Here is a 121,896-nt window from a genome sequence, read left to right as displayed (position 1 = left end):
AAACTTCTTCTCTACCGTAGAACTTTACACTTTATGATCTCTACTCTCTGTATTTAAAGATTGCCCCCTCTTTTTTTGAACAGCCTTATAGTACAAAACGGAAGAAGGACTGTTGAGATTTCTGTGCTTGCACTGCCAGTATCCCATTATTCTTAAGATAAAGTCATCAATAAGCTTGAGTTGCAAGTTCTGGTTTTACGGGTTCTTCACATAATTAGTGTTAGAGGGGAAAAGAAGAGCACAGCTCTAAATAAAGGGAAGATGAGTACTCAAGAAATGAGGGTCTTACTAGTCATTGTTTTGGACCATATGGAAACTCTTCCTCTACCTTCTTCAAAGAGACTCTTCGGAAGCCAGACCAGGTAGAGTATTGATTTGCAACTGTGCGTCCTCCAATTTTTCCAGCCCTTTCTCCACTGAGGAGGAGTCCAAATTCTACCATCCGTTCCTCAGCAGGCAGTGCTGAACCACCGCAAAGGGAACAGGCTGAAATTGTTCATTGTCAATTAGATGCTTGACTGAGTCCTTTGCCCTTTGAACAGAAAGCCAGACCTTAATGCAATTTTAGTGAGTTGAGAAGAAGGAAAGAATGGAGGTGAAAAATGAGACAGAAGCAGACTATAGAGCCAACAGTTTAAAATATCCATTAAAGCTTGATTGTATATAATAGGAACAGCAAGCTAATGCTGTTACTACATTCAGTGACTGCTTCTTAACTGAATATAAGTGTGTTTATCTAGTAAATATTCAACTCAGGCCAGTAGGTTTGCTAGTATATGAAAAAAATGTTCAGTTTCATGCAACTAGAAGTGCAAAGCACCAGTACTTTCCTCAAAACAAGTGCAGAGTGGGAAGATGTAGGGAAAATGATGATCACTTACTAAATTTCACCTGCATACCATCACCTACTGACAAAATTTTGGAGTTCCAAACCTAAGAACATTCTCACAGATCAATGAGAGTTTTGTCTGCAATTTTAATAGTTGGGCTTTCATTAATTTATTAATGGATTTCAATCAAAAGGCATGAAGGCAAAGCAGAAAAAAACCAGAAAATCTTGCTGTATTGCTGGAGTTCTAACAACTCTGTCATGCAGACACCCAGTTTTGATTTGTGGCTCCATAAACTGAACACAGTTGCTGCTAGCAGGTGAACGAAAGCACTAATGAGTTCAACAAAAGGAACCTGATAGAGCATAAAGCTGTCTTTCTCCAAGTGCTGCAAGGATCAGAGCCTAAGAGATCAGAGAAATGATTAGAACAAAACCATAAGACCATAAGAAAAAAAGATGCCACTCTACTGAGTCACAAAATATTTTATTAATTCTAACATCAGTTTCATCAATCCAGCCCCCAGAGACAGAACTTTGAAGGTGCTTACAAAAACATTTGACCTACATGTTTTTATAAAGAACTTGGAAGAACCTTATATATGCATCCCCTACAGGAAGAATCCCTCCCCCCAGCTGTAATTATATAAATAGACATACCAAAGTGATATTAGGTTATGAGGATTCAAATAAAGGACTGTACATTTTATATAGAAAACAAGAACAAAGACAAATAATGAAAGAAATCCAAAATTAACCCAAACAGATGCCAAGACTTCTGGGGAAAAAAAAGGTTTAAATTTTCACGCTTTAAACTCATAAGCATACTTCCAGCTGATACAGAAAGAAACTTTCCTTATGAGTTGAAACTCTTTAATCAACATTATAATTATGATGATCAGAGACATTGCTCTACACACTACTTGTCTGATTGGGTAAGGCAGATCCCATGCACCTCAGCAGACAACTTTTGTACTGGTACAGATTATACCCTATGTTTTCAGCAGGAATATATATATGCTGACATGAAGAATTTATTCAGGAGTTCCCAGACAAAGTGCAAGTTATAATCTTGAAGACAATTTTTGTATTAATATCAGCTGCAAAATATGTCAATTAGTTGCAAATCTATTTTTCTTTATATATTCATTTTTGCACACAAGCCATTTAAGCATTTACAGTTTAAATGAAATATAATGATATGTTTAGATTCATTTTCTCTAACTGTAATTTTGAAACAAACTCCCCATGTCAGAAGAAATTATTGCCAGGTTTGATCTTGCAAGTTTTATGCATGTTGAAAATCCACTTAATGTTAAAATGAACTGTGCAGTCTGGGATGCAATTGCAGCGCTAGATCCATGTGAATCTAATTAGCTCTTCGCAGAGTATCACCATTAAATATTGTTGTCTTATTTAAGAGAGATGAGAAAAATCCCCATTTTACTCCAAGAACAGCCTTAAGCACTATTGGGAACTCGTCGAGTGCCACGAACATCTGAAGACGTCACAACATTTAAGGTACAGTACTGCCAAGCATGTGCAATTTGTATACATCTAGATTGTTATTTGTGCAAAGATATGAGGACCTACTCTGCCTTCTTGTGCAAATCCACACTGTCTTCAGTGAGGGTTCTGGGTAGTCGTGTAGGGCAGAATCTGGCCTACATTTACCTTCTTGGTATTTAAAAGATAAAAAAATTAATAAGTAGTATCTGTTAAAAAGCACAACTGTAAAATGTTTTAGTAGAAAAATAAACATTTTAAGTTATTGGCAGGTAACATTAGTGCAATTATTTTGACTGCCTTACTTTGACTGCCACACAGTAGATTGCAAAAATACACTGTCACTAGTGAAAAGAACCTAAGACACTTTAGAAACAGTTATGTAGCTGCCAGATAAAGGGAACAGAAAAGGAACAGATTCTGTGGCATGACATAACCACAGTACTTCTTTTATGTAGCTCTTAATGCTTAGTGCCTTTTAATGCTCCAGAAAACAAAGTTCAATGCTTGTAAACTAATTACAGTTCTTTTCCATACAAAAATATATCAATTATCTAATTTTCAAAAGGTTGACTAGCTGCTGACTAGAAAGATAACATTCTCATATTCAGCTATATGCTAGATGACATCTGGATCAACTTCTGTCTTTGAAGAACCATTTTTGGTATTCTGAATTGGTACATGGTCGTAATAGTGGTGCTGGATTACCATTGTAAGAGTTCGACTCTGCTTGTAAGCACTTCTGGGTTTGTACATGAAGCAAAGTGCCATCCTACAAAAGATAAAAATAATTTTTGTCTATCAGGCCCTAAAATTACAAATACATTCCTGTATTTTAAAAGTAACAGAAAACATTCATAACAAACATGTATCTTCCATATCCTTCTCTTGGGGCTATGCAGTGAATCCAAACGCCTAAGTTTAGCCTCTTTGAGACTTTATCAAAGACCCTGCTTTTAAACTTGCACTTACTTCACTTTAGAGTAATACATGTCTTGACATCTAAGTTTATAAAGGATTTGCTAAACTTATTTACTTTCATTGCTTTTGTTACTGCATCACAATATGGACAGAGAAAACTAAAGCTGAATACAAGCATTAGTTAAATTCATCAACTTATTGCCTATCTTGTAAGCAGAATTTAAATGTGGTTAGATAACTGTAGATGTTGCATATACTTTTAGCGAAAATGTGCCTTGTCTTTAAAGGGTATATTTCTAGTGGAAATGGCAAAAAATCTAAGTGTCCCTGCCGCCTGCGAATCTCTGTGAAGTTAACTTGCTTTGCCTGAGGGTAGCACAGCTGTCTAATAGGTGTAAGGTCTGACAGGCCACCACCATCGGATTCACCAAAGAACATTATTTGAGGCCTCCGGCCCTCCTATTACAGGAGTCTCCAAGAACATTTCATCTCCAGTTCATGTAGCTTGCGCAAATCTGGTAGTGCTGTCAACTAAGATAACGAACGGCAAAAAACCAACATCTTCAACTGTGGGGAACCACAGTGCTCTGAGACCCTTCCTTTTGTTCAGGTGACATTCCAGCACAGAACGATTCCCAAAACCTCTGATGGCTTCCACACAAAAATGCCAACGCCCTGGTTCTGGGTATAAACCTGACTCCTTTAAAAGTCTGCTCTTCTGTCATCAGGAATGTTGTACTAACTGTATCTTAAACCATAGCCTCTGGCAGCCAATGGTGTATACTTGTTCAATTCTTTGATTATGCTACTTCTCTGGTACATCTATAATGACAGCTTTTCTAGTGTCTGACACTTCTCCACACAAAACAAGAGAAATGCAGTACTGATACCTGGTCAATGATTTGCTTTGAAATTTGGAGACTCGTGATTTTAATTTAATGCAATAGAAGAAGAGGTATCAGTGCAGAACAGTATGTTCAAATCATACACAGGAACAAAGTGATCACAAGAAGAAAAAAGGATTTAGCATCTGAAAGTACTTTAAAAGTTAATGCTTAAGAATGTAGTAGAAACAGGTTTATTTCAAAATTGTGGTGCCTCAGTTCTTTCTTTCCTGAAATGACAGAGGTTCACTCAATATATATCATCTTAGGGATTAACGAGTATGACCTTGAAAAATTGTATTAAAAAATAGCATTAAAAATGAAACATGTCATTTAAAAAGTCAGTATTTTAAATATTTCTTTTTATTCTGTAATATCACTGTGGGCTTCAGTCTGGATTAGATTCAGTGAATAGAGAGTAGTTCTCTTATTTTTCTTTGAATTTATTCTTCCACCAATCTCCCAAGTAAATTCTTTAGAATTTACTAGCACTGGTGGCAATATCTAAGCATAAATTTGTCAGTGGTGGAGCATGCGGAATTTAGATATATTATGTAGATACACTGTGTAGATAGAACATTATGTGACCTTTTCCCTTAGTCAAATAATGACACCCAAGAATTTGACCATGGCCGTCATTTTTCAGGCAATTTGTTTTCTCTCATGCATTCAGGAACTGCTTCTGAGATTAAAACCTACGAAACACAAGGTTTTCTAGGGTCACATATTATGTTTATTGGTATACTCCATACTTCTCAGTATTTCTCCTCTTTGGCGATAGGCACCGAAGAAGAAGAGAGGTAGAGATTTGTTGACTCCCCACAGCCAGTAAGATGTATCCTGTCTAGGGTTAGGAGTGAAAAGCAGAACATAAGGTATTTTTTGATAGGACATCAAGTTACACAAATTAATTGCGCTGCAGAAAAGACAGCACTTCTGGTGCTCATAGCGGAGTCAACAGAAATTACTTGCAGAGGACAAGAAGCTTCAGGGAAACAGAGAACAGTGAAGTGTATATAGTGAAGTGTAAAGGGTAAGATACCAGGGACATTTAGAGGTATAAATACTGGGGCAGTAACAGAAGTCACAGCATGGAAAGCAAAAGAAGGCCAGCTATGAGATGGGGCTGGGGAAGGGGAACGGAAGCCCCAAGGTCCTTAGGAGAGGACACAGGGGTGGGGTGTGGGAAACAACAAAGCAGGTCACAGTCAGCACCAGATGAGAAGAGGGTGAAGACAAATATATCTACAAACTTGCTCAGTTCCTCAAAAGTTAAGAAAGGATGTTTTCCTCCCTCTCATCTTTCTACTCTTTGTATGTCTGGGACTTTACCTGTGCGCTGCTGTCACCCTGCTGTTCTGTGGGAACTGGTCAAATATTAAAATTCATGAGAGTAAATTTCTCCCAGAGACTTAGGCCTTGGGAAATAAAATCCTATTCCAAATACAAAAGTATTTGTGACTTGCATAATGTGTAGGCAATAAAGTTTTATATATATATATATATATATATATATATATATATATATATATTTATATATTTATATATTTATATATTTATATATTTATATATTTATATATTTATATATTTATATATATATATCTCCCTTCCGCCTTTTCCCAAAACCAACCAACGAATCAACCAAAAGCAAATAGGCACACTTACCTCTCTGAAAATAAATTTCTGATTTTCAGGAACATTGTGAATATTTTCTTCACACAAATACATTGTCAAATAGTCAGTTCCTGAATCAACTGCTGCACAGACTTCTGGCTGCCGGGTGTTGTAACGTATTTCATTATGGGATGTGTACTCAAAAAACTACAAATCCAAGAGAAGAAACAGAAGACAAAAACAATTTCATATGTACACAAGAACGCGTTTATAAGAAAGAGGGACATACTAAGCTACTATAATTAAGTTCACATATTGAAGTTGCTACTTTGGAGAGAAGTCCTGCTAAAAATATTCAAGGAGGCTTAACTGCTGCTATTTGCTTACTATTTTACAGAAAATCAATCTTACCACAGCATTGCTTGGCTTTGATTCGTAAATACGAAACGCTGAATGTATGAAATGCTGAAAAAATGCACTAGAAAGCAGATGTCCCAACATTAAAGGACCTACAAAACTGTAATATACTACTTTTACATTCTAGATCACCCTTAAAAATAGGATAGAAACCAGTTTATAGACTGACATTATGCATTCTTAATTCAGTTGTCACAAAGCAGTGTCACTTTCAATTAAGGAGCTCCTCACTGAACAATTCAAACGTAGTTTGGTCAAGGTTCATTTTCAACTACAAAGTACTCAGGATGCATGGTGATGAGTATTTCATTATATGAAATTTTAAGATACTGTTTGAAGCAAAGCAGTTACAGCTGCTTTGAAACCTGAGCAGAACTTTAGTGAAGACAATTTACTGGCTTTGCTTGTTGTACAATATTCTACAGAGATGTTCTGAACATGCTCTAAAGCATCTTGGCTCCTGTAGCAATTATGGTTGAAGACTTCCTTGACATTTTTATATTTATCATGGACATTTGCCAAATTTTGGACTTCATTAAAGAGAACGGTAGAGTTGGAAAGCTGTTTGTATTTAGCACCCTTGTAAATAATTTAATGACTATAGTGCACGGATGTGTGTTTAGAACTGATTTAGATTACGCTCAGTAGGGTAAACAAGAGTTTTATACACATCAGAAAATTGCTCGTTAGCAATAGTATAGCTGCATTAATGGAAAGCAATAAAGGGACAGTCTTGAGGGACAAAAGGAATCCTTCTCTTTTGTTTTGTTCCTCCCTTGGAGACAGAGAAAGAAAGGGGTGAAGGGGGCTGTACTGATCTGAAACATTGCATATACTGGAATATAACACAGGACCATCCTCAACAATCACCAGCTAACCAGAGAGCCTAGAAATTGAGTTATAAGATATAACAGGATGGTAAGATTTTAAAGTCCGTGGTCATCGAGTTCCAGGTGTAAGAGCTCTCATCTTGATTAAATTGATACTAGTGCCTATTATGTCACCTTATAGAGTTTCATGATGTTTTTCTTTTTTTGCTAGCAGTGTAAGCGATCCCCCAGAACTAACCTCTTCATCAGAGGTTCATCATTCATTCAGGCACCCCAGTGAGCTATCTGGACACTGATTTTAAACCTATGATTTGTGAATAAAGAAAAAGCTTCACTTCCGTTTGTTTGTCTGGGGAGACACTGCATCTCAGCATACTTTCTGCCGCCACTTTTACTAGGTGACAGCTAGGGCCTTGTTCATTACTGGATTTATAAGATATAATAATTCTTTGTAGCAATTTGTATTTGATATCACTGAAAGCCTGTAAGTTGCTGATTATACCAGATGTATCAAGAGTAGATGGAGCAGCAGCTAGGACAGAGCGCTTGTTACTGCTGATATCTTTCTTCAACTGCCTCTTAAAGATGTTGCATCAGATTTGGGAGGAGAAGAGCTAACAAAATGGTTAACTTCTGGATAACATTACGGATTGGGGTTACATTATTAACAATCATTAACAATTCATGTCTCCTTGCTTAATGAGCGTTATACAGTTCTTTATCCTATATTGCTTCAAATGGAATAAACACTTCAGGCTTCAGTCATTTTCAAGCTTCAGTAATATACGAGATAAATCCCTTCCTCCTCAGAAGAAAGAATTTGTTAGCGGTATTCCCTTGCCCAAAGACAAAGGTCCTATGGAAAGGAAGCATTTACAAATTGATTTGTGGCCCAATATTTAGTGGCCTTACTGCATTTTTTTCTTTCAGAGAGCAGGTAGATTCCCTTAAGTGTCACCGGGAAACCTGATGAGGCCGTTTACTAAGCTGCCTACCATTTCTGGGAAACCTGTGGGATATGCCCCAGCTGCATCAGTGCTCTGTGGTACAAGAGGTGGAGGAGGATTTCTGCCACCCCACCAGGCCCTGAAATACACTCTCCTTATGTCTGGATACGGCTCTCTGCAGACAGGAAGGAGTTTGTACTTTACAGGCACATTCTGGGCGAAATCAGCAGCAGCGAGGTTACTAGGTCTGCCATAGAGAATGTGAGGACAAAACCCTCCATTTGCCTCTCCTTACTTGTCTCAAACTTATCAGTCACAGATGGGAAAAGTGGTGGCATGGTGTCAGACCGTGCAGGCTGCTCAGTTGTTACAGATCCTCTTATCACGTCAGGGGGGGAGGCCACCACGAACCAGTCCCCCCTGTCCTGGTTCCCAGCCGCGCCAAGGACGAAGCCTTTAATAGCCGAAATTGCAAAGCCTTTCCTTCCCGCTTACCTGGGTCAGGTGCTTCCACAAAATATCATCAGCCTGAGGTGCAAGCAATGTTTTGCTCGTTTTCTACCTCTCTTCCACATGTACTCAGCTCCTTTCACTGCAAATCGTATCCTCACCTTCTTGCTGTAATGAACATGCTAATTTTAAACACCCCACAGCTAGTTTTCTTACTGCTTACGCAAGAGCAACTCAGGGCCTAAACAGAAACCTCTCACTGAGGCCATAGCATTAAGCACTGGATTCAGGCAGACATAGCGACTATTTTCTGTGGACCTCAGATAGTTCTCTGAGAGTGGTTTTACTTACTAAGGCATAAAATGGGAGCAGGTGCCGGACTTCATAAATAATCAAGAGCACAGAGCTCTCTCCTCTCGGCACAGTGCACAGCTATTCAGAGGTCACTTTAAGTGGAGAATTGCTTCCAGTGAAAACAGCTTTTGCAGTTGTCCCCTGCATAAACAGCCACCCGCCTCTAGCACATCATGCCAGAGGATGGGTGTACTGGAGTGCAAGACACTTACCGCTGACTAAGTTAACATTCATTAGTGTTGAATTCTACCAAGATGTTTTGGAGAATAACTTTAGTGAGCTGTGCTCTGGAGAATAAACTTCATTCCCTTATCCTATGAGACAGTGTGAATGTACAGCAGTGAGAGCTATTTGAGGAAGAAAGTGATGAACGGTGGAACAAATAGCACAATGGGAGGGAGAGATGAGGAAAAGAGGAGAAAAAACGGGAGCTAGCCAGGAAAGAGGCACATTTGACAAGGAGCAAGATGTGACAGACCAGGCATGGGGAAAAACTGCTGAGATTAATAACTGGAAGGAGAGACTGAGCAAGGCAGTTGGAGAAACAGACTGAGAGCTGGCTGGCAGAGCAGAGTGTACTCACTGCACAGAGAGGAGAAAGTGAGGCTGAGACACGCGGCACGGAGGAGCTGACTGCAGTGAAACTCTATAACGAGGCAATATGGGGTAAAGAGCAGAGCGACAAGAGCAGATACCACGAGAACAGGCAGGAAAGTCTGGGATCAGGATGGCTGATTCCCTTCCAACAATGACAAGGAAGTTAACAGCTGCCTGTTGTCAGTGAGAATCTTCAGAACTCTCTAGTAAAGTGACCTGTTCTCCTGTAGCACTGATGTAACTAGAGGCTGACAAACCTATTGCTGCCATCAGTTCCATTAGCTCACCGTGGTGGACATGCACGTGGGAGATTTGACTGTTTCAGGCCTGCTGTCATCACCTGTACATGGAGCTAAGCAATTCACAACGTCGAGTATGAGCTGTTATCTTTTAAAAGCAGCTATCCAAAGAGCATGGGGAAGGGAAAGAAATGGAGACATGTTCTGCTAGTAGGTTTTGTAGCTATTTGTGAGCCGGAAAAAGGAGATGCAAACTCAGGAATCCTGACTTCCATTTCACTTCACATCACACGTGTGCTTCTACATCTGTCCTCCTTCAGCCTCCCTTTTCCCACACCCACAGCTCTTGCTGATGCCCACTTTTACTCTTGCAACTACTACCTGACACCCCTGCTCATCCTTCCCTTTGCCAACTCTTGTCTCTGCTCCCAAATAGCTCCCCTTCTTCCTGTTCACTAGGTGCCAGCGGAGACACCATTAATTGCACAAGTCGGAGATCATCACTGCTCGCAGTCTGGTGCCTCCTCCTCTCACAGGCACTTGGATGCCTCTCACCAGCAGAGATGTAAGAGAATTAATATCCAGTGGTATGATAACTTTGTAATAGGCTAGCAGTTAATGTTTTAGTGCCAGCTGAACAAAGGACAACCGAGAACGTCATAAGAACCTTTTCAAATAGCAATGGTACTTCTCTTTTGCTTTCACCTTTTACCTCAAGTCGTATTTTTTGGGAGGTGGGTGGAAAGGATAAAGTTTAAATTTACTATTCTTGTTCAAACAAATGCAAAAATATTTTACCCCTCTCCTCTCTGAAATCCTTAATATAAGAACAAATATCTAAAAAAGCATGTGTTTGTGAGCAGGTAATCCTACAGGTAAGAGTGTTCTCAATCTAAGAAAGCAATCCAGATAAAAAAGTGGCTAACTAACTAATCCGATTATTTATCTTCTATACAGGTATATAGAAGTACACTGAACCTGGGAAGGGAGCTGGACTGAGGGAGAAAAATGGGTTGGTATGGTGTGGATTAGTGTGCTTAACATACACCTGGCGTTATTGAGATCCTTTGGCTTTTATGATGCATGATTCTCCTCCTCCTCTCTCCTTCTATCTCTACTGCCAGGACAGAAATTTTAAGAAAATTATTTAATAGCCTTACTAAGGTTATTTCATAATTCAATAAATAATACTAAATAATATTACCACTACTTATGGCAATAAACTTGCTGCTAGAAACAAATCTACTCCCTGTTAGATCGGAAACAAAGCACTTAGATTGCTGTTTGTTTTCAATTTTTAAGTAAAATGAAATTCATACTAGATGTTTCCTCTTCAATACCGACTTGTTTTTCACTCCTCTAGCTTTTATATTTTTTTAAAAGCAGAGACAAGTTTGGGAAGGCAGCTGATAAACTGCATGGCTGACACATATGTTGTGCTTTTCTAAAGCTATTTTTCCTTTCCTAAAGGAAAGTTTGGATTAATTTCCTAAAAAGCAGTCAAGCCACCCAAACTATACACAGTTACGTACTTAATCTCAACAAGACCTTATTTCTCCACCTCTCCCTACTATGAGGCATGCCAGATAGTCTAATCTAAGTTAGAAACCAAAAAAAGATGCTAGCTAAACAAATATATGTCATGTGCCACATGTCAAACACCATACCCCAATCTGAGAAGATGGCTATTCAAAACCATGCAAAACATATAGTGACTACTGTACATTGACGTCTGGTGCCCTCCAGCACTTTTACCATGGCAGTACGTAGACAGCTTTATCGGCATCATAACCTGTTGCACACAGTTTCAATCAGCATAGAGAAAGCTGCCAGCAAACATTTTTAGCTTCACTACTTAAGAACAAGAAAGCCAAAACTAAAGCTTTAGATCCTTATCCATGCTCTCAAGGATTCTAAAATCTTGGCCTAGGAGAACATTTATGGAGGATACACTACAGGGGAAGATGCCATTTTGAATCTCTTACACAGTCAGAAAAACATCAAGAAAAAAAGGCATAATGACAGGCACAGGCAGGCCCAGGTGAGGTTTGCAACGTTACTAGGGATCTGGAGACATGGACAAAAGCGGACAGGAAGAGTGTTCTGTCTAGCGCCAGCCGGAAATGAGCAAACACTGGTCCATTAACCATATAATTGCACTGCCATGCTATTAACCCCTGCTAGCAAGCTCTGTGGAAAGGCATGACTAAGGTATTCACGGCTTCCTTGGCCACGAGATAGCTTTAGAACTAAGAAAATCTGACCTCGGAATACACAGAAATTAAAAACATCCAGTGGAAGAATCAAAAATAGAGCTCTAGCTCTAAGAACATCTTACTGTGGCAACACAGTCCCTCAGTGCTGGAATGCTTTTTACTATACTTTTTACATTGCAACCATAGTGTTAGTCAAAATGAAAATAAAAGACAAATCTTACCTGATTTTGTCCCATGCCATGACATGGGTACAGTATGACCCTGTGTCCGGTTACTTCATGCTCATTTGGAGGGTTATAATCAAAACAGAAGTTTGCCATTCCTCTGTTCTTCAGCTAAGCAAAACAAAAGAATGTTTTAAAGAATTTAAAGTGCTTTAGTGTTAAAGTAAGGAGGATACAGTGCAATCACTTTATGCCTGTCCTGCTGGACTGTGAGGTTTACATCCTAGAGCTAGCAGAAGTCGTTTGAATAAATTGGAGTGGACCAAATGCATCCAGCAGCACTAGCTCTTTCAGACTAATGTGAAATAAAACTGTTGAGATCATTCTGACTCAGGGCAGTGAACCAGCCAGATATGATGGGTTCCCCTAGGAATGACACCATGCCAGCATATTTGCAAGTGAAGCAGGCAGAAAGTATGAAAAGCTATGTGGAAACTCAATAAGCCAGGAACTTAGCAAAATGAGAGAGTCTGCCATGTCTTTTATGTCCCCATCTCCAATTTACTTGTTTAATTTTCTTATGAAAAAAAAATGTCCTTTTCTCATTTTTTTTTCAAATGAGAGCTATACAAAGGATTTCTTCTCTAAAGGACTCCAGTACCCTCTGGAGGTTTACAAGCAGTTAGATTTGAAGACTAGATTTGAAGACTAGAAATCTTGAAAGTAGACGAGATTTCTCTTCCAAGAGACATTATAGATCATATTAAAATGATCTATAGTCATTTTAATGATTATACCTGTTACTGACCTCTGACACAATAGGTGCATAACTTGTAGATTAAATTTTAAGATAGGAAGTTACATGATTTCAACAAATCAGGCTAATTAATAAGGATTTGCATTTTCTAAGCATTCAGGAGTTAAAAGTAACTAAAAATAAGTTGGACAATGTGGTAACAATTACAGAAGTCTAGTATTAACCACTTAACCAAATTTAAAATTACATGGAGCAAAACAGGTTCTGTAAACACACATTGAATCTGAATGCCCCCATTACTGAACAGAATTGTAGCAGACACTAAAAGAAGAAGCAGAGTAAATCTCAGTAGAGTTACTTAAGCAAAGTGTAATTTCCCCTCTCCTCACTAGTATTGAGAATTGTATCCTCAGTTCTTAACGTAGAGAATAAATGGGCATGAAGGAATTGCAAAAAGGTAAAAACAAACAAATTCTGGCAAATCCATTCACTCTGAAGTTCTCTCCTTAGCAAGCTTTGCCATTTAATTCCTTCTGACCGTGTTTCCACTACGTGTTTGGTGGAACTTTTCAGTAAAGGATTAAGTAAAATCAAAATCTGGGGGAATTATAAAATTATAATTGACTATTTTTAGTGTCCAAGTTTACCAGAAATAAAAGAAATCCTCTGAATACTCTTTACTATACACTCACTGTAATAACATACTCTTCTTCTGAACCATCCAAAGAAGGCATTTTGTTTACCTTCATAATGTCAGTGAAGACTTACAATACAAAAATAGGAAGAAAGCATCTTCTATAGATGATTTTTAACATACACCATGGGATTACGTAAACAAAACAAAAAACTTCTCATGTTTCCACATTCTACATAAAGAAATGTCAACCCGAAGTCTTACCAATTTAAAAATGATTAACTGTGTCTCTAAAACCGTAAGTCGGTTTCTGTTGCCATCAGTCACTGTCCTCCGGATCAGAGGTTCTCCCGTTAGTATTTTTAATGACTTTGTCTGACGGTCTACTGATTCCAACAGGAAGACAAACATAGCAAAGTACTTATCCTTACTGCCATCCCAGCCAACCTCAAGTCTTCACTGTCATTCCAAGCACGTGCTCTTCACTGGCATCCCCTGGCATGCGCTATGGAATGTGGTCCCTTTTGTAGCTTTTGTAATTTTAAATAACCTATATTAAAACACTAGGTGCCACCAGAACTACAACTCAGGCATAAGAATGCTTTTCTATGCATGTGGCATAATGCCTAAATGCAGAAAGCAAAACAAACACTATATAAAAGATTAGTAACTTAAGCTTCATTTCAGATGGTTTAAAACTGCGTCTGTGCACACATGATGTTATCACAAATAACCTCTCATTTTTTATTTCCTGCATAAATATTTGCAGTACGTGCAGACTTATTCCTAAACATACATGGTCTTATTTCAGTATGGATCTCCTAGTTTGTCGTATCAGACATTTGTAGATGCTCTTTTATATCCACAGTTGACTAGTAAGCCTAATAGATGCTGAAGACCTGATTTGTGGAGATAGTCAAGTACTAATCAGATAAATGACCTAATTTGAGACGACGACAAAGATTTGAAAATCATTAGATTTGAAAATCTGATCTCAACACCACTTTGGCATTAAACCATCAGTCATCTGTTCCAAGGCAGAAAAAAGTATGAGAGAATTTGTGAAAGCAGTATTTTTTCTTGTTAAATGAGAATATACAGTTTACTTTAAGTTTCTTTTACTTACAAAATACTACCAAAATAATAATAGCCCATTCATGTCTGAAGCTATCTTTTTTCCAATATCCGCCATAAACAACTCATGCAATAAGAACAAATTTTCTCTATGACTTACCTTAATTTTTTTGCTGAATGCTGCATTGGAGAAACAGAAACAAGAAAAAATTTTGATCACCTTGCCATTAAAATATACAGTTCTTAAAAGTTCTGCCCATGCAACCAGTAGGCTATTTCTTTAACTTCTGTCGCCTCTTGAAATATCGCAGGTGCCATTTAATTACTGCTCTGTTTGGAGGCTGGGATAGGTAGTAAACACCAACTATTGAGACACTCACCACTATGGAAGATCTGGAACTGCAGACCTTTACCCCACCTACTGGTTGGAGAAATTTAAATCTGTCATTTCCTAACATCTGGACACTTGCATATAATGATGCAATACAGCTAGCATTCTGTAAATTATTCTTTGCATTTTTTAAAGATAAAATTCATTTCATACAACTGTAAGCCAGCCCTGCTCCAGAAACAGGCTTTTAACATTAAAACTTCTTTACATTAGTGGACAAATACTGCCAGTGGAACACAGCCAACCTTCCTCTTCATCCACAAAATAGAAAAGAATCCTCCTTATTCCTCCACAATGACATTGGTATTGATGGATTAGTGGTATGGGCCAATGATATCATGGGATATATAATAAGATATGAATTTGTAGCAAGCCAACAGCTTCATGCTACTGGCCAGGCATATGTTTTTACCTCATATAATCTCAGCAGTCCTAGGAAACAATCTTACTGAGGGTACACTACTTTCATACCAGCATTTTTGGAAAAAAAAAAAAGTGAGTAACATCCTCAGATTTCTGTTAACTTCTTAACTGCAGCATTGAAATGAGTGTATAACATTGATGGCTGAGATTCTTGAAAGGAATCAATGATAAGACATGTTTGTCAGAATTTGTCTGCTCATCCTAACAAGTCCAGAACACTCTAGAAGGCTCAAGAACATATAAGCATCCATCTTAAGCTATGGTATGTTCATTTGAGATTAGTATCAGACACTTGACTTTCTTCCACTTCTTTTAAAAAGTCTGTCTCAGGCTTGGAGAGGCAGTACAGCCAGGAAAAAGTGATGGAAGAGCCCCTGAATTGCATTTGTTGAGGCATATCTTCCTGTGATGGGCACCAGATCTCAAGGTCTAGTTAGCAATAATCTTAGGTACCAATCTAACCCCTCAAGTGGCAGCTCTACAAATTCTGTTATAATGAAGTTCTAGATTGGAGGAACCTCTAGAGGAGGGTGTTTTGGAGTCTGATACCTCTGAGAACTTGTAATACTTAACGTGTAATAGCCTTTTTGACGACACATCTTTATCCACATAGCTAAGCTCTCTTCTCCTGTAAGCCTGTCCATAACACCACATTATCTAGATAATTTTAAAAAATGATCCCTTTCATGTCTTAGCAGAACAAAAGTCTTCATATTTTTTAAAGGCAGGCACTGTCTTTTTTTTTTTGGAAGGTTATATCTGAACTGAATTAAAAGCAACAGATGACTGAGCATTTTGAAATTCATTTAGGATGAGACGGTCTTGGGGAAAAATGTTGAAGGAACTGCTATTTGAAAAATTCAAGTATTTGATCTCCCAACTGATTCAGTCAATCACAGAAGCCTTTAAGGATAGGTGGTGAAATAGCTAATGGTTAGATAGTCACAACAGACATCTATCAGCTTGATTTTTCACATTAATCTTGTAGATCGGCTAGAAATTGCCTGAGAAGTAAGAAAAACCTCTCATATCAGAACATAATAGGGTCTTGCTCTCAAGTGATCAAACTCACAGAAAAGTCCTCGTTTTTGTGTCTACATTGCCCTTTAAAAGCCATTTTGATGCCAAGTCAAGGCCAAATTTACTGACTGACCATAATCGTTATCCTCAGACATGTACCCTGAAGGCCAGATATACTTAGTACACCTTAGAGGGGAGAGGAACCCTGAATATTCCCTTGCTTTACAACTATTCATCTCCACACGCACCAACAACATGAAAAGATCACAGCACTGTGCGATTCCCCTGTCTTCATGTAGTTTCACAACACAACAATGTCACGGTATTAATATTAAGCACACAAGATGGCTTCAAGTCCTTCCTAGAGGTGCCCACATCATCCATTCCCACGGCAGCTGAGACCTCATTGGGGCTATCTAGACGGACAATTTGCAAGAGCACAACTGGGATTCAGGTCTGTTTTAGATTTCACATCAACTGAAGCATAAGTGGAGTATAGTCTTTGCTGCTAAGTGCATACTGAAAGATGACCAAAATAGATGTTATGCCAGAAGTAACTCACTTTGCTAAGATTTTCTCAGTGAAAGGTTTTAGACTTTCCAACACAATTTCTGATTGCCTCATTAGACAGATGGGCATTCAGACACAGTGCGAATATGGCTGAAGTTGTTACATGTAGAAACACAGAACGTATCCCTCTGACCGTGGTATTGTAACTGAAGCTGTAGAATTGAAGACGCTCACCAAATGCATAAACACAAAACAAAGACGCTAGAGCCAACTCGGGGTTAATTAACAGAATTTGAAATCAGTCCCTCTTGATGTTCCTGATGACTTTTGGAACTAGGAGAATCTGAGTAATGACCACCATGCCACTGGCAAGGTGCTCAGTGTTATGCTAATCTTTTTTGGTTTGTTTTCACTGTTCTTAAAATAGCAAAGTATAATTCTGTGAATCTGTCTGTTGAAATTTAACAAGGGAAACTGCTATTTTCCTTTGCCGTTCTTCGTATTATCATCTGATAGCGTCAGTTCTCCAACCACTTCTAAGGTAGCTGCCTCCTCCTCTCTGTTTGGTTCCATTTTATCCTTATGAGATAGTGCCACACCAATAGCATCACAATCATTTTTATTTTAGACCTTCTACATCTCTTCATTCCTGGCATACCTGCCACTTTGAAGGGCTGAATAATACTTCTTCTCACTTCTTTATAGACATTATGACACTGAAGATATTTAGCGGTTCAGGTTTATCACATTATGCAAAAGAATAAAAGGGGTTCATGTCTTTTTTTCTGTCAGATTTCTGGTATCTCCTGTTGAGGATTTTCTACTTCCTCTTTCTTTTGGAAGCTTTTTCCGATACTCAAATTGCTGACACTTGCTTGCATTTTTCCCAGAGAAGTGTGTTTAACGGTTTCTCCTTGACCTCATACTCATTCTTTGGAACTACAATTAATCCCAACCTCACCACGGTTTTCTTTAGTAAACAGCTCTGATGCAACACAAAATATGTTTTAAAACAGTGTTTATCAGTTTTCACCATTATGATTCATCAGCAAAGATGTTTATTGGATAGGCTAAAGGATATACAAGTTTTATTTGCCTTAAAATATAACCGCTGTTCCCTTTTACCAAGAAAAGAAGAAAAAATACAAATCAAAGTCAAAAGGTTTCGTTTATGTCTCACACAAACTACCGAAGCTACATAAGCATTCAACAGCCTAGGGACCAGATAGACACTGCTTGCACAGCTGTCCAAGGCACTGTATGGCTTAAAAAAGGCATGCACTTGAGCCAAGCAAGGGGATAGAGCATGCCTGTACATCTGTGCAGTCGGCTGAGGTGCCCTGAGAAGAAATTCAATGCACGCCCATTCAGAGTGCAACCTGCTCTGCCTGATGCTGCCCTAGTGAATACTGAGCACAGATGTATTTCCAAACAGACATCTGATTCACAAGCCGCTCATTAGAGCCTTTCAAACACAGGGAGACACTTAACATAGAATGAGATGGACATCTTCTGTACAACAGACTACTAAACAGAGCACTTGCTGAGGGGAGACAACCGGGATTTGCTTCCCTCTTCCGACTGAGCAGCACAGGATAGAGCAGCCCAGGACAGGGGCATTACCTCACCTGCTGAAGCTTAGGTGTTATGTGGAACACAATGAAAGACTCAGAGAGTTTTGATTATCTAATAGTTCTGCATATCTAATTTAATGTTAGGACATTTCTGGAAGGGCATACTGTGGTCTCCCCTCTAGCAGCTTCTAGTGCACATTGCCGTAATACAGTGCTGAACAAAACAATACTGGGAGCTCAGATGGGGACCTGGATTCACCTCTCAAAATTTTCTTTCCCTTTAGATAAAATAGTGACTAGGGACTTACCATGTGCTCCTATAAAGACACTATGCATGCAACATTAAAACACACCCTAAGACTCCTTTCTTTTTTTGGAACTGAAATACAATTTTGCTAAGTTTCACCAGAATTTTGATCAAATGAACTCAGATACTGGCAATGTAAGTTGCTATCTAATGTTATTTGGCCTCCACTGTCTGTAAGCGAGAAAAAAGGGTGAATTTTCTATCTCTTAGGTGAATTTAAATATGTCTCAAAATTTCATCTCATAATGATGACATTAGCCTTAATATTTGATCTAGAAGAAAAAATGAAATTTTCTGTTTTGAACTTTGCTCTGCTAGAACTTTTATGCAAAAATGTGACTTAAGTTAAAAAAAAGCTTTTTATGAAAGAGAACACTTGATAGTACCATAGGAATATTGATATTGATAATACCATTTCTCAAAGTATGGTTCCGTTCAGACCACAGACTAAAGTCAGCATTGAGAAATTCCATGTTTATGGTTGCTAAATGATTTTGGTATAAAGTATACTGATTTTACTAGTGAAAAGATGCATCTCCCTCATTTCTAGGCCTCTATCAGTTTATAAAAACGCAGCCATAGCTCAGGCAAAAATATTCAAACCTCTACGTCTTTAATAAATTTTTAGGCTGCTAATATTTTTAGGCAATCAAGCTTAGTATATATATTAAAATTTATCAATATATGAAGAAAAAAGTGTTACCATAAGAGTTTAATTGTCAGTGCACGGCGCTGAATTCTACTCAATAATTCTTGCATTTATTTCAATAACTTATGGTTTACCTATGGGTAAATTTTAGACAGATTTTCAATTTCAGTGTAAAGATTTTCAAGGGAGGGAGAAATCCCTTAGCAATCTCTTTCAACAATTAAATAGCCTCACATTAAGCACAGCTTTTAACAAAGCCAACACTTCGGAACACAGTATATTTGTGAATCAAAAAAGCACTACGCTGCTAATGCAGAAATAAAGAGCATGATCAGTGATTCATTGAAGTTAGCAGATGGGACTCAATATCCACAAATCATTTGAATCAATAGGTGTCATTTTTGCACTGTCACTTTCTTAGAGTATAACAGTACTTCAATCACATTTAAATGTGATTTAATCACATTTTAAATTCTTCCTGCCAAAAAATGGTGTATTCTCATTATGCTCACAACTAGATGACAGCATCTAAGAATTGTTTTTAGAGAAATATATAGAACTCACCTAAATTACACTGTAGATACCTCAAGCAGCTCTGAACAAAAATTATTATTTCTAGGTATTGTCAACACCTTTCTTGAGGATGACACATGCTGCTAATCTTGAAAGAAACTACACAAATCTTTTCCCCTCCCCAAAATGTTGAAACATTATTACCACCACAGTCTAGGCTTTCCTCTGGAGGATGAAGGACAGAGGTAGGGAGGAGGATAAGGTTACTGAAATGCTTATCAGAGTCCTATTGCTTCAATTCTCTCTGATCTTGTCAGTTAGCGAGCCAGCACAGAACAACAAAAACTGAACCAATGCTGTACTGTGGTCTATTCTAGATACTGGATAATGGTGCATATTTACCTCTCATGCCTGCAATCACATAGAGATACCCATTTAAATGCCAGCTCAAAAAAAGGAGTATGGTGGCTGCTTTCTTAGAGGTTCCTAAGGGCTTTGCTGCGCCACTGCTAACTGATGCACCTGCCTGTGGGAAATACAACTTAGATATACTGCAGAATTTCCATATTAGGAGTTTTTGTTGCTGTTCAATAGGTAATGAAGCTACTAGGGAAGGCTGTGGGGAGACTTAGGTTACCGTATGCTCTGTTCGCCCACAATGCTCAGGGTTTTTCTTCTTCTCCAGAAAAGATCTAGTAGAATGATTGTGCAACTGAAGTGCAGATGACAGCCAGAACAGACTGTTGTGATACCAGTTGGACGAGATGAACTAGCAATGTTGGAACTGAGTAACCAACAAAAGCATTTAAAAGTCAATGTGGCATTTGTAGGAAGGTATCTCATACATCTTTGCCTGGCAAGAAGGTGCAGTCTTATCTTTCTAACAGGACAGATATAGCGGACAGCTGCTGATCTTTCAGAAGCAGCAGGTATTTACTGCAGCTTCCCTGTCTTCATCCCTCCCAAATGAGATTATAGTAATGTGATGTACATGGGGCTACAGTTTATATTTATTTGTAAGCTGCAAACAGCATAGAAAGTTGTCCTCTCTTAAAAAAGGAGAAGAGGATTCTCATATTGAATCCATGAAAATTGCTTATGAACCTGTGCAGGTCAAAAGTGACTTTCAGGATAAAAATTAAGGTGCTGGTTTTGACATACATGTCAAAAACCTGCATGATCTGAGGGTGTGTAGGTGCAGCTCTCTTTCCTGCATCATAGTTTTCACCAGAGAAAATGTGCAAATACTTGTTACAAAGTACATTTCCTATTTTCAAGTCGATAACTAAAAATGAAAACTCTTAAGCGCTCTTTTTTGTTATTATGTAATGTTTTAAGCAATTAAAAAAAAAAAGCCATCCCTTGTTCCCTTTAGTACTCGCAAAACGTTACTTGGAAAGTGCAATTCCTGGCAACCTGTTCTTGTACTCTTTCACAGAACTGCTTTATAAATAATATCCATTAATACAAAGATTCTAATAGCAACCATATTTGAAAGTCTACCAATTCTAATTGAATTCTACCAAATTATGAAACTGCTTTCAGCATAAAAATACCAAGTGTGTGTTGATCACCCTTCATACTGAATTAGCAAAGGGGTTCAGAGAGCTGCGAGGAGGTGCCTTGCTCCCAGAGATGCAGCAAGCCACATACCATTCCAAAGAAACCAGGTCTGTCCTCGGGTACGTGAAGCTCTGGGTAAATGTTCTCTAAGAACCATTTGAAGTCCTTACATTTGAGCTTCTCTCGAAGGAGTCTCCTTTCTGTCACGTCTCCATATGGTTCCTGAAAGAAAAAAACATCAAAAAACAAAACAGAACAGATGCTCCCTTCTAAATTATGTATATACATTATTAGGAACCTTATGCTAAAGTGGAAAGTAGGACTTTTAACCAGGAAATATCCCCACTTTCGGGCACTGGATTTGATTTCATTAGCCTTACATTTGCTAAATGTTGACAAAAAAATTAGAACAGGTCACATAAAATTTTAAATATACTGTAAGACTTTCAGTCTGAGAAAACTCCAGAAACTCTGCAAGTAAGGATGTCCTTGAACACGGATTGCTGGAAACTGAGAAAGCATATTGGCAATATACTTGTTTCAGCTGGATAACTGAATGTCTCAGAAGTAGTGAGTGAATCTTAAGAATTTTAAATGATTCCATCAACAACTTGCAAATTACCTATAAAGACATTTTTACATTTAACTGATGAAAGCTGTAAAATCTGTCTTACAGTTTCCTTTAGCTTTACAGTTTTGGGGGAGGGGTTAGAGTAAAGCCAAATCTTAGTATGAAAACTGAAATCTCCAGAGAGAAGCTTTCAATGAAGACTCTCTTCCCTGTGTACAGATTGGAGTAGAGCTTATGTTTCTTCAAGTCCATCTTCAAAATCTATTTCTTTTTATTCGCTAGGGACTTCAGTCAGGCATGATCTGCTCTTTGCAATCCCTAAGTTCTTACAGGTCATGTGGCACACTATTTTTCATCAAGACGAAAATATATTTGTGTTTCTCAAAACTGAAAACGCAAAGCAGATGCAAAACAGAGGCAGCAATGCCTGCTTCAATAAACAAACAGCAGGACATATTAGTTTTGAGGTCGGGATGTTCATTTGAAAGCAAAACCTTATGGAATCAAATTCTGCAGCCATAGCATCAGTCATTTTTCCATTATGCTATGGAATTGAGTATCTGAGTTAGATGAAGTAAAAGGTTTAAATTCAGCCTTTGAAACAAGCAGTGCATAGAATAAAATATTATGGAAACCAGAATGCATTGGTGGTAGCTTTGACACTTGCAAAAATGCAGTTTTCTCAACTTAAATCCACTGTGTTACAAGCAAGCCAAGATACAAAAGTCAGGATATTAACATACATATATCCTTTAAAGACAGGTAAAGTCATCCAGACATCAGCTGCCCCGAACTTTACAAGAAAAACTATCAGCATTTATTGCTGCTTTCTCTTTGCACGTGACACTGCCAGAATCAGTCCAGCACTGCCTGTAGACTTCCATCTTCACATACACCAAATACATCCTTCTCTCAAAGTCGAGCTCTAATAATAAAGCCTAAATGGCTTTTGAGATGTTAAAGTAGAACAATTATCACAAATACATGGACTAGAATAATCCAATTGCCCAGCTTAATCCAACAGAATGCATGGTGGAAGCTAACCAAACTCAGCTCCCAAGTCTCCTCTAGCACTTCTTTTCAAAGCATAATGGTTTCAAGAGCGTTCTGTCCATAGGCATGTCTATTGGGGTAGGCCACTCAAACATATTAGGAAGTCCCTATCTGCTCTCTAAATTCCGACCAGACACAGTCAGAGGTGGATGTCCGGTAGCCCAGGGGAAAGCACTTCCTGCCTTGCACAAAACCAGAAAGCAGGAACTTAGAAAATGTTCAGGTCAAAGAGAGAAGGGTCTAGGGAGATTAAGTGCTTTCAGAAGCAAGTAACAACACAGAACAATTTTTTTAGGCCTGAATTTTGGACTTTGTGCCACAAGTTCACAAAAGTAATTTCTACTTGACTATGACATTATGAGAATATTTCAAAGTTATTGTCTTCCAGGATTCTGGAAGGGCCCCTCCCTAAAAATATATTTGAGCTATAAATTTGCACACTGCTTTACTGTACTGACCTATTCAAATATCACAGTATTTATTTTCTGCAAATTTCTGCAAACAAAGATCTTGTATTTTCTTCCTCTTTGCATTTAAAAATGTTAACTTTTTTAAAGAACAGAACTGATACTTCAAATGTTCCATTAGGAACATTTTCGTCCTAGTTCCCAAGATTAATTTTTAATTCCTTTAATCTTTAGAATCTTGAATTTTCTATAATTTTTTTAAATCAAACATTCTGCAGCAGTAAATCAAACTTCGAAAAATCCATTTATCTTACATTAATACAACATTTTACCGTTATCACAAGACTGGCAGTCTTGCTGAAGATCATTACAAGCCAGTTAGATAAAAGTGTACTGTCCACTGAACCTTATTGATTAGCATTAACCATCTTTCTGTTCTGCAATTCTTTATTGAGAAAGTCCTGCATCAGCTGTTTCGTTCTTCTGCCAGGCATACATTTCAGGTTATGCAGCTCCTCACTCCTTGGGCCACCTTGCTTTCTTTTTTTTTTTTTTTAATATTGGCACAAATTTGGCCTTCTCCTAGGCTTACAGAAATTCCAATTTTACCAAAAAGTTAAAAATTAACTATATAGGAATTTGTTTTATGCTTGGGAAAAATTTTAGAAGAAGTAAGAAATAAACACAAAACTTCATTCATGTTAAACCGAATTCCAATTCTAAGCATGATGGGCTTCAAACTCACCAGGCGAGCATGTGGGTTTCGATGGTAATAAAGTTCTTTATATTCATCCATCCACACTTCAGCTGCACGTACACTGTTTGCCAAAGCCTTGGAGCGTGAGTATGGAGCTTGTTTAGGGAAAACATGACCTACATGAGAACAAGGGTGGATCTCAAGACTTCCTCCGCACTGCCATATCTGAACAAGGAAGGCACATTTCGCATAGTTACTTTCAGTCTTTGCAAGCAGGATACAATCAGACTTTGCCTCCTCAAGAATATCACAATATATTATAAGCAACACAGAATAATATTGTGAGGAAGGCAAATAATTGTCTCATTCCATGAATAAACTGGATTAAATGACCTCCTCATGACCTCAGAGCAAATCACCGGGAGCAACAAGAAGATATCCTTGTCTCTCTTTTTATCAGGTGTGCAATTATCCCCCTCTCAGCTTTACTTTCTCTGAAGACATGATGAGAAACGTTCCACAATATTTCTGCACGCTGAACAGTAGTCTACAATTCAAGATATATAGGCGTGGTTCACAAAAGAGCCATGCTTCTAGTCCAATAACAACCATACCAATAGCCTCCTTAGAAAGACAGCGATGACTGATTTCTTACCAGAAATTTACTCTTTCTTTGCTTTCTTTGCCTATGCTCTACTAGAAAGCTGACTTGGCAAAACTTGCAGTCTTGTCATATTATTGGAAAACCATTACTTGCGTTTACATTTCTATATGCATCATTTCAGAAGAGAGGTATAGGTGCCTGGCCTGGTCATAAAATATTACCATCACTAACCTTTTTAATTGGGAAGCTGGAAAAGGAGCCCAAGACCAAATGTATGGGGGGGAAAAAAAAGCACACAAAATAATTATTTGACTGACTCTTGGTGGTCTGATCAATATTAGTGAAAAAAACTCTCCTATCCAAACTATGGCTAACACAGACTTTCTGTAGAAGTTTTTGCAAACTAGCATTCCTGGGTGTTAATTCTCTTGGATCCAGCTGTGCACAGCTGGCAACTAATCCTGTCTCTGTAAATGGAGGACCAGGGAAATTGCCTAAGATATGCTTAAAGGTGTGAGAGGTTTGCTCTTTAATGACCCTCTTGTATAACACATACATTTTTAATTACGTGTTACATGTTATTTCGCAGAAGCGAAAGCTGTGAAGCAGCAAATAAAATTTCTGTCCTTACCAGTGATAATGGAACAGTTTTCTCTCCTTGGGACTTCCCGGGATTCATAGAGTCAATAGAGATGAAAGCTTTCAGCATGCACAAGATGAACGCTGCCTTCAGCCTGACTTTTTAAAAAATTATTTATATATTTCTGTCAAATTTCTTTACTTCAGTATCATTGAATGTTGTCTAAGTTCCATTGATTTGGTTTTAGATAATGATGTCATACTGATGAATACATTTATGAGTGGCAAAATACTATGCTTTATGACAAAATTCTAGGGACTGTAATACATATGTTTACTTTTAAAATAACTGGTTTTCTTAAAGGTATAGGCTATTCATCACTCAACTATAGGGAACACTAGATAATCTTTGTTTCTCAGATTTAAAATTTTAATTTCTTGGTTTTCACTGTAGGTTTCTCTCTTCTGGGGAAGCAGAACATTTTTTCTTTTGAATAGAACAACGAGTAAAGGAATAATTACTAATTTTTTCCCTAAATTCAGAGTTCTATACTGTTGTTTTAAATGACTTGCCATGTTTTCTAATTACACTACTGCCATATTGAAAGTCGTTATGAAGCCACTTATCCAATTTCATTTTAAGATCTCCCCCATGGAGATTTCTGTTTCAAAACAATAGCTTTCTCATGTCATTATTTCTATATACAAGATTATATTTTTTAAAATTGAAAGTTATTAGGCAAGATTTCTTTGTCAGTAAATATTGAGCTCTATTAAAATATATTGAAGTCTATCAATTTTTGTGTTTCTTCCATCACATATAAGCATTTTTTTAATGATCATTACTGCTTTAATCAGTCTGTTTTTAACAAGACGATATGAGGACCAGACCATAAAGACCACTGAGGTGCAAATGTAATTAAGAAAGAGGCACATTCTTCCATTCTTCTGTGAGGAAGTCCCAGTTAACTGGAGTAAAATGGACTGATCAAAATCTCTGTTAAACTGCTGTGTTAAATTCCACAACTGCTGAACTTTCAGTAGTTAAAATTCTGAATAGCTCTAAAAAATAACTGAAAGCTGCTAACCAGCACTCATTACATTCTCCTTCATTAAAACAGTTTAAAGTTCTCTTCTCTTACTATTACAAAAAATAATAATTTTCAGCTAAGCAATTCCTCAATCGATTTAATTTATTTAACATGGAAAACATATTTTGACTTCTATATAAAATCACATGCAAATGAATAACTGTAAAATAAAGCAAAAAGTGCAACACAGAAACCCAAACTCATTACAAAATGCTAAATAAGCAACTCAGGGGAAGGTTCTCCCCTCAAACTAATTCCAGTTCCTGTAACAGGAAATTAGATTTCATTTAGATTTTGCACGCTCACATGCAGGCAAGTATGTTTTTTTTTACTAGGTCTGGCTAGCTCACAGCTTGTCATTATAAAAGTGTACTTTTTTTCTTGAGCACAAAAAAACTAAAGTCTCATTACTTTTACTTTCACTTTCATCTTGAATAATGGGATGCACGTAGATTGTGAATAGTTTTCATTTTTTCCAGAGACAGATGCTTGCATTACGAAAAGCTGTAATAAAAGTACAGTGCTCCACTTTCAAACCATGTACCTGCAGGAATCTTTAGACAATCAACCTAATCGGTCAGTGACAGGTAAATAAGAAAAGCAAGTCTATTGTCAGGAAACTACATTTCCTATATAAGCTCTACTGCCTCCATTCTAATATTTTAGGAAACTCCAAAAGGAAAAAGGCTGCTAACTCCTAAACTCCCGCAAACAAAGACAGGCTGAGGAAAACACTGTTTTTTTTTTTTTTTTTTTTTTTGCAATTCCTTCTACTGTAATCTCATTTTCCCCATTTTGCACCTGTGCACTAAGGAGATAGTGTTTGAGCACCATCTGCTGGGAAGCGGAGAGGAAAGGTGCTCAAAAAATCTCTCTTTTGTTACATAAATCCCATCCAGAGTATTCTGGCTGTAAGAGAAACTTCCAGACCCAGATAGGAAGAAACAATAAAAAAGTAAAAAATGAAAACCCGCAAGCAGTTAGAGGTCCAGGAGTGTGGACAAGGAAATTTCAAATAGAAGAAAGGAAGTGTCAGTGAGTAATCCTGTCTTTTTGAATATGGGTATTTTCTCTCCTGGTGCGATGCTGAGGTTAAAGGACAGATAGCAGGGTATCAAGCAGCCATCCCCAGGAACAAACTTATGTTACAGTGCCACTAGCAGGTCCCATAGGAGAGAGGGGGAAAAAAGCTGCAGCTAGGTTACCCTCCCTTGATGGAGAGCAGATAGAAGATGAAAGGACATTATCGTTTTGCAACCCTTAAAAAGAGGCGTTTCAATGCTCCTTATTCATGAAGTGAAATTTTTTCTAGCCAAATCCCAAATCAAGGCACACTGATCTGATGCTTCATTCAGAAGAACAGTAAAACATCCTTGCCTTCTGCTCCCTTCCATGAAAAAACCTTGCCACAGGAGGTATAAATAGAGGGGGTCGAAAGTGTGCCATGTACTGTTTGGCTCCAAATGCCCAGACCCTGCTGGCTATGTCTGCACGACTAAAATTACTGTGCCCTGTCATATTTGCCTGCCCTTGGATCAGATGCCATTGCACAGGCCACCATGCAAAATTTTCTCTCCCCTAAAAGCTCATTCCTGCTGCTGTCTGCCGGGAGCTGGCCCTGAACGCATCGCACAGGCCCATGCACTTCTCATTTAAGTGCTCTCCCCGCAAGCCACGTTCCCCTGTCCTCAGTCCAGGCGCAACCGACAGCACATCTGCAGCTGCTGAGGACCTGCCCTGTGCTGTCAGGCTGGTGCACCCATGTGCCTCACCCTGCTGGGTACCCAGTACGGCAGTGTGCTCTGCATGTACCCCAGGCTATCTGGCTTCTGGGAACTCTGCTGCTGCCCCTTTGTGCTTCTCTTTGTGCTCAGGTAGCCTTTGATGCTTTCTCAAGCCCCTGGAAAGACTACTTTCTTTCTCGGGGTTGAAGTGGCAAAGCCACAGCTCGTTCACGGTTCTGCAACATCAGGGGTCAAAGACCTGGTTCTGTGAACCAGTAACATCAAAAAGACGACTGCTGCCAGGGCCTGACAGAGGTCAACAGCAACGATGGCTCAGGTCTAAAGCAATGACAGACAGAGCAGGGGCACTCCCTGTCATACAGCAGGGGCTTGGGCTTGTCCTACCAGCAAGCCTTGGCCTCCCCACAAAGTGCGACGTGAGGAGTGAAGAACCAGATGGAGAGAGGGCCACCTCTGAGGCCTTCCAGCAGGAGCTGCTGCTGGCCTCGCAGCACCAGAGCATCACCTCTAATCTCAGAGGAGAAAAAGACTGCCATCTGGAGCCTTACTGCCCCTGGCTCTATACTGGTTAGTGGGCAAGCATTTGGGTGTTATCAAATCTATGGCAGCCAGATCACAGACTGCAGACGTTTCACCAAGCCAAAGTAAATCCTCTACTGTCCAGTTCTGCCAGCTGTGGTTGTTGCTTCCAAGTTTCTTGCTTTGGGAGAGGTGAAAATCTTTGCTGTGAGGCAGAGAATATGGTGACAGTTTCAAAAGCAGTGTCATGTCCACCTTGCAAACACCTGGTCTGTCTATGTGTACAACAGCAGCCACAAACAAGTGCCTGCCAGAGCCTGTCTTGTTCAGGGGAGGCCCACATCCAACATGCTTGCTACTGTTACACCACATGTACAGGGGAGGAGGTGTCTTGCTCTCTGGTGGAGCTTGCTGCTCACCGTCTCCAGCCTCTGCCTAGTTGTCTGCTGCAACAGTGTCACAGCTGAGGAAATTACGGACGCAGAGCTCAGGGCATGGACATTGCCCACGGTCCACAAAAACACATCACTACCCTTCCAATTCCCTTAGTAAATGCAAAAAACAATTTTCACTTGCTAGAGGTAAGCTGGGGCTGGATTCTGTCCCTGGGCTGCTTGGTGTAAGCAACAACAGCAGAAGCAGAGGAAAAGGGCTTTCCTCTCTGCTGACATATGGGATCCAGGTCTTCCTCTCAGGTCTCAAGGAGAACTCTAGGAGTGAGCTGAAACTACGGACCAGGCCCTCCCTCTCCTGAGACACATGCTGCGAAGGACGGAGCAGAGACGCCCTCCCTCAGACCCAGCACATCTTGGTGTTCCCCAGCCAGCTGTACCAGCACTGCGGTTCGTGCTGTGCTGCACAACCTCATACACAGAGCTCTCAACTTCTCCAGGTTAACCTTCACTTGGATTGTGACTGCTGGAGTGCCCCGCCCCTACATCCCTGATGAGGACAGACAGCCTCTTCACAAGCAGTGACAAGCGCAACCACCTAATTGGGGCCTCAAGTACAAATTCTCCATCACTGACTGTGGCTCCATGAGAAGCCTCGCAAAAGGAGGTTAAAAAAAATCATTTCCATTGAGAACTACTTCGTAGCTCCTCACATTGTGATTGATCAATCCCAAAGAACCAGCAGAAGGAAACAAAATCCTGACCGTGGGAAGGAGCAGACCATGGGAACATGAGTATGAAAGCACGTTACACCAGAACTGGAGCCAGCTGGCAGACTTCTGCCTCAGGCTCGCAGACCTGGCGAAGGTGGGCGAGCTGCTTGGGAGCTGTGGCTGAGGCCAGCCGGATTCACTGGTCACAATAAGTGGGCGCTTGGACTTACAGCACCAGAGGAATTTTCTACTATATGAGAAAGGAGTCATGACACCAGACCAAAGAGCTGTCACAGCTCAGAATTGTCCCTCCAGTAAGAAACAACATCACTTTTTCGTCTGTGGTGATTATCCTCCCTGCTCCTTTTCCTTCCTTATCCTTGCGCCCTCCTTGCGAGCATTTCTGTATCACGGAGAGCAGGAGGCAGGAAGAGAAGCGATGGGGACTCTGTGCTTCCCTGGTTCACCGCCACACATCTGAAGGGAGGCGGTCTGCTCAGGCTTCCTTTCTCAAGAGACTGGTTTTGTAATAGCAAAATACCATTTATCCTTGAATTCTGCTGTCATCTGGTAAAAACAAAACAAAACAAAACCACCAGCTCTCCCTTCCCACAACCTAGTGACAAACAAAAATGCAAATACGACCATAAAACATATCTGATGATGTGCAGAAAAAGGGAAATTCAGGACACTAAGCTATGAGCTCCCTGCAAGCCAAAAATACCTTCAGCATACCTTTTGAACCACCACCAGATTCCTTCAGCAAGCTAAGGGTGATATGGGGCAGACCATAAGCAGACAGTGCTCAGTGGGGATAAGCAGCAGCATGGGTGACAGCAGAGTTGAGGATGAGACCTTTTTGCTTATCGGTCTGGGTTGTCTCATATCTTCTCTTTCCTCCTCTACCACAAATCCTTTTAATTCCAGCACATCTATCTACCTGCTTCACATCCGAGCCTAGGCTCACCTTGCAGAACTTTCCAGTTCCTGCAGGTTTTTCCACCACCTTTTTTAATCTTTATAAAATTTTCCTGAAGTGGATCAGAATAAAACCTTAAAGCAGTACAGGCTGGCTTGTTCCACCCCACTGACAACTTCTGTCACCTTCTTCCTTTTCACTCAACTGCTGTAAGAGTTCCAGAGTTATATTAGCAGAATTAGAAACGTTTCTTTCCAACTACCCCCTCCAAGCCACAAAATGCAAACTTCAAACACAAACATCACACCACTGTTCTACATTTTATACTGGCATTCAAAACAAAGATATATTCAAAAAAATGTTTTAAAAGGGCTATTTTGAAGTTAAACACAGCCATACTGAAGCATAAAAAAACAATTAGGAGATTCATATACACATCTCCTTTATACTTGCTTATAGTAAAGCTATTTCATTAGTTAAAAGGAGATGAAGGAACAAATAAGAAAATTCTTTTTATTCTCAGGAAAAAACAAAATTTCAACAGAGCCACTTACCCTAAATGAGAATTCCAGGTTTTCTCCCCCCCAGACTTCCATTCCTGTATCATATGAACCAAGATAATCAAAATAGTTCTTGCTGACAGCAAACAATCCACCTGCCATGGTTGGAGACCTATAAAAGAGAAAAGTAATTCTGAATTGAATGAAAAGCCAAAAACATACACACGAATTACAGAAACAATGCAACAGATCAAAAGCATGACCTATTTTCTTTACCATTTTCTCAGTCCTTTTCTGTATATAAAATAACAGTTAGGCATTGATCAGTTAAGTATTATATTTTTTGGCCATTTAATTTAATTTTGTAGTAAAAAAAAATTGTATCAGAAAAGAGCTCCACAACGTATTAAAATAACAGTGAAATCAGAGAGAATAAGCACTGTGTTAAGATAAATTCTCACTATTACAGTGTCTTTGTGACTGGCAATAAAAGAAGACACTAGCCCCTTACCTTTAAATACAGAACATAAGCTTTTTTGTGGCAGAATTATTTTAGTCAGCTCTGAAATTGTATTTGCAGTTTCCTTATAGATTTAAGTAGTAAGTATACATGTTTGTGCTTTAGTGACTAATAACAACATTCCTGATCCCACTAATACCAATTGGAAAAACTCTCGGACATCAATTGAGCTGAATTCAGTAAATATAGCCCCTAAAGAGAGTTTTTCTTTTTAAGATCTGCCCATCTGTATTTTTGTTTTAAATGTTGACCAGGTTGAAGAAAATCAGAGGCCAAAATTTGAACCACATCAAACAGGCATTTCGAAAGATCACAAACATAGTTAAGGGATATACTTTCAGCAGGGTAGTGCGTGCATGGATATATAAAACAGATTTTGTTCAATTTTGTTCCTAATTGTTTGCAGGCTTGGAAAATGACGCTCTTTAAAGTGCAAAGCATACAGTGCTGGATGGAACTAAATTCAGCTGACATCTTATGAATTTTGCTAATGAAAATTAGCAAGCATTAAGCGCTGTGACCAGTTATTCTCAATCTATCCAACCTAATTTTTACAGTGATCTTTTTGAAGCAACTCCATCTTACACTGTCGCATGTTGTTTCAAAGTATGGGAAGAGATGAGGTGAGACAAAAAAAAAAAAAACACCAAACTTCATAAACAGTCAAGCTCTTCTATCTCACTCCAGATCGAGCCTTCCCAAGCACAGCTTGGGAAGCTGTATCATTCTCTCTGCTGGGCACTGCTGCTTTCCCCAGATAACCATAACACCTGCCAAGCTCACGGTCCTCAGTCCACCTTGCAGCCTTATCCCTCAGCATTTTCTCCCTGGCAGTCCAAAGTCAATTCCTTCTTAATGAGGACAAAAAAAGCTCTATGTTTAAGCTGGAGGCTTCTAAAAAAATTGTAATCTATTTAAAAAAATTTTGAGGATGAGGACTAATATATGCTGAGAAGCACTAAATTAACTGCCTCACTTTTCCCATTAGAAAACATGTTATCTTCCCTCAGTTGAGGATAAATTCATTAATATTTGTGAAGTCCTGGGTATTACCACACTAAGTGACCTAGAAAAGACTGAGGAAAATGAATCATTCTCTATTTGTTGTAGGCTTTAAGATGATGGATTATAAATAAAGGCAAGGACTAATAAAATGGTGACGTTAAAAGTAGCAAACAGCTGCTTCATTTCATACAATGGCCCGCTGAACTACAGCAGCTTCCAAGCTAAGTAAGCAGCTTCCTGGGAGCAAAGTAGACCTTCACTTCCCAGGATCTTGTCTATAGCGTCCCTTTTCCAAATACATTGCTTGTAGACTCACTTTACCTCTCCTAGAAATACATTATAAGCTGACAAATAATACCTGCTGATTGCATCTTGTCTTAGAATAAAAGAAAAATTAAAACCCGTTATGAAGACATCTGCATGAGCTCCCAAGAGAGACTGGGGAGGGCAGACCTATACCCCTTCATCCCAAATGAAAAACTGGCCAACCTGGTTTACTTCTGAAAATAAAGCAAGGAACCACCACAACGGCTACAGCATAGATAAAGCCTTCAAAATTACTTCTGCCATCTTAGTGGTTTAAGATTTTTTCTCTTTTTCATTGTTGATCATGACACTTTTTATAAAATGTGGGCCCATTGCTTTGTACAAAGAACATCCTTCAATGTTAGTTGGTTAGACACAATTTTCCTCATGCTAATAAGTATTCATAGGAATTTGTGCTGTAGAAGTCAAGTGGTTACTTAAGGAACAAGGATTTCACAGTAAAGACCACAGAGGAATTTCAGCTTTTAGAGCAAATTTTCTTCCAGTAACGTGGTGACCAGGAGCTACTCTGAAAAAGGAGAACTAAACAAAATATATAATTTCAATGGAAGTTGTAAGCACTCATTTATTATATATATATTTACTTATTATTATTTATTGTTACATATTTTTCAGCACCTGCCATTTCCAATCAAGGTTAAAAGCACCTACAGTATGCACAGTTTAAAAACAAGATTCATAAAAATTCACCTGATCACATCAGTCTTAGACTTCCTTCGTTTTTGCTCTCTTTCAGGGGTTACGTGCCAAGTGAAGACAAGTCTCCAGTCAAATCCGCCGATCTGTGGCTCCCCAGCATTTCCCAGGTACTCAAATGTATTCCAGTCAATAACATCGATAACAGGGCAGACGACAGCTGTCTCCTCCTCCCCAATTCTAATCGGTTTGTAAAAAGAAAGAGGTGACTTCTGTTAGAACTGTCTCTCAAAAACAGGAAGCGACAAGAACAGAGAATCCTTACAAACACAAACATAAACTTTTGCTCCTTTTCAACACCTGCTGCAACACAAGGTAAAAAATGGCTACAAGAACAGCCAGCAAATTTTGGTGGAGAGTGCATCAGGAGGATGCATCAGGATGGACCCAGATGCAGGCATCTGGCCAGCAGCATTCTTCTGGGACAGTGCAGGGGAGGTACACCAGATGTCTTCAGACAACATGCTCCCTCCTTCAGCATCTTGCTTGCTGTTTATCAAGCACAACACTGTTGAGTAGAAAGTTCTGTTTTGCTTTGTACAGGCGGCTGCCTTACAGATATTAAGAGAGAAGTGATGTGGACACTGAATTAAGTGGAATTCCAGGATCTCCTCAGAGGTGGAACTGTGGCATGTTTCAGCACAGCTGCCAGGATGAAGGCGGCAGCTAGACTCTATGGGCCTTAAGGTCATGGTTATTCTTACAAATGCAATCATCTCCAAAAAGTTACAGTGAATGCTAACTACAACAGTAATTCAGAAAGATGCCATGAACTTAAACCAAAACATCATATGAAGTTCCCACATGGGAATTAAATCTCCAATAGTCAAATACACACAAAGAAAACCTTAAGAAACTCTGATACCACAAAAAGGATAAACAAGATAGTGCTGAGGAAGTACATGTATATAGCAGAAAGGCTGTTCTAAAGGTAATTATCAGTACTAAGATCTGTATCAATACTAAGAATACATCATGGCTGATGTCAACTTCTGCAAGGAGATAAACTCCTTTTTCCCACTTCCACCATGCAGGGTTTTCTGGATTCCTTTCCAAGAGCATTTCTGCATTTCCTCTTACAAAAGATTGTAGAATCCTTCACCTTTGCCCCAGCTTCTGGAAAGTCTCTCGATACCAGAAGAGATCAACCTCAAGGCACACAAACTCAACATCAGACTTCTCTCCTAAATCGTTCCTTAGTAATGTTCTCTACGCTACTCTTAGGTCTTTCATGCTAGTTCAGTGACAAAGTGGCTCGTCTGACTTGAAGATGCTGGAACTTGTTTTAGCCGTGCATCTTCTGATTTGCATATTCCAGACAAGCAGAAAAATATGTGTGTTACATTGCCAAACAAGGAAGAGATCTGATGCATCTGTCACTCAAGGGGGATTAGTCACTCGTGGGATTATTAGGCTTAAAACCCACAGGCTGAATAAGGGGCTCTGACTCAGTTAAGCTCAACTCACAGAAATTACAGCAGGCTATGGTGTTTAAACGCAGCAGAGAACAGCAGAGGTCCCAAAGAAGCATCATTTGAGCTGAGAATGACTGCCTCGGGTACAAAATGGCTCCCTTTTTTGACATAGGGGACACAGGACAGAGCAAAAAAGAACTATCAGAGGGACACAGCTGTTTTCCCCTTTACGATCTCCTACTGAAATCTTGTCTGGCAACATGCACAGGAGGGCTTATACAAATATTGCGATCTGCAGTCTCACCTGCACAGAGCGTACGTACAAAGCAATGGTAACGATACACACAAAGGAAAAAAATTCTCAGTCAAACATAAAAATACTTTGCTGCTTCTATAAGGAAAAGGAGTAAAAAGGAAGCATCCCACACACGATTTAGTTTATAAAAGAAATCAGGTAAGTGAAAAGTCATCCCTTTTTCTGTAAGCTAAGATTTAGCTAGACAGCACAAAGCATAGGCAGTTTATGAACACAACTATGTCTGCATTACAGACATTACATTCTATTGCTTCCATGCATCTGAGCTAACCTTCGCCATGCAAACATGCCCTTAGAGATGTACATCTGCATCAACAAGAAAAAGGACACAAATTCCAAGAGATGTCCTGGATAATTCATCACAGAAGGCAATTCACTAGGCTTACAAATTAGCCAAACTCTTGGTTAAGACTGCCATCTAGTGATTTATCAAAACTGAAGCAATTATAGAACTGTCTCCACAGTTGTTTGTTGTTTCTTCAGAAGACAAGCATTAAAAACATGTTCATTGTTTGATTTTTACTCCTTTTGCTTTCTTTGCATTAGCTATTGTGTTTACAGTTAATCCACAATTACCTGAAATACTCCTGATGTGAAATGTTGGGAAAAAATTAAATATGACAAGCATAAGAAGAAAATAATTACTCCAGATAAATTTTCAAATGCACATTAGGAATTTGAGAGCATATGTTCCATTAAGAATCAGGAAGATTCACATGCCTTGTTACAGCATGTGCTCTTGGCAATATCTCTCACAGTTTATACACATCTTTTTTTTTCTAGCCTTTCTCTGAAGTCCACAAGACTTGGTAGGAAACTTTACAGGATATAAATCAAACCATTAATCCTGAGGAATTTTGTATTATGTTTTAAAGAGCGCTGGTTTTCTATATACAATGGTTCTGTGGTCTGACTCAGTACCTGCACATGGCCTCAGATAGGGTCTAGGCGCTAGGTGCCAGCGCGGGTAGCAAAAGCCAATACAGCTTTGTGTACACAACGCGGCAGTAGGAGGATGCTGCACCTGTGGCTCAGTCTGCAGCAGGGAAAGTACATGTATGATCGAGGACTGCACAGGGGTGAGGCTGCAAAAAGATCATAAATATCTGGAGCTTTAACGGAGATCTAGTATCCTGTACTTTTTCATTAACGGAAGTTTTTAACCTGCCCAACAGTTCTATGGTATAGATGAAAAACTACATAGTTGTAAATTACAGTATCCCAGGACAGATGGTGTGCAAGCAACAGACAGAACGTTAATTCCTCCCTGTCCTACCCCATGACGCTTTGTCATGAGTGCTTTGGGAAAGACAGATTAGTTGAAGCCTCGCAAGACAGAGTTTATTGACTTCACTTCCCATCTGTTTCTGTATATGTTGCCCTGCAGTAGTGGATTTTTCAGGACCCTCATCTTTCCAGACCTTTGTCTCATCCACTTCCCAGACTGACAAAGCAGCCACCTTTCCCAAGGTAGTTTCATAGCTGGGGGATGATTCCCCTTCCTGAAAACAATTTTTCACTTCTCTGAAGAGTAGCCTGGTCCTCAGACTCTTGTGCTATGGGAGAAAACAGAAATCCACCTCCTGCTTTTCCACGCTTCCATTCACTATTCCACTGCCAGGGGAAAACACTCACACTGCCTCAGAGACCACACTGTGGTGACCTTTGGTAAATGAAGAGCGATTTTTCCACTGCAGAACACAGAAGCGTGCCAGTCTTTTTTCCTTCTGCTACAGCACAGAAAAACAGCACAGAGTAACTTTACCTCTCCAGAAGTGGTTCGAGCCAGCCTTCGTGGCATTCACAGTGGCAATCAAGGAAAGTCAGGATGTCCCCTTTTGCTACTGAAGCCCCCAGCAGCCGTGCTCGAACTAGTCCTTCTCTCTTATTCGCACGGATAAGGCGCACCTTGCGCAAGCCAGCCACGTAGTTCTCCAAAGTCTCCTTTAAATGTTCTGTAACAAAAAAATGAAGACAGTTCTGTAACGATTGGTTTATGTCATGCTACAAAACGCTCTTTGTTCATTAGCGTATTGGAGCAGCGCCTTAGAGATACTGGTATTCTGAACACTGATCCTGCTATATTGTCTACAGAAAAGGACAAGGAAATAGCATAGAAACATGGATGGACAAAATGCTTATTTACTTTTACGAAATCAAATGTTTCTCATATTTCTATAATCCATTTCCAATTTGTTAAAAGTGTTTCAAATGTTACATAAAAGTTTAATTCTGAACACAATTCATATGTGGTGGAATACAATTAGTATTGCCTTGTGCCTCATAATTCAAATGATAATAGATAACTAGGTAGCTCCTTATTATATTTGACACCAGTGCAACCTTAGGACAGTCAGAACTTGCTCAAATTAGGAAAGCTGAAATGCTTTGACTCATGTTGTAAGCATTCATGCCACAACACAGCCAGCGTGCTTACCCGTTTTAAACTAAATTTGGCCCAAAACTTGAAATTTTCACTGGCATGCTACAGAAAGCCTATTTCCAACTACGTGCCTATGTTGTATGTAGCATTCTAGGGTGCGTTACCATAACAGTGTATCTTTTCCTCCTGTGACTGACAAAACCCCTCCGCTATTTAGAATTATTCTTCCTACCTTTGTCACTGTAATCATCCACAAGGATAACTTCTTCCAAAAGTATATCTGGAGATGTCTCAAGAACACTATGAACAGTTCGTAGCAGTGTTGACCAAGCCTCATTATAAAAAGCTATCACAACCGAGGTTTTTGGCAAGCTGTAATAATCATACTTCTTCTCTCTGCATCTGTAAGTTAAGGGACCACATTTAGTACAAGTGCAAAAGCATCTGTAAATTTTCAGAAAATTACTCCAAGTAGAGGAACAAGCAACGGCCAAAATATGCCTCACAGACCAGAGAAAGGCAAAAAACTGAGAAATAACAAATCTAAACGAGGTAGAAACAGTAGTAGAAATTACAGCTAACTTGTGTTTTGGAAAATAAGATAGAAGTGCTAGACATTAAAAATGTAACTGTGAAGAAATAGCAACACATAAAGATTAAAAAAGAGTAACAGAACTAAGGAGTATGTACAACAAAGCATAATTCAGGAAAGACCACAGAAACGCCAAGATAGAATAGTGAAATCCATAAAAACACAGACAGTCATAAAAACACATGGTTCTGGCTCTGAGAAGAGCCAGCAGGTTTGTAAACCTTTGGATTAAACTCCAGAATGTATTTCCTAAAAAACCAGATATATGCAGTTCCCTAAACGAACATAAGGAAGACGAGAAACTTCCAGACGAGCCAAAAGTGTACACTGTGAATTAAAGACTCTCCTATCTAAAACAGTTTACAAATAATGATAGTATTTATTACCTTGCCCTCTCCTTTTCTTAAAGCAGTCTGTATTAGCAGTTTTTTTATGTACCCACAGAAATGGTTTAGAGATTTCTGACTGCCTAGCTTACTGCTTGGGAGATCCAGGGCTTAAGGGGCAGAGGGATATACATTAGTTTCTGTATAATGCTGGATAACAGCAGGTACCAAAGCAGGTAAGACATCCCTCCTATGAAAAGAGGATATCAACAAGTCCTCTCCAGCTATCGGGAGCTGAAGAGGGAAACCACAAGTTGACCAGAAGAGCGTACGTGATGGCAAATTCCGTTAGTTCAGTCTAGGAGCAAAGAAATTCTTCAAAACACCCAGCAAATGACTTTAAAAGAAAATGTTTTGGTTACCTGTTGCATACTGAGTATGTATTTACTGACCATTTAATGCTGCTGTATTAGTAACAAAAAAGACTTCTCATAGTTTTCTTCAGCAATTAGGCAATATTTCTTAAGATACAGGATATAGCTAGAAAAATGAAGTGTGACTCTGAATAAAGAATATTCCTAAAATAAGAATTCATATGAGGGAAAAAAAAGAATTTGGAGTACTTTTGTAATAAATATTTTAAAATGAGGAATCAATGAGGAAAAATGACATTTGGGCAAAGGGGGGAACATGCAATCGCCAAAATATGCCTCACAGATCAGAGAGTTCCTCTCAAACCTTAAATGAATGTTACACAAATACATTGTTACACAATGTATGCATGTATATATATTTATATGTATGTATGTACACACACACACACACACACACACACACACAGATATAGACACACACTAATACCATGAAGTACAAAAATGTCCATCCCTCTAGGCTTTGACACATCCTGAGGTAAATCATGGCATTCATGCAAGGAACTGCCTCAGACCAATGGAGAATGACAGAAGTGATTTATTTTGCCAAATGTTCATGCATTAACACATGAAAAAGCAGTGACATTTTAATTAGCATTTTTAAACAGAGTAACACAGTACGAATTCAGCTGTTTGGAATATGTATTTATTTTAGTCTATTGAAAAAAATTATGCTCAATATTGCCAAGATAACACTATTCTTATGTATCGCTGTCACTTGTACAGGTATTTTCAGTTCGTTTCTTGAGGGAAGCATTTCTTGATGGAATTTTAGGAAAACAAAGCGAAGAAGAAATAATTTAATAGGAGAAAACCTCCAGGACAGCTTTCTCTGGAAAATATATCAAAAAGATTCACGGAATGATAATGTCGTAGGCCATTATTTAAAAAGGGAAAGGAAATCCAAAAGGTCTAAAGAGGCTTATAAACCTAATTATAGATGAAAGACTTTCGTGGATTTGCCAGAAATTTACATGCTGGAGATAGGAAACATAATCTGGCACAGAATGAGGCAATCCCTGCACTGTTTCTGATTCACTGCACATTACTGCCTCCTTCACTGAGCATTACTCACATTGCAGAGAATTGTCAGCCTCTTCTGGAACATACTAGAGTACATATTTCCTCAGTTTCTTAAGAAAGAGGCCAAAACTAAAAAAAGGCACTTTATCGAGTGCAGCTATGTTTCAGTTCAATTGTGGAACGCAGCGCAGCATGTAAATGAAGAGAATTGACTCGCCACGGCCAAGCCTGTCTCACTATCTGCTGCAGCAAGAAAATACCTCCCACTCTACATATAAAAAACAGAGCACAAATATAAACTTATAGAATACATTATGCTCACCTTTTGGAAAAACTAATTGTCATGTGTGCACCAACTAAAATTTTGAAACCTTTATAAAGAAAAAAAGAAAAAAAAAGAAGTTATTCTGATAATACAAAGATGTGCATGTTCACCTTGGAAATTATTTCCAAGACACATATTCTTTACTAGATTACGGCAAAATCACAACTGTCAGCAGGTCTCAAATACTGTTGCTAAAACTAAGACATATTTTTCCTCATCTTTTTGTATTGAAAGAAATTTCAAAGAGCTTTACTCAATCTTAAAAAAAATAATCCCCGCTTACAAACCTAAAGCATTTAAACCTTGGGAAAGTAATAGCCTTAGAAAATTATAAAAGGGAATAAATCTTTAAAATGGAAATGTGTAGAAGCGCTGAATTTTAATAATAAAAGCCAAATATATGAACACTAAGCATTAACATTTAGTAAGAAATATAAGCTTAAAAAAACCCACTACAAATATGAAACCTAATTCAAAGTGTAGCGGTCATAACTCAGCTTTTTCATTTCCCACCTTCCAGGTACAATAGCAGTATCTTAGCAAAACATGTATTCTGTATTCACCTTTGCAAACTTCCAGATGTATTTATTTTCGTTCTCCCTGTGTCACCCAAATACCCAAGCTCCTACCGAGTGAATCTTTTCACTTCTACTTTGGGTTATTCAGAAAAAACAAAGGCATATCAGTTACAACATGTCATTAAAATGACAGGGAGGATATAAACTGGTGATAGTAATCTAAAAATATGTTTTTGCCGATATTCAGAATGTATATGTATATTGCCTACATTGTAAGCTACTTTAAACTTCTAACTAAGGTGGTCTTTAATGCTACCTTCAAGATGCCTAACATAGCCCTCTCCCAGGATAGGGGATCAGCTTAGGGTAGGACAAGACTAATTGCATCCCACGTTAGCCGTATAAAAGCTAGGTATCTACTTTCAGATAATCATCTACACTCTGTATGTTCATAAAGGCAAATTCAGATGGAGGTCCACTTCACCCTCCTCAAGACATTTATGTAGGATAGGCAAATAGACCGTGGTAGGCTCACATCTCCCTTGTCTATAGGAAACCAGATGCTTCACTTCCTCATGGCTAACGTTAAGTGAGAGGAACCTACCTACTCTTGGTTCCTAGTCTTGGTCCTCTGACACACCATCTTGAACCTAGTTATCGTAACTATCAAATGGTTCACAAAAACATAACGTAGACATAAGGACATGACAGCCGGTTTTGAGGGGTTGCCAATCACTGTGACATGTCCAAGCATGCAAAATAAGTGAGAAAGCACTGGTATTCCAAGTTCGATACATTCCTTCATTGCTATAATTTTCTTCTTTAACTACAGCAACTTGACTTCACTTGCTTATATTTATAAATCGTAGTTTACATATATATACACATATATATGTATGTATATATATGTAAAATAAAAGTTATGCATAAGTTTTAAGAAGGACTTGGATTCCGATGCAAAGCACTGAAGTGGGTAATGCTAAGCAATGGGGCAATACCTTCTCAGCCACTGCTCTCCCATGGCTCCTGGTCTTGTAGCCCCAGTACAAAACGCACAGGCAGAGTCCTTGCACATGGCAGAGCTGCAGCCAGAGAAAAGGCAGCTGGGACTGACCCCAAAACTTCCCAGGGAGTGGCTGGATCCACGGTCCTGGCCTAGCAGCAGCCTACTTCTGCATCTTCCTTGCTTCCCTTCAAACCCTCTTGTTCACAGCAGATGGATGTCCCAGGAATTCTCCTGCTGAACCACAGAGAGCCCAAAGGCATTGTTCGTGGCTTAAAAAACGGATACAATAGCAAGTAAATATCAAAACACAATGGTTTTATCAATTTATAATAAAGCAAACATCTAAGTTTTTAAAATTCTACTTGAATTCAGCCATGACTCTTTAAATCCCTAGACAGGGAGAGAGAGGTAAGAACACTAACGTATGCCTTCTTGTCAGTGAACACAAATTTAAAGATGTGTTCACCGTGTACTGTCTTTCCCAGATCTTTTTGTTACAGCATCTACTCCCACATTTGACTTCATAAAACGAAAAACCAAAATGATACATGCAAAGGTATATCACCATACTCATCAAAATTCTTGAGGGGTTTTGGCTTTATGTTTTTCCACTGCATTTGTAAATTACAGTCTAACTGAGATTAGAAGGCTGACAAGTTTAATAATTTAACCTTGGAATTTACTACACTAAAATTTTGTGTTAGCAACTTTTACAGTAGGTTATCCACTAGAAACTAGAGATATCAATCAAGAAATGCCTAAACAAAATTATAAGCACTATTTTGAAGAATATTTGTGTCAATGAAATCACTCGGTTTATTTCATTGTAAGAAGCTGTTTTTCTCTTAGAGAGGTGTATCTGTACACAGGGGGAGAGAGAGCATGAATGTGCATACACCAGTTAAAGCACACTGCAGTTAATTAAGAATGGTTGCTGACATACTTTTATGCAAGACTTTCATCACAACTGCAAAAATGATATGGCAAGAGAAAATAGCTTTGTAATCTCTAAATATTATGTTCTATACGCCCACTTCTTCGCATTTTAAGAAAAATTATGAAATATTCTGTGAGTTTTCAAAAGAATTGTTAAGAATACATCTGTTCATAAACTCTTTAATATCTTGTAGAGGCACGTTTCACTTTTAAAAATTATGTTTTTTAACATTTTTAATGAAAAAAGGGTGCGTTGTGAAAATCAAGATGCTACACTTATTCTCAGCATTCCATAAAAACACAACTATTCTAGACTGCTGAATTTTTTTTCAATTACTATTTTGAATGCCCCAAACACAGGCAGGTTCAAGATTCTGTAGCTATTCTCAAGAAGTTCAAAACAGGACGCGTTATTGCTATATGTGCATGAGTGTGATTTATGTGATTGCTATACGTGCTGTTGTTATATGTACATCACCATAGCATCACCTACAAACAGTATGAGAAGAGTGCTTTAGGCTGTATTTCAAGCAGCCTGTTGGGAATCAGGCTTTCTGCTTTTGCTCGCAGTGAGCAAAATTGACTCAAAAAACCAATTTTTCCCCCTAATTTGAATAGTTAAGACACTGAATTAAACATTGGATGCTACTTTAGCAAAAGGTGCATTCAAGTGTGGCATTTTGTGGGCAATAAGTAAATAGGGCTGATTCGGACCAGTTGCAACAGCCACAGGTGTTTGAACCTCATTTTACGTTCTTCATTCCCCACCCCGCAAACTGCAGAGGTGGTGATGTGAACTTGAGGGTCTGCCAGGCCTCTTTATCCAAGAGAAAATAGCTCCTTGTCCTCCATGAAAAGCCACGGCAGAGGACAAAGCTGGGCTAGCATATTCTTTCCCCCTTGTACCTTTCCCTCCCACTCTCAGCAGCAGCTTAGGGTTCAGGAGGCTCATCCACAAGCATCCCAATCTCAGCAACGTGACACGGGTCACATCACTGGTTCCTGAGCCAAAACGCAGTTATCGAGGCTGCACTGGCTACCCTGGGCTGAATTTGCTAGCTGAACAGCTCTTCTTCGCTTCTACCTGGGAAAGAGCAACCTAAGGATAAAATCCAGTTGAGAGCCAAAAGCTACACAGCCCTATTACATCAAAAACCAGGATATATAAATCAGACATTTTCAATGAAATTAAAGAACATGATAAAGCAGATCGTTCCTAACTCTTCCAAACATCACCCAACTTTTCATGCTAACCATTTATATTTTCGCATATAAAAGTAACTTGAAATAACTGTCAGTACATCCTGTATAGAAAAAGACTTATCTGACCTCGGAATGCAATGACTATGCCAGCTTTTGCACACCTACTTATCCCACATGTATTCATACACTACAGAAACCAGTGCTGATGTTTATGCAAGGCGGGTCCTCATCTGATTAGCACAGCGGAGAACAGCAAGGCGCTGTAATTGCCCAATAGCCAAATTACTTGCAGTAAGGCTGAACGTTGTGAGCAGTATTTTTGCTAGTTAGAGACACACTGGCCCACAGCTTCTCACCAGCCGTTGCCCTCTACCCTAGCAGGAAGCTACTGCTAGCCCCGATTCTGGACATGCAGGTGAGAAGGCACATCTGCATGTGTCCATGGGAAATAAAATAAGTTGCTTTTTTATTTTATTTTACTAAATTTGAAAAAGAGGCATCATTTGCTCAATGTGTGTCTTCTATAGAACCTTATGATTTCATATACCTACATACTATTTTTTTTTTTTGAAGGGAGTAGTTTGAGCCAGGACAAGAAAAATATTTTGCAAAGTAATACAATAACTGAAGGAAATTATTGTAACCATCGCCAGTAATAGGGTGTGGACGCATAGGGTCCTTAGAGACAATCATGTACAGTAAAAGCACTGTTTAAAAAAAGGAAATGAAAATAAATCAGAATTTGTGTTTTATTAGCAGGGATTTGGGAATCATGTCAGGTTAAAAACGAAACCAACCAAAACCAAACATTCATCTTTAAAGGCCAGAGGAAGCTGAAGCGCTCTACAAGGCCTTAAAGAAAAACCGTCCAAAATAGCTTCTTTCAATGATATAAGCTCTTCCAAAGAATGTTTGAGGGTTAAACAATGTGTAATGACAAAGAATGACATTTTCACAGGGGACAGGAAACAACGTATCAAAAATGGTAAAATATCCTCAAAGCATCAAAGCAATTGTGGAAGGACTGCTAAATTCTGTCCTGCCAACAAACCCAAGCCTGCTTATAAAAATAATAATGCTGCAAAGGTATTAATCCTCCACTTAACTATATGAGGAAGGAACAAGACACAGACTGTTTTGCAGGTCCAAAGCCTGTTTATAACAGCAGAGCGATCTAGCACTAACAATAAAGTAATGAATAGAAGGTACTATTCATGATTGATGCCGTTACTACTAATCAATGTCCCTCAAAAATCCAGAAAACAAGCAAAAAAAAAAAAAAGGCAGCCACAGCATTATGAAGACATGAAAAGCATACAGCAGTGTTTTATACAAAATATTTGCTCATAAAGAGAAAAGAAAAAGGATATATCTTTTGCACTCCAAACAAATGCAAGAAGTGGGAATACCTACATCAGGCTATGCTGTGGGAATAGATAATCAGTTTTGCATTTACAGAGGAAGAACACACTGACAAGTTTTTACAAACTTCTGCAGACAAGCACTTCAGAGAGTTTGCATTTACTATACAGATGGTTAAAAAGTCACTTCAGGTAATTCAGATAAAAAAGGAGCTTATCAGTGCAGTCAGCCTCATAGTCCTGGAGAGGAAACACAAGGCTGCCATGCCATTTCTGGTAACATTACATCAGGTTACAACTTTACACTGCTTACCAGGGCGTTTTGCACACCAAAATGGGATGCTGTGATTTTTGGAGCACAAAACGGAGCAGAATCTTGTTGGGAGAATTATTCCGGGAATTTCCTAACAAAATACAACCAGATGAGCATATTGTACTCTTTTATGTTTGCCATGTGGAAAAAACAAAACAAAACAAAATATGGCATCAAGGAAGGCTACAAGGGAATCCCACTCAAACCCGCGAACAGATGGAAAAACATTCTCGCAAGTTGAAAAGATCTTAGTACAAGATTATCGCTCTAACCTCAAAGACAACATCTCAAAATAGAATCTGATACTACAGGCATAAGTGACAATCGTGACAGAGGAATAGAATATATATTTATATATATATATAAAATTAAACAAGATCTCTCTCTAAAATATAGAAAATTATATAGAATTAAATAAGCTCTAAAACTTCTTCTCCAGCTACTAATTACTATGCAGAGTATGCATAATTTTTTCAGGTTTTTTGTGGCTATTCAAAACAATTTGATAGATAAGGAAAGACAGAAAAGACTAACCGATCCGTTCACTTAGGAGCAGTGAAATGAGATCCAAGGCCTGATTCAGGCTTCTACTATGAAAGACAGCATAAAATGATGAGTACATTGAAAATACTGAGTTGGTATAAAGGTGCCTGTTCCTGCCTTGTACTTTTTCTAACAAGAGACGGCCAAAAGGTTGGTGTGATTTTATAGAAATCATCCCTGAAATAAATGCACAATGCACTCCTCTTGTGAGAAGTACAGCCCCCCAAAATGGTAGAAAGTCTAAAAGCAGGTACAATGCTTGGGAGCAGGATTTTTCTTCCAGTTTGGTAATGGAGATATACAAATCTGTCCATGATTGACACTAAGTTTCTGTTTGTGATGAAATACAGCATCATCAGTTGTTGACTTGAAGTCGTGACAGTTACAAAAAAGAGTAGCTGTTTGAAGAAAATCATAAAAGTCATCATATTCTCCAACTCTCTTTTTCAACAGAACAGGATCAGGAATAACATGGTTGCATGTTTAAAAAAGGACTAAAGGATTTCTGAACATTTATATCTCTAGGAATATATTACTAGGAGAAACATCTGAAATTGAAGAAGCCTTATAATAAAGTAAATGACATCCATATAGGCTTCACAGTCAAATGTAGTGAACACATTATTAATGACACATTATTTTGGGAATTAGGTTCTGTTAGACTATTATTCTCTTCTCCCGCATTATTACCAGTAGACAACAGTAGACACTCCCATATCCTTCTTCTAGTTGTATTAGTGAAAAACTATTGCCACCTTCCTGGTTTGATGAGCAGATCAAGGTTTTAAAATATGTAGCAGTGGGAAAAATTTTGTCATCAGTTCTGATAAAGCAATATCTTATATCCATAAGCAGGTCACTGATGAATGTGCGAGAACACTGAGGTCAAGAGGAGCAGTGGGGCAGCAGGGTGTTTGGGTGTTGGCTATCTTTCTCTCTTTTTCCTTTCCTCCTCCTATTTTCCTGCGATCTAAAATTGCAAGCCTCAGCTCCACACACACACAGAATAACATGCTGAATCAGACCAAAATCCCATAGTCCAGTATGCTGTCGCCAAGCACAGTATCTGTTATTATCTGATGAATCCTTGATGTGAATTTTATAGTAGATGCACTTCCTTATACTTTACAGTAAGTGGATTTTTGGAAGAAGGAAGGGAAGGAATTTGTTCCATCTGCTTCAGGCATCAAATAGGTATTGCAGTGCCTCAGCAAGAGCGAATTAAAAGACTCCCAGTGGTTACTAGTGGTTGCCTGGGAAGGGATATCAAAATAGGGAAAGATGTACATATAGTCCCCCCCAGCAGTCAACCCTCTTCTCCAGCAATATTTAGTTCAAGAACTCCCCGAGCCCGAGGTGGTTCCCCACCCTGTGTTTTGCCCCTGTCAAAGGATTCATCTGCCATTAACCCATTCAGTTTCCCTGAAGCCTACACAAACTTTGAATCCTTAGAAAGTCCTGCCTCAAATACTTCTACAACTTAACCACACTTTATAAGAAGAACCTATCCTGATGTTGGTTTTGAACGTGCAAAGCAATAGTTTCATTTGATTCCCCAGAACTTCTCTCTTAGGCGAGAGGAAAACAGTTGAGCCCTCTTCAACATTTCCATGCTTCTCATGATTTTACAGGGTTTGACCACATACGCCCTTGGTGGCCTGTGTGTCCTTCAGGCAGAAGAGCAGTAACTTACAGTCCTTTCTTTATGGAAGTCATACCATAAGCTGAACAGCACTAGGTCAACACAAATTTCTGTGGAACTTCACAAGTGACCCTTCTCCACTGTAAAATAACAACTGCTTCCTGGCTTTTAACCAGTTATTTAAAAACGCAAGGAATTTCCACCTTATTTCACAGCTGCTTCATCAAAAGCCTTTGGAAATCCTAACAGACTACATCTTCCTTATCCATATATCTGTTATCGCCTTCAAAGAACTCCAACAGGTTTGTGACACATGACATCCTTGACAAAAGCCAGGTTGACTCTTTCTCAGTAGATTACACCTATCTACATGTTCACTGCCTTACTACCACTTCTAAACAGCTTGCCTGGAACAGACCTGAAGCTTAGTTCTCTGGTTCTCCATTTAAAGCTGATACACTTGTCATCTTCTCGTCTTCAGGTGCCGAAGTGGTTTCATGGCTCACATCTAAAAATTTAACCTTTGCATCCCATTACTGTTTGCTTCCTACCGTCGTAGTCTCTCCTTTCTCCCTAATGTGTGTGAGGGACCATGAACGCTCAGGTGCTACCAACCTTAGAATAAAGATTCTAAATCATGTTTTCCTAGACTTGACATACAGCCTCTCATCTTAAACTGAAGTCCGAAATAACATATTTTCTATCGGTACAGGCTTGTTGACACCTTTTCCAGTAGTTTTTTGACTTATGTATCTCACATGATCTTCCTTTGTCAGAGAGGCAGTAATAATGTTATTGCAAAACTGTCTCTGGGGAGCTTTCTTACACTTCCTCTGTGAGCTGGACAGATGCTGTATATTTCTGCCACAATTGAGATTTAACTGGGTGGAAAGGCACAAAGCACTTCAGTGTATCAGCAGATACTAGAGCAGCACAATGCAATCCTATCTTTAGAAAGCAATTAGCTCCGAGATTATACTTACTCTTTCACTGATGCTTTGCAATCCTTCTGGTTTGGATAGATTTTGTCATTTCAACATTTGCTGAAGCATCCAAATATTCAAATCAGAAAAGGATGTGTCATTGTAAGAAGATCCATCTGCCCACTTACATTAATTTATTCTCAAGAATCTCTCTTCCCCCCCCCCCCCATGACATCCCCTGCTCCACAAACCATGATCTTCCTTTTCCTCCAGCATCCTGTCTGAGAGAAATGGCAGGAGTCCAAAGAATTCATTCAAATAATTTAAAATCTTCCTACAGAAATGCAACAAGAATAGTCCTTTCAGCCTATGGTGCACGGACTGCTTCTAAGGAGAGAGTAAAAACTAACTGAGAAAAACAAGCCTATTGTCAGGTTTAAATTTACTATAAAAAGACCCTGCACTTACACTGCAAATTTTTAAGAGTTCTCATAGGATTCATGTTTTAGATTCAGCACCTATACACAGAATTGGGTGAACTACTGGACAAGTCAAACTGGAGTGAAGTGAACATATGGCAGAGATAGAGCCTTGCTTTTTCCACAGTTCTCTGCTACCATACAAACCTGTTGCAGTAAAATGAACAACTAGCTGAAGCTAAGCCCAAGTGAAACAGAGGGAAGGACTTTGAGGAGTTCATAGTAGCCATGGCACTCTCCCGTTTGGCTGGAGACACATACCCATAATTGGTCAACTCTATTAGTTTAGACTTTTCTTCTCACCAGCTGGCTGTTCAGTCCACTCTGAGAGGAGTGACTGAACAAAGCAGAGTACTTCTTGCATTAGGCCAGAACTGGTCGTAGAGTCAGACCTGCTGCACAGCACAGCCTCCAGGACTCCTGTGACCGCTGCCTGCCTGTACTAGAACCATCTCATCCACTAGCATTTAATCCTTATTTAAAAATTGCTGATGCCAGCATTCTTGGTCAATTGTCCCAGCAGCGGATTATCCAGAAACAGGTGAAGCCCCAATTTAGAAGAAGGCTATGCACCTCTGGGGGCATTATGTGAAAGCAGTACACTCTTGGTAAATATGTATCTGAATACTCTTGCTGTCAAAACAAGCTGCTCTATACAGTGTAGCAGAAGATGTTTTACTCCAAGTACGTTACTCCAAGTACGTTTACTCCAAGTACTCCAAAGCTGACGTTTAGGAGGCCAAAAAAAAAAAGCTGGAGGTGATTTGAAAAGTATACTGCCTAAATCGCCCTAAACAGCGATCAGTGCAGGGGACAGCAGCAGGAGAAGCACGGCAGGATGCCACGACTCATACAGGCCGAAACGCTGGTGGTGCTAGCGGAGGCAACCAGCCTCTCACGGCTACACCCCCCCCCCCCCACCATCCGCGTATTTACTCGTCTGCCCTTTAGAGGGGCAGAAGCCAGATGAAATGACGCAGGTCTGACTCCGTGAGCAAATACTGGGATCGTAAAGGTGGCGGGCGGGAGGGCGCCGCTGCCGTGGGGCCGGGCCGGGCCAGGCCGGCCGCGCTGCAGCGCGCAGCAGCGAGCGCGGGGCGCGGCGCCGCCCCAGGCGGCGGCACTTGCCGCGGCAGGTGGGAGCGGCCTCGGCGGGCGCGGGCGCGGGCGCGGGCGGGCTCGGCGCGGTACTCACAGCGGGTGCCAGCGCTCGGGCAGGCGGCGGTGCAGCGAGATGCGGTCGCTCAGGTAGATGTTGATCTGGTGGCGGCGGATGCTCTCCTCCTGGCGGCGCAGCTCGGCCGGGCTCAGCTCCAGGCGCACGGCGCGGCCCAGCTCGCCCAGCGCCCCCGGCTCCGCGGCGGGCTTCTCGTACACGGGCCTCCGCAGCTGCGCCGCGTCGGCGGGCGGCGGCGCGGCGGCGCGGGCGGCGGCGCGGGGTGGGGGGCCGTGCCGCCACGCCAGGAAGCCCACAGCCGCCAGCAGCCCCAGGGCCATCAGCGCGCCCCCGCCGCGGGGGCCGCGGCTCCGCTTGCCCCAGCACACGCCGCGCCCCACGCGGCCGCCCATCCCCGCAGACCCGCACCCGGAGAGGCGCGCCCCGGGCCAACTTCGCAAAGTTTTCCCGGACCTGCACAAGGCGCTCAACTGAGCCGGCGCCACCCCCCTCCAGGAAGCGCGCCCGGCTCTGCCGCCGGCTCCTCCCTCGCTCCCTCCGGCCCGGCCCGGGCCACCCCGCGCCGCCCGGCAGCCCCCCCGCGGGGCGGCGGCGCAGCCCTGCCGGCACCGGCCCGGTGCGGGCGGCCGCGAGGGCTCCGGCGCTGCAGGCAGCGAGTCCCCAGCGGCGCCGGCTGCAGCAGTTCCGCTGCTGCTAGAGCAGCGCGCCCTCTCAAAATAAACAGAAAATGAGTCCAGAAGCCAGGGCATTTATGACAAGCTCCTGTTGCATTGAAGAAAAGTGTTCTTGGTTGCAAAAAAAAAAAAAAAAAGGTGACCTCGTAGTTAGAAATACAAAAGACAAATAAGACCCCCCAGTTTGTTAGCAGGATAACGGACGGCCCATTTCATGACTTGATAGAATTGGGGCAGGGGAGGAACAAAACTGGCATTTAATCTAAACTTGACTCTGGTCGTTCCCAGACAGAGAACGTCCCAGGTGGTGCTCACCAGCATTGCCGAGCGATGAATGCCAACACCTTTGATGCTAAAGAAGTGGAAAAAATCTGGTCATTACCAGACAGGGCCATACTGTACAGATTACAATGGGGAATGACAGCTATGAGTTATTTCTGACTTTCCCTAGCTTAGGCCCAAGCCTAGATACTAATAAAAATTACACATGACAGCTAACACAGAGGCAGTCAACTGCTGTGGAGGCCTTGCTCTGAAGAGAAGGATGCTGAATAATAATGAGCGATTGTGTTGCTGGCAAGCTAGCATGTATCAAGTACTTTAAGTGGATTTGGACATAAGTGTGTGTGCGTGCGTGCACGTGTACATATATAATTTAATTATCTCTTATTCATCTATACAGTTATCTAGCATGGATAACTGTGTATAAACATAAAACTGAATTTGGAAGTATATTTAAAAGCCAGAATAACTGAAGCATAATACTAAGGATGTATGTTTGTGTAAATATGCTTGGCAGCCAACTAGTAAATACTAATATGCTAGACATTAGAACATACATTCTGTATAAAGGAAGATAGGCGTAGCAAGCTTTGGACCTGGATAGTTAGTGGCACTGGTAATTGTATGTCCAGTGATTATGTTGTCTTGCTGCTTGCCATTCTTTCTGCACAAAGGAAGCCCAAACAACATTGTTGATACTGAGTTTATAGCTAGGGAACCCTAGTTGCTGGCTAGTGGAGGGGGAAACCTTTAAGATAAAGCCAACATTTCTGGTATATGCTGCTGATTTAGGTTAAGTTGTCTGGAACAAGCAGTCCTGAGTTTTCCCCTTTGTGTTGGGTTGCAAACTAGTTAGACTAGGACAAAAGAAGCAGTAAGCAAATGAGGCCCTTTTGGAGTGAGTCAAAGAAAAAAGGAGCTGCCCATGGACTCCCAAAAGAAATGAATGGGGGAGATTCAGAACAGGTTCAGAGCAAAATTAAGAACAGTGAAAAAGAAAACAGGACAGTTCTGATGCAGAGTTAATTTTAAGTATTAGAACAGTATAGAAGGAAATCAAGAATATAATCACATAATTAAAATGGTTCAGAGAGAGACAATGTGAAGCTGGGAACAAAGGAACTTAAATAATACCCATGTGAAAAGACTGAAGGAGGCACTCTGCAGTCAGCAATAGTCTGTTCTGGGCAACAGAAAGTACCAAATAACGTGTTTCAGAATAATGTTTCTAGTTTTAATAATAAGCAAGACCTATGTACTCTTGAAAAAAAACAAAAATCAGAGGAACATGTGGACAAATATATTGCAGACAGGTAGAAAATCTCCTCAGGGATAAAAAAGAAGATTCAGATGAAGTATACTCAGCGATATACCTTTGGACCCACCGGTCATTGTTCGTAGTCACTTGAAATGGGCATAAAATAGCATTGCCTTGCAAAGCAACAGCCTTGGCTACTTATTCTCTCCTTTGTTAGCACAAGTATGCTTGTATTTTTACAATATGATTATTCATCCTGCTGTTCTACTGGTGCCCAGGATTGTGTTTGTGTTCAAGGTGTGGTTATTTGCAGCAGCTGCAAACGTGGACAAGACATGAAAGGGATAAGGTCCTCAGCGCGCCTGTGTGACTCTGTCTTGCAGGGCGGCCTTTGGGTGTAGAGGGAACTTGGGTGCACGGCGAGTAGGCAGAGACAGAGCACATCAGGCATTTAGAGGAGAGGAAGAGCAGTGGGTACACAGGCCTAAAAATAAAATGGCATAAAAACACAGACTTGACAAGTGAGATAGAAGCTGTCAGCTATTTCAGGGGTCTTGTATCAGTCTGAAGAATACTGGGTAATTCTGATAGGGGCAAGTCAGTGCAAACTGACTGTATTCAGCAGACTATACCTGCACAGTACCTAACCTGTACTATTTGCAGATCTATATAATGCATATATGTACATATATGCACATAAGTATACACACACACACACACACACACAAAATACCTTGCTCAGAGGATCATATGCAAGCTACGACAGCTTAAAGATAGTAAGGAAGTACATGCCAAAGGCATAGAAATACTTGTTATACGTATGTATTGTTGCATATATATAAATGTTCTCTTTAGCTAAATCGCAAGCATGTACTGCAGATATTAGAATAAATATCGCACATAAAGAAAGCTATGACTAGCAAACTTAGTTGTCAGAAACTGTTAAAACAGAACTGCAGCTCTGTGCACATGTTCCAGAACGGACTGTTCAAGGCCTATGATATTTGAAATGTGACCCATTTTTCATACATTCTTGTGTGGACATGGGAAATTGAAATGCAGAAATAGCTTTTGAAAGTTTCAGCAAAATTATGGCATATTCAGAAAGACTTTTGTAAATGAAAGAATTTTATCACAAAGTTATAGCAGATGTTTACAGTAGACAAAATGGAGACCTGTTATTTATGCCATGATTACAAGTCTGAACTAGGAACTGAAGGGGATATTAAGTGGTAGAATTAATCTTAGTCATCCCCCACTATAGGCACTCACTACCATTCTTTTTAGTCATTTTCTCAAAGTTATTTCTATTTCTATGCCTGAAAAGACCACAGTTAACAAATATGAGTCTGATGATACTGGACAAGTATCTGCTTTTCTCTGATTGTGTTTCTAATATGTGTGTCTCTTTTGTTTTCATTTGAGAGATACACAAGATCCTTTATACAGAGCACATGTTAAGAATTTCAATTTTCTTTTTCTCAGAAGTATGACATTCTTGTGATTCACATCAGTAAGGTTTTAGAGTAGAAAATATGCCTTTTACTCCTTGAATAGCCATATAAATATGGCATCGTATTTGTGGATTTGAGATGCCATCATTTCCCCAAACTTTCATAATGAAGATTATGACTGAGTCAGGTATCTCTAGTTTTACGGATTTCTCTAGGAACAGATGTTCTGGCTACTTGCATTTGTCCCTTTCTGAAGCTTTTGATTAGGATTGTAATTCTACAGTCTTTTATATTATGAAACCCTGAATTATTATATGAAGTAGAAATTTTCTCCTGTTTGATGGTATGAGGATACGTCCATTTGCATGATATCCTATTTAGTACTGTAGGAACAACAGAATTTTTTGTCTTATTGTTTGGCCAGTTTATAGTTCTACATGGGCAGTGGCCCATTCACCATGTTATACTTCCTTTACAAGTTGCACAGGCACATTACATGCCCTAATGGTTTCCTAGGCTTTGTTTTGCAAGTGATGAATTCCATCTCTTGTAGGAAGATGGCTCTAGGTTTATCTCTTTTCTCTCACCCGGTAGTATGAATAGCTTTAACAGAGCTTATAGTGGCCCATTTATCTCCCCACTAGGGTTTTGATATCACTTTCAGTGGAGACTTTTGTCAGAATAAATTTCACAAATTTTGGCCTTAGATGTTTGGTCTTGCTTTATCTGTACTGCTTCCTTGGTGTGCTTGTTCTGTTCCTTGCACTTTTTTTTCTGTCTCCTTTAGTCTAAAGTGATTTTTTTCGTTCACTTCCTTTCTGTCATTTTAAATGATACCCATGTTTACCCTAGTGCAATCCAACATTGACTTATCCAAATTAGTATATTGGTAACTTGAAGCCATTTCTCATGAAAACAAATGTGTTTTTCACTGGCTGTGCACAAATGAAGATGCAGTGGACCTTCCAAAGGACATAGTCTGCACTTGAGAACCTTGAGGTTTTTTTCTCCTGTCTTCTTGTTCTTCTAAGAACTCCCTATTTTTGTAACCTAATAACTAGTTGAAAGACTTAGGTTGTTTGCTGTGAAGTCAAATCCTATATTTCCCATTGGGTACTGAAACCCTATAAGAATAGCCTTTGATTCATTTCATAAGAGATTTGATTATTTTTGCCCTCTCAGTGGTATTTTCGTTCTCTATCGGTGGTAGAAGTCACTGAGTGATCATACCTGTATAAACAAATGCCTAGGACTGAAGGCAGCAATGAGCATGAGATGACAACAGCAGCATTTAGCATAAATAATTTCCTCTCTCATTTTTGTAAACCCCAACAAATATTTTTATTACTTCTTAATGAGTCCCTTAAAATAAAAGTTGCATCTTTTGCTATAAGGTTCCTTATTAAATGCATATCTTTGTCTGTAGTTTCAATCCATTAGTAGATTTTGATAGCATAATCATCAGCTACGTAACATAGATCTGTATGATCAACATGTGCAATAGCTTATCTCAAAGATAAACTGGAGTGAGCCTGTCACTAATTAGACGATAGCGAAAGCATGCACTTTGATACGATAAGCATGATGCAGTTTTCTTGAATCCTGAATGATGTATTCCATTAAGTACTCTTTCCATTCCATTCATTCAAGCTCTGAAATCTCACATGAAAGCAATTGTACTGTCCGGTTTTTAGTCATAATGGCACACTCCTCACACTGCAGTAACCTAAGAATGGCTGTTGTGGGCTAGGCCGAGTCTACTCAGCCAAGTACCTTGCCTCAGATGATGGCCAGTATAACCATCTTCAAGCTTAAGGAAGATATTTTCCGGGATATATATAATGGAGGAAGTATGACTATTATTCAGCATCTCTAGGAACTTGTCATATTCTTTCTGTAATGATAAATTTGCAAAGAGGTAAGTCATTTTTTTATTTGCTGTGAGGATCTACTTCTGTCCTTCTCCAGAGAACTGGTACGAGCTGCCACAAACACGGCCAGTGCTCTTATTTATAGAGGCCTTCTCTGAGTGTGTTTTGTTGGGCCCTTTGCCATGAAGATCTTGCAGTCCAGATTTGCAAGTGGATCAGAGGAAGAAAGCCACATACAATGGAAGATACGGGAGGCGCTCTCTAAAACCAGCGGCTTTAAATGGCTTAATTTTAGTGGCATTTGATGGTTTCACTCCCCTGCCCATAATCCCTTCTAGTCCTCCCTTCCCCAAACCCTCCGGCATTGGTCCATTACAGTAAGTAACATGCTATTGAGATGATGCAGAGATTTTAACAGTGATTTGCCAGGACTTACAGGAACACAAATACAGTATTCTAAAATGATTGGTCACCTGCACTCAGACAGTTATTACATTGGTGCTCTTCTCACTGTGGCCGTTATAAATCCATATAATGTGGAAAAGATTCCGGTTTTGGAAAAGATTCAGGTTATCTATGAGGCTGAAGCTAGATAGAAGACACTTGGATTTTAAGGTGGTGGGGGCCAACCACTGCCACAGCCCTGCAAGTCATCTGAGTCTTACACTCAAACTCTTTAAACTGAAAGAACAGCAGATTGGCGATGTCTGGGGGAAAAAATATTCTTGTTGGAGAATCACTTGGCTGCAAATTCTATATTTCAGTGAAGGGTTTGAGTTGAAGCAAAAAAGAAGTAGGAAGGTGTAAGCAAAGGCTGAGGGAGAACATAACCAGAATGGGACTGGCTTGGAAAGACTGAGCTAAATTGCAGAAGTCGTGCTACAAAGTGTGGGGGGAGGGGGGGAAAGGCTATGTTGGGTGAGAGTGAACGAGCTGTATAATGAAGACTTGCTGTGATGGCTGGGGAAAAAAAAAACACGTTAGGGGGAAAAGACGCGTCTCCCGGGCTGGGAACGAGTAACGGCAGCACGAAGCCGAGCCCGGCCCCCTCCGCCACCTCCTCCGGCCGGGGCGGCTCCTCCTCCCCGCTGCGCCCCGCCCCGCGGCCGCGGAGCCGCTGACCCGGGCCGGGCCGGGCCGGGCCGCTCGGCGCTGCCCATGGGGGAGTGCGGGGTGCCCGCGCCGGTGCAGCTCCTCCTCCGCGCCTGCGAGCAGGGCGACTGCGAGGCCGCCCAGCGCCTGCTGGGGCTGCCCGGCGGCGGCGCCGAGGCGGCGGGCGGCGCCGAGGCGGCGGCGGCGGCGGAGCCCCGCGGCGAGGGGGCGACGGCGCCCGCCGCCTCCGCTCTGCCCGTGCCCGTGGACGGCACCGACGAGGCCGGCAACACGGGGCTGCAGTTCGCGGCGGCCGGCGGCCACGAGCAGCTAGTGCGGTTCCTGCTGCGGAAAGGGGCCTCAGTGCAGAGCCGCAACCACTACGGCTGGAGCCCGCTCATGCAGGCCGCCAGGTAGGGGCCGGGGCCGGGGCCGGGGCCGCCGCCGGGCGGGCGGGCGGGCGGCGTCGCTTGCCCAGCCAGGGAGCAGGCTACGTCCGCCCAGCCGTCCTCCCGGCCGGCCCGCCGCGGCCCCCGCCGCCGGGCGGCAGCGCCCACCCCGCGGGGCCGCGGGTTCGCTCCCGCCCTGCCCGCCGCGGCGCCAGGGCTGGGGCCGCGGGGCTGCCGGGCGAGGCCCTGGGGGAGGCGCCTGGGGGCAGCGCCCGTGCGTGCCGGACGAGCGAAATGCCACGTCGTAAAGCCTGGTTAATGTATCCGTGTTCCAAGGGTGGGTATTACGGCAGATGTGAATAGTCACCTGTTTCCTTTCCGGGAGATGACTCTGAGAATGGATTGTCAAGCGTAAATTTTTTTTTTTCCCCCCTTCCTCTTTCTATAGGCGCCTGGGTTAAGGTAGCGTTTAAAGGTGTGGTAATTAAAGCTGTAGGCGAGTTTCGTTAATTCATGAGTAAAATTAGTGCGGAATCGCTGCTTCCCAAGTTTTTGAAGGTAACTTGGGCATGAAAACATTATGCCTCTCTTTCAATTAGATGGAAATAAAATACATGCATGACTTTAATTTTCTGGGTTTTTTTTTTAAATCTACCTGTTGAGTAACCATCTCAGATTTAAAATGTAATGAGGAAAATGGAAACACTTATTTTCACTTGACTTTTCCATATTTTCCTAAATGGCTCATTGGAGAATATGGAAAATCATTTCTTAAAACTTTAAGGACAAAGCTGGATATTTTTCTTCATCTATCACGATAGTTTTGGTATTGCTTGCTACTGAGTTACAGAAGGTTCCAGTATTGTGAATGCGTGCATTAGTGCTTATCTTTACTTGCACGAATAGTGGATTATCATGCATGTTTTGCAAGATTAGGGACAGTATTTCCCTATAATAATTGAATGCTTGAATGAGAGGAGAAATGTTTTTTGTGTTTCATAATAGATTAGAATACTTGGAAGAAAAAACTTTGTTTGAGAGTGAACGTTCTCCTTTCAATTAAAGCCCATAGAAAGTTCCCAAAGAATGAGTCATACAGCTAGTTTTCCAGTAAGAACAAGGAAGACAACATTCAACAGTTTTGTTATTTTATGAAGGTTTTTTTTTTTTTTTAAAAAGGAAGGATAAAAGTTACAGAAACATTATTAGATTTTTTTTTTGCCTTAATGAAAGCCTTACATAGTCTCTAAAAACAATAAATGCAAATCACCATAACTCTCTAATTGTTTAAAAAAAAAAAAAGAAGAAGAAAATACAAAGTCCTTTCAAACATAGGTTTCGAACTATATACACGTTTAATTTTCTGGCTGTATTTAGTCCTGTTGAACAGCATACGTGCATAACATTAACCACATGCACAGTAGTTGCAGGATGTATGGTGGCGACAGGCTCAACATTAATCTACATGAATAGACCTAAGGACTAGACAGTCCCTGGAAGGTTCCTTCTGCAACTGTTTATTTTCTTTTGTCTGCTGTTAGTGGTTAGTAGCCTTCTGTAGGGATTCCTCAAGTAACATTTGTTTTGCTGCAGTATAGAAGAGTTGCTTTCTGAATCCAAGCTTGATTGCATTAAACACCGCACGAGCATATAGTAACGCATGGTATCTGCATCAAGAAGCACAAAATATATCTTATATATGTATTACGTTTATAAAAACATGATATTTCTCCGCAGTTGAGGAGGGGTAAAGGGTTTCCATTTTCTCACCGTTAGCTAGCTGGTTATGTGTGTGGCTTGCATGATTGGCTGTAGCTTACTGACAAATTACTAGAGCTTCTGATAGTCAAGTGGTACTGAGGCTGGCTTAATGGTGAAACTGGAAAGGAAGGGATGGTGCAAATATGAAGACTGTCTAACCATCTCATGAAGTGGCCTGATTTTTTTTTTTTTCTTCAGCACTGATTGGTTGACGTTTTTATTCCACTTATTCACCGTATGCAAACAAGCTGACTTTGATTCCTGACTGTGACACAGGCCTAGAATTGAGAGGATGAAGAGTTTATGGAATTTATGCTTTTGATATCCTCCTGCAGTTAAAAATGAGGCTAGCGCGTTGCTGCTTTGGCCGGGACATCCTCTTAAAGCAGTGCCTAGACTATGGGCGTGGTCGCCTACCTTGGCAAAGCAGTGCAGGAAGGCACAGGCTTCAGCTGTTGATCACTCCCCTCCAGTGAAGGTGACCACTGTCTCATGTAGTGGTGTGTACATGTAATAGCTCGCTCCTTTCCGTTGACTAGTCAAGGAGCCAATTTGGTAAGCAGGTTTTCCATGTTGTCAGAGTATGTCAGTTTTCTGAGAGAAGCTTCTACTACCTAAGGAGTTCATTATCTTCTCTTCCTTATCTCTTTCTTTCTTTCTTTCTTTTTCTCAAGATTTGGACATATAAGCGTGGCTCACATCCTTCTGGAGAATGGCGCTGATCTCAATGCACAGAACAAGTTAGGAGCCAGCGTACTCACAATGGCCTCCAGAGGTGGCCACGTCAGCATGGTGAAGTTGTTGCTGGAATCTGGAGCGTTCGTAGACAACTACGACCATTTTAGTACAAGCTTACTGAGCAGCAGCAGCAGAGAGGACCTACCAGATATCACTCCGCTAATGGCAGCTGCCCAGCATGGACATGAGGCAGTGGTGCATCTGTTACTAGACTGGGGAGCTGACTGTAATTACACTGTGAAGACCATGGGCTGGAGTCCTTTAATGCTGGCAGCTGTTAGTGGAAAAGTGAGCTTGGCCCAGCAGCTCATGGACAAAGGTGCCAATCCTGATCATCTGAACGTACTACATAAAACGCCTTTTGAAATCTCTGTTGGCTTCAAACACAAAGACATGAAGGACTACCTGGAATCTCTAACAACAATCAGACCCCAGACAGGTACAGTGTGTTAACTTTTTTGTTTTGCTTTCCTGAAGTCTTGATTATATATTTGCAAATTGAAGGGGTCGTTTTTTTAATGAACGTTATGTTCTTTAAACATATAATTAAGAGCCTTTGAACTAGGAGATCAACGTTGGTGTAGAAACACCTACCTTGGGTAGGGCAGGCATACCCGACTTCACAGATTTCCTCCATGGTGGCGTGATGGAATTCCTGTTCTGCAGTGAAGTTTGTGCTTGAAACATTTTAAAACGTTTTCTTTACTGTTTATTTTTTTATCTTTAACATGTATGAGACAGATGCTTATTTAGGAAGGAATTAAAAAGGCCTACTTGACATGGCACTGAAGAAAGGATGTCAAAAACTAGAAAGGATGTCAAAGAAAGGATATCATAAACTCAAAACGTACCAGATATAAAATCTAGAAAGCCTACTTTACAGTGAAAGACTGAAGAATTGCAGTCTATGTAGTTCTATAGCGAGGTGGTTATGAGATGCAATTAATAAAATGTCTACATAAGCACAAAAAATCCAATAATGAAGGACCTCTTTACCTGCCAAAGAAAAAATCTTTCTAATGTTAACCTTACAAAATGGGATGGGAAATATGTTTTGCAGTGGAACTAAGATCTGGAGTGAGTTAGCAGAGGTGTAGAATCTCCAGCAGTTGAAATGTCACAATTCAAGATTAAACGTCTTTGTAAAACTTCTGATCAATGAATTAACCTCAGGATTTCATAGAATGCATAAGGAACCTGTTCCTCCCAAACACGCATGCGTGCATACAAACACACATACCTTGTGCTCGTGTGTATACCAAACTAGATTAAAAGCACGTTACTTCAGTGCAAATCTCAAGTAAAATGAAGTTAAGAAATGCTGCTTTTATGATTGCTTTAATTCTGCCCCATAATGCATGCATTATGTGCACTGAATGAGATGAGAGCAGATGAAGAAACGTTCTGTGATTGTGTGATTAAAGAATCTGTGGCAGTAGGGTAGCTGTAGCCATGGTAGTTTGAGGGTATAAGAAGTACAAGATTTTACAGAGAGAGGTAATATCTCATGAGATGATTTCAAGGTTTAGAAAGATGCAAGCAAACTTTGACTACAAATTTTTTTCATTCAGTCTAAAATAGTATATCCAGTACTGCACTCTAAATGATGATTATTCTGTATAGAATAGAATAATATGTTGCAAGTTGTTATTAATAATTTTCTAATTATTTTTACTCTATTTTGAGTACTTGAATTACTAAGCAAGTTCGTACTCTGATAGTTTTCTGCATGTAATTTCCTAGGATTTGTATTAAAGAGAAAGGTTACAACTGCTCACTGTTATCTGTCAGTTTGAAATGCTGATGAATTTAGTTTCTTAAAAATTCTCAGTGGATAAATAAAATAAAAAGTATGAATATAAAAAGATGAATGCAAATTTGTACTGGATATATCTCCCAGATATCTTTCCAAATTAGCTTAGCTTTTATTTTTAGCAAGTTTTATAAAAATGTTATTAATGTCTTATGCCAATTCCATTGAAGTATCATGGATTTGCTGCTTTTTCCTTCTCCAGAAGTTTGGAGCCAACAGAAATGTGTTAAATCTGCTTCTAAAGTGAGACATTTTGCTTTGGTCATTAGAACATCAATAAATCATTTCGAAGTTTGAGACCTTATTCTGTATGTGGCTATTTGGGGACGCATTTCAAGATATTTGTGCTTTATAATGTAGACAGATGATGGGATGTGTTTAAGAAGAGGGTTTGGAAAAGCTGCAGGAGAGGATAGGCATCTAGATTTTTCCTCATTGGAGTACTTGCTTTAAAACCGAAGTATGTGGCTAGCCCTAAAAAGAACATCTGCCAGGTGCTACAACTTGGCCGCGGTGGCTGAAAGCCTGCAGAGTAAATTAGTCCCCCCCATCCCTTTCTGCTGCTTTGCCCAAATAGACTTACTTAAAGCTTACGTAATTATCTCTGTATTACACTGCAGCCTGGACATAGCCACGGTCCCAATACAGCCATGTTTCTCTTGGTTAAAGCTTGTAAATTTTAATTAAATTTGGTGTCATTCTTGCAGGTCAAGCTTCCATTATACTTTAAGAAAAAAGAACAGAAATCTAACACTTCTTTCTGCTTCAGAGAAGATTTTAACTTAACCTATTCCACACCAACGTGTGACCAAGTGGGAGCTCAGACTCTCATACAGCCAAGCCACCAGACAGAACTGGTGAACTGCGCAGACGCTTGTCCACGACCAGTCTCTGACAATAGACATGAGTTAGTTGCAGTATAGAGAAAAAATCTTCCATAATCATCCAATGCAGCTTAAACTGTCAGAGAAGGCTGTTTAACCTGCAGCAGGAAGCTCTGCATTAAAAGCAGATGTGTATTCTTGTCATCTCTGCTGAGGGGTATTTTCCATCAGCAGAAACTTAGTAATTAACTGGGGCAGGGAGGGATTAAAAAATGTTAACCTCCATGGATATTTCCACGGTGGTGTTTGACTGTAGCTTTGATCTTCTGCGAACACCAGAGTATATGGGGGGGGGGGGAGGAGAGGGGGCGGGAAATGTTCTCTCAATCAGATGTAAGGCAGCAGAAAAGGAACTTGTCTTCTGATCCATTGCTGTAGGGAATTGCATCCCAAACACAAGGGGCTTTCATTGCAGGACTGTTTTCAGTAACAAAAATGTGAACTACCCTGTTGTTCCCTGTGTCCTGTCCCTGTCCTTGCTTTGGGTTACGCGGTCTGTATAACCCTGTCTTTCAGCATCTCATCATGGTCTCCTGCTCCCAGAGGCTGCCTCTTGTTCAGGCTTTTAATAAGCCAAATACAAAGAGTCCAGGCCTTTCCTAAACTTGGGTTTTGAAATCCGTTGCCCAACAAACAGTGGGCTCATACAGTTTTTTTCTGTAAGAACCGTTTTTTAACTGGGAACAAACATAGGACCCGTAGCTCCAGTTCCCAGCCTTAAAATATCTTAAGAGCTTCTCATCATTTTTCAGGCTTGCCAGCAATTGCAAATGACTTCCTCTGAAGTCAAGCTGTGAACATTAACCTTTTCTGCATTCTCATAAAAATGGCAGATTCAGACTGAGGAGGTCTCTCTACATCTCCTCGTTTTCTTTAAAACTCTGTTGACACTACAGAATCAATGGGGTAAAAAATGCTTTAGGACGCAGGACGATGAATTTTTCTGACTTGAGTCAGAAAAGGAAGGAGCAAAATAACTCATGGTTTTTTCCTTATCCTACGTTGTGCCAGTGGTTTCAAAGCGCTTTGAAAGTCAGTAAGAAGTAAGATCTTTCACTCAAAATATTTTAACTTTGTAATAATTACTGTTCTTATGTTGAGGATGAAGAACTGGGAGCTGAAGGATCTATGTTAATGCACAAGTAGCAAACAAGCTGTGTGGTTAAATCACCAATATTTTTGTGAAGGTCACAAATTAATCTGGCAAAACTCAAAGGGGGGGCAGGAAGGAGCATCTTGTAAAATTCCTTTTGAGTCACTTTTCAAAACAGTCCTTTACTTGCTGAATGTTTATGCCTATACAGAGGATTACATGATTCCACAGAACTTCACTGTAGCTCTTTAAGTAATATTTTAGTCTCTCAGTTTTGAAACTCAGAAGTTTCCAAATACCGTTTCCTGTTACAGGATGGACACTGAAAAGCAGAAACCTTTACTGATAATGTATTATATTTCGTAAAGTTAACTGTGCACAGAAAGCTATACAGGTGAGCCATTTCTCCCATAGGTAACGTAAAGGTTATGTTGTACTTTCTTTCTTCCTGACTCCATATGTCCACACAAATCTTTTATAGTAATTATATATAGAATTTGTTTACGTTTTTTGCTATACGAATTTTACTAGAAATTTTTGGTTTTGTAGCAGTTGTTAATAAAACTATTTATGTCTTTCCAGATACAGAAAAGAGGCAACCTGATGTCTTTCATGCTTTGAAATTGGGTAAGTACTGACAGGATTTTTCCACGTCTGGTTCTTGCAACTGCAGGGCATGCCTTTTTGCTAAAATGGGAAACTGAGACAATGTGTTCTGTTTTTATATGTTACTTTGTTTTTTTTCTTATTTTTCTTTTAATTTAAAAATAGAATTATTTCTGTAGTCTGAGTTTACAGCTTGTGGTTGTGTCCTTCATGCCAAAATGATGTGATTTAGTAGTTCCAGTTATTCTAAGTCCATGCTTGCTTTAAAAAGCTCTTTTCTTCCTGATAAACTTGAAGCATGAAAACAAAAGCACTAATTGGTGCAAAAATATGTTGGCTTCTACTCCATACGAGCGTTGTAATTGCTCTTTAAAGCTATTTCAAGAAAAGAGTAAAGATCTTGCCTGTGTTCTCATGAGTAACAGTTACTTTTCATGAGCACGCACAAAATCTGTTCTTTGGGAAATGGAAAGAGCCGGTTCATCCTGTTGATTTCAGTTTGATCCAGACACTGATGGGTTGCGCTCTTGGTGGATGGCAAAGTGTTTTCTGGTTACCTGTTTTCCTGAATCTCTCAGCATAGGAAAAAGTGCTGAGATGATAGATTTGACCTGAGTCTTGCCACCTGATGGCATAGAATTGGGAAATAGGACTCTTCCCTTTCTGCTGAAGTTCCTCATATATCACAGGTTAGAAAACTCTGCACTATTTGTGGCCTCTCTGACAGGGTAGAGAGGTTTGAACCTTATCTGGTTTCTGTTCTTATATTTGCTGTTTTGCCATGCAAATATATTCTCAGCTATTATAACACCTGCAGCCTACTATTGCCTATCCTAGCTGTATGGACAGTCAGGAAAACTGACTGTCATTCAGCAATAAAAAAGTTGGTTCTTAAATATATTTTTTTCAAACATTGAAAGATACTGTTCTCATGTGAGAATAAATTTCATGTTCAACGAACTCCTGAGTTCACTGAGACCTATGAGACTTATGAGAATCTCTCAGAGGGTATCCTGTGTGCTTGTATTCCCTCAAGTCAATCTGCCGTTACTTGGGACTAAGATGCCCCACGCAGTGAAGAAACATTTGTAATACAGGTCCTGGAGAATGATGGACAGGAACCCTAGTGCCTGTGCAGTTAGCAAGTTTGCTCTGCTGGGTCGTATCTGGAGTGGCTTTTGCAGAGCCAGCTACAGCATGTTTCTCTGCAACATGCTCCCAAGTGTTGTGCGTTCCAGTGGACTTATTTTTGAGTGGACCAGGGATGAATGCACAACAGATCAGATCTGTAATCTGAGCTAATATGTCCTCCTGCCGCAGCACTCAAGAATGGAATATAAGCTCTGCAGCAATCTCTGCTGAGCTAGTACTCCCTCCAGAAGCCTGGAGAGTTAGGCAGTGAAGGCAAATGGAAAACACCATGGGAATTAGGTGTCCAAATTGTGATCGTTTAGTAAGTCCGAATGGACCTGGACAGACTTTATATGGAAATGCTTTCGTGCTTTAGCAGTCCATCCCAATATAGTACAGATCGAAGAATGTTGTGCAGAACATATAGCACAAGTCAGCACAGGTTCAGAAGTCTTTCCGGACTTAGGCTTCGTGCTATGCAAAAATGACATTTGCACCTAGACAGACTCTGGATGTGGTAAAGCCTTGTGTATGCAGTGGATCTAATAATCCTTACTGAATAAGGATGCATTCTGTGGCTGTGGCACAGAAAATCTGATTGTATACCACTGAAAGCTGGATTTGTACCTGACTGGATTGCGTGCATGGCAAGTTTGTCCATGTGCATATTCCTGACTGTAACATAATCATGAAGTCTTTGGTGTGGTTCATCCCCTCCCTTTCAACAGAGAGCTGCAACCTGAAGGAAGGCTTTGAGTTAGCAGCTTTCTCAATTACTGATGGATTTTAGATTTTTTTTTTTTTTTAAATTGTACATTAGAAATGTTGTGAAGGAAAATGTCATTGTTTCTTGACATCTATCCAAATAGATTTCAGTTACGCATCTTTAAATCAACAAGAGTTACCTTCTAAGTAATATTGTCATTGCCTTCCTGTTGAAAAGTTAGAGGTATATTTTTAAATAGTCACGCTTAGCCTTAGCGTTCACATCTGATCCTGGGTTTGGTGTGGTAGCTTAGAAGTTGCTGTTCCATTAATCACAGAATGGTTGAGCTCGGAAGGGACCTCTGGAGATTATCTGGTCCAACCTGCCCTGCTCAGACAGGGTCACCTGGAACAGGTGGTCCAGGACCATGTCCAGTCAGCTTTTGAATATCTCTAAGGATGGAGACCCTGCAACCTCTCTGGGCAACCTGTTCCAGTGCTCAGTCATCCTCACAGTAAAGGGGTTTTTCTTCATGTTCAGAAAGGACTTCCTGTGTTGCAGTTTATGCCCGTTGCCTCTTGTCCTGTCTCTGAGCACCAATGCAATGAGTCTGTCCCTGTCTTTTTTACACCTTCCCTTCAGATACTTCTGCGCATTGGTAAGATCCCCACTTGCTCAGTCTTCTCTTCTCCAGGCTGAAGAGTCCCAGCTCTCCCAGCCTTTCAGTTCATTAACCATTCAGTTCACAAACTCAGAAACTTACAGCTTTTCAAACTCCCGGAACTGGAAATGGCTTACATAATAGTGAAGAAGAAAGAGATGATCGGTAGTAGCAATGGGAGTCTCTCATAAATGTTAACTGTTTCAACTTATGCTACTGAAACGTCATTCTCAAGTCAGTTACAATTCTAGATATGAGAAAGGCAGCTCAACTATCTTTTAGTCTGAGATTTTAAGATGCCAGTACTGGGTAGGAGTTTTAGGGGAGCCAAAGGAATACTGGTCACCAGATGCCTTTTGGTTCTTCTGAAATTCTTCGCTACGGATAGCGGCATTGATTTTATTATTATTATTATTTTTTTAAAGTTACTGGGTTAAGAAGTGTCCAGGCCAGAGTTCAAAATCAACTCTGGCTTCTCTGTAGGCTCCAAAGTTTCTGTTTAACAAAGTCTATGATACAGCTCTGTATTAAAAAAGCCATTCTGCTGTCTTCTAATGAATTGGGACACAAAAATCACTTCTGCACTTCTTATTTCTTGGAATGGGAAAAATACAGATGAGTAGTGCTGGCGGAGATCAGTTTTCACTTGAATAACTGCATTGAAGTGCCTGCAGAGATTAGCTGTGATTCTGATTGTCTTTCCAAGGAAAATATTTTTGCCTGTGGTTGAGCTGAAGGCAGGCTGTGTTCAATAAAGCAATTTACTATTGAAGATACTTTAAAGGTGAGAATATTTCCGTTTGCATTGTAGTTGAACTGCTTCTTTTTTGCCCTGATTCGTGCAACAGTACATATTCAGTCACAGACATCTTTTTTATCTTAGCTGCCGATTCCCTGGTTTTGTCTGCCATGTATCATCAAAAAAAGTAAAGGAGCATAATATTAGAGCCAGAAAGGTGACCATAAGCTCTCCGCTTAAGATTACCCTGACTACCTCATTTGTTTTTAAAAGGGCTTGTTGCTATCTGCATTAAGATTTAGGAAAAAAAAAAAAAGCTCTGGGTAAAAGATGTTCTGGGTAAAAGATGTTCAGAAGCATATTTTGCATGTTTTTTTGTAATTTAAACAAGGAGTCAGTGACTACTCGCCTCTCGTGTGCTCAATAATCTGTTACTTTTGAGAAAGAAATAAGGATATTAAATTGCACAGAAGGAGATTTAGTTTAAATTTTCAAGGAGGAATTAAAAAAGCTTTCTGAATACGAGAAGGTTAAGCCCTGGAATAGATGGAATAGCCTGGGAGTAGCCCTGGAGTAGCCTGGGAGATTGTGGACTCTCTATCAGCAGAGGTTTTCAAAAGCAGTGAACCACCTTTGTCAGGGGCATAGTGACAAAGGGTCAATATGACACAGGGTATTGTCCTTCCATCTTAGGAGCAAGGGGTGGTCTCCATTGTTTTTAAAGTGTCTTTTTTTTGCCTTTTTTTTTTTTTTTGAATTACTATTTTCCATAACTACAGTCTGTGAAAATGGAATGAGGATTCTAGTCCTGCTGAGGGCAAATGATGGTGTCTCAGCCTCATCACTTTTCTTTGTACGACGTTATGTTTTGTGACAATATTATAGAAATGTTCCCTACCAGTGTTTTCACATGGGTCACACTGCAGGTTATGCAGCCTTTATGATTTAGTGGATTTATTTTGAAAAATCGATCTTTAAGGGGATTGTCCCAAAGCGTACAGGTAGAGGAAAAAAAGGAGGGAAAACAGTGCCTCCTGCTTATGCCACAATTTTGTGTAGCTAGGATAGATGTATTGATCAATTAAAGAAACAAAGATCAGTACAAATATTTTGCATTGGTGTTTGAACGTCTAGTATTATAGGTCCATCAGCACTACAGAACTGTAAGTCTATTCTTACTAATCTCCTGTGTGAACATCACATTCATGTTTTAAAGTGCTATATATTTTAAAGTAATGCATACTTTACTTTTTCTATTTTAATTCCACTAATTGTTAGTCAGTGTCAGCAAATCAAAATAACTAATAATTCAGCAGTTATCTATTGCTCATGTACATTATGTTTTACCACTAATTTTAGGAAACTTTCAGCTGGTTAAAGAGATTGTTGATGAAGACCCAAGTCAGGTCAATATGACTAATGGTGATGGCGCATCTCCATTAATGATTGCTGCTGTAACTGGACAGTTGCCCCTTGTCCAGCTCCTTGTTGAGAAAAATGCAGATGTTGACAAACAGGATAATGTTCATTGCTGGACAGCACTAATGCAGGCCACGTACCACGGGTAAGTTATATGCTTTCTTGGGGGTCTAGCAATAGAGAAGTTTCATTCTTCATCCGAAGAGAAAAATCTTTTGGATGTTAATTCAGGAAGCAGACCACTCTATGAGAATTTGAGAGATCTGTGCGCCTCAATTTTATAAAACTCTATAGTACCTTCAGGTTCCCAGGACAGATGTGAACACCGTTTTGGATTCGATAAAGGAAGAGCGCTCCTGGGGACTTGAACCTTGCCGCGGAAGTGCTTGGTGCCTCGCGTGCCGGACAGGCACCAGGAGCTTTTGTGCAGATTTCGGCTTTCAGCCTTGGATTATTTTTAGTGATTTGTAAAATAGTGCCTCCTCATATCGGGATTGTAGGGCTACATCAAGTTGTGAAGCTTCAGTCACCTTTCCATGTGCCATGTTTTCCAGTCTTCCAACTGTTCTTGAGTCCTCTGTGTAGCCTCTCGTTTTCATCGTCTCTTCTGAGGTGCGTCCACCAGAGACCTGACTGTCGCTTTCTCTAAGGCTACTGAGAAGGCTTTATAAATGCGGGGGAGGGCACTTAAGAATCAGGCCTGGTACTGCACACGTGATCTTCATCATACGCTTGGTGGTGTTTGGGTACCAGATTGCCCGTTTGGGGAAGGTGTGCTTCTCTCCATTATTACAGATGAGGCCATCACAAAGGCGGAGATTCACTTCAGTGCCCAGTGAAGTAATTTTTAAAATGCAGCTATTCCGCTCCCGCTGTGGTGTTGCTGAGTAACCAGTGCTCAGGCACCCCTCTTGTCCAGGAAAGCACGAGAGCGCGGCTGAGAGCTGCCTGTGATCCAATACTGCCCTTTCCGTTTCCTGGCGGCAGAAAATCATCAGCCTCCGAGAACCTTAGCTTTACCCTTCTCAGGGGCAGCAGTGGCACAGGGAGAGGGTCAGTCTCTGGCTCAAAGGAGGGAGCAGACAGGATCTTAGCTAGCAAGTGGCACTAAAGGCTTGTGTTGTTCCATGTGCCCTGAAGGTGGAGGAGTAGAAAGCAGGCTGGGTGACAAATTTTTAAGAAGATAAAATGTACTGGGAAGTACGCAGAGGAGCAGTGGTAGGGATAAGCAGAATTTTTGCTGGAGGAGGGGGAACGTTCTTCCCTCATTTTAGGCTGTTCTTATCTGGAGTCCATTCAGAAATGAGAACTAAGTGAGATTAGAAGCAACCTTCTGAAGTGGAGAGGTTGAGATCAACTTGTCAGCTTCAGTATTAGTTTGCAGTCTACTATTGCTACTTAAGAACTTTTTTTTTTTTTTTTTCTGTATTGCTTATGTGTGCCGGAGTTTGCTTTTATACAAGGTCAGTGTCTGCTTTGGATTTTGTATTAAATATATTCACCACAGCTTCGTTGTCTGTTGGCTTATTTTGTAGCCTGAAATACGTTGTTTTTGACCTGTAAGGCATGCCCTGTTTATTTACTCAGGTGTAGGAGAGGGAGGATGGTGAGTTCCTTTTATGGGAAGCTCATTTTTATGAGCGTTGTTGGAACGTGTTTGTGTTGTGTTAGCTGTTGTTTAATTTTGATTGGTTTTGCATTTTAAGCACCTCAAGGAACTGATTATGTGCCTTCTCAGTTATTTAATTTATATCTCTAAATTAAGTACTGTTTGGAATTTAAAAATTATCTCCAGTCAATTCGGCTTCAAATATACAATTTTGTATCTGTTCTGAATATGAAGTTATATTAAAGTGTTCACAACGGTGTATGATGGCTTCTGGGTTGACCTTTGTCTTTTTATCTGGTTGGTTGGTTGGTTGTGTTTTTTTTTTTTTTTTTTTTTTTTTTTACCCTGGATAGAATATGCACTAATGGCCCGTTCGTTGGGAAGGTGTTTGGGAACAAATTGTGAAATCATTGTCAAAGGGTCAGCTTAAGAAACTCACTATTCAAATTTAGGTTTTTTTAGGCTGATTCTCAGCATATCCGTTAGTACAGAGTGAGGAAATGGTGACCAACAAAGGAATCGTGGGAGCTTCTGAATAACTTCTGGACGAGTTTTAGACTTGGTTAGCTATTGCAAAGCTAAAACTCTTTGCTCTAAATGAGGAGCAATGGTATGGAAGGGTGGGAATGAAATATTACAGTTTTCTCATTCTTTTTTAACAGAAGCGATTTTTTTTTTTCCCTTGAAGGAACAAAGAAGTTGTAAAGTATTTGTTAAATCAAGGAGCTGATGTCAATCTGCGTGCCAAGAATGGATACACAGCTTTTGACCTGGTAATGCTGCTGAATGATCCCGGTACGTTTTTTCAAAGAGCACTGAGGAAATGTTTGTAATTTCCACACAGCAGGAGAAAACATCCCTTCCAATATAGAAAATACATTAAAGTTGCTAGGAGTATCCCTTGAGGTCTGTGCAAGACTGAACCAAAAAAGGTTACTGAAAGTGGTGTTTATTGGGTTAATTGGTTAGATGACTACATATGTTTATGGGTTAACTAATTTTGCACATTTCTCCTGGCTTATTTTTGGAGATGCTCCAAACTATATTGTCCGTGGCACTAGAGCCAGTTTGGTGGCATTTGGTTGTGGTGTCCCTGGCATTCTGTAGTGTCATTGGCACAAAACTAGGGAAATGCCCAGTTCTGGAGCTAGAAATTGCTACTTAGTGATAAAGGGACAGGACAAAGAGAGTGTAGTCAGGTGGAAAGCAGTGAACTCCTGGCTGAAGCTCCCACTAGGGATATAAAGGCTGAGAATAAATCACACTCCTGGCTTTCAGGCTGTTTTTCATGGGAAGTACTTTAGAAAAAAGCAACAGACTTCAAGCAGGCTTTGATGAAATGCATTTAGTTTTTGCTGTAATTTGTTTAGTTAAAAAGAAAGGGCCAAATTATACAGTCTTTGCCTAGTACCTGAAGTCCTTTTTTTGAAGCCAAAGTCACTACTTCTGATGGAGTTAATGTTTGCTTTCTCTGTATTTACTGGTGGCGGTGTTTTTAGTCAGTAGTAGACACCTTTTCTTTGTCAATAGTGGAGGACTAGTAGTATGAAATTTTAGAGGCTAAATATAGTGAATGTGTTTTTCTTAGAATTAACTATTTGTAGGATGGACTGATTAGGTGGTTTCTTGTTCAACAAGGAGAATATATAGGTTAGTTTTGCCTACCTTTCTAACAGTCTTTTTCTGACTTCTGCATAAAATACAGTTTTACAGGATATTTTTTGCTTTCCTGTCTTCATCTCATATTCTTTTTTCCTCCTCTTCCTTTCTTCTTTCCTGTCTTTTTTTCTCCTCCACCTTTTCCTTACCATGTCTTTTCAGTCCCTTCATTGTCCAGGCTGAACCATGCCCTTTCTCTTTGGGATTTAATTTCAAGCTTCTTTTCTGCAACCTATGCTTGAAGAAGGAATGCTCATTTTCTCTGCTCTCTTCTGGGTCAGGTGAGAAAAGGATGCATCCCAGTGTTGTTCTTACCTTCTACCATCGTGTGGGAGGAAGCAGTTCACTTCATCACACACGACTGATTCTGACTGAATAGTACACTTACTGAGAAATACCGAGCGAGAGGTGGGAGTAAGCCTGCAGCAGCTGTGTGGGGAGAAAGGGTGGGAAACGCAGGCCAAGAAACAAGGTTTTGGGGACTGCCTTACTTTTGTGTTTGAGAGTTGCTTTAGAACATTCTTCTAAAAAGATGGAAGGAAAGCAAGTACAAGAGCTTGGCATCAGAATTTTAGATCGGTAGTCTGATGTATTGTGTTAACGCTCATAGGGAAAGTGTTAGCATGTCAGTCGTGATTTGTTACGTTTTGGGGGAGAGCGAAACAGATCAAAATATATAATTTTTTTTTTTTTTTTTTTTTAGACACAGAACTTGTACGGTTGCTAGCATCAGCATGTATGCAACTGGACAAAGACAAGAGTAAACTGAACAACAGATCATCTTTGCCTTGTTCCAGAAGTAGGCATTCCTTAAATGTTCCTATGCTGCCAGATGACAAAGGAGGATTAAAGGTAAATAAATTTACTCTTTTGGGGGATTTCTTAATAAATAACCGTATATGGTTTCCTCAAATGTATGAAGCAGATAAAGTCATTGCCAAGAAGTACTTAGGATCTGATACATGACTATTTCTCTTCCTTAAGAGTCTACATTAGAGCCTTTCAGCGCCTAGGAATAAATTTTAAAATGAAGTAGTGGAAGTTATGGTGTTAATAAGTTTGGAATTGAATTTCCATTATGATCTTAATTTTAATTTTCCCTTTACAATCCAAACTTACTCTGGTTTTAGCAGACTGTTCCTGTAGTCAGGGTTTCTTTCTCTTCCCTCCCCATTCAAAATAAGAGTGGATGTGTTATGGGGATTTGCTTGGTGTCTGTCCAATACTCTCTGACCAGGTTCTTTTAGATATTCCACACATGGAGGGTGTAATGTTTAGTATCAAAATTTACTGCTGTGATGTTACACAGATTTTTGATTTAGCAGCGTGATACAGCAATATGCTGAAATCACAATGCAAGTGTAAATTACGCTTAGCAAAATATAGCAATTGCAAAATACAGTTCAATCACAATACCCGTCTGATTTTCGTTACCAGTCTCTCTAAAATGCTCACTGTCACCAATGCTGGGCGTCCCCAGTTGCTGGGAAGAAATACATGATTGGAACCAGCTCAAATCCATTGCTTTCTTCAAAATTCCTTTGTTAGTTCAGGTTTTATACTGTTTGACTGAGCCACATACACAGTGCCCTGTGCCATGCTGGGCAGGCTAACTCAGAGACGTTCACGCTCCTTTGATGAACTCGGGGAGAAACATTTACACCAGTTGATGCACTCAACTGATGTAGCTGTTTATCTAAAACAAGGCCACCCTCTGGTCCCCTTCATGTTGAGATATCAAGTCCGTTTTTGGCGCAGCAGCTGCAGTCAGTCACTCCTACATTGCCCATCTTCTCCGAGTCTTCCTCCCTAGTAGGGATTTGTTGGTCAGTCACAGTATCCCCTAACAAGGGGAGAAGCTGCATGTTTATGTGTACTATGTAGGAATTGCAGTAGTAATTCTTTATATTTTACTTTTTTGGCGTATAATAGACTCTAAAAGAACATGATGTAGGAAAGCAACTGAAGCTCGGGTTCTCCATGGGTAGTGTATTTGGAAATGCTCCTGGGACTGGGTGGGACAGCCCAAGAGATTCAGAGGCTAAATCTCTGTCTAACTGTGAAAATGATAGAAGTGATTCATCAGGAAGTGACAAAACTTCTGGGACGGAGGGTAGATTTCATTTAAACCATGAATGGAAACAGGCTGTTGGCACTGCAAATTAGGAAGATAGCAGAAGACTCTGAAGAGTGGAAGCATACGCAAATCAGGCTTGCATGTCCTCTGTCTAGTCACTGTGATGCTGTGTCCTCAGCTAGAAATTGACAGTAGTCCGGCAGGAAACAGCATAGAGTCAGAACAGGTATGCCGTTTAAACAAGAATATTGTGAATTATTCCACCAAGTCTTCTGTGCAAAAAAGAAGAAAAAGTATTTCTTCAATAAAAAAGTATTTGGTTGGTTTAGGAGTTGTTACTTGCTTTGGTGGATAATTTTTCATAGTGATAATTTTTCATAGATTTTTCATTCACCTCAACTTGCTCAAGCGTGTGATCTCATGTTTTTAGCATAACTATTACAAGGGTCTTGAAACGCGCCGGCCAATTTCCACGCTATTGTTGATGTGAATTTTAGAGACTATTTGAAGTTCTACTTTAACCGAAGTCCCTTTTGCAGTTTTAACTATGAAGTGACAAATAGTTATCTTCATATGACTATTCCATTACTCAATAGGATACAAGTTCAGTTGAGATTGTTTAAGTTTTTACAAGTTTAGTTTTAGATTGAGATATTTAAGAATATAGTTATTTAGCCTGGCAATTGTCAGAACAGCCATCGGCGTTATGTAACGCAGAGCAACAACAGGCCAGATTGTAGCTCTTGTGGTAACATGCAGCAAGGGCTTGAATTCGGTTCACATGCAATTTTCTGACTAGGTCAGTGCAAATCACAGAATGTGGCTTCCATTGAATCACAGATATCTAAGGACGATAGGGAACTTGAGAGGCTTGCGTGCTCTTGTTAAGTGAGGAGTCGGAATGAGTAAGCCGCGAGAGCATTTTGGCCGTTGTTTCTGTTATCAGGTCCTCTGCTACTTTGCTGTGGTGATGTGGATGCCGCAGTCTCCCAGAGCATCCTGTTACAGTCAGAATATTTTTCCCTAATCTATTCTAAATTCCTCTTGCAGTTTATTAAGCTGAATTAATTCTTGTTCAATTATCAATGCCGTCTTCCTTTTTTTTTTTTTTTTTTTTTTTAAGAACCATACACATACTTGAAAAGTGTCATATTCTCCTCAGTCTTTTATCTTGTGGACTAAACAAAAATGTTTCCTTTAAATTCACTTGTATGCAGGTTATATTTCCCGAATCTCTTATTATTTCTAGTTTGTCTGTATCTTTTTTTAAGGTGAGGGATCCAAAACTAGTTATAACATTCCAGCTAGCATCTTGGTATTACATAGCAATAGATGAAAATTCCTTGTATAGTCTTATATTTCCCACTTTAGTCATTATAATCCCCACCCTGTGCAGTAAGACGTTGTGGACTTAGTTTGTGCTGTGCTACAACTCTTTTTTTTTTTTTCCAATTATTACTTTTTTCTTCAGTACAGCTGCTTTACTAGTCATTCCCTTCTCTGTATTTGTACACTTGATTTCTTCTTCCCCCATCTCAACCTGACCCCTACTGAATAATGTAAATTTATTATTATCATTTTGAGTATAATTCTGAGATGTTCACAGAGCAATCCAAATGGATGTCTCCCATAAGCTGTGAGAAATGTATTCTGTTTCATCGTTCCTGTTAATGAATGTTTCCAAACTCCTATGGCATTAAACGAAATACATGCTTCCAATTTGACAGGAAATTGTTGGTGTTCTGTCTCTTAAAACATATGTTTTGACTATGACACTTTCCCTACGTTAATTTTATTTGGACTATATTTCCCTGAGTTGTTCAAAGAATATCACGTGGAATAGTGATAAAAGCTCTAATAAAGTCAAGGTACGTCACAGCTTGTGCTCTCTTCTGCCAAGCAAAGATTGATTTATTCTGCCAAGCAAAGATTGATTTGATGTAACTTTTTCCTGACAATCGCATGCCAACTGTCTCTTGTGAGCTGTAGGTACATAGAAAGTTTTTTCACTGATGTTCTTTCAAGTTAAGCTGATTTGATCTGTAATTTTTTCGGGTTTTTTTCCTCTTTGGATAAACGTGTGCTTGTGTTTTGCTTGATTTCAAGAACTGGTAGGAGGATGGAGGAAGTTTTGGAAGATGATCAGTATTGATTCAGAGACTGTTTGGACTACAATTACTCTAGAGTAAATTTAATCAGTTTTTTTCTTGTTTTAATTCATGTAGCTTCATTTAAATATTTATAGTGTGTAATTTCCATATCAATGTGTGTTTCTACCTTCCTGCCGCTAATGGTATTTATACCAAAATACCTAATCACAAATGATCCTGTTCTGAAGTTTAATGTCTTGTTTTTTTTCTTTAAACTTTTCTGTGCCCCTTATTTGATCATTTTTGCCATTAAGTAGTAAACTTTTTTAGTTCCTTAGTTTTTCTTTTATTTCTAATTTATGCATAGTACAGGCCCTTGTTCCTTTACCTATTGAGTATGTGGTGGATGACCATTATCTTTACTCTTTCTCCCTATAATTTCACCTGGGAACTCTTACTAGTTTATTTCTCACCAATTTCTGGACTAGAAAACAAAGTTGTGCCTTTTCCATGTACAAAAGTTTTATTTCATCTCTTTTCTTCCTGCTTGTCCCTCTGCAGCAAGTTATACTCTTAATGTTGGTATTACAGCAGTGCAAATTATCATGTTCGGTCTCCGGTTTAGATTTCGTTTTGTTTGAGGGCAGAGGTTTCCAGTTCTTCTGTTACTCTTTTATTCCTAATATTCATACAAATACCTAAGGTATTTCTCAGGTGGCAACAACATTTTTATCTTGTTTGATGCCGCTACGTTTCCAGTTACTACTAGATTTCAGCCTTTTCACAGGCAATATTTTTGTTGTTTGGCTGCTTCACTCTGGTTTAAAGCCCTTTACTGCAGCTGTCATGCATTTGTGATATAGTAGTTAGTGTTTGCAGATGGGTCCCTGCCTTCTGCAACTGCGCACTACAGACGCCGCACCTTGGACCACTGTACTCTGAATGGCAGAAGACAAGCTGCACCCAGTCATTCCCTTCTTTTCAAAGAGCGGTGTTAGTTTTCTATATGGTAGTGTAGTGGCCATACTTCATTCCAGGTGGCTTTGTGGTGAGCGTATGTTATTAATAAATCAGAAGCACTATAAAGAGGAGTAGCAAAAATGATAGGAACTTAGAAGTGATCTCTTCCATCATTGAGGCTAGCTTGCTCCTGTGACAAGCAGACCGTATTATATGAGCGCTCTCTCTTGTGCTCTGTATCAAAACTACACTTTTTTGGTCCTTTCAGTTCCTGTTGGAACGTGAATAAACACTGAATAATGTTGAACTGTGTGTCTGTTTTTGCTTTCTCAGAACTATTTCTCTCTCTTGCCTTTTTTTTTTTTTCCCCCGCCACGTCTTTGTTGCTGAAAGGAATGTAAATCTTCGTTAGGTATGGCTCCACAGAGATGCAAGGGTCTGAGAACTCTTGTCTATTACTAATGTTCTGTGCAGGTTTAAAATCTCTTTAATGATCATCTGTTAGAAAGACTGATTTACAGGGAGTAAGTTTGCAGTTTCTATTACTTAGTATGACAGTTGGGACGACATGTATCTAGAAGTAGGTACATTTAAATGCCAAGGAGAGAGAGGAATGCATATGATGAAAAGGAATGGTCAAGAATAAAGAGTGAACTAGGAAAGTGCATATCTGGATTGTGTATCATGCAAAACTACCTTGATGAGGTATCATCATTTAAAAATACCGTAATTTGTTAGTGTTCTGGGAAGAAAAACTTTGCTAAAAATAACCAGAGAATGTTTATAATCTGATTTATTTACCTCCAAGCCATGTAATGCTTAATATTGACTGCATAGGTCTTCTTAACATAGACCATAGATCTTCTACAGTTTGGAGGAACGTAACAGGAGAATAATAGAGTATTCCTCTTGAAACATCCCCCTAAAAAATGTGGGAAGTGTACAATCTATTTGAATAAATTTTGCTTCAAGAAAGCTGGTCCCTTCCTTTGACAATCTCCATAGGTACTGTGTTTATATGGGTGGGTGCTGTAGGTGCAGTGTTTTAAGGGTTGTGTCATTTTCTCAGTTCGTATTTCCTTGCTTTGCACTTAGTCTATATTTTTAGTCCCTTTGCATGAACTGAGTGGGCATTGTACGTTATCTGTATAGCAGGACTGTACATACCGTGAATGGACAGGAATACTGTCAGAACACTGCCAGCTTGCCACTGACTTTTCCAAAACCTAAGGAATGGCTTTCATGCAGATCTGATAACTTTTATGCATGCCTTGAAAAAGCAGGAAAACGTACGTGCCTGTTCCTTGATGCCAGAGAGTTTAAGACTGGATGATGAAATTGGAAGTTTATTGGAAGATTAAATATTTGCCATGCAGTTGTAAAAACTTCCTATTCAAATTACCCTAATAAGTTAAGCTACTTTGTCTTTCCAGATAGTGTGGGAAAATATTATAAGCTATTTGCCAAGTGAAAGAAAGGAAAGATTTTAATCTTATCTAAGTTGTAGTGAAGGATTCTGCTGATAATTGCAAACCGCTTTAACATTGCTTTTGTAGTTTATTCTCTCTCAAACTCTTGACAGATGAAGTGAAGATTACTTAACTGTACGTTTCTTTTCTTTTTTCTTTTAGTTAGAACTAAATTGTTCTATCTTATCAATCTAGTCTTGGTGGAGCAGGATGTCCAATCGCTTCCGCAAGCTGAAGTTGACTCAGACGTTGCGTCATGGATTTTCTTCCAATCAGTTTGTACCTTTTCCTGATGATCCTGAATCTTCGTTAAATGCCACCATAAAAGCAGTTTCACAGAATGATGCGGACCCCTCTGGAAACCCTGATGTTGCTGCAGCTCGGATCACAAATAACAAAGCTAGTGGTAAAGCCAGAATTGTCTTGTGGGAAGTGCCCTCTCATGGGATGATACTATTTCTAATGTACTTATTTAGTTTAATATAGAGGAAAAGATGCATAACGTATATGTAGTTATAGAAGGAGACTGGTTATATATTAATTCTGTCATGTTTGTACTTCTGACTATTGATTGTGCCAAATGCTGAGTACAGCATCGTTTAAGTAGAAAAATGCTAATGTCACAGTGTTACTGTTTTCTAGCAAACACCGTTAAATTGGACAGTAGCGACAGCTCACTCAGAAGATGTTCGTATCCTTGGTATATATTTATATATGCCGTGGTATAAATGTATGCAATGAAAACCCAATTTATTTATAAAAACCTGAGAAAAGAGAGAGATCAGAAAAGCCCAAATCATAAAGCACGTGTACTGCAATTGTATGGATCTGCGTGCAAAACCCCAGTGGTTTGTGATGTGAAATAAGAGCGGTGACTTAATTTCAGTACGTAGTGTCGATGGAAAGTTTGGTCTGAGCGCTTACTGACAGTAAAACTGTGGGACGTTTGAAAGCAGTAAGCTATCCTTGAGAATAAGAAGTAGGAGCTTGTAAATAATAAACCATCATTTATCTGTTTCTCAGGTGTAAGCACTGTAAAAGGAGGAAAGGATGATGAATTGTTGACAACCATGGTAAGTTGCAGAGTTCTTGATATGTTCAGCCCAACTCAGAAGGTTGCAAATCTCCATCAATTTTTACCTTGCTATACAAGTCACCATTAAAAAGAGAGCCATCATTTACTGATAGTCACTAGACAGGGACTCACAAGTTATGGCACAGTTGTTCTTAGACTCGGAAATACTAATGTGATGTGGTAGCTGTTGATGAATACTGACTTTTTTCGGAAAGAGTATCGACAATGAATTTGTAAAATTGATTGAACAGCTGATTACTTGCTGACAAGTAGTGTGCTCTGGGGGAAACAATGAATATAGTGCAATGCGAAAGTAGAAAAATAACAGAGGAAATCGTGAAATATTTGCATTGGGATGTATACGTATGTTCTTCTGTTTCCTGTTTTGTTAGGCTGCAACTTTCAATGCCTCTACAGCTTACCCCATAGAAATATTGCTAACTTTGGTGGTCTTTTATTCTCTTGTTTAAAGTGATTGAATAACTTTTGATATGATTGGCTGAGAGAACTCCAGAGAGTCGATGTTAATTATTTCTTTTTTTCATTTTCTGGAGAACACATACAGCAGGATCAGGCAATTGCTCAATATTCCCAGGTGTCTTATCTAAGAATTCAGAGGACTCCCTGGCCAGGCATGCTGTTTGTCACTTCTTTGGAAGTGGATTGTTAATGTTCTTGTTAAAATCAATTTGAAGAAGGATTCAACCCAGCAAAGACAGAGACAGCTTCTGCTGCCTAATAAACTTATGTTCTTTGTATTAAATGAATGAGCTTACTGACTGATGCCAGAGTGTGCATTCCCTCTGTTATTATATATTGTGCATCTTCACAAGTACAACTTTTGTCTCATTTACATTTTATTTTGTTTAAAAATATACTTGCCTCCACCTTTTTTCTTATGGTACTATGTACCTTTTATTTAATTTCTGATTTTTAAATAAGCATCATTAGCTCCCAGTAATCTTTTTGAAAAGAGGCTCTTTGTCTTTTTTCCTTTCTCTTTTTCCTCTCTCAGTTGAGAAGTAGCGCTCCATTTACTAGGCTGCCCAGTGATAAACTGAAAGCAGTGATTCCCCCTTTCTTACCACCTTCAAGTTTTGAGCTTTGGAGTTCTGACCGAACGCGAATCAACAAAGATGGTAAGGCTGAACAGATGAGAACTGCCTGGCCGCAGAGAGCAATCAAGCATGATTTTAACAGCAGTGGAAATTCTGATATAGTAAGTAAATGCAATGTGTAAGAAAATATTGTATACTGGTATGTCCAGAGCATGCTGGCTGGTAAGCCATGCCAGTTTTGTACATGTTTTCTCCTTCTGTGTCATCTTCTTTTCAGGTTCTTTTAATGGTAAGAGGACGATATAATTCTGATTAGAAATGTTTTTAATCCCAGCGTCTCATTAATAGCTTGTCCTCTGCTGTTTAGGAAGAATACAGGTCTCTATGGAAAGACAGTGAATGGAATGAAAGTTTGCATGAAGTAAAAAACTTTCCTGCTGTTCACAAGAATATCTAGCACTGACAAATTTGCTGCAAACTGCTAAAGTAACTTTTGGTTCCACCTATATATTTCAGTTGCCCAAGTAGGCACAGACGTCATATTGTGTCAGAAGCTGCTCTTGTTTGGAAGAAGACTGGGGTGAGAAGAAAAGTTGCTCAATTTTTAGGAACTGGGGAAAGGGAAGAAATACCTATGAGAGATTTTATATATATATAGGCATAACATTCTGAAAAGGTTAGTATGAGACAGAATCATGCCCACTGGATCACCAGTTCCTTTAGAGTTCAAACTCTCAATTGAAATGAAGGTACTATAAAAAATGAGCAGTCTATGTAAATTCTAGTTTTTACAGAAGGAGCTCGCCTCTTTTTACAGTGTTTTTAGGGAAAATGCAAAGCAAAAGGAAACTATCTTGCTTTTTCTTGAGACAGGAAGCAGAACATCACTGACAACTGCTTTCATGGTTAGCAGCAGAAAAAAGGAGAAGTGACTCTCCTGACTTTGGGCTGTAAGGGACAAGGTTAAAAGAAGAGTTTATTTTACTAGTTTGGAATTGCATTTCATGTCAGTTCTAGAAATGGTACAATAAAGACTTTTCATCAGGAATTTTTTCTGTCTTTCAAGTGAAGGTTGACAACTGGATGCTACTAGAGGTTAGGTGGAATGAGGTGTATTGGAAGGAAAGTGATAGAGGGATAACAGGAAGGTAAATTTTGGTTCGTTATCCTAAAAATGATAGTTGTAGTAACAGAAGTGCATAATTGGCACCAGCATATAAATTGAAGGGCAGCATAAGTAGGGGAGGACTAGCTACAGATCCTTCTATAGGGAAAGGATTTCAGTCAAGGAATAGGGAGAAGGAGAGAAACCTGCTAAATTGGAGATTGAAGAATTGATTTGAGTAAAAGGATAAGAAACAAAGCATAGCTCAGAAGCCATATATCATGTGATTGGCAGTGGTTAATAGTGTAAGAAGCAGAAGAATTCAGTGAGGATGTTGGATGTAGTTGAGGATTTGGCTAGATTGTTACGGCTTAATTATCATCTACCTGCATCATTTTGCTGAGCATTGTTTAGACTGAAGAGGATTGAAAATGCAACTGGAAGAGAGAAACTTCGTGTCACTTATTGCAGTTCAGTTAGTAAAAAAAAAAAAAAAAAAAAAAAAAGACAAATGTGATAGCTGAGAAGTATGTGGTACTGTTTTTGTAAGATGTGAGGGAAAACCAGGATTCTCTATGAGAGAATGTGGGTTTTTTTTGCACAGCTCATAATATTTTGTATTTCATATCTCAGAGACATCACGTTTTTATTTTGTGTTGGCCAAAGATGGAGGAAACTTACGTCTTTATTACAGAGTCATTGCTTTTCTTGAAAATATATATATATTTTTTTTCCAAGATATACACTTACAATATATTTAATATATATATTTATGTATATATTTGTAGAAATATACACATATATGTAACGTAAGTTTATTTTTATGTCCTTTTTGTTCTTCGGAGAAACTGAATGTGGCACATAAAATGATGATTGAAGTTTGATCTTTCTTTTGCTTAAATAATGATGATAAACATTATTTTTCTCTTTCTTTGTCAGACATCTGTTAGCAAAGGTACTAGACCAGTCAAATTGCCAACGTTTGCAAGAAGACCTGCGTCTCCTTCAAATTCTAACAACTTCAATCATTCTCCCCATTCTTCTGGTGGATCCAATAACATTGCAGCGATTAACAGACATGGGGGAGAACTGCATAACAGATCAGGTACCATGCTGCTTTCATTTCTAATATATTTGAGTCTGGTTCAACTAAAAATTAATGTTCATGTTTAAGGCAGAGAGAACTAAACTTTCTCTGAGAGCTCCTACTGCTGTATAGGATTTTAAGCAAAGCTTCCATAAACTTTGTGCGAACAGGATTGGACTTAAGGACCCATGGACGTTGGACACCCTATATAAGGGAACAAACGCCTCGTACCTCTTATGAAAGTCGCGTAGGTTAACTTCTGTCTCAGAAAGAGCTCATTGATTTTTTTTTTTTTTATTGAGTTTGCCTACAATGACTCAGATGGATGCTGGTGTTATTCATCGCAACATGTATTTTGTGTAGTTTGGTCCTTTTTTTTTTTTTTTTTTTTTTTTTTAAATACCCATCTTGCTTATTTTTTACTTCAGTGTTTTTATGTCAATTAAAAAACAAGCTGTAAAAAATTTATGGTGAAGCAACTTGTGAAACCTGTCTTCCAAGAATATAAAAGCCAACTGTATGTGTGTGTGACCATAGATAAGGTTGGCTTCTCTCCTTTCATTTGATTAATTTGTTTCAGTTTCTGGTTGATTTTTGCCGCCTCTCCGGAAAGCTGATGAACAGCTCTGAACCTTCTAATTCTCTCTCTCAATTCATGCAGTTAGTTTTTAAGGAGGAGTGAATAGTGGAGAGAGGTGAATTGAGAATTAACACTTTTTTTTAAATGATGGCTGGCTTGACTTTTTTTTATTTTTATTTTTATTTCTTAGGTGGCAGTGCAGATAATGTTTTGTCTCAAATTGCAGCCCAAAGAAGAAAAGCAGCAGGCTTACCTGAACAGAAACCTAGCCAACAGCATAGTCCAATCCAGACAACTCCTTCATCCACCCTGTCTGATTTGCAGTGTACTCAAGTCGTTGGCAATGGACATGCTGTAATGGTATAGATTAATGTAAATTTTTTTTACTCTTAAAATGGCAAATCTTAATAGAGCATGTTTCAGTTGTGCAATTATATAAATATAATTGCATGATATGGCACAGCCTAAAATGAGTGAATTCCTGTTACAGTAGAGGAAGCTTTTCAGCTCCACAGACCTTGCTTTTAATTATAAACCTACAAAAGAGCAGACCTAATCATAAAACATGTTTTTCTCTTTTGATTGTTTTCCCTGGATTTTAAAAACAGTAAATGCAGTACTGGATCTTAGGGTGTATCTTTGATTTACTTGTTACTTCTCTCTAGGACCCTGATTATCCCCAGTGTTTTACATGTTAGTTCTTCTTGAGGTCTCCTCTAAAGCAGCCTAGCTAGTTTCACCCCAAAGGGACAACTTGTATGCAGAATATGAGAACATTTGTACGAGGATCTGCCCCTGCTAAATGCTATGTATGTATCCAGTCTGCTCCGCAAGGTGTTAATTTTGAACTATGTGAACTTTAGGTTGTCATCACCAGTCAGGTGTTGCTCCTGGGTGCAGAACGTAGCATCAACGTTGCCTTATCTATTGTTTTCCTGAAATAGCTTTACCGTCCTGATTTGCCCATTATGTGCTTGTAGCTTGAAGCCAGCACTGCTCAATAAGAGCATTTAAGAGGAAGATTTTAAATCTTCAAAATGTGCATATGGGCAAGTTAGAAAGCAGCAGCATATTGAAAACCTGTAAGAAATTATATATGAAAATAAAATTAGCTTCCCTCCTTCTTAAGGAAAAGCAGTAACAGATGTGATATGTGATATGCTCTTGTGAAGTACATGGGGTTTATTCACAAAGGGAAACCTCAAATTTCAGAATGTGAATGACGGAGATAGAGAGCATGTAATTTGGGGTGTTAGTTCAAAAGTGTGATATTCTGCAGATGTTAGTATACATGATTAAGAGCAGAATTTCTCAACTTTTCCCTTCTGTAATCTCCAAACAGCTTATTCTTTCTGTTTTCTTTGAATCTGTTCATGAAATCCTCAGTGTTTTGACTGAAGGAAAAAAAAAAATTGTCATAATATAAAATGATTACACTTGCTATATCATTCTGTGATGTCTTATATGGCAACAGTAAGCAATCGGCTTAAACATGTGTATTCAATCAGCAAGTATCAATGGTAAATGAAGTTAAAAACTTATTAAGTGATTGAATTGGTGAAATTGCTGGAAGAAAACAATCAAAAGCCTGTAACTACGAATGCCAGAACATTTTCTGTGAACAGTCACTTTGTCTCTGATCTGTTGCTTTTCATCCAGAAGGGACTGCTGGTTCCTTTTCAAAGATGAGATTAGGAACTAAAATCTATAACTCCGCTGGACCCCAAAAGCTGTGGACTCATACTGGTTCTTTGAGACATTATAATCTTTCCTCCCTTTCTGCCCCTGCATAATTGCTCCACGGGTTATAAATGATCCGTCTCCTTCTTTGCTGTAGACATAGCCAGTTTATTATCCTCTTCCCTCATTAGAGTCTCCCCTATTGAACAGGTACCAAATGCTTTTTCTTTCAGAGGTGGTCTGACCAATATATTTCTAATTAAACTCTCAGCAGTTGCTCTCAGCTTGTTTTTTACCTTGGAAATAATTTCAGACATGAAGAAATGCTTGTGTGCCCCTTAAGTCTGTTTTGTTTTGTTTATTTTCCCCTCCCTAGTTGTAGTTAGTCCAATAAGAGATGATATCTATACTTATGAGCTTTGAGCTGCAAATTTAGGGCCTGTTGCTACAATACTGCCACTAAAAAGTCAAACAACGTTCCCACTCACAGTGGAACGCGTTCAGGGATAAAGCGGCAGTGAAATGTAGTGCCCTGTAAATCATCTTGTGGGCAGGCGGCTCTTCGTGTTGTTAGGCAGATTTTAAACAGAAATGATGACAATGCGTCCCAGAAGCAACAGCAGCGCTTCCTCTGTTCTTACGTGTCTAGATGGACTTCCGTCTACCCAACATTGACACATCTTATAGGCAGCATGGATCTCATCATAGATGTTCATGTACCACATGTTTGAGACCAGTGTGGCCCGGACAGCAGTGCCTGTTGGAAATGTGCAATCATATAGAGATCCGCACCAGCTGCAAGATCGTAGAAGCCTACTTTGTTGTAACCACCTACCTAAATAAATGCTGTGAATTTAACCTCTATATCCGTCATGGAAACGCTTTTGCCATTAGAATCATGCAGTCTAAACTTGGGAATAGCTGATCTAAAAAGTGCAGTGATGTTACCCTGATCAATTTTGCAAAAGCTGTCTGTGAGGAAGAGATTGTACAAGCCTTAAAGAAAGGAGAAGAAAAACTGAATAACAGTTTACAGGATGATGTAATTTAAGTAAACACAGACAGTGCATTTGAAAGGGAAGAGCATTCTGCAGTGCAGATGACAAGTAACACAATACAGCGGGAAACTTAGGAATGTAGTAAGAGACAAAAAGAAACTCTAAAAAATACTGTGTCGTGCTGGGTGACTTTTAGACGTTTCAGATACAGAGCTAAGGAGAAAGTACGTTCTGGCAGAGGATAGAGTACTAGAAGAATTTTACCAATGTTCATCCTCTTTATCTGTTTAATCTGCATCTTGTTCACTAACTAGAAATGTTCCCTTTATACCATAGCACAGAAACAAAATTGTCGAGAGGCAGGAATCACGGTCCCTCTCTCTTCTTGACTCTTTGCCCATCTCGGCCTTTTTCTTCTAGCTGCTTTGTAGCAGCCTGACTGACACAGCTATTCTAAGTTAAACTTAAAATTCAGAAATCCAGGAGAAAGTCATCTAGACTTCTTTTTTAGGTTATATAATGCAAACACTGAAATCTTTGAAGTGGTAGAGAGATTCAGTAGTTTAGGAGATGAGGTATATGGTCTGGTTTTGGAAGAGGCAGATACATACATGCATACTTATGTGATACATGCGTACATATTCTTGCTCCTCATTTGTCATTCATCCATTATTCCCTTTTCCATGTCTCCACATCTATTAGATATTTGTGAAATGAATATGTTTTGAATAGTTTGACTGATGTTAGGTAATAATGTCAAGCTTGGAATTGGATTGATTGGAAACTGAAATGAAACTGAAATGTGAAGTTTGTGCTTATTACATATTTGAGGTTAATCCAGCTAGAAGTGCTACTTTAAATTGGGAGTTGTAATATGCTTTGAAAAACTTAGTATTTAATTAAATCTGTGAATGACAATGGCTTGTGTTCAGAGACAAAATAATTTCAGCTTTTATAAACAGAATAATTGTAGTGCATGCATACAGTACTGCTTTAAGGAAAATTGTCCTTAATAAATGTGTTTTTTTTCTGGATGCATTTGAAGGGGACAGAGTCTCACCAAGGGAGAATTGGTATTGCTCTAATTATTTCAATACGAATAAAGCAGAAGCATATAGTTGGGACTACATGCTCTGCAGAAATAATATGAACCTTAAATAATAATGAAGCATCATGTGGTTAACAGGTTTTTTTAATGATTTTTTTTTTTAATGATACTTTTTTTTTTTAAAAAAATGATTGTATCATTAACTGTAGCAAAAACTGGAAGTGAAAAAAAGACCTCCATCTGGGACTTCATCTACATCTAAAAGTACATCACCGACTCTCACACCTTCCCCATCACCCTCTCCGTCTCCTAAGGTTCACAACGCAGAGTCCTCTCTCTCTTCTTCTCACAGACAGGCCAAGAGCAATGGTTCCAGCAGTGGTACTATTACTGAAGATGGTGAGTAGGACACTGTGGTTATGTGAGATTCATGAAGAGCACAAAGAATTAGAAGCTCTAATTGTACTGGATTTTTGTGCATCTGTGTGGCAATAAGAACAATTTTCTTTCTAGAAAAAATATGTTAGTGTTTCTTGCTGTGAGATTAGCATTCTTGCAGTGACTGTAGCTTTTCAGCTCCCCAAAGGTGTTATCCCCTTCCATTTAGAGGGAGCTTGCTACCATCTCAAAGCTAGTGCAGAACCGTAGGTAGGCAACTCTTACGTCACCTCCTTCCTTCCCCTGTCTCTGGCTTGAGTCCTATTTTTTTCACTGTTTACACATTGTAACTGAGGGTAGAACATGTACTTTCTCCACATTTGAAATTAAAATATTGTTTTTAATAAATTCAATGAAACATAATTGCAGTAAGACAGTTCTGATTCATGATACCAACATGCAACTGATTTTTAAGAGCTGTGTATTGCAGTATTTTTTTGCAATGCAAAAATAGCCTTATTTTAACTTTAGTTCTAGGGGATAAGAAAGGATAATAAAAATGTTACTACTTTTCCAATGAGGCTGCTGTTTTTTCCAATGAGATAAGTTGAACTCCTAGATCTAAATTACAATACTTGATTAAAAAATGTCCAGGTACTGCACTGGAGAGAAGATATCACTTCTTCTTCCCCCCCCCGCCCCCCTCTAAATGTATCAGAAAAGTGGGGGAAAAAAAACCCCCATGATTCAGAATCTTTTAAATAAGTGATAGGGGTCCCTTTTCTCTAGTTTCTGCAAGAGACGCTTATCCTATTTTTGTTTTTTGGAAGTGACAGGATTGGTGGTTTTTTACTTTTTTCCCCACATATGCTAACTTTATCCTGGCACTGTACTTCAAAGTGCAAAGAAAGGTGGTATTTGACTCACTTTGTCCTCTTACCATGGTTTAGCTTTAGCCTATTGTACTGACTACTGAAGAAAATGTTAGCGCCACTTTATAGTGTTGACTCGATAGCATGAGTTGTTTGTTTAGAAATACAGAGAGGGAAGAGAATTCCATCTGAGAGCTTGGGGAATTCCCTCCGGTATATCAGCTGTTGCAATCTCACCTTGAAAGGCAGAGCTTTATGACCTCACCAGCAGTGCGTACAGTAGTGTGTAGAGTCGCTTGTACAGTAGGCTTCCTCTGTGGCAGAGTTATAGGTTGTAAGAAACCGAAGTGATTCTGGGTCATTGTGCTTTTAAGCTCTCGTAGTTAAGTAGCCTATTGATTCAAAGGTTTCTCTTGTTATGAGTTTATTCAGCAGCAACAGTACAAATACTCCATGAGGTCCAGTAGTAATCAGAAGAATAAGTGCAAAAGGCCTGTGATGTTAGTAAACTTAGACAAGCCAGAATACTGACTTTCATTGACTATCACTGTGAAGAAACAGTAAGCAGCATGGTTCAGTGGTGTATGTTGTTTCTTTCTAGGTAACCAGTTGGTGGACCACCAGCAGCTTATCCCTCTTCTGAGAACCAGTGATGTAGAGAATCATGAAAGAAGAAACCATGTGAGACTAAAAGGAGGCTGTGAAAACCTGGAGAAAGGTCATCTCACCCTATTAGTATAGAAAAGTACTGAAGAGGTGTTAAATGGGAGTTATGTGGAAGTAGTAGAGAAGAGCTCTGAGAATCTTTGCTTTTTCCAGCGATGTAGCTACCGAGACTAGATATGGGTATCAGCAGAAGAAAGGCCTAATGAAAAAGCAAAGGAGAAACAATATGGTATACAGGAGTTATAAAACTAAGAGGTTTCATTTTGTTCAAACTTAATGTATGATCCAGGAAGTGGAAGGGGGAAAAGAGGAGAAGAAACCACGAAAGGCCTGCAGGTGAAGGCATTGTCTAAACGTGTGAAACATGTTAGATGTTATGATTGTATGACTGCAAGGCTTTAGGCTCAGAGACCCTGAAAGGTTCTTCTAGTACCCCATCCTATAATCTAGGTATGATAGTGGGCTGAAAAATGAGAGGGCTAACGAATAACCCGAAAGGAAGATATATGAGAGAGATATATGGGATATGTAAGTGCTTCTAATGCAACTTTTATCTTTCTGTTTCTTTATCCTTCAGATCTTTCAGTAAGATGATATTTATCTTGTCAAACTGTGTGGAAAAGTTCTTACGCTATGTTTTTAAAGCTGGTTGCTTTATGTTAGACCTTTTCCCATGGATTAACCTCAGGGAACTAAAGCTTTTGTCCTGAATCCAGGCCAACCTTTACAAATCGTTTTAAGCATCCCAAATTAATTGACCTTGAGGTAAAAAACCAAAAATCTAGCAAAACTAAGACTCAACCAGTGATATTACTGCAGTTTTCCATGGACTCTTTTATGTAAACGAAGGAGGAGCCTTCCAGAATGGTGAATAGAAAAGTTTCTCTGTCTCAATATACTTGCTCTCTTTTGGGAAGCTAAGAGTGAATCTCTTTCATATGTTTCTACTGAGAGTGAAAGAAAAGGGACAATCAGAAAAGGTAGAAGCCAAGTAAAGGCAAAAATTGTTTAGAAATGAGATAGTGCTGTCTTTACAAATGAAAGGGAGTTTATATAAGGAATATTAAATATATAGATACAGTTTTGTGGTATAATGCAATCATTCATATTGTTCATTTTTACTTTGACTCCTCAGTTCAAATGACCACTTTGGCACGACAGGAAAAAGAAAGCATTAGTCACGTGTGATAGCAAAGCAATGAAAATAACCAGAATCGTGTGTTCAGGGAGGTAGTATGTAATTAAGACAGGCAGTGGTGAGTTATTCTAAAAACACACTTTTGCTTTTAAGTGGCTAATCACGTTTTAAGTGTGTGTTAAGAAGAGTGCCTATTGGGTCCTCCAACTTTTAATTTTCCTCGGTCTTTGGGAGGAAAACAAATACCAGTGCTGAAGTGAAACTTGGGCAAGAATTTATCTTAAGTAGACTTCAGCTATCTGTGTTCAAGCCTGGATGTCAGGTGGTTAGAGAAGAGGTTCAGCTATACCCTTGTATCAGTGTTCTGAACGAGTGACTAGCTGGTTGCTTGCTCTGTATTTTGCCTTTGTGGATCATGATATGGATTCAGTTAATTGCCTGCTTGAGGAGTTTTGGTGGATGATATGGGTCACCCATCTGGGGCCAAGCAGGTGCATTTTAGGTGTTGTAGTGTCTGGGTTGTCGTTAGTGTTTTGGTTCTTTTTGAAGATCCTTTTCATGAGGAGGAAAGGGGGATGCAACAGAAAGATTTTTATCCTCTCAAAATAAGACTAGATAGAATTGCCAGTTTACTGCAGTAGGTCAGAACACAGAATATTTTTATTTCTGATGCAGAGTCAGAATAAACATGCTTTGTTTTCTGTTACGATACATGACTATGTGAAATGCATCTTTTAATAGCACGTCCTCAGCAGAGTTATATAGTTGACGTTTTCCAGAGAGATCATTAAAATTAACCTCTTCTGATCCATCTTTCGTTTTCTTTTCTGTTACTACAGATGAGCTGACTGGCATCCTTAAAAAATTGTCTCTTGAGAAATATCAGCCTATTTTTGAGGAACAAGAGGTAAGTCTTTTAAAAAAAAAAAAAAAAAAAAAAAAAAAGACTTATTTTCTGGTGTTTTAGAAAACATAGGTTGTGACGCACAGAATTGTGATCCAGAATCTCAGCTTTAATTTTGAGTCTTTTCAACCACGTCTGGTTGTAGAGAGGACTTTGAAACATGGACCAAATAGTAATGTATATGGAGAGATCTGCTTGAGTAGATAAATGATATCTATGTGGCAATAAATCTGGCAATTGTGAGTGTCCTTTTCCATCTCAGGTATTAGTGCCTGGTACTGTGGCTGCAGATTTTGGCATTTTTCAGGGTGTCATAAATAGCAATTTTTTTTTCAGTCAATCTGCAATATTGTCATAGGTATCTCAGGTTTCTTTTTTTCTGTTTTTATGTACTGCTTTTTCTGTATATGTCTGTATCACCCCTGGAATTAAACTGGAACCTCATTTACAAATTGAGAACAGCAGGGGGTGAGCCACTGAGGTGGCTGCTTTCTCTTCTTTATCCGGTACAAATAAGAGGAAGTGGATTTAATATGAGGAACCTAAGCATCATTGTAGACAAGGCCTATGATAGTGACTCGCCTGAAGGATGCGATGAGAAGAAACAATGCTGAAAATATTTACAGATAGTTCATTACAATTTTTAAGACAGTATCAGTTGTGAGCAATAATTGTTCCCTGCTCTCTATCTTTGGGCAAAACAAAACACACAAACGTGAACTGGCATTGCTGGCATTGAGTTCAGAATTTCTTGCTGAGAAGTATGGTCCCACTATGTTACAGAATATTCAGCACCCAAAACAAATGTTATATGGCTGCATCACAGCACGTTGTGCTTACTACTGTTCTCCTGCAGGATGGTGGGAGAGCATTTTGTAGAAATGAATATGCTCTGTGCAGAGGTGAAATCAATGTGAAAAATTAGATGTTTGTTCTTAACACAGCCTTATGGATGCATTGATATAATAAAAACTGCGGTATGAACAAATCTTCAGTTTTCCTTAGGAGACTCCGGAAAAGTACACACAGTATTCTGAAAGTCTCAAATACAAGAAAGGAGATAAGGAAAAGAAGTGGAGAGAAAAATCTTAGGCATGTCAAACTGACCGTTAAAATACAGAGAGGAATTTTTGTGAGGAACAGAATTTTTGAGAGGAATTTTGTATTGACTGTGCCCCTCTAACTACAAAAATATAGAAATATTTTGAATGTATTATCATAATTATTTGGGTTATTAACAACAGGTTTAAAACCCAACAACAGAGTGGTAAAGTGGATACATTTTGATGGTGGTAATTCCTTAAACATTTTTATGTGCATAATATTTACAGTAAATGTATACATTCTAAGAAGTATTTTTCTTCAGGAGGGAATCTATGCCTAAGTGAATGTTGCCTTTTTTTTTTTTTTCCTTCTTCTTTCTTATGTAGGTGGATATGGAAGCCTTCCTTACGCTTACTGATGGTGATCTGAAAGAGCTGGGTATTAAAACTGATGGGTCAAGGCAGCAAATTCTGGCAGCTATTTCTGAACTGAATGCGGGAAAGGTACATTTTGAAGTAGTGTACTTAAGCAAACCTTTAATTAGTTAATTATATTTGGTAATTCAACATGGATTTGAAAATTCAGTTGCAGATTTTGGAAAATTGAGTTGCAGATAGAAAACAAAGCATTTTTGCATTTTTAGTACTTTTCCAAACAAAGCATTTAATGCGTTTGATTAGCGAAAAATATCTTCCTTCTTGTTCTCTTTCATTAACTCTTTCCTTGTTCAGTAACTGTACAGTTCCTCTACGCATTATTGTCAATTATATCAGAAGCTAATTGTAGCATGCATATTGGCCTTACTAGAGTTTAGTGAATTTCAATTTCAGTGATGCTAGAAAGAAGCTTACAATCCAGCTCCAGAATATAATGTGAAAGTTCCCCTTTTTTCCTAACAATTTGTGATTTCTCTCTGATTCGATAAAGAGCAGTTTTTCTCATTCCTTACGTCTTTCCTGCCTTTTCATTTTGTATTGACAAGTATAAATGAGTATAAAGAGTGGCATACAATAAGCCACGTCCTTGTCAGAGGGATTATGGACTGCAGCATATCTATAATTAGGCTTGCTGACACTTCTCAGCTGCTTGTTCAGTTTCAAGATCTGTTCTCGCTGATACTGGAAGCTCAGATCACAAAACCCATAAAGATAAAAAGCTCCCCCAAGTTAAGCTCAACAGGAGCAAGTGATCACGCCAAAAATTAGGGGAGGTGGATGATTCTCTATGCGAAACAGTTATGAAGAAAATTCTGAAAACAGTTGCACTGCTGTCTGGTGGTTTCAGGAATAGATTACTACAATGCTTTCTGTGTATCTTGTAGGTAACTATTCGCTATTACTGCTAATAGCGCACTATGACAGTTGGTCTGTATTTTCACATGTTTTGTTAACTCCTAATAAATTAATTTTTGAAACAGAAATTTAAGGATGCCTTATTTTAATTTATATTACTTTTACAGGGACGAGAGAGACAGATTTTACAAGAAACTATCCACAACTTCCACTCTTCTTTTGAGAGTAGTGTTAGTAACACACGACCTCCTGGCAATTCCCACTGTAAGTAGCACCTAAAATTGATTGAACAACATATGAATACTTCTAGTTAATACTAACTAAAAGACCAAATGTGGCAAGCAGGCTAGCTAACAGTTCTCTGGGTTAAGGATATATGCATGTTTGTGTCTCTTGAAGGCTTCCCTACAGCCTCAGCAAGGTAAAAATAGATATCCATAGGTGTGCAACTGCCCTGCGCCTCACCTACTGTAACACTTTAACACTCGTGGGTAAACAGGAAAGAAAACAAAATAGCCTGTTACCTAGCTGCAGAACTGACCAAAGGGTGGATTTTAGGTACCAGAAGTATAAACTGAACATTTTCCAGATACCAGTTAAATGAAAAATTAACTATGACAATGGTGAAAAAGCAGTAGGATGTCACTCAGTTTATGATAAAAGTAACTCTTTGCAGTTATTCTGATCTTGCAGGTTCTCTTTACATATGATTGTGTGTTGCATATTCCTATATGTTTACATCTGTGTATCTGCAGATACATATATAGGTAAATAAAAAGACATTACAGAATAACATGGAAGAGAATCGGGAGTGGTTGTTTGCTTTCCACCTTTGAATTTAAAGTAAAAAATATCAAATGGAGCTTATCCAGAGGAAAGAGTTAGAGTGGAGGTGGAGAAGTAAAAATAAAATAAAATAATGCAGATTTGCAAATAAAAATTGTACAAGGTCCAGGTTGTCACTTGTTGGAAAGGTACTCATGGAATAATGAGAGATACTGAAAAGGTTTGTGGTAGCAGTTGACCTCTTCATAGATGAATTTGACTTTTCATACCTTTTCCATACAGGAGAGGGCTTAAGATGAGTAAAATGCATTAAAAGGGTCAAAATGTTGGAGTCTGGTGTAGCAATGAGATTAGGAAATGTGAGCCTGTTTGCAATAATTGTGGAGTTGGTCTGTCTTTAGAATAAGATTGTGAGTCTAGCTGATGGCAGGTTGTCAGTTTTTTTTTTTTTTTTTTTTTTTTTTACTCCCCCCCACCCCCCTTTACAGCACCTGGCTGCTCTGTAAAACCACAAGAAGCTGTTCCTCCTAGAAGGTAGCTACTGGGAAAAGATCTTTTCTTATGATGAATTCTGGGGCCTGGCTGAGTAAGTCCAAGTGTACAAATGCAAATTTGAAAAGTTGGTGCTAACTACACCAATAAAGAACACGCAAGAACTTTCTGCAGTAATGTCTGTAGTTCCAATCCCACGAAGCAGCAAAGAAAAATAAAATGAGATTGCTCATAAAGTTCAGCCTAAATGTTGAAATATTCAGTGCTTCACTGATTTGGATTCAAGGAGAACAAAGAAAGAAGAGCAGGAAGAGTGAGAAGGTATGTTTATTTTCATTCTGCTCTTCAGAGGTGCCCATAGATGATGAAACCATAGGAGGCCTACATGGATACGCTCAAGAACAACAAGATGATGACAGTGAAAATCACCACAAATTACGAAAGCTTCTGCCTGTGGATATCTCTACACTGAGTAAGCCTCTGGAGTTTTCTGTGAATACCAATAAGAGTCCAAGTTTAAAATGTAATGGTTTCATGAAAAAGATATAATGGAAAGGTAATGCTGTTTTCTTCATTAACTGAAGTATATTTTATCTAACCGATATTAAGAGGTTAGAAGGGCGGTAAAAGGAAATATGAAATACTTATTTGTAAAAATAGCACTTTATTTAAGCAAACACGTAATCTGTCACCATTATTTAAACAGGAATAGTGTTAAAATATTTTATATTGTTGATCTCTTGTTTTGAGAATAAAACCATTTAACTGATTTCAACTTTTTTTGAACAGTAACGCTAGCAGGTCATCAAAATATATTTGTCTGACTTTATTTTTATAAGTCTGAAAGGACAAGTACAGTAATTACGTGTGGAAGTAATTTTCTGCTTAGTGTATGCAAATTGTTGTTGAGCAATTAAATACAAATCATCAGAAACATCTGTTGTTGTTTTTTTTTTTTAATCTTTCTGAAAAGTTAGAAATACATGACTTTGTCGCTGGCTAAATTCAATGCGAGTCTGGGGGTGTGCTAATGCATGTAAAGTCAAGATGATCTTACAGCTCCAGTGCAGAGGAACGATCTCAATTAATTTTATATTCCTTGACCCTCCTCATTGTACTAGTTTTAGTGGAATTTAGCAAGAATAAGGATAGAAATGGGTGTGGTGATAAACAGAGGTAACAGCAACAGTAAAAATATGATGCCCCTGTTGTTCCTTAAGTTCGCCAGGTGTGACAGCTGATTCTGTAAAGGCTTCATTCATTTGACTTTCTGAGGTACTTTTCCAAGATGCCAACAGCAAAGGGCAGAACAACTGAACTATGCCAACCAGCAGCCAATGAAGAGTGCTGTGGTGGTGTTTTTTACAAAATAATTTTCAGAAACTAAACCTTTGTAAAAAATATATATTTAAAATAACTATCAAATGAGTTAGCTAGACAGAGAAACAATACATGTTATGAAGTAGAAACAGTCTATTATCATTAGGAGTTTGGAGGGATATGAAGTGAAAGGTGATGCGATGCAGTACCTTTGCAGGAACTTCATCACAGAACCAAAAGCAGAGAATAAAGGAGGGAGAAAAACGGGACTATGTTGGTGCACCGTGTCAGCCCTACTTGTGTGTGAAACTGTAAACAGTCTTTGAAAATAAATAATGATTAGATAAATTCTTAAACAGCATGCACTTTCCATTGTTTACACGTGCAACTAAAGCTACCGGTCCTGGTAAGTTATGTCAGTCTTCGGTATTGGTGGAATGCTAAGAGTTTCTTCTTTGCAAAGTGACTGTCTCTGCAGCCCAAAAGCTACGTGATTTGTAAGCTCTAATTTTAGTTGTCGGTTATCATGGGTCAGTGGTCAGAGGTGCCTTTCTGTCTGGAATAGGGCTGCTTTTCAAATCCGAGTCACTTCTCCAGCATGCGGCATTCAGCCACTGGCCTGGCCCCAGAGCAGGGTAAGCTCTGGGGTACTCTTGGGTACTAATAGACACCAGACCACCCCAGCTACCCACCACTGACTTGCTAAAGTACTTTTTGAACCATGGATACTGCAAGAGTACAAGTAGTTTAATTTTAGTAAAATTATCAGAAAATCAGCTTCTCTAGTATTAATTAGACTGGTTTTATTTGGCATTGCAGGCATAAACTCCAGTTCTTAGGTTTCACAAGCTTAGGCTTGGCATTTGCAACTTCAATTCAATCTTAAGTTAGGGAATAGCCTTCCAGAAGAAATTAAGACTCCACTATCTCCTCCTGACTCCCCAGTTCAGGCCCTTTCCTCCTGTAAGATGGGAGCAGAGGAGGTGGTAGCCCTATAGCCAGGTTCAGGCAGTAGTCCAATGATTGCCAGACAAATGGTCACAAGGCAGGTCCAAAGTCAAGTCAGGCAGTGAAGTCAGCGAGGCAAGGGTCAGGATCAGCAAGGTACAAGAGCAGGCACAGCAGACCTGCATCATAGCTCAGGCAAGGGCTTAAAAGCTCCCAAGCCAAGGGGGGGAAAGATGCATCAATGATGCTGCAAATGCTCATAGCTCTTTCTTACAACTTAGCTATTTTCACAGCAGTCTGATCCAATGTTACGTGGCTGTGCTGTATCAGAGCTGACCTTGAGCACAAATAGCTAAATCCCCAGGAGGTGGGAGTAAGAGGTTGCAGAGGGGCACTGCAGAAAAATATGGTTACATGCTGGTTAAGGCAATTAGAGCCTGTTAGCGCACGGAGGTGTCTGGTGGTCACGCTATTAACGTTTCAGATGTTAATAGCATATCCATGCTTGAAACAATTTTTGTTCCTTTTTATTTTTCAGTGCTTTTCATCGGAGTTATCTTGGTGCACATATGCCAACAAACCTATAGCACCATCGACATTTAACACTGTATTTTATGCTCATGTGTATGGCATGGCCATGCACAATTGTGCATTAGATTTACGTATTTTTAACTGAAAACTGAAATTATTTCTGTTTTTAAAACTTTCAGTAGCTGCTACTAGAGATGAGTAAGTCAGGATAGATACACAGAAATGTTGGGTGCAAACCGTTAAGCTGTTGGCCCTGTCCTTTCCTGAACAACCATACAGACAGTTTTGTTTAAACTGTTTCAAAATGCAGCGTAGAAGTAATTACAGTTTTTTTATAAAAACAAGGAAGCAGTTCAAGGTTGCTTGATAACGCACAGTTTTCCTGTTTTATTGAGAAGTGACATATCCCTGGAGATGTCATGTCAAGAAGTCTGTAAGTGACAGTGGCAGGAACTTGCAGTAGCTATACTGAGACCTCAGTGATGCAGTGTATGTTGCTCCTTTTTGAGGCAAAAACATGCAGTTGTGCCTTGGACCCTCTGTGGATTTCAGTGAAAATAAGCGCTTCCTAATCTCCTGATAGTACTTGAGCCAAATCTTCTTCCCTACTACTTTGGAAGTAGTGAGCAAGGCCCAGTGACCGTATGGCAGCACAATTTCCCAGTGTAGTTTTGTGTTCCTATTCCTACAGTTGGCAATCCAAATAACCAATATACTGCGCAGAGTCATCTCAAGCCAGCTAATAGGAAAACCTTAAAGTGAGAGGGCTTCAGCCGTTCCTGTTCAGAGCTTATGTGCCTTAGAGCCTTTATCTTTGAAAGGAGAAGAACCTACCTGCAAGATATCAGCATGGGAAGGGGGGAGAGGTCTTTTTCCTTTTTAAGTATGGCTGGTTGAGGTCCTTTTCAGTAGAACACTGAATTGATAATTCAGTGTGAAAATTACTCAGCAAAGATGACAAATGCAGATGAGAATTCCTTCTACTGTCTAAGAGGATCCAGATTCATACCTACCATTGCCCGGAAGACTTCAGTGACCTTCAGACTGTAAAGTAAGATAGGGGCATGCTTCATTCCTCTTGCTGAATCTGTGTCACTGTGCATAAAAGTGGCAAATGTTAGGGAAAATGCATCAAAAAATGACCAGCAAAGAGATTTAAATGGAACGTACGCGTTGCCTCTTTGTGTCTACACAACAGGGGAAAAAGTATCCTTTAGACTGCCCTACTAACAAGTCTCAGGGTTCCCTACCTAAAGAATTACCTTTATAAACACAGGCACAAAAGTACAATGTTTTGGTGTATTGGGAACCTTTCATATCTTCTGCTGAACTTTTCTCCAAAGATGGTCCGTTCCTTTCATCTGGCTCGATTCCTCTTGAGGCCTTAAAAAACAGCTGTGCTGAGCAACCTGTTTTGTTTCTCCGCTTATGATGGCAGCTAAGTTTGAGACAGACACCTACATTTGTGTGCATACATGTGGGATCTAACATGAGGAGCTGTACAAGCTTCGTTATAGGCCTAGTCAGTAGACCTCCACGTCATTGAGGCCTCAAAAGTTCGTCACCTGACCAGGAGCTTAATTCAGTTGCCTAGATGGCTGGATGCCCTCAGGCATCTAAGACATCTGTAAGGGTTGACAAAATGAAGGTTATGGTTACGATCGCTCTGTTGCAGCTATTTGGAGAGTGAGACTATCATTTCATTGACCTGTCCTCATTTATCACAGGCTGTTCAAAGGACAAAGGCTGTTTCCCCTTTGCTGTTAATTTTTTTTGTGGTTTCCCTTTTCCTCTTTCAAGCTGAAATATTTGTTAGCAAAGTCTGTGCTGCTTATCTCACAATGAAAAATGATAACGTTTTGAGTTTTGCAAAATAAGTAAATGCTAGAACAAGTAGTTTTTCTTCTCATTCAGTCCAGAATTATGGACTTTACTAATCTGTAGTTGTTAATCATAGGATGTCTTGTGTTACTGAAGAGCACTGTTATTTTACAAGATGCTTTTATAAGGTTCTTGGAATTTTTGTGTGTGCTTTTTTTTTTCCTGCACTTTGAACGTTCATCAAGATCAAATTTTAAAGAGAGACTTCATTATTTGGAAATGATTCAAATAGTCATCTGTAGTATTTTTTATGCCTCAGCAAATGCCTCAGAAGCAAGTTAGCTTCTCAGGGGAACAACTTTGGTTTCCAGAGTGAAGGGGAACATAAAAGTTCTTGCAAACAGATTTCTTTCATACCAAGATCACCTCAGTTTAGAATTGCTTGGCTTGCCTGACTCTGACACTAATAGCCCCAAACTTGCCACTTCTAGGTTTTATAGCGTATTTCAAAGCCCTCTTGGCAGTACAAGGGTACATTTAGTGGGAACAGGCTTTGTCCATTAAACCTGAAACCTCTTATGCTATGGTTAAAGCTCATTTGGAATGCTTAATTTCCAGTCTTTCAGAAGTTTTTATTATTGAAATAAGCTGCTAATGCAATGTCCTCCTTAAAGTGCTGCAGCAAAGAATTATTTCAAAGTAGTTTTTGCCGCTTGTTGCAACTATTGCACTTTAGTTCTCCACTCAGTAACTCTTATTAGTACCGATATACAATACCCTCAAATAGGTCTGACTGGTCTTGAGCGCTGCTGTATCATGGCTATTAAGATTGATCAGTGTGGTTTTGGGGCAGGATTCTTGAGGGTGATAAACAGGTAAACGTGAACACAGAAAAAACAGCCCATTCCAGGAACTTTAAAAATGGTCTAAAAATATTTGTGTACCGGCAGGTACTTGTTATCCGGCTGTGAGTTCTTGTTTTTAATAAGCCTAAGCGATTTTCTAACACCACAGAATTGATGACTTGCAACTAGCACTAGCAGAGATCTCAGTTGTGCTGAGCTGCACAACAAAATCACTCCTCACACAGAGCAGCCAGCAAAGTGCAATGGATTGGATCACCGTGGTTCTGCTTTCAGTTGTTCTCAACAGATTTCTTCACGTATATTTTTTCCAAGCCACTTTGCTGACAGTTTGTCCTTGGAAAGGGAAGGGAATAAAAGGAAATATGAAAACGAATGTACTGAAGAAAGTTAGAGATAGAAGCGTAGACAGTATTTTTACAAGAATGGGTTTGTGAGCTTTCTTTCCAGGATCTGCCTCTCCTTTAGGCTTTTTTTTTACTGAATGATCAGTAATCGGTACTGACGGCAGCGGGGTTCACTTTCTTCATGAGTTCAGACTTCAAAATGCTCACTTTTAATCACAATCTTAGTTCAAAATTCCTCGTTCACATTCCTTTATTCAGACATAGAGCAAACAGAAGGTATCACTCTCTCTCTGCTGGTAATTCAATAGTATATGCAGAGGTCCAACTTTCCAGAAATCTGAGGCACATAATACAAACAAAAAGCTCTAATTTATAGATGAGACAAAGGATACGATGTATGAGGAGCCTCTCCTACATTTTAATTCATTTTATTTGGTTACTTAGTGTATGTGTCAAGCACATACCAAAACTATAGTTATCATCAATGCCGTAGGTTCATTTCACGGAATCACAGAATAGTTGAGGTTGGAAGGGGCCTCTGGAGATCATCTGGTACAACCCCCCCTCATCAAACAAAGTCAGCTAGAGCAGGCTGTTCAGGACCTTGTCCAGTCGGGTTTTAAATATCTCCCAGGATGGACGCTCCACAACCTCTGGACAACCTGTTGCAATGTGCTTTACCGCTCTACAATTTAAACAAACAAATGACTTTCTGATGTTCAGGCAGACTTTTCTGTGTTTCAGTTTGCGCCCATTGCCTCTCGTTCTGTCACTGGGCACTACTGAGAAGAGTTTTGCGCTGTCTTCTTTTCTTCACCTCCCCAAAAAGGTATTTAAACACATTGATAAAATCACCTGAGCCTCACTTGTCCAGGCCAAACAATCCCAGCTCACTCAGCATATCCTCATGTATAGTGGATGCTCCAGTCCCTTAGTCATCTCAGTGGCCCTTTCCTGGACTCGCTGTAGTAGTTTCATATCTTTCTTGTGCGGAGGAGCCCAGAACTGGACACAGCACTCCAAATGTGGTCTCACCAGGGCTGAGTAGAGGGGAAGGATCACCTCCCTCCACCCGCTGGCAACGCTCCTCTTAATGCAGCCCTGGCCTTTGCCGTAAGGGTGCGTTGCTGGCTCAGGCTCAACTTTCTGTGCACTGGGACGACCAGGTCCTTCTCTGCAAAGCTCCTTTCTAGGCAGTCAGCCCCCTCCATGTGACGTTATTCCTGCCCAGGTGTCTACCTGACCCCTCATACGGAAATGTAAATGTTCTGCATAGATCTCTACTAGTCCTTTGATGGTTTATAGGCATCCCCTCATAGTGAATTTCACAGTAGTTTATCAGCTCTGCTGATAAAGCATTCCATCACTTCAGTTGCGCAGCTATAGTATTCCTGGTTCCCATTTTTCAGGATTGCTGTGTTGCTTTATTGCCTACACATTGATCCTTCAACTTCAAGACCCTCCTCCCACTTTTGGGAACAAGTGTGTGAAGAGGTTCTAGCTAACCTATGCCAACACTCTGTGTTACCAGCATTCAAGCAAGCCCAACATCATCATGAAGTGGGTGAGGGCTGCTTTAAAATACTGGGACTTTGGTAAGCTTTGAACATTCTGAGAAAAACCTAGTATGTACTGAAGACTGAAATACCCTGTGTTTTCCAGACTGACCTAACATCACTCTCAAATTCACCACACATATTTATAGCAAAAACAAATGTATTCGAATAAATGCACATTTAGGAAACTAGCTACTAGATTTAGAAACAGATAATGCCTAAAACAAAGGAATGGCTATTTTAGTTTGGCCACAGGTATTTTCCCTTCTTTCATCCAGATAATGTATTATGAAGTCATGCTGACTACTGGTATGATCAGCCAGCCAGCAGAACTGAGTCCAGTTTTCAGGGAAGCCAGTTGCTTCAGGTATTGTTTTCCACATAGAAATAAAGTGGAAATGTTTTCCACATAGAAATAATTACTTGCAGCCAAGCCCTCACTTAATTCCTTTCTCTGAGCATAAATGCATCTTCTGAAATATCCTGAAATTTTAACCTTGATAATAATCAAAGATATTGACTTACAACATTCTTTATTGTCAGCTTGTTGGCACATTCAGAGGACAGCAGTGTCCTCAGATAAGGCAGCGGCCCTGTGATAGCTACTGAATTTGAGGGGTTTTGTGACAGCACTGATTAAGCATAGTAAGGTTTTTCTTCTTTTGGCAAATATGCCTGCTGAGAAGGTCTAATAGAAATGAAATGTCCCTTTGTACTTTTCAGTAAATAAGTGATAAAACAAAGAGACATATTGGTACAAATTAGGCCAATATTTAACTCCACTAAAGTCAAACCGCTCTGGATTTAAGTGGATAGAACTGCAACAGAATCTAGGCCAAGATAATTTAGAAATGGAGCATCCCACCAACCGTTTCAGAAATGCACCACTTCTGTGTAAGCACAATGTGTAAGCAAGGAGACTAGGTATGTTTTTAGAGAAATAGCTGAAGAATGTGCCTGTCATGTTGACCGGTATTGCTTTAATTTGTTGGAGCTCATCTTCCTGTTGGCATTCATCCTACCATTGTTTAACATCTTGGAAGGCTCTGCCACTCTCCAATCTGATAAATAATGATCTGATAATATGATAAAATAAGTATTACAAATGTTAATAGCTGTCTTGTTTTATGTTGCCTTTCTTTTCTGTTGGATCAGAGCAACATAAAGAGCAATTCAAATGCAGAGATGGAGGAACAAAGAGGACAAAAGAAAACTCAAAAAAAAAAAAAAAAAAACCCAGCCTCAGACTTGGCTGGATATAGCAACAAAACTAAGCAACTGATTTATTGTTCATTACGTGTGAATCAGCGGTAGCCTTGTCATACATTGGCTGGCCATGATGTACATGTGTATATTTTAAATTAATTTAGGAAAACAGTGTATAATACAGTGTGATTAACACCTTCTTTCTCTCCTTGAGATAATGTGTAAAATAGGAAGGGTTGCACAGCCGTTTCACATAAGCATTCTTGGCTTTCTGCTGCAACTTGCTTTTTCTTGACAGGCAGTAAAAGATGGAGTAGAAACAAATAAAGTTGCCAGAGCTGATGATGGGATGGAAATCTATGTTATACCTTTCTCACCTTCTACGTGTGGTTCACCATGTAATGCTGGATTCTTTCTAGTACATTGCCACACAGAGAGACGTACACAAAAAGGATGCTCTTTTTCATGCCTTTAAGAAGACTTCTGGCAAAGATATGCTTGTGATTCCTTAGATAGAGCAAGGATAATTCAGAAAGGGAAAAGGGAGGAAACACACTCTTTGCTTTCTTCATTTTCAAATGAAGAAGTGCACAGATAGATAGTTTTAAAACATGAACCAAAGTACTATGCTTTACATTTTTATTTATATTTTTTAAATCAAAGCCAAAAAACACATTTAGAAATTTACCATAAAAACACCAAATAATAAATTTTTACTTAAAATTTCCAACAAATATCTTTGGAACAACTTTGCTATTTTCAGTCCTTGTACCTGCTCTATTCAGTCTGTTGTCCTAGTTTTTTTAACATTTCCCAGTGAGCTCATGTTCCCTGTCAAGCACTTACTATTAAAACCAAGTGCATGTTGCAATCCAAATAGTTCACTCCACCATTATGTCGCTTTCTCTGTTTGTACGTTAGATATGTATATTTATACTGCAGTACAGCCTCATGCTGTAGTTGCTGGATGGAAGAAGTATTTATTGTCTCACCAGGTTTGAATGGAAGAGTATGTTCTTGGTGACAGCTGCCATTCGATGAACTTGGGAATGAATATGTGACCAGGAGGGAGTACATCCTGAGTTCTGCTCTGCCTTGACCTGTTGTGTGATATTGGGTAAATCAGTTGTTCTGTCTGAGTTTCCGTTCAGTAATAGAAAGCTACTAATATTTCGTCCTTAGCTGCTTATGCAGACACCAACACTGACAAGACAAAGCTCCAGGAAGAATTAACGTTGGCATTAGTGGTAAACTGCTCTTTGTTCTGCTTCATATTTTCTGGGGGTTGAAATGAGGCAGTAGAAAAACTGTAAAGACCTTTACAAGCATGTTGGTGACCAGATAGGAACACCACAATGCCCCAGGCTTTGGATCTTAGATCCTTCTGAAGATCCATGATAGAGGCCGGAGAAGGTGATCGAGAACAGTTAGCATGAATTTACCAGCCTGATTGACTTCCACGATAACGTGTCTAGATTTGTGGACGAGGGGAGAGTGGCTCAATTTTAGCAAGGCTTTTGGACCTATCTCTCACAATATTCTTTTATCCAAGGTAAGATGTCGGTAAAAAGCTGATTGGATGATTGGGCTCAGATGGTAGTGGTTAATGGATCATGCTTTACCTAGCACCAGTAACGAGTGGAGTACCATGGGGGTCTATCCTGGGACCTGTCCTGTTTAACATCTTTATCAATGACCTAGAGAAGGCAATGGAGTGCTTGATCCTCAAGTACGCAGGTGACACCGAATTGGGGGGGACCAGTTAATATCCTCAAAGGCCAGGTAGCAATCCAAAGGCACCTGGACATGCTGGAGGAATGGGCCAACAGGAACCTTATGACATTCAACAGGGCCAAACGCAAAGTCCTGTGCCTAGGAAGGAAGAACCCCATGCAAGAGTACAGGCTTGGGCGGGAGTGACGGGGGAAGGAGCCCTGTGGAAACCCTCCTGGGCGTCCTGGTGGGCGGCAAGCTGGGCATAAGCCAGTAGCATGCCCTGGCAGCAAGGACAGCCAACAGCAGCCCGGGCTGTACTACCAGGAGGCTGAGGGGCGTGATTATCCCCCTCTGCTCGGGACTCGCTAGATCCCATCTAGAGCACTGCATCCAGTGCAGGGCCCCCAGCTCAGGAAACGTGGTCCGACCCCTGAGCTGACCCTGCTCTGAGCAGGGGTGGACTGGAGGGCTGGACCTCCTGAGGCCACTTCTGACCTAATTAACCAACAGTCCCATGGATCTGTAAGGAAAGACTTCTCCCAAATAGACCACCCCCCCCCTCGCTTTGTGTCAGCTCCACAAAAGAAAATATTGATATTTTGTGGGAAAAACACCACCCAGCTGCTTTCCAGTAGCTTCACACACACCACAGTGCTGCCAGCACCCACCTCATTTCAGCCCCTGCGAGGCAGCTCCTGGTTTGTCAGTAAAGTACCACCACCTTTTCCCTAAAGACTGGTGCCAATTGCTACGGAGCATCACTTTCTACTGTTAAAAACATATATCTTTTCAGCTGTATTTCAGTAAAGGAAAGAATGAATTAGAAACCTGTATTCATTTCTAAACACTTCAGGATATTTCTGGATGAAAATCGAGTGAGAAGCATGTGATACTCCCAAAGTCATACCTCAAAGATCTAGTTTAACACTTCCCCCCTTTCCTTTGCAAAAGTTTGAGTCTCGTTTGGTCTTTCGATACCCTTATCACGGGCAGCTCAGCCTCGGCGGCATCCTCCTGAATTATTCACGGCTATTGACAATCAGAGAAATTAGCATTCCCTCCGCAGAAGCGAGAAGAAACTCAGCGCAAACCCGTGATAACGATGACCCAAGATGAGCCGGCATTACCGACGGCGCCTCAGGCGCGCAGCGGCGCTCGGCGTTCCCGCCCCGCCGACGCCCCGCCCCGCCCCGCCGACGCCCGCCTCCTCGCAGCGCAGCGCAGCGCAGCGCAGCGCAGAGCGGTGCCGGCGGCCGGCCGCCAGGGGGCGCTGCCGCTCCGGCCTTGGCGCCGCGGCCGCGGCTGCCGCTGCCCCGCGCCACTCCCGGCGCCCTCAGAAACCGGCCGAAATACGGAATGATTTGTCCCCGGCGTGTTCGTTTCCTTCCTCAGAAAGTCAGGGATGTCGCCTGCAGGGTAACTATGAAGTTAAACAGCGACCCCGGGGTGGGAGAGGGGAGCTCCCCGGAGGAGCGCTGCCCGGCCCGGCCGCGCCTCGGCCCGGCCCGGCCGCCCCGCCTGCCGCCGCCCTGGCGGCCACCTGCGCCGCTGCCGCCCGGCCCGGTCGCAGCGGGGGCGCCCGCCTGGGTTGTTCGGCGCGGAGTTGGGGTAGCGCTGGGGAAGCTGCAGTGCTCCTCCGTCGTGCAGCTGCTTGTCAAAGCTGGGTGTGCTGTGCGGAGGAGGGCTGCGCCCGCGGCTGGCTGCCCTTGCCGCTGCAGTGACTGCCGCAGAGGGGAAGAGGGGCTCGGGGGCCGCGATATTTCGTTTTGCTTTTCTTGGCTGCGTTGTGAACACAGAAGAGTGTTTTCATGTAAAAGAAATACGAATGAAACCAGAACGTAATGCACAAAGTAGTCTGTTTATTCGTTTGCTTTGAGGGTACGGCCAGTGAGAATGTCTACGCGGGCCTAACCGCTTAAAGCCACACTGATTATTTTTGTCAGTTGTTCTCTCATTCAGCACAGTTGCTCTATGTGAATTGATGTGCTGACAGCTCCTTGGGAACCTAGATGAACTTATCTAATGCTTTTTTTTAAACAGCTGGTTGGATCTAAACTTCCTCCTGTTCAGATGCAGGGAAGAAGTACCCATGAAATATTGATGAGTGAGTGGTGAACTTAACTTTAAACGCTGTCAGACATTGTTCTTGTGCTCACTTCACTCCTCTCAATGCAATGTCTATTTACTGTGGAATTAAGGAATACAAAGCTCAAAGGAGGTAAAACAGTGCAGTTCTCACATAAGCCTCAAAACACATGGACGTTGTTTCGCATTGCAGGTGGCTAGTGGGAAGAGCTTTACCCAGGGGCCTATCAGAACCCTTGAGGTTAGGTATATATTGATTTAAGCCGTATGAATCAAAAAACCTTATGGTAGTGAAAATCTCTGATCTGCTTAAATTCTTCCAGATTTAGGTTTGAGGTTGAGTCGTCATTATTTCCTGTCAAATGGTTTTGTGAAGACCCCCAAAATAATGAGATGTCACTTGCCTGGCTACATTGATAATTAGAAGGCTTATAGCAGCAGCAGGCATTATGAGAAAGTGCCTCTTTCCCATTCGATGTCCTTAATTAGAAAAGAATGTGTCAGATCAGTGTAGAGGAACTACAACCATCCATTAAAAAGAGAAGGACAAATAACCCAAGTGACAGTCCTCGTAAAAGTACGAAGATTTAAATACTTTATAAATTAGGGCAATTGAAGGTGCTCCTTTTCATCCCTGAAGGTCTTAGACCTATCTTCATCCTCAGAAAGGTGCAGCCCCCAAACTGGATTAAAACAGGAAAACAAACTGCACCATATAGAAAGCTTTATATAATGTTGATAAGAGCGTATTTCTGGAATCAATGATTCTTCTTTTTACCTCATTCAGCAACATCTCTTTGGGGTGGTACGAATGGCTTTGGAAGTTGTTCAGTTACACCAATAGGAAAGTTTGGTAGTGACAATGACACCTCTTGAACCACAAGAACCACGGTTAGTTCGTTTGTTCAGATAGTGGTGAGATGTGGGATAACGAAGTGATTTGACTGACCCTTAGACAGAATTTGGACAGCTATTAAGCAACTGTACTGTGTGGGAGGGATCACTGTAAACCATAACAGAATGAGGTGCCTAACTACTTGGCCATCTGTAAGAGGTTAATTTAAGCACCCGGATTTTGTGACTTCCCTTTGGCTATGGATAATTCTTCATAGACTCAGGCCAAAGATTTTACTGGATGGCAGAGAAACTAGAGAGTGAGTGTTACAATACTTACATTTGCCTACATTCATGAGTGGAATCATTTTATGCTCATATTTGTGCCCAGTAGTTGGTTAACATGCAGACATGTATTTCATTTATGCAGTCCTAAAATCATGCCATGAATGACGTCAAAGCAAGAATAATTTAGAGAAGGGATAAAAGAGTGTAGTAAATATGTCCACAATTTACTTCAGCTTGCAAGGAGATCTCATTCCAAGATGGAGAGACAAAAGTTTCTCTCTCCATCTTGGAGAATAAGCTGACTTCTACCTCAGGGCTGTTGCATCTATTCACCCCTTGTGAGTTATACCTGAAAGTTGTTAAAATCTAATGCCTTTTCTGTGGCCTTTCCGAAATGAGTTAGTAGCATTGGACCAGAGCCTAACTGACAGGTGGCCACATTACCAAGTTAGCAGTTCATTTGCTGCTCTTGGTAAGTGTTTCATTAGGGCTATTTTTAGTAGGAAAACTGGATTTGTTTCTTAAGGGCAAAGGAAATCCTTTAATAACAAGGTTGAACCACGCAAACAGTGCCTTGTTTAATAAACTTTTGAGTTTGAGGGACCGTTTTGTGCAGCATTTTATGTGATAAATATGCTTCTGGTTTTATGACTCTTAGTCTGAAGCATGATTATGGGTGCTAGGCTTGGATTTACAGAAGAGTATACCTAGTTTACTAGAGGGCCTGGTGGAGATAGATACTCAAAGCTTGCTTGTGTAGTTCAGTGGGATTGGAAAATTGTGTGTGTATTTCACTCAGAAATTAATTATAACATAAGCTGTAGGTAGAACTTTAGAGGCATGTCATAAATGTTCTTTTGAAGGGCTGGGTGGAAGCCCTTCCTTTGTTGTTAATTTAGCTTTCTTTTTTCTAAATTGAACCTGTCATCACATGTTAAATCCTAAGAGGGCTAGGGGACATCGGGTGTGTTCCAAGGGGATAGATAAAAATCACCTTACTTTCATAAGTCATTAGCATCCTGCATCTGTGCTTTTAATGAGCTGAAATGAGAAGTCTTGTAAACTAATTTGAACAAACTACAGTGTCTTACTCACAGCAGGATATCTCAAACATCAATCAGATCATGAAAGTTTGTTTGCAAGGTACTTCTATAAGAATCTTTCATCCTAAAAATGACACTTGAGAGCTCTGCAATAGATCTTGACAAGATTCACATGTGCATGCCCAAGAGATAAGTGATGTATTGTTTTACTGTGGAAGGTGGTATAAATATTCCACTTCTGAAGCTAGGTTTAAACAAAGCTTACCTGCTCATTAAAACATAATGGAACCTGACTGTTTTACATACTGTTTTGTAAATGAGGTTTCATAAAACACACCTTTATTTTCAAATCTTCTATGAAAACCCTCTAGAGAAAAATCAGGCTGTGTATGATAAAGAGAACATTTTATGCAGCTTTAAGAGCTGGAATACCTGCCTCAGAAGCATGTTATGCAGGACGGTCACCATCAGTGGAGTAGTCTATTCTCTTTTATTAGTAGTATTATAGGTTTAAATTAAAATCTGCCTGAAGCCACAGATGAGGTCTCAGCTCCCTGCTGTATGAATAAGAATACAAATCAAAACTGGCACTTTCCTCAGAAAGCCACTTTGAAGATTAGCTGTCCACTTGGAGTGAGTGAAGCACCTTTGACTTAAGAAGATTCCCGTGCTGCAGGCACTTCCCAGTTTGGAGTACCCTCAAGCACCTCGGAGCAAGAGAATTCTGCAGTACTAAACAGCAGCTGCTTCGTGTCTTTAAAACTGGGACGAATTACACTAGAGAAAAAGATGAAGAAAAAACTTGTAGGTAAATGGTTGCCTTTTTTTTTTTTCTTTCCGTAAGCAAGGGTCACATCTGAGGGTTTTCATGTGTTAAGAATGTTTTAAGAATCTCTGTCACAGGAATTCAAATTGATGTAAACAACACAGTATCTGTTTGACTTTTCATGTCTTAGAATAGAGGCCTTAATTTTGCCAGTAAGGGCAATGTATTCAAACAGATTATACAATGAAAAAGGCATCAAAACCAAATAGCTCCTTTACCTATGGCTACAAACATTGGAAATTCAATCATTCAAACTATTTAAGGCACCAAAATATGCAGATAGATGTTTCAGGAGATCATGAAATACACCTAACGTGCCTTGAAATGCAAGTCAAGAAATGCTGCCTCAGTCTTGCCAGTTTTGGTGGTATCCACAGTACAACAATCATGAATAAGTATATATCGTTAGCCATGGATGTATGGTTTAGCCAGAAAAGTGCCCAGAGACTAAACGCTTTCCTGTTTACTGGGATTCTAGGAGCTTGTGTAATATTAACAGCAATAAGAATGATAGTAATTATGCCATGTTTTTGTTTCAGATATGAAGATAGATTAAATGAAGAATTCTATTCTGTCTTCACAACTGAACAGCTGAAATCAAAAAGTGTAAAATTGAACTGAGGGAAAGAGCAGCAGAGAGGCAAGACACTGCAAATCTTAGGCAGGCGTTTCTTAAAAACACACCAGTGCTTTCATTGTCTCATTTTTAGACTTGCGTTGAGTAAGATAACTAAAGAGTATTGAAACAATAGAGAATTAGATGCCAAATGTATTCACTGTTCTGAGGGTAAGAGGAAAAAGCAAGAGGCAAAAGAGGGGTCAGAGGGAAGAGATGGTTATTTCCAGGGAGGTCTTGGCGTTGTTTCAGGAATTCTTACCTGTTGTAGCCAGTTCACCAGAACCAGTGCAGGTATTTCCCACTGTCCTGATGGAGCTGCCGTTAGCTGCTCACGGATGCAAGTGCCCCAGTCCAGGATTCTGGAGCAACCTGGAGGCAGAGCAGAAGTCCATGTATTCACTCCTCCCATTTATGTCTTGATACTAATTACAAACAGGACTGCAGTCAGTGTTTTCATAAAGAAGAAGAGGTATGGAAACTAGCACGAAGAGGGTGTTACTGTAGCTGTATTAATATAGGAACACTGGAGCTACATCAGTTGGCAGTCCATTGTAAAGAAGGCCTCCGACTGCAAGCTGGATAAAATAGTTATGTGCATATGGGGATATATCTGAATTCTGCGAGAACTGAGTTTAAACATCTGCCTCAGCTGTGTGGAGCAGGGAGTGTCATAATGAGCTTCCCAGAATGTTGTGGGACAAAGGAAGGGCACAGAAAAAGGATATTGCAAGGAGCCCTCCTCCTCCTCTGCACTGATTTGGGAAGTCAGTAGCTCCTTGCTCCTCAATACATTGGCCGAGAGTGGTCTCTGCTTAGGGGTGGGAAAGTTGATGCAAACAGTTAACATGAGGTGCCCAGGCCCTTTTTATCTCCCTGAATATAAACATCCATGGATATTAGCATAGTTTGTATATATTTTTCCAGTTACTATTGAAGGGAACATTGCTGCACTGTAAGCATTTTCATCCATTTGCCTTTTGGGTAAAACCAAGAAAAATAACCAGTTATAGAGCGTTGAAAACATTGCCAAATCAGTCAGCGTTCAGTACAGATAATACAGATGTCCTCTTTGACCTATTGTAATGCCAGGAGTGAAGTTCTTGGAGAGTATGTTGGCAGGCTTCGTTTATTGTTTTCATTATCATTTTAATTAAATAAGATTTTGGCTGTGGTTTTAATTTATTTATATATATATTTTTTTTTGCATATGCATTATGAATCTGATTGGAAGGATTGCAGCTTTTTTGGTATATCCAATAAACGTGGTATGAATTGTTTTTGTATATGAAAGTCCAAATATGATTACAAATATGAACAGAGTCATGAAAGCATTTCCTATTCCATATGACCGACAGGGCTGAATAGGCTATCACTGTGCCTGATGACTGAAGCTTCTGCTTTGCATCTTACATTTTTTCAAAGCATAACGCAGTTTCTATTTCCCTGTTGTTATGATTGTATGAGACAATTCCTAGCTTCAGAAAAGGCAGCAGCAAGTCAGGGCATTAAAATTAAAGGGGAAGAAATCTACACAAACCACTTAAGCACACTCATTATTATGGCCCTTGCTACCTCGGGCCACTGGAGAACTTATAATTTAGTCAGCATTATGCAGTTTGAAGTGTTTTATGTTCTGCATGGGAGCAGGCTGCAATTCAAATATCAGTGGCCATGAAAAATATGCACATACGTTTAGTATGAAAATCTCCAAGGGCATAACAGAAGAGATGGGCACATGTCGCTGCAGTGTGATGGAGAATTTCTGTGAATTAATCATTTGGACATAGTTTATCACCATTTTATATTTTGCCAGAGACACTTCCTCACCATTTGTTGGGAAAACTTATTATACATACACATCTTAGAAAGATAATAAGGCCAAAGCCTTTGATGCTTAAAGGCAACAGGCTTTGTTAGATTCTGTTATGACACAGACAACTTCTCCAGTGACAGCACCATTCAGATAACAAGAGTAATTGCTTATTTTATCGAGTTTAGGGAATTGTGCTCTGTTTTCCCTTCTTGCCTATTACATCAGCTATTATGACCCATCTTCTGTCATAATTTAGGGGGAGTGGAGTATGTGAATTTTGAAAGTATTTCTTGAAAGAATAGAGTGCTGTATTTACATGTTTCCGTCATTCTCCCAAAGTGCAAATACTTTTAATGTATTCCTTCCAAAGAAACAGGGTGGCATGTGTGTGCATGTGGGTATCCGTTTCTGTGCCTAGGTGCTTGTGTATAGTTTACTGTCTCTAGTTGGCAGAGGAACGAAAAGGGTTTGCTTAGTTATTTCTCTACTGTACCCTCTTCTGACTAGAGACAATACCACTGTCATTGGTGTTAGCAAAACTACAGACAGAGCAATCAATTCTGACACTTTAAAAGAACTTTATTGACATCCCCAAACACATGGGGAATTTTAAAGTAGAACTTTTCCAATCTGTAAGATTTAGTATGATCAAAGATCAGATAGCAGCTCCAGATTACTGAAAATGAAGCTACAGAGCAGTTTTCTGCTCCTCTTGAAGAAAAAGCCTTAAGTTTGAGTCAACCTAATCCTCGCAAAACTGTGAGAAAAATAGCATCACAAGGAAAGAATTAAAAAGAAAATTTAGGTGCCTTCAAATTTTATATGCCATCAAAAGATTGTAAAATGTACAAAGCCAAACTGTCAGTGGGATTCAGGATCTTAGAATTTCTGTTCCTGTGCTGTATAATTTTATTATACAGAATCACCAATAACCAATTTTCCCCACTTCTGAAATGGCCAGAGGCTAACTTCTTAAATAATACAAAACAATTGTGAGTTAAATGGAAACAAAAGTGAATTATACCTGTTTTACTATTTAAAAATACAACCATTTTCCAGAAGTGTGTAATAAAATACAGTGGCTAGTTCTGAGCAAATTCTGTGTATTCTAGGTATTGTTTTGAAATTAAAGTTTGTGATTTTCTCTTCCCAAATACGAAGGTGCACTTTTGCATTCTGGAAGCACCGTGTACTGGCAAAGAGGCTGCGACTTCAAAAGCTTGAACTTTGTCTTCACTAGCATTTGTTTTCCTGATTCAGGTGGCTGTCCTGATAGAGTATGTGAACTCACTCACCCAATATCACTGCTGTCAACTGGGTAGGCTGGATGCCAACTTCACTTCCCTGATGCTTGTTCTGTCTATGTCTTCATGAAAAGGTCTTGTTAGTAGCTTTTGTGTTTGTCATATTTAAATGTGCAACCAGATTCTTAGTTTTGCAGGGACCTTTTCATCATCCTCTGAAGTCACTCCATGAGACTGGTAACAAATGAAAGCTTGCAAGCTACAGAATGGGGATTAACAATGAATTTTCCACAGCAGACATTCATGTTTTTGTCTTGTAGCTGGCTGAGAGGACACAACTGTGTTCTGCATCTCTGTGGAGCAGCTGGCAAGATAAGGCAGAGTGTCTGGATAAATGTGCTCTGCTCTAATTAGTTCCACCAAGAGGCTATTAACCTGGACAGGGGCCTGTTCAGTACTATTACAACTATACTTTTTCTGAGGACCCTACCTACTATCTCTGCTTAGCATTCTTCTTTGTAGATGGACCAACTCATTTGGGCCTGCTTGTTTACGCTAAAATGTGTTCTGTTTTGTTTGCTGCTTTATCATTTCCAACTGCCCAGTCAGGATTAAGATTACATCTCTGTAGACTTTATATTCTTAGCAAAACTAATAAGATTTAGCCACCATATATTCAAACAGTTTCATGAAACTGAGGGAAAGAGGACCACAGTTTGATATTCCCTTTTACAGACAGTTCACCTCTATTTTTCTTTACAGGAAAATCACTTCAGTTTGTTCCCTGCAATGGCAGCTATGACTTTCTCCATGTCTGTGACCATTTTGACTACGTGGCTGTTGGATCAGGAATGTGTTGAGATTCTCAGGTAGGTTTATGTTGTCTCTTAAGGGCTGTTCAAATGCTACCATCAAGTCTATTGTATGTAGGTTCACAGTCTGTGGTCTTCCTGTGGCTGCAGTGCAGCTGGGAATTCAAGTTGCTCGGCAGCTTAGCACCTAGGTAAGCGTATGCAATGGTATGCACACATAATGAGTCTGACATGCCAGTCGTGTCAGGCCTGCCACGCGTGCCAGCTCTGTATGTGCAGCAGATCTGACGCATTGTGAGTTCATGGAGATTGCGGTGTGTGCCTTGCAGTTGTGTAGTAACTTCAGAGCATGTTGTGCATGCATTGTGGTCATCTGTGCAGGAGTCCTGGGCATCAAGGAAGTAGTCAAAGCTACTGCTTCTGCCCTGACTAGATGTCCAGAAGTCCAGGGCAAATATCCCCTTTCATTTTTTTCAGACACATGGAAGCTCTATGGGAGGCAAGCAGGTAACACGCATGAGGAGTGGCTGTCAGCCTCTCTTCAAGGACAAGGGACCTATTCTTTGATGATACATTGTACTGAGACCAAACTGTGTTTGACCCAGTTGCTTCTTGACAGCACTCTGAAATTAACTGTGGCAAATAATCTGCAAATAATACTGCTGGCTCCAGTGCTTCAGCTCCTAGGGAGTCCAGGAGCCCAAGTCCTGTGAAGAAGTGGCATCACTGACTTTTTAGGTTTGCTAAGAGTTCTTCATGGTTGCTGTATGAGGATGTAATTTTACAGCAGAGCTACTTCAAGATTGCCTGAAGCTTTGGTGATGCTTTACTGCAGCTACCGTTGAGTTGCTTGAAGTTATTTGGAGCACAGGCTTCACTAGCTAGCGTGCTCCTCCTTCCCACTTCAGACCCAAGTCTTATCGCTCCTCCTTTCGTGTTCCTTTCGATCCCTACTCCTTCCTGTGTACAGTTCTTGCTGGCAGTGAGAAAAAAAGAACAATAGTAAATGAGTATTTATTCAAGTAGCAAGAGGTGTTGAAGCTGCTGCAGTTGCCCTTCCCAGGGTTTGCAGGACACAGGGAGGTGAGCTGGAGAGAATTTTTGGTGAAGAGGCCTGTTTACCTTTGCAATGCTTCTGCAGTGCCGAACAGTGTTTCAGGGAAACCACAGCCTGTGGTCTTTCTCTTACTTGTGATTTAGGAATTCCTCTTTTTAGAAGCAGCAGTCATTAAGTGTATTTTGAATAGAAGCCACTGCCAGTTTTTTGATTTTTCTGGACTGCCACATCCTTTTCAGTTTGTGTCACTAGAACCTCCCTGTCTGGAACGGATTCTTGCTCATTCAGTTCATTTGTCTCTTCTTTGCTGCTTTGTTTCTCAGTGTTACTTTATTCTGTATTGGTTTGGACCTGGCTCTAAACTATTTTACTGTCTCATAGTTACAAGCTTAGGGTTATATTTTGCTGTTTCTTCTTGTCTCCAAATTAAATAATTCCTGCATTATAGATGCTCTGAAAGGTGGAAAAATCCAGGTCACTTCTGTAGGCTGAGAGTAAAGGCTGTGTTCTAACAGAGCAGAAGGCCTAATAGAGCAGAAAGCCTGTGGCCTAACTCTGTTGCTTAATCGAGGTATATTAATAACAAAAAGTGCAAAGGCGGCAGAAATTGCAGGTAGGGACAAACAAGATGAAAATGGAGAAGCAAGGCTATAGCAAAAGTTATTTTAGACAGGTAGGGTTTTTTTTATTGCTTGGGACAAAGTATGAACGCAAGCTAAAATTGCAAGAGCAAATAACCCCAGAGCGTGGCAAGTTATACTTAGCTAGCATTAAGGTGATGTCATGTAGAGGCAGAATATTTGTGGTTAGCTAAAGTGACAGAAATACAGCTGCACTGATATTAATCCTGTATTAATCTTGTAAAGAGATGGGATTTAGAGAAATAGAGGTCTTTGGCAGGGATGTACCTGCTTCCTCTGCATAGATCAATTTTCTCTTTTTAGGCACTAAGTGAACTTGTTACTCTGATTTTGCTGTTGATAACTTGGTTAGGTAGAGACCTAAGCTTTACTGATCATTTATCTATGAGTTTTCTGATTTCATTTGCACTCCTTGTAACAGCCCTTAAATTCTTCTGGTCATAACAGGTCACAGTTTGGGAGTTTTACTGATATTTTAATAACTGGTCAGTAATTCAGTGTGTTTTTTAAAGATGCAGCTGCTGGCTAAATACCTTTCCATGTGAAAGCCTGAACGGATGTAATATGATTTCATAAACCATGGTTCTAACTTGGGTAAAGATGAAACTTATGCTTGAAGTTATGTGGGTGTGTTCCTGAGATAGCAGCTGAAGGACTATAAATCTATTGTAATGCTCTCTTTCAAGCCAAGGTATGTTTGTACAGGTGGTATAATTCCATTCTGCAGAGGGCACTAGTGCACATATATATATCTAATATTTTACTGTGAATAGAATTAGAGTTATTCATTATGAAGTCACTGTCACTTGAAGAAAGAATGTAAGAGGTGAATCGTGTAGTAAATAGCTGTTATTCAGTATTGCTACAACATTTGTTTTTTCTGAGATGTAAGCAGGGAAAATGTTAATATTTAAAGTAATTTTCTGTAAAAATAGGCTTGGTTGAATCTGCCTGAAGATAGTCAGCCCCTACAATTTATGCGACGCTGTTATGTGATATATGAATCAGATTAGAAATGTAAAGTATTTGCAAGCTCTAGCTTTTCTTTTGTTGGTTAGGGGGAGGTATAATAAACTGACCTTGAAAAGGGACCTTATACACTGAACCAGAACAGCAACCAGTATGCTTTTACGCTTTACTAATAGTTAATAAGATCCCATTCTATTTTCATCTCTTAGTATTTATGTTAATTCTTCATTTCCCCTTTAAATGCTTGAGTGAGAAATGTTTTTCAATATTGAGACTTGAAAAAGTCTTTTGTGAAATGGAGACAGCTTGAGTAGGTCTGGAAACCCCTGAGCTTACATTATTGGACTTTTACCTTGCTAACTAAGTAACTTCTGAGCAGCATTTGCGCTCAGTGAAATTGTTTCCAGTGGTATAAGGGGAGGAACCAGCATCCTCAAGGTGTTCTTTTAGCTTTGGCTTATGCTATTTTTCCCTTTTCCAGTTTCCACTCATGTCACTGTGCCTTTTGATCTTTTTCCTGCGTACAAACACACTCTCCAGTGTTTAAAAACTGTCCGCACCATAGTTCTTTGAAAAACCGGTTTTTAGACAGTTTTTACAAAGAAAAGTATGCAGGAATTTTAGGTGTTGATGCTGTTACTGCCAGTTTCAGACCAACTAGAGACATTGATATTTCTTCAAGTGGAGGCTTTCCGGTAGTAATCTAATTGATTTCTGAGTCAGTTAATTGGCAGTTCAAATGTCATTAGCATTTACTTCAGTAATGGAAAAACTTCTGTAGCCTCTGTGCTCGCTTGGTTTTCACTAGCAACAGTTCCCAGCACAGTGAATGCACAATCCAATGAATGGATGGTTTCTATTAAATAATATGCAAATTCTGCTCAGTACAGAAATATGAATCGACTACTTAATTTCAGTTTCAGTCAGCTTTTTTTTTTCTTAATTGAGGAAAGGAGAAACTGGATTATTCCAGGTGTCTTGAAAAAACATTTTTAGAACAGTGGGTATCATAGGAGAAGTAGGAAAACTCTGGTAAAATGGGAGGGAATATGCAGGCTGTCATATGGGCAGCTGTATTCCTCTATTTGACACATTTTTAGTAGATGAGTGCTAGCCACCTGCTTCTCCACAGGGTGAGGGAGGGAGTTTCCCTGTTGGCTGTATAAGCCACAGAGACAAGAATAGAGGATGTTGAGTGGCTGGACATTAGTCTTAGAGAACAGACAGAGCAGTTGACTTCATTTTCGTAGAGCCCTTCTGTGCTGATTAGGAGAGGAGCGATACTAAGGATCAGCAATCAGCAGTTTGCAAACTGACTGGGTCTTCTGGAGGAACCATCTGTTTGGAGTGAGAAAATTATTTGTGTTCCATCTCCTCAGTATAACTACAAGATAACCAATCAAGATGTCCCTGGTGCTGGTCTTACAAAAAGAAGCACTTATTTGAAAATTGAGTAGTTACATGGTTAGTGAGCAATGATAAGATATTGTTGACTTTTTCCTAAAGTCAGTCAGTCTGAGCTAGTTTTAAGTTGTACGTTTAACATATGCATCAAAAAAGGAATTCGAAAACCGACTCAGATGTTAGAAATAAAAAATATAATTAAAAAGGGACTCAGCCATTTAATGTTCCTTTACTTTTTTTATAACACAATATCCCAAGCTGAAAAACAATATGATATGGTATAATATAATTGTAATAATCAAATATAATGCATTGTCAACACCTTCAGGTTATCTAGTAAAAACATACCAATATCACAGAGCCTGCATCCTTGATTATGTGTTGCAGAGCTTTTAGTTGTTGGCAAACACGGATTAAATCACAATAAATTGCAAGGAAAGTAAGCTGAGTATATAGCAGTATTATTAAAGACCAAGATGCAGAAGCTTTAGAGTGGATAGCTTGCTTGGAGGCCCAAATTGCTCAGTGGTCAAAAGTTTGCTTGTTCATGACAAGGAAATTGCTCCTTTCCTTGTGCTTAGAGGTGCTGATTTATGTTTTTTATATGACTTTTTATATTCCAGGGTGAATGAGTGGGAAGGCCTGATACCTTCTGGGTACTAACTACATGCCAGACACTAGAAGCTGCATGCAGTGTAATCCTATTGCAGCCATCTCATTACTGGAGTGTTTATGTGAGAGCAAAGCAGAACACGTAAGGCAGAAAAATTCTTATTGACTTCAGTGGATATTGGCTTACGCACTCAGTGAGAGGTTCACTGTAATAAACAGAGTCAAAACCAGAGAAAACAACAGACAACAGCCTGGGAATGAAACGCCAGTCGCTACTTTCCTGACTCCACATCCTGTAGAAGACCCATAGAACGCTGACCTCTCCCTGCATATGAGCCATTCAGATTTGATGAAAAAGCCTTAGCTGAGGGAGCTGAGGAGATCTGTGGGGCCACGATCCAGCCTGCACCCACTCTGTAGCTAAAAAGAGATGTGCTTTTCTCGGGGCTGTCAAACTGGTGTTGTTCATAAGCTGTAAATTCCTACAAATTAATTTTAAGAGATGGAAAAAGTGGTTGCTCGTAGGTAATACATGTGGACTTCAGCAACGTGAAAAATTTAGGAGAAAATGAGAAGAAAAAGAGAGAGAGAGTAAGTGTAAGCCATATTTTTTTCCTAATATTTAATAAAGCACTGTGAATTTCTGGCTCTTTGGGAAAGGTGTATTACTAAGAGTCATTAATGGAACCTGGGCTTAAAATATATTCAGTTGAATTGCTGAGTGGAGAAATGTCCGTGTAGAACTTAATGTTTTCCTTTTTGTGAATATTTTAGAATCTTTAAAAAATTTTAGAAGAAAAAAAAAATCAATGTTATGTTTTTTACCATTTGCTTTAAAAAGGATTTTCACTTGCTAATTTCCAGAAGGTCATCTCTGAGATGTACAAGATGGCCCTTCATTTAGGTCTCCTCTTACATTCATATTTAACTTTCTTTCATTCTGTGGCCTTTATTAGCTGAGCTCAAGGAGCTTGTAGCACATTTTAAACAGCAACACTGGGAGGATGTAAATGCAGAATAATGTATCAGGACTCAAATTTGCATGGTCAAATGTCAAAAAAATTAGGCCTTTCCCAGAACCATGTCAAGAGAAATAACATAAGTGGCCAGCTCAACAGCAGGCATGCCATTATCAGTTAGTTCAACCTGTCATCACTGACTGGGAGTGGAAGCAGTGGTCATTAGCTTTAACTGTGCCGAGGAAGGTTGCACTTCTTTTTATTTTATTATATATATTTTACACCATCTGACAGTATTTCACAGAGCACCGCAATGTTATGGTTTCCTCCTTGTCAGGGGAGGGGGATGTGCAGGTAAGGGAGAAGAGAACACTTATAATCATCTATTGTCTGCTGGAGGGGGCAGGAATTGCATTGCCTATTGGATAAATACTCATTTAGAGTAATCACTTTATTTCAGCCCTGTAATGACATTAACAAGCTTGGAATACAGGGAATTACATGAGTCAGAACAAATAATTGAATATTCCACTGCTGGGGAAGGCAGCACAAGTCTGGCTTAATGTCATGCCATCTCTGAAGCCAGCACAAGCATGCAATTAGATAATAAGCTTAAACAGCATAAAATTGGCACTACTAGTACAAAAAATACACTGTTAATTGTTAAATTTTCACCTGCTTGTAGCTTTCATGAAACGAAAGTATCTTGTGTGTCTTTTTATTTTAAAAAGAACCCAAGGAAACATTTCAGTAAGTTTTTAAGAAAATGAGGGTCTCTAGGAAGTAAAAGGGGAAGAATCGGAATTCAGGAACTAGAAGGAAGGATATCAACAAGAAAAACTAGAAAGCTTTTTTTTTTTTTTTTTTTAGGAAAGCATTTGTTTGAGAACAGGATGAGAATTCTAAATTACTCAATATATGATATCGACTGCTATCATATGTTCATATCCAAAGGGAAAGGTCCATTTTTTTCCTGCATTCTTCAGTATATTTTGTCAGTTCAGTTTTCTTCTGCGGATATTGTTGCCCCACGCACATGTTCAGTTAGGTAGGAATCAACCTGTGATCTACAATTCTGAGCATTTTTTCAGTCACTCATTGCTCTTGGGAT

At 39.7% G+C, this 121,896-nt stretch overlaps 2 protein-coding genes across 4 annotated transcripts; one reads left to right on the top strand and one right to left on the bottom strand.

Moving 5' to 3' along the window:
- Positions 1-1,300: 1,300 nt before the first annotated feature.
- Positions 1,301-51,129, bottom strand: GALNT12 (polypeptide N-acetylgalactosaminyltransferase 12). Its single transcript, XM_068936291.1, has 10 exons — positions 50,652-51,129; positions 38,068-38,237; positions 37,218-37,407; positions 33,716-33,901; positions 31,228-31,345; positions 24,160-24,336; positions 21,474-21,605; positions 12,026-12,139; positions 5,806-5,961; positions 1,301-3,107 (listed from the first exon to the last, which is right to left on the bottom strand). The coding sequence occupies exons 1-10, from the start codon at positions 51,023-51,025 to the stop codon at positions 2,970-2,972; spliced, it is 1,755 nt and encodes a 584-aa protein (XP_068792392.1). The 5' UTR covers positions 51,026-51,129; the 3' UTR covers positions 1,301-2,969.
- A 6,164-nt stretch (positions 51,130-57,293) lies between these two features.
- ANKS6 (ankyrin repeat and sterile alpha motif domain containing 6) lies at positions 57,294-96,239 on the top strand. 3 transcript variants are annotated; one of them, XM_068936288.1, is made up of 17 exons: positions 57,294-57,677; positions 60,089-60,591; positions 64,525-64,569; positions 69,145-69,349; positions 71,502-71,608; positions 73,176-73,324; positions 79,264-79,474; positions 80,092-80,141; positions 81,159-81,362; positions 83,246-83,411; positions 84,164-84,333; positions 87,909-88,098; positions 89,551-89,667; positions 91,593-91,660; positions 93,088-93,204; positions 94,161-94,257; positions 95,268-96,239. In XM_068936288.1, exons 1-17 carry the CDS (start codon positions 57,331-57,333, stop codon positions 95,315-95,317), a joined length of 2,796 nt encoding a protein of 931 aa, XP_068792389.1. In that variant the 5' UTR covers positions 57,294-57,330; the 3' UTR covers positions 95,318-96,239. The 3 variants fall into 3 exon arrangements, with proteins under 3 accessions (XP_068792389.1, XP_068792390.1, XP_009675042.2); XM_009676747.2 differs by lacking the exon at positions 57,294-57,677 and adding an exon at positions 59,839-59,969 and having other exon boundaries at positions 95,268-96,224; XM_068936289.1 differs by lacking the exons at positions 87,909-88,098; positions 89,551-89,667; positions 91,593-91,660; ... (1 more) ...; positions 94,161-94,257; positions 95,268-96,239 and adding an exon at positions 86,303-87,902.
- Positions 96,240-121,896: the final 25,657 nt, after the last annotated feature.

Source organism: Struthio camelus, chromosome 2, assembly GCF_040807025.1.
Source record: "Struthio camelus isolate bStrCam1 chromosome 2, bStrCam1.hap1, whole genome shotgun sequence".
Classification (NCBI taxonomy): Eukaryota; Metazoa; Chordata; class Aves; order Struthioniformes; family Struthionidae; genus Struthio; species Struthio camelus.
This window is presented reverse-complemented; position numbering and strand designations above follow the sequence as displayed.

Coding starts and splice junctions, on each gene's coding strand:
- GALNT12 (XM_068936291.1), bottom strand. CDS start 51,025: ATGGGCGGCCGCGTGGGGCGCGGCGTGTGCTGGGGCAAGCGGAGCCGC. Junction 21,606..24,159: donor GAAACCCACATGCTCGCCTG/GTGAGTTTGAAG, acceptor TTTTTCTTTCAG/GAACCATATGGAGACGTGAC. Junction 3,108..5,805: donor AGAAATTTATTTTCAGAGAG/GTAAGTGTGCCT, acceptor TATCTTTTGTAG/GATGGCACTTTGCTTCATGT.
- ANKS6 (XM_068936288.1), top strand. CDS start 57,331: ATGGGGGAGTGCGGGGTGCCCGCGCCGGTGCAGCTCCTCCTCCGCGCC. Junction 84,334..87,908: donor GCAATGGACATGCTGTAATG/GTATAGATTAAT, acceptor CATTAACTGTAG/CAAAAACTGGAAGTGAAAAA. Junction 93,205..94,160: donor CTGAACTGAATGCGGGAAAG/GTACATTTTGAA, acceptor TTACTTTTACAG/GGACGAGAGAGACAGATTTT.